Source organism: Mytilus californianus, unplaced genomic scaffold (assembly GCF_021869535.1).
Source record: "Mytilus californianus isolate M0D057914Y unplaced genomic scaffold, xbMytCali1.0.p SCAF_4, whole genome shotgun sequence".
Classification (NCBI taxonomy): Eukaryota; Metazoa; Mollusca; class Bivalvia; order Mytilida; family Mytilidae; genus Mytilus; species Mytilus californianus.
The window spans coordinates 26,781,289-26,925,467 of record NW_026262690.1 but is presented as its reverse complement, the minus strand read 5'-3'; the positions used below and the strand labels follow the sequence as shown (position 1 = coordinate 26,925,467).

Below are 144,179 nucleotides of genomic sequence, written 5' to 3'. Positions count from 1 at the left end.
ACAACAGAATTTCATGAAACTTTGTAAATGATAAGGACATACTATGTAGACGTGCATATCGACAGGAAATTATGATTACATATTTTTCTATGAGTTATGCCCCTTTGCACTTATTGGTCTCAATATACTACTGCAACAGTTTGTCATCGCAACTCCTCTGGAACCACACAACAGAATTTCATGAAACTTTGTAGATAATAAGGACATACTATGCAGATGTGCATATCGACAGGAAATTATGATTCAATTTAATTTCTAGGAGTTACATGTATGCATTTTCAATCTCCAAAAGAATGACTGATTTCCTTCCAAGCTTGCTTCCGGGCTTTATTTTACCATTTACATGGTCCATGATGGTAGTTTTTGGTACAGAATATGTTTTTACAGGCTTTACGATAGCTCATCTTTGTTAAACTGCAGTTACTGCCTTTTGCAGAGATTTTGAAGAATATCTCTAGTAGAGATTTTAGGATTTTCTTGGCATTTTGTCCCTATTCGGCAAATGAAATATTATGATGCCATATAATTCAATAATTAAACTGTTTTTTATAATGTTAGTTTCAAAATTTGCAGCTCAAAAACTTTTTTCTACGTACAAGGTTGGAAAAATCACGTGAGATTTTATTTTCCGCGATCGGAACTTTCTTTTGGTACCGAACTCGATTTATATATTATTCAAAGCTTATCTAAATCTTTAATGCGTTTATTCCGATGAAAGATATGCATATATTAGAAGATTCAATTGGGAAAACAACGCGCCGGTCGAAATTCCCCTCTTGGTTGAAATTACATCAGTTAACCCTACATAACGACAAGTAATAGCTTTTCGAAAAAAGCTAGCCGTCTCTTAGCTGATGAAAGTGGAAAGTGTTCTCGCTTTGTAGATTAATTCATTCAGAAAAGCCTTGCTTGTCAATCAACAAATTTTACCACACACGTTATGAAGCAGTATATCGTTTAATGTTATGTATCAAATAAGGTCCAACGGAATAATCCTTCAAATCATGGTTGTAAATGCTTTACATATTTGTCAAACAATTTATTCTCTCGTCAATAAATATTATAACCATGTTCAAGTTATCTTATGTTTTTCGTGTATAAAATGTGCGTAACAGTGAACGACTGGATTGAATGTGAAACAATCATGTGTGTGTTGATGATGGTCGAAGTGTTTAACGACTTTGACTGGCCTTTGTGTGTGTTTACAGGAGATTCGGCTATTTATAGATAAAAGTTACCTGTGTACCGATATGCATGATTGGTGACCAGGCAAAATCTAATTGCTAAAATAGAGAGTACAAATCCGATACTCTACGGGATTGACAGACATTTACTAGGCTTGGATTGTCCCAACCAATCAACGAACTTTAATTGTTAACGTCTCAGTAATATATTCCAATCAGGTAGTTAGAAGCATTCAGCCCGCAGACTGTCCATCGTTCAATTCTTAATAACGTCTCCGAGGAGACGTTAATAATCGTTTGTTTTAAAGTGTTCATTCGATTAAGGTTCATTTGAATTGTTTTAATATGTACAATTGTAAATATATAATAAAGGCCTTTCATTGTTTTATAATATTAATCATTTATTTCTCATGTTGTTAGCTCATGTTTATATCATATGATATGACTTACTTAGGAATTTTTGGTCCTCAGTGCTCTTCAACTTCGTACTTTATTTGGCCTTTTTATCTATTTTTGATTCGAGCGTCACTGATGAGTCTTATGTAGACGAAACGCGGGTCTGGTGCAAATACAAAATTTCAATCCTGGTATCTATGATGAGTTTATTACAATATTCTCATTTTATCATCATACATGAATATGTTTTAAAAAAAAATAATTCTTATCATTATATTGTATGTATATTTCCTTTATCATGTTTATTGTTATATAATATATGTATATATGAATTATTTGTAAATACATGATTGATGGAGAGGACAATATTGTAATATAAAATTGTGTTTTATTTTGTAAATGTTCAATTTATGAATATTTGTTATAGATTCTTGATACTGAAGTTATATAAATAGATTTGACATGAATTTTGGACAAACTAGGTTGTAAATTATTCAACTTACTATTTCAGATATAATTATATAATTATTGATATGAATGTGCTGTTGTTAACGGATAGAAATTGAGTTGGATAATTCCCACAAAGGCTGTTATGTGATTTCGTAGTCAGTACAAGTTAAAGATAAATGAATTAATGATAATTTTAAACAGAGTGAAAATTATGCATCTCTTCTGGGCCAAATTGCATTGGAGCATGGTCAGAGTAAATTATTGTATGTTTACTGGATAATCATAAATAATACACCGTTGGTTTTAATAATAATTAAATAATTATCGTAGGCAGGTGGTTGTTTTGTCCATACTTTTATCAAATGTGGGTAAATCATCCAGGATCATTTTATTATCAATATCACATTCAAGTCTATAAAAGCCTATATGTTTATAGTTTGTGTTCAATTCGAACACGTATTGTATTCTAGGTAAGGTTAAGATATTTTGAAACAGAAAATTTATTTTTAAAATAAGAGTTCAGTTAAAATAATTCATTTCATATTAAGGTAAGTTTAGATCAACAGTATTGTTAGTATTATAACTGTTTTATTAACCAGTTTAGTGCATTATGTATGAAACTGCCCCTTTATTAATAAAAGCAAAACTGGCCCATTACAGACTAACAGGGCATTAATACAGGGTCATTATGAATAAACAGGGCTATTATGAAAAAGCATGGCCTTTATGAAAAAAACAGGGCCATTATGAAAAAAACAGGGCCATTATGAATAATCAGGGCTATTATGGATTTTCAGTTGTTATCAATTCAAATACATTTCTGAGGAAAAGAAACATCAAGAATCATGACTTATCTTATTCGACCCAGTTGTCAAATTAATAATTAAATAATAAAATTGAGAATGGAAATGGGGAATGCGTCAAAGAGACAACAACCCGACCATAGAGCAGACAACAGCCGAAGGCCACTAATGGGTCTTCAATGGAGCGAGAAACTTCCTTCAGCTGGCCCCTAAACAAATATGTATACTAGTTCAGTGATAATGGACGTCATACTAAACTCCAAATTATACACAAGAAACTAAAATTAAAAATGATACAAGACTAACAAAGGCCAGAGGCTCTTGACTTGGGACAGGCGCAAAAATGCGGCAGGGTTAAACATGTTTTTTGAGATCTCAACCCTCCCCCTATACCTCTAGCCAATGTAGAAAAAACAAACGTACAACAGTACGCACAGTAAAACTCAGTTTAAGAGAAGTCCGAGTCCGATGTCAGAATAGGAAATAAAAGAAAATAAACAAAATGACAGTAATACATAAATAACAACAGACTACTAGCAGTTACTGACATGCCAGCTCCAGACCTCAATTAAACTGATTGAAAGATTATGTCTTCATCATATGAATATCAGGCACAATCCCTCCTGTTAGGGGTTTAGTATTATACCATCATAAAATATATGAGAAGAACATAACCCGTGTCATGCCAACAACTGGTTTTAGAATAAATATGTTTAATTCCGATGCAAAGACCCTATAAGTGAATCAATATTAAAGCCAAAATATGCAATCTTTAATGACCTGACAACAGTATCGTAACTATATCCCTTCTAAATAAGTCTGTTTAAAGGTTTTGTTAGCTTTTGAGGTGAATACTGACATTTTCGTGCTTTGTAAAGAATATTACCATAAAAGATTGGATGTGAAATACCCGAACGTATAAGATGTCTGCACGTTGAGTTATATTTACGAATGATGTCCTTATACCAATGATAAAATTTAGTAAATGTTTTGACTAGTTTATGATATCGAAAACCCTGGTGTAATAATTTTTCAGTAATACATAAATTTCTCTCGATAAAATCTCACCATCTAAAAATGGATAATCAACGATAGGAAATGAAATATCATCTCTTTTATCATAAATTTTTGTATTAAGCTTCCCATTAATGATATAGATATCAAGATCAAGGAAAGGAAAGGACAGTGGTCATTGTTAGTATTAGCTTTATTTAAAGTAAGTTCAACAGGATAAATTTCTTTAGTATACATACTGAAGTCGTCATTATTGAGAGCCAATATATCATCCAAATATCTAAAAGTATTGTTAAATTTTTGTATCAGATGTTGTTTCGATGGGTCTTTGCTGATTTTAGTCATAAATTGTAACTCATAACAATACAAAAACAGGTCCGCAATAAGTGGTGCACAGTTAGTCCCCATTGGAATTCCGATAACTTGACGATATACGGAATCTCCAAAGCGAACAAAAATGTTATCAAGTAAAAATTCAAGGGGAGATATAGTATCAAAGCATGTCCAATTGACATAGCTCTTTTGTTTGTTGCTACTAAAAATTGACCTAGAAGAGTTTGAACATATGTACTCGTACATTCAATGATGTGTATCAATTTATTTAATTTTGAATTTTAAAATCCAAAATGAAATCTTGCATTGTGTATGCCATAAATTGCTTTGAATAGGACAACAATAAAACTATATATTTACATTTACATGTTATTCCATCACATCACTTCAAAAAGTTATTTTTAATATTGCATTTGATCTATTATATATATACTATTATTTCTCCACAAAAAAACTGATTTATAGATATAAGAAGATGAGGTTTGAGTGCCAATTAGACAACTCTCCATCAAAGTCAAAATTTATAAAAGTAAACCATTATAGGTCAAAGTACAGTCTTTAACACGGAGCCTTGGCTCACACCGAACAGCAAGCTATAAAGGGCCCCAAAAATTACTAGTGTAAAACCATTCAAACGGGAAAACCAACGGTCTAATCTATATAAAAAACGAGAAAAGAGAAGCACTTTATGAACCACATCAACAAACGACAACTACTGAACATCAGATTCCTGATTTAGGACATGTGCAAACAATTGCAGCGGGTTTAAACGTTTTAATGGTACCAAAACCTTCACCCTTATCTGAAATAAAAGTGTAACATCACAACATAGAAAGACACACTATAAAATATCAATTGCAATGGCTTAACTCAATCAAAAGACATATTAGACACCAGTGAACATTCACTGAACAAATAAATTTGATCTATGATACAATGCAAATACAAAATAAATAAACTAAGGGAAGAATAATTAAAGTAACATGTTATACCGCTGTGAAATGTTAAACAATTTAAGAAAAACAATATGCTTAAACAAAAATATCAGCCATTGGCAATTACTTTAAACACAGGTAAATGAAAACAATTTTGTTGTTAGGTATACGTGTACAGTTCAAATAGAGAAAGGACATATTTTTACAAAATAAATAATTTTGAGGTTCATAGTGCGAAGAAGTGAAAATTTATAGTAATACCAAACACTTATCAAAGCTGGTGTATGGACCAGATATAACCCTGAATAACATTACATAACAAAAACGCATTACAATTAGTATCAACAGGTCACATAAACAAGAAAGTACGGTTTGAGAGTACTCGCAGTTACTGACAGCTAGTTAAAAGCCAAAAACAATTTATAATGAAAAATTATGCATCAGAGACTAAAACCAACTAAAACACATCCCAGGGATTTAGTATTTTAACGTCATGGACAGTCAAAGAAGACATGACTTGTGCAATGCCAAAAATAAATGTATCGACAGGCAGTAGGATAGTTAGGAGTTAACCTCTTTATAGATAAAAATTAACGTTGGTGTGTCTTTATACATCCCGTTTGATAAGAATACAAATTTAGTTATGTTTTAATTTGCTGATGACAAAATCGATATTAGTGCCAATGTAAACTATATTCAAAGATCTAATTACAACATTGGTAAGATAACCTTTACTAGTAAGTTTGTTTAAAGGTTCGATGAGCTAACACGGATCACATAGTGATTTCCGCGCTTTAAGTACAATATTACCGTAAAATTTAGGATGTGAAATACCGTTTTTAATCAGTTTTCTACAGGTACAGCCAAATTTACTAATCATAACTCTGTTATATGTCCTCGGTCAGTAATAATGGTTCGGAGGCTGTAATGTCCCTCAGCGTTGCTTCGTGCCATTAAAGGCATCCTCGACCATTATTACAGACCTTGGACATATAACAGAGCCATTATTAAATCACCCATTAGTTAATACTATATCATTGTATAGGAAATAATCATAAAATTTAATGTATGTTTCATTTTTATAATTTTTTTTCAATTTGCAATTGTTTAAAAAAAAACATGTATCAAAAATATTAGCTGGTATTGTTGTGACTTTAACTTTATTCTTTATTAAACAATTCGAACGCTTATTGTACTGTAGAATGTCCTATTGCTGATTCCGGCCTTTCTATACAATCGATTATGAGATGGTTTCCCCCTTTATTGTGGCAAAGGTCAATGGGATAGTTCGGGTTACATGCAACAATAAGTATTGACACAATGTTTGCATAAGAAACACGACGGGTGCCCGATGTGTAGCAGGATCTGTTTACCCTTCATGGGCACATGGGATCACCCTCAGTTTTTGATTGGGTTCAAATTGCTCAGTCTTTAGTTTTTCCAATGTGTATATTGTAGAATGTTCGTTTTTTGCCATGGCATTGTTAGTTTTAAACTTATGAGTTTGAGCCTCTATTTTTGAATACCGAATACTAATTACTTGCACATTTCGTAGGTAAAAGATGTTATCAAATATTTCATGCTTGAATCAAATCCCTTCGTCTGTAAGGACAGTAGGTTTATTCTTTTACTATTTTCTCTCTATTTCGGTTTAGATTAATTTACATAATTGCTACATATTCAGTACAAGTACATGTTAAAGGGATATGACTATGAACCATGCTTTGTACTAGACCGATACACTGAGCCGTAGTTTAACTGATACATGTAGTTCACAATGTTACAGTCCGCAGGAAGACAAATCACCCTACACGGACACATAATTCTGATTCCGAGCCTACCAGCCTTTACTCTTACTCCTTGGCGAGTACTTATCGGATATACGCTTAATGAAATAATGACATGCATGGTGTATTTACTCCTGGCATAAAATCCGTAAACGCAGTAGATAAAGCAAAGTAACGGGGCTTTATATTGCTATTCGTAATCTTAAGTTCCAGTACGGCCTTTAACACAGAGAAAACTTAATCCTGACTTCAGGTTAAAGACATGCCCCAGTACCAACAAAACTTTACGACAATAGAGATGATTTCAGCTTCCCAATTATGAACTTCCCATTTCTATGTAGCAACATTCCAGCAGCACCTGCATACGGAGTATCTATCTCCCAGTAAATACGATATTCCAGGGCTTGCATTTCCTATCATAATTTCCTTGATAGAGGGTTGCTGCTCACAAAGAAGCTATTAAACCAAGAGTTCCAAGTGGTGAAGTTGAAATCGTCCCTTCGAAAATTTTACGGACGCCATCACGAGTTGGTTAACCGTTATGGAATATTCGTTTCACAGATGACAACGGATCAATTTCAATTGTCGTAACTACAATCTCGTCACCTTTTCCCCGAACGTGACCTACCGAATTAGACTTATCACCGGGTTTGTACTAACATGAGCAACGCAACAGGTGCCACATGTGGAACAGGATCTGCTTACCCTTCCGGAGCACCTGATATCACCTCCAATTTTTGGTGGGGTTCGTGTTGCTAAGTCTTTTGTTTTCTATGTTGTGTTTTGTGTACTGTTGTTTGTTTGTCTTTGTCTTTTTCTTTTTAGCCATGGCATTGTCAGTTTATTTTCGACTTGTGAGTTTGGATGTCCCTTTGGTATCCTTTGCTTCTCTTTTTGTAAACGAATTATTGTGCAATTGGAATTAAGAGAACCTTGAAAATTAACATGCATTCGTTCAGTGTATGTTCACTTGTGTTAATATTTCTTTTGATTGAGTTAAGCCATTTCAATTGATATTTTATAGTGTGTCCTTCTATGTTGTGATATTACACTATTGTTTCAGATAAGGGTGAAGGTTTGGTACCATTAAAACGTTTAAAACCGCTGCAATTGTTTGCACCTGTCCTAAGTCAGGAATCTGATGTTCAGTAGTTGTCGTTTGTTTATGTGGTTCATGAGTGTTTCTCATTTCTCGTTTTTTTATATAGATTAGACCGTTGGTTTTCCCGTTTGAATGGTTTTACACTAGTCATTTTGGGGGCCCTTTATAGCTTGCTGTGCGGTGTGAGTCAAGGCTCCTTGTTGAAGACCGTACTTTGACCTATAACGGTTCACTTTTATAAATTGTTACTTTGATGGAGAGTTGTCTCATTGGCACTCATACCACATCTTCTTATATATATATGAGTAGACATGAATAATACTTTAGTTGATGAAGTGGCAAAGGCAATAAAAACTAACAACAAAAGACGAGCATCCAATATATAAATATATCTACCTAGCAACAAAAACATGGTACATCACAGCCTGTTTGGACTTAAAATCTTAAGGAGTAACAGTAAATGATGTCGCGTTTTGCTCCAGAACATATCAGTTTAAGAATAAGGATATGTGGTATGATTTCCAATGCGACAACTATCCACCAAAGTTTAAATGAAGTGGATGTAAGCAATTATGGGCAATCGTACGGCCTTCATCAATTAAAAAAACCCATACCGTATAGTCGGCTATAAAAGGACCCGACAGTATGTTTATTGTAATGTATGGTTAAAATCAAAGTACATTGCTATAGTTTCCGTAAAATATTTAAATTGTACAGTTAAATTTATCCCGAATTAAAGGATAAGAGAATTATCTTGAATAAAATAAGCTATAGGTATTTAGTTGAAGACATGTAAAATACCATTAACAATTACAATCAAAAAGAAATTTACAGCCATAATGGAACAGTTTTTCTAAACACAAAAACCAATATTATTATTTTCAACCTGCATGTGAACAATGTAATCAAGTTAAAGACATAATCTGTCAATAGAAAACGAGTTCAAGACAGTTTTAAGGACGGCATTGCATGGTATATCCACAGCAATGGTCTTACGCGTAAGAAGAGTAAATTTGGGCATCTAAAATGGTTATAAACACATTCCCAGTCAATGGAACAATTGTTTGAAACACAAAACCTATATGCGTACAATGTATTTTTATTCCCACCCTGTGGACAATAGTATCAAATTAAATACGTGTTCTATCAACAGACAATAAGTTCTAGACCAAAGGACGACATTGCATGGTATATGGTGTATCGACAACAATGGTCTTACGCGTGAGACGATAAAATGTAGGCCTTTTAAGGGGTATTCCAAGGTTGAAAACACGTTCCAAGTCATTGTTTTTGCATATGGACTAGATTGTCAAATTATAATGTGTTTTAAACGTTGGGTAGAACTATTTAACTTTATCCATTAAAAATACTACAGTCAACATTTTTATGAGTTATTTTTTTTTTTAAATTCGTCGATGAAAGTTTAAAAAATTTTGCTTTATCATGCCCTGTGATAAAAGGAAACCTTTCTTTATCTGGGCCTGACCGATTTTCAAATCAAATAATTTTAAAGATTTTGCAAGCACCATTAAAATGTGTGTTTCCTCGGGTCTAGGGTTAAATGTTTTGCTCCCTGAACACGAAATTGTGGGTAGTTTTTTTTTAAAGTTGTTGAGAATCAATTTGCTATTCTAAGGTCAGATATGTTTCGAATCATAACTTCAATACCGGAATAATGCATTGGTTGTGTAGAAATAAAATAAAAGATGTATGTATGTTTATTAACCTTTTTTATGACTGATTTTGATCTATACCTTTGTGTCGCATTGTTTAAAATAATACTTTACTTAATGCTTATATAAATAATGGAATCAAATGAATTAAATAATTATAACTTGCTGGGTAGTAAGTAATATGACAAGATCATTGTATACCGCCATACTCACAATAATAATAATACTATATAAAAAATCCTTGGTCCACTTTAGTCCTCATCTCTCGTACACTGGAATCTAAAAAAATAACTTATAGCAGGTACGCAAAATCATTTACCCTACTTGTCAACAATACATCATATGAAAAACAATATTCTATATTTACACCACTAAAGGAAAACCGACAGCTAAAAAAAATCAGTAAACGAAAATAATTATTTGCTGCTTAGTTTATTAAATACAAATATAGATTTTTTTTTTTCCGTTTTAAAGACAATTGTGTTTCTGTAGAAAGGTGACTTGTTTTTACCAAAGAAAAGTTTTCGGTTTCACAAAAAATATATTGAAAAATAAAAGTAGAATATTTCGGCGGTAGAATAATATTAAATGGCTGAGAATATTATAGGTTATAGAACTGAAATCATATATGTATAGTGCATGTAACATAAGATTACAATGTTTGCAGTAAGCGAATATTGATGCAAAATACATTGGATGGATTTGTTTATTTGCATCGGACATTTAAATGATTTTACATTTGTGGAGCAAGTGTTAAATTCACGATCGCAACTTACATCCAATTGTAAATATCTGAAATAAAGCAAATGCTATACACATAAACTTTTGTTGACATCACTACTTAAATACTAATAATCAAAATAAGAAATATACATGAACAAAATACTGCTTTACAATTAATCGTTGATTAACTAATTCTTATTTAGATTCATTTCAATTTCAAATTATTTATATCTTAGGATGTAGTACTGTCCGTTTGGTGTAGATTGTCACATTCTGCAACCATTATTTCCCTTGAATTAACTTTTCTGGTCTTGAATACATTAATCCAGATCATGTCGAGTAATTCACAAAGTGACAATAAACTAGCGCCAAGAAACAATCCCATAGAACCCCCAACATCACCTGAAAGATAAGATTTTTGGTTATTACTGTCGGTGTAAATAATTTCACAACAGTTTAAAAGGGCACTAGCTACGAGATATATAAAAAATCTAATATATGATTTTTTTTTTGTTCAATCATTAATGAAAGTGAAATAGTGAAATAATTATTCGCTTTTAGCCGCCAGTATGGTTCAATTTTGTCAAAATAAGCTAAGAAACATTGATGATGAATTATTCACTTGCAAGTGAATAATTCGACCTCATTGAATCCGTATTCATGTGAATTTCAATTTAACCCCTTAGCTAGAGATGGATAACACGTGAATTGTATGTGTAATGTTATTTACATGTAAAGGAAAAGAATGTCAACATTGAAAGTGAAACAAAGGTAAATCATTTGATTGACTGATCCGATCCACAAAAAATCATTCTTATTCAGGTAAAAACGATGATAAACATATATTTTTAATCTATAATATGAAATTAAACAGACATAGAAAAATCCAATAGCACGGGTTCGCTTAATCTATTTATATCTTTATTTATGTTTAAATCGCTTATATGGTCATCGGATGACTTTGGAGGTCAACTCGATAGTTAATTAGATGGCGTCTAGACTAAAATACACACGAAACGAAGCTACGTGTTATCATGCCCATGCCCTGTTAACTGTTTATTTTAGACTTTTAATAGTTTGGATAAATGTTTTACATTGTTATAAATCAAACATGAGAATGTGAGTCAAATCGGTGAACATGAATTTGACAGCTAGTGCCCCTTTAAGTGCCCTGTCAATCTAATGTTACACACCGAGAAATCAAGTACAAACGAATGGTCGACAGGGACATTCTGTTGTTAAAATTTCTCATTATAAACTTGACACTTTTCACTTCAAACTTATTATCAGTTTCAATGCGACCTTTCTTCCTTCCAAATAAACATTTCTAAATTCCAACTTGACATTTCTTAGTTCAGGTTTACACGTCTCACTTCAAAGTTGGAAAAGAAATTTCAACTCGGAACTGAGAAATTTCTACTTGGAACTGAGAAATGTCAAATTGGAACTAAAGAATATCACCTTGGAACCAGAGCAATTGTATTATATCTCTGTTGGAACTGATAATTGCCAATTTGAAACTGAGAAATGTCAACTTGGAAGTGAAAATTTAAGGTTGGAAGTGAAAAGCGTTAACATGGAAATGAGAAATTTAAAACTTAGAATGTCCTTAGTGGTCATTAGTCAAAAGTAATAAAGATTTATTTTAAAGGAATTTGCCCCTGGGTTATAAACTCGATCGACTTTACACATCAATTAAATTCCGTAGAACTATAACTTTTGATTTCAATAAAATGCCTGAAATTGGTTGACTTTAATGACAAAATAAAGGGATATATGTAGAACCATTTTGCCTGTACATTAATTCGTAATGGCTGCATCATGAGATACAATTCATAAATGTGTAAATAAACTTGCAGGTTTTAATTACGTTGAATATCAAAATTGCAAACAAAATTTGAATTATTGTCATTTAAACATGTAAAAAGCAATAATTTCACACAATTCATTTGTTATTTATCCATATATATCATACCGAAGAAGTTCATAACATAATAGCAGATAACCTTTGGGTTTAATGTGCAAAATATGCAGCAAACAATACAAAGGTCAGACCGGAAACACAATTTTGTGTTAACATTTACGGAGATATTAAGAAGCGGCAACACTTGCTGCCGTAACATGTGATGAAATAAACCTATAAGCACGTAGTAATGTTGGTGTTGGTTTTTTTACTTGCAACATACACTATAATTATTAGTTCTCTGATAAGTTCGGGTACGACAGAACACAATAAAAAGTTAAGTACTTTTCATCGAAATTTTTAGTAGAAGTTTGAAAACCCGCTTAGTTCAACGCTACAAATACGTTTTCGTACCACTATATTCTGATATAAAATTATGTTAACTCTATGATATTATAGCTAGTTAAGACTTATTAACTTTTAATACAAATTAATTATACTCACAGAAAAGTGAAAATGTATCGAAAGCCACTTGTTGAGTAATTTCTTCATAGTTCATTTGTCTGTAGAATACGTCGATTTGAGCAAAGTTCTCCCTGTCAAAACAAATAGTTATATGCTTTGGAATGACTAAATATTTCAAATACTATTGCTTGCCTTTATTTCGCTTCTTTCCATTTTCATGACATCATTGTGATTTGGTTTAAACTTATTTTTAATAAAGTTAATTGCAAACGACTGGCATTGAATAATAGCTTACAATGTACACTAATTTGTTATGAAAGCGTTACAAAGTAGTACCCGAAGATAAAGGTGAGATAATTTTACCAATTCTATATCTGTTTACCCCTTTAAAACATTTTGAAAAATTTTGTTGCATCATTTATAAAGATATACTTTTAACAAATATTGTGTCTGTATAGTTTATTCCTCAGATCCCCCTGAAAGTAATGCAGAAAATATAATATTGTGGATAAAGAACAACAAAATAGAATTAAAATCTGTTCCACGCATGTGCTTACCTGACGTACTCTGCATCTAAATTTAATGTGTTCAAATATTCTTGGAAATATGCAATGACAACCTCAGTTGATTTTACAAATTCCAGTCCTTTCTCTCCTACTATGTCGTAAAATTTAACACTTTCAGTATATGCGGTGTAGTTGTTCTCAATTTCTATTAGAACGTCAGTGAAATTTTGCAAAAACTGAATGTTGCTTGTGTAATCATAGTAAATGAACGAATCTTCATCTTCGACCACAGTTTTATAAATCTGAATAGCTAGTGATTTCATATCGACTAAAATATTTCTCAATGCAGATTCTTCTGTAAGAAGTTCGAGCATCAAAGTTTTTAAATTTGATGTCCCTTGTGAAATGTCACCTGAAGTGAAATTCTCGGCGATTTTATACTTTAAACCGTTCCCATCATGCAGATATTCGTGGATTAAGTGATGACCTACGTGAATTGGGTCAAATAAAGTTTCCTCCACTGTTTCTATCTTTGTGTCAAGGGCTTCAATTTTCTTCGTTGCTGATACAATGGAATTTTTTAATGTATAGCAAGTTCGTTCGAATTTATTTTTGCTATCTTCCAATACTTTTAGGGGTTTTTCTATAACTTCAGTATACACAAACTGTCGAGCATTTAACCAATTTTCTATAGCTGTTTGGAATTTTTGTACAGATGTTTCCAAATCAGAAGTTTTAACGGTATTATGAAAATAAGACTCATTGTTCAATCTTTTAAGACTGTTTAAAACTTCAATCGTCTCAAGAAGGTGTGTTTTATACAGTTCAACATTAGCTGAGGTATCATTGTTCAGAATCAACGACTCTTTCAATAAATGTTTGGGAACGACATATGCGTTATCCGTCTTTGGAACATCCTTGTATTTGTAATTAAAAATCGTTTTACCAGTGTCGTAGCCGTTGATCAGTCTTGTATAGTTCGAAATAGTCCTTTGAATTATTTCTATCCTATTTTCTAAGACGTTCAGTGTATCTAGATACAAACTCTCTCGAAGAGACGTCTTTGACAGATCAAGATTCTGAAGATATTTTATTTTATGCTCAATTGATAGAACGTATTCCTTGTATCCTAGGGCAACAATATGGGCATGACGTTCCTCAAATGCATCCCTATATCGGACGAAACTTTTTAGCACAACGTAATGTTGATAGTCATATACAAACGTTTTCCATGCACAGACCCATGTGAGACGACTTGACTCGCTTTCTAATGAATGTTCCAATGAGTGGATAGCATCATGCAGTTCATTTTCGAATAACGATTCTATTTGTTCAAACTTACGTTCAAAATCTTCTGCGACTTCGTGAAGCTCTTCAAATTTTATCTGGTCCATGCGGGAACTCACTTCCTTAGCGTGTATCAGCTTCTTTGCGAGACTGACCGAGTTATTTTTGTTTAAGAATTTGTCGATAGCATACTCTGATATGGTTGCATAAGATAAATCGGTTTCAAAATCATGCATTGTACATGGAATTGGACAATTGCATGTTTGTTCAGCTAGTGACATAAATGAAGCTAAAAAGACAGAAGGCATCGTAAAGTAATAAACCCTATTAAGCATAAACTGTTTTAATTAAATACAAACGCATAACATTTCAAGCACTGTAATTTTTGTATCAGCTTATTTTAAAATTGATCAAAATGTTTTCACATTTGACTACTGTCGTGTAAATGTTGATATAAAAATGCAAAAATACAGTTGTATGACTTGGTCTGGCTGTATTGATTTTCTTGATAAAGGAAATATGTGGTAGGTTTGCTTGAGGTTGTAAATGTTCCAGACCATATGCGTATTTGGAACGTACGCGTACGGTCCGGACCGTATGCGTATACTCGTACGGTCCGACCATACGCGTACGGTCGGACCGAATGATACTCATACTGTCTATAATTACGAGCTGGACCATAATGTATTTAGATTATATGGGTTAATTTAAGACAAAAATTTATCAAAATCTTTTATTGAGTTTTCAAAATTAATATTATTATAATTAGATGAATAAAGTGAATAAGTGAACATTCAATCAATTGAAATTCATAAAATATTTATTCAATTGTCTATCTGAATCCTATATTGGCACTCTCGCCCAGGATGACACTTGCTGCCACAAGGAACGTCAGATGTTACATTTACATGTTTTGTTCATGCATGTTCCTTTGCATTTGTTGCTAGCAAGAGAAAAACTTGCTTGTTTTGCGGCAGCATGCAATGAAATTCTTTCTGTTTTCCAATGTGCAGTTTCAATTTTGCGTGTCTCGCTGAATCCCTTTTCCCATTTATCAAAACATTTTTAATTCTATCAGTCTTCCCACAAGTAGACAGCTGGTTTAACAGTTTTTGTAGTAAAATTCCTAAATATTTTAAAAACTTTTCTTCCCATATTACGTTTACTTCCGATAACTTCAATTTCAGTGAGCCCAATTCAATTTCATGTTTTACTGACATGCTAAATTCAGGAGATTAACAGATTAAATTAACGTGACTTTTTTAAATATTTAAAATATTAAGTTTTTATTTCAATTACAATTGAACTTTTTATATTAATTCGAGATTTCAGTTATGTTTATCTGTAATATACATTTGTATCTAATAAACTTGACCAACTTCTTAAAATTATGCAGACCGCACGCGTACAGTCCGACCATATGCGTATTTTGAAAAAGTACGCATACGGTCTAGACCGTACGCGTACGGTCCAAATACTCATATGGTCTGGAACATAGACATTGATTCTTTTGTGTCGTGAGGTTGCTTTTCCATCGTCGCATACGCAAACTTCTGACTTCAAATCTACTCTAACATGGTTAGTATATATAAAAAAGAAGATGTGGTATGATTGCCAATGAGACAACTCTCCACAAGAGACCAAATGACACAGACATTAACAACTATAGGTCACCGTACGGCCTTCAACAATGAGCAAAGCTCATACCGCACAGTCAGCTATAAAAGGCTCCGAAATGACAATGTAAAACAATTCAAACGAGAAAACTAACGACCTAATTTATGTACAAACAAGAAATGATTGTAACAGGATGCTGTTACGAAGTCTCCCAAACAAAGCTCCCATAATTCGTAAATCACAGGGTCGCCTGACACTGGGCAAAGTCCAGTGAAAATTGGTTTGGTCCAGTAAAGTTATATGCATTAGTGTTGCCTGGGGACTAACCTTCTATGACGAACTTGAATATATATGGTTTAAGGGTGGGGATCTCGACCATTTACAAGATACTAGAACATTTTGGGTGGGGGAAACCCCTGGGGACTGACCCTATACGTCATTCAAATGTTCAAGACATGACGAACAAGATTATATATGGTTTAGGGGTGGGGATCTCGACCATTTACAAGATATTAGAACTTTCTCAAATGGCAGGGGGTCGGGGTGACCCCTAGGGACTAATCCTGTATATCATTCAAACCATCTTAGCATGACAAACCAGAATTTATATGGTTTTGGGGTGGGGATCTTGACCACTTCCAAGATATTAGAACTTTCTTAAATGGCAGGGAGTGGGGATGACCCCTGGGGACTAACCCTGTATTTCATTTGATGTGTTTTATAATGACAAACCAGAATCTATATGGTTTAGGGGTGGGGATCTCGACCATTTACAAGATATTAGAACTTTCTCAAATGGCAGGGATCGGGATGACCCCTGGGGACTAACCCTGTATATCATTCAAACCATCTCAGCATGACAAACCAGAATATATATGGTTAAGGGTAGGGATTATGACCACTTACAAGGTATTATAACTTTCTTAAATGGCAGGGGGTGGGGTGACCCCTGGGGACTAACCCTGTATTTCATTTAATGTGCTTTATCATTTAGAACATTTTCAATTAAAAAGATTATGTCTATCACAAACGGTTTTCAATTTATAATCATTTGAAAATTTGAAAAATAAAATCCCATAGGGGTCTATAGTAAAACCCTCCTTTCTTTTTGCCCCTCAAAGTACCCCTTTATAAACCCCATTGCACAAACAAAACCCTGATTGCACCACTAGACATGTTAGTTTAACATATTGTGGAATCCTAAGTTAATCTGACTAGCGGTTTTGGAGAACGGGTGCGGACAAGTTCAAATTTAAAAGTGGCGGAAGAAGAAGAGGAATAATAATAATAATAATAATAATAATAATAATAATAACTGAGCAAAAAAAATAAGTCTTTAAAATGAACGAAAAACAAATATGTAACACATAAACAAACGATAACCACTGAATTACAGGCTCCTGACTTGGGACAGGCACATACATACAGAATGTGGCGGGGTTTAACATGTTAGCGGGATCCCAACCCTCCCCCTAACCTGGGACAGTGGTGTAACAGTACAACAAAAGAACGATTTTCCGGGCACTTTATATATATATATATATAAATTGATGTTAAACAAGACAAAGAAAGGCAATGTATAATTTCATCTACTATACGATCTGATATCTAATGCTTACTGTGGTCCTTATGTGATTACATTATCATCTACTATACGATCTGATATCTAATGCATACTGTGGTCATTATGTGATTACATTATCATCTACTATACGATCTGATATCTAATGCTTACTGTGGTCCTTATGTGATTACATTATCAACTGTAGATATCCAATGTCTTTAATACATATCATGATGATGTCATTGTGATCATTTAGGGCAGATATTTCAGTTGTGAACTGAATTTGGCAATATACAAAGCATATGTTAGAAAGTCTTACGAATTTCAACAATTTGTATAACAAAAAAAGCTTACAAATAAGTTTTTCTAAGCAAGTGTAGTATTCATAGATGTCGCAGATTTCTGGTGTGCCTTTAAGTAAAAATATAATAGGATTATAAATTAAAATGTGGAACAAAGTTGCAGTATATTGACTTCAATTGCTATTATAATATTTATGTGAAAAGTACGCATCAAATAATCGATTGCAAGAAACAATTACATCAAAATATCTACGCTGGCACAAACGCAAGAATTGAAACGTTGAACAGTACACTAATTCTAAGTATTAAGATTGTTTCGATAGTCGATAAATTTAAAAACAAATATAACTTAATACAGGCATTTATTCTCAGTTCTCGAAGGTTGTTTTATGATGTCATGTAAGTTCTCAGGTGGCCATCACACTTTTCCGTCCCAATCGAGTCCGTAGTATCATTGCCTTCGTTTGAACAAGTTATTGTGAGTATTGTATACTTATTATGAGTGAACTGTTTCTATTACAGATCTCAGATAAATAATCAAACTACTACCTTTTGTGATAAAAAGAAATATATGAAGAAAAAATAATAAAGTTACTGGTGCGGACAAGGCTCTGATAACCGTTTTTCTTAATGTAAGAGGTCCTTTATATATTTGGTAGGCAAATACAATTTAAGTTTTGGATGTTGTGAGTGTATTGGTATCAATATATAATACATAAGTAAAAAGATCTTCGGGTACCAATGAGACTTGTGTACGTTATTGTTAAATGAATTGACGTCCGCAATAGTGTGACATCAATAGTAACACGGGGGACTAGTGATGACAATTCTTCAATCGATTTAATTATTTGAAATACTTTTTTATGTGAAATACCATTAATCATTTAATTCTTGACTTTGGAATGATAATAAACAATTCTTCGTTTATATATCTTCCGAAGAAAATATGTTGACGATTCACTAAATACAATGAGAATATTTTGAAACAGTCATTTGAACAACGATCATGACGATGGAAACAGCCCAGAGAACAGTTAAATCTTTAATTTTCTTTCGCTGCCTATTAACAGTCATTCGAGTTCGAATTCTGTATATTTGTTCTCAGTATACGGATTTTACTGAACTTTTCTTATATGTTATATTAGTTCAGGTATATATGTTTATACAGTATCTTTTCTATAAGTAGGTTTAACAAGGCTTGTGCTTTTAGAGTGAAGAGGATGATATCATTTAAAAGTAACTGCCTACCATGTTTATGCGGCATATAAATATGTCTACAACCGCAGGTCTCGTCAGCTAAGGTTGATAAACAGTCCATTTTACAACCAATTTTGGAATACCTTTCCAAGTATTTAAGTTCTCTTTCACTACATCTCCCGTGTGGCTTTGGTAAGTTGTTAACCTTAGTCAAAGCAATTAAATATATTAACAAACAAAAACACGGTCTCCAAAAACAAATATTACCTAACACTAATTTACATAGGATGTGTTTCCCCAAGATGCATGTAACTTAAAAATAGCAATAAGTCTTTTCCTCAGACTAGCCGGCGAAATGACAATAAACATCATAACTAATCTTTTGGAACAAAAACGAATGAAATACATTTTAGATCTTTTAGAAAAACTTATGTGAACATATACATTGTAACTAACTAACTATTAGTAACTAACTTATTTATTATAGTGACATGTGTTTTTTCACAAAATAGTATATAATACAGTGAAATATAAATACAATAATTAGAACACCCGAACCTTTGGGTCTATAAGTCACTTAAAATATTAATGTCAATGGTACGACGAACAAAGTAAATCAATTTTATCGAAAATTTTCATGTAAAAAGTGTTTTCTCTTACTGAAAGCTTGCAATAGATATTTAGCACTTTTTCTAGGATGTTGACATAGTAAATATTCAAACTTCATCTTTTGATAGAATATATAAATTTTCAATTTGTGAGAAATGTTGAACACGTAGATTGTTGTAAAAATTACAGTTTATGAGGAAATGGAATTCGTTTTCCACACAGTTATCATCACACATTTTACACAATCGGTTATCTTCTGCTTCACCTACAAAACGACCAGTTTCTAACCTGCGTGGAAGAATGTCACATCTGAGCTGCGCTAGTATGGACCTTTCGTTACTATGTAATGTCCACAGCTGTATTTACCGAGTCACTTGAGACTCGGTCAAATTAGTCATACGGGTCACGTCACAATGGGCTAAATCTGTTAAGGGATTCTCATTGGTAAATATTAGCTTATTCCGGAAGAACATGTGATGAAGTAAAGGCTTTCTTACCACCTGATTGGTTATTATTGGGCTGTATCTATTATATGTGAGCGTATCCGTAAGTGAGGCCAGAAAAGAATCATGATTGTATGTCATGAAAATGACAGTGAAGTGTTCATTCAAGTTGATAGTGAAGTGTTGAATCAATATTTTGATGACGCAAGGTCAAACGAAAAAGTGATTCAAATTTATAGAGTTTTGTTCTGTCTTTATTATTTAATTGTGTATGCAGCACTGATATATAAATTTCATTTTGACTTTCGTATTCATAACTAATTTGTTAGTGTATTTTAAATCAGTTTCTAAATTACATATCATCAACAAAGTTACAGTTAATCACTGATGCGTATCGTTATACAGGACAATTATATTACACACTTATCTATAAATAGCCGAAACAGCTATTTTGTTTTAAGGTGCATAAAATGCACATGTCGTGATTTCACCAATTAACGCTATATCAAGTTTACCACACAGTCGCTGTCGTGATTGTGTAGAGCCATTTACAAATGTTACGTTCATAAAACAGTTAAATATACAAAGGGTCGCGTATGCTTCTGTCTGTAGTAAACACATATTAAAGATAAACGGAAATATAGATATACTGTTCCCAGAGATAAGTACCTATTAACTAATATAAATCAAAAGCATAAAAAAATTCTGAAAACAGGTTTATTCAAATGACTTATTTCCTATTAATTATAATGTTCTTTTATCCCGGGTCTATAGGTAGGACAGTATAGAAGAGGGATGGATTGATGTAGACATGCGTCGAATTACTTATCACGCTAACGTCCAGCACGGTACAGTGCAATTCTGATGACAAAACAAATAATCCTCCCTTCCCGAAAAAAATACCTGCATTTATCGTATCACGTCTTCCCCCTTCTTAGAAGGTGACTTAGAATTCTACTTCTAAGGCCAACTTCCAAAGGGGAAAATAAGAAGACTTGAAACGATTGATACAGGTAAATTTTTTCGGGAAGGGATGGATATTTTACACACAAATGCATCGGTACTGGTCCGGTGGCTTGTTTTTCTCAGTCCCGTAAGGTGTTTTGAAAGCAGGTATATATATAAACATGTAAAAAATTAAAGCGTTGCCAGAGTTATTTGTGTAAATTAGAGTTGTATTATAAATGAGACAGCAATCAAATTAACGCCAAAGCTAAACTAGGTCAACACTCTAGTTTCCTCAATGGATACATGTCTTTAAAATTATTCAAGCTCTAAATTTTCAAAAAATAGATAATTCAACAAAGACTTCCAAAAATATGAAATCAACACAAAATCCCTAAAATAGCAAAATTAAAATACATAAATTTAGGATACCTTAAGGCAATGAACAGGAACGATTTCCGTTTGCTTACATCTGAGAAAACAATAATCACAGCTTCATGTACATGTTTGTATTATAATGTACAACAACTGGTATATGGTTAAACTTTGATCGATGTATGTGAATAGTCCTTGCGAATGTTCGAAACTATAGTTTTAGCAAATTTTTTTCATGGTCCAGAAAATTAGACAGTCATATATTTATTACAAAAAATAAGACGTGGTTTAATTACCAATGAGATCAAAATCCACCAGAGACAAAATGACGTAGATGTTATAAAATATATGTCAACCTACGGCATTCAACAATGTGGAAAACCCATACTGCATTGCAAGCTATACAAGGATCCGACATTACAACTGTAAAAAAATGTCAAACAACAAAACCAACGGCATGTCATTGATTTTTATACAAAACAATTAAAAAAGCAAATATAATACACTACAACAAACGACAACCAATGAAATCCAGGCTTATGATTTTGCCACAGCCACACATCCTACATGACGGGGTTAATATAAAAATAAGAAGATGTGGTATGATTGCCAATGAGACAACTCTCCACAAGAGACCAAATGACACAGAAATTAACAACTATAGGTCACCGTACGGCTTTCAACAATGAGCAAAGCCCATACCGCATAGTCAGCTATAAAAGGGCCCGAACGACAAATGTAAAACAATAAAAACGAGAAAACTACGACCTAATTTATGTACAAAATAATGAACGAAAAACAAATATGTTACACAGCAACAAACGACAACCACTGAATTACAGGCTCCTGACTTGGAAAGTCACATACAAAATGTGGCGCATACATAACCATGTTTGCGGGCGCCCAATCACATACATCAATAAAAGCGCTGTTCCTCTGCTCTTTGTGTTTTTGCTGTGCATGAACTGACTGTGTGTCATGGATGGACACCCCTTATCCTTTCTTTTCTATTTTGTAAGAATTTATTGTAAAGACCAGTTGAAAAGGGGTTGACTCATCAGATTGATACAAAGCTAAAAAAAATAAATAACTAACAAGAAGACCTATATAACCGAATTTAAACCGATTTACTCTATAAACATTTTTCGCAGGAACTATGTACCCTTACAAACTAATGATACCTGCTCAAGTAGGATATAGGCACAATTAGTTCCGGTATAATAAAGATTCAGTGGACTCTAAAACGTGTTTGGTTGATTTATCTCACGGGACAATTAATGAAAGATTTATCACACCTTTTTTCTCAAACACAATCAAACAAATAGAGAGTAAATAAATGACATCTCTTTTGAAAAATGTATTCATAAAAAAAGTTTACCGAAATTAGTACAGGCAAAAACGCAAGTGATTTAGAAATTAAGATCTTTCCAGAGGTTAACTTTGCCACGCACACACAGACAAATGTAACCCTTTTAAAAATATCATATTGACCTTTCTAATGTTCCACTTTTTTTACCCCAATACAATATACGCAGAGTAATATTTTGAATGGATGATATTACAAATAAAAAATTCAATTTTCAACATAATTAGCTATAAAACGGCAAGCTTTTTAGAAAAGCTACATGTATTACTTGTCACATTTTCTGTATGTTCGAAGTTTCGGAAAGTTCGCTAAACCTTTCTCCCAATCTGCGGAGAGGTTATCTTTTAGTACTGTACATATATGTAGGACTCGAAGGTGCGTTGGGGACGCTGAAGTGCGATTCTCTTCGCCGAAGTATGATGGTCCTTTCGCTGATGTGCGATGGTCTATAAGACGCGTGATGTCCAGTTTAAAATCTACAGCTGTGTATTTATTATGATAAGTAGATTTTATATAAGTTAGTATATAATTTTGCATCCATTCTTGTCAATATTTATTGTTTTTTGGTATCCATGTAATGTATGTGTTTGGTTGAAATAAAAGAATCGTAAAAAGAATCATCTGTCAGTTCCCTTCTTATATTAAAGTTTCATCAATACCTTTAATTTATACCTCTTTAAACGGTATTTGGAACATTTAAAATACAAGAATATATTTCATATTATGTGTGTCTTTAGTTTCATACTAAATGAGAGATCGTCCTGCATACTCTGGATGATTTACTTAACAACGTGAAATTCTGATTATAACAAACAAGTTGCATTGACTTGTGAACATGAAAAACATTAAATATATACTTAATGTAATCCATCGCACTTCAGCGTTACCATCAACGCACTTCGGCGTAGCTATCAACAAGATCGAGTCACACTGCAGCGTGATCAAAAACGCAGTTCAGCGTCAAACCATCGCACTTCAGTGTGACAATCGCGGTTCAAAGTCCTGCATATATAATAAAAAAAAAAGTCATGTTTGGTATGTGTTGTCTCGCGTATTAATATTTTTCAATCTGCTTTACATTGATGATTTCGACGTATATCACGATTGGTTTTCCAGATTATTATAATTAATTGCATTATATTTGAATAGACTTTGCAAGCAAGTTAATACAGACAAGACGAATTATTGTCATTTGGAAACTTTTATTGCGTAAAAAAGAAGAATTAGTTCTGTCTATAAAACATTTTTTTCAGGATACATGTAGTCTGTACTTCGTATTATTCGTCCCATGTACAAGAGAAAAAGGCTGATATTTAAACAGTGAATCGTCTCTTATATTTAGAAAATTTGTTTATTACGAAATTCCAGTACCTACAGGTACCTCTATATTTTCTAAGCCGATTTAGTACCTCTATCTTTTTTAATCATAAAAGCCAATTTACTTCTTTTAAAGTCAGTCTACGTTTTCTAAAGGGTGTTAATAAATAATAAGCTATTATCGTCCTTTTGTCATACGTACCTCTAGTAGTTTCACCCCAATGAAGACATGTGAACCAATTGATACAGCTTGTCCTAAATCATGAACCATAGGGATATCGGACCCATCATGCAAAAGGAATTTTAGCCCAGCGGAATTGTGGGGTCCAGGCATATACTCATTCTGTTCAGCATTTAGTTTTAACCGTAAACCATTCTCCACACCTAAAATAAAATTATTCAAACTCCTTTCTTTGATATTTCTTGACCCTTGCTTACCATTGACCAAAATCGTATTCGTTTCATTTAGGTCTATAATGTGAAGAATTAGTAAAGCTCCTAGCAATCAGGGCCATCATCAACAAAATTGTTGAGTAAATAACTGCTGAAAACCGTCGTTGAAAACAATTTGGTAGATCCTAATATACACAGAGAAAAAAGTTAAGCACCCCCCCCCCCTTTTTTTCCCGAATTGACAAATATTACGATAAGGGTCATGGGATCCCGGAACAAATGGTGGCAAAAGAGTAATGCAGCCTGTTAGGACATACCATTAGCTTTTAAAAAAACACAACAAATTGCAACAAAAATGATAATTTAATGAATAGATTGTCACAGAACCACAAGCCCAGTTTAAACATTAAAACATGTCCATTTTAAGTATGGACCTTCTGAGTTCGTTTTGCATGATACTATTGTCATTTCACTTAGAAAACGTCCATTATAAGTCTGTTAACGATATCCATAGTTCAATATTCGATATCGGGTGAAACCACCACGTGATTGGATGCAGGCCTCAACCCTGCGTCTCATCCCTCCAGTTAGTAGTCGGATTTCCTGCTGTGGTATTTGCCGCCATTCCCGGTGCAATGCTGCTTCCAACTGACGTAAATTTTGTACATGTGGTTCGGCTGCCTGTACCCGACGGCCTAACGTGTCCCAAATATGCTCTATCGGATTCAAATCCGTTCTCATGGTAGGCCATGGAAGAGTAGTTACTGCTTCGCCTTGAAGAAATGCGGTAACCGCCCTTGAACGATGCGGCCTAGCGTTGTCATCCATAAACATAGGTCTTGCAGCTAATGGGTGGTTATCAAAATGAGGTACAACTACTGGCTGAAGAACTTCTCTGATGTATTGATCACCATTAAGGTTTCCTCGTATAGTCACCAAGTCCAATTGGCAGTCATGAGAGATGCACCCCCATACCATCACAGAGCCTCCACCGTAAGGGACAGTTGGTTGGATGTTCCTTTGGGTATATGATGTTTTTTTTCTTTCTTTCTCCAAACTCTCAATCTTCTTTCTGTAACATGCAGAAGAAACCGGCTCTCGTCTGACCAATGGATCTTGCGCCAGTTCCTCAAGTTCCAACCACGACGAGCTAAGCACCATGCCAAACGCAGTTGTTGATGTCAGTCAGTTAACATGGGACGTCTTATTACCCTCCTTGACTTCAGTCCTGCTGATTTCAACCGGTTCCTCAAGGTTCTGGTTGATAGCTGTCTATAAGGTAACCATTTTCTTTTAAGAACAGGACTTGTTGCGAATGGCATTCGTCTAATAAGGCGTTGAAGTGCCCTGTCTTCACGTTGCGATGTCACCAGTTGTCTACCGGATCTTGGCAAGTCTTTCACGTTATTGGTTTGGATGTGTTTCCGCACAAGCCTGCTGACTACAGTATAATGGTAGCCCATTTGACGTCCAATAGCTTTATAAGATAATCCTGATGACCGCATGCCGATAATCTGCCATCTTTGAGCCTCCGATATTCGTCTTCGTACCATGTTCACAGAGTGTGAATAAAATTTTCAAATCGCCGGACTTAAATACTCAAATTTGAAGAGCGGGGAACTGCATTTTGTAATTTGCATGGGAGGCATGGTTCACGTGTATGATACGTCGATATCTTAATGACCGGTCACATCTGTATAGTCACATCTTTTTAAAGGAACATTGGTCTTGTTAAAATCAATATTTATATTCAAATTAACATTTTTGGTAAAAAACTATAATGCAATATATCAAGGGGTGCTTAACTTTTTTCTTTGTGTATATGTTATAGTCGTTACCACTACAATATTAAAATAACCGTAAAAAATCTTTAACTAAAAAAATAAATGATTGAAGTCGTAAGTTTGTGTCTGAAAAATATAATTTTCGTTTCGGAGAAAAAGTGTAATGTTATGAAATTGGTATTCTGACTGGGACTAGACTCCCCTGACCAGTGCTCGATAACCAGCTACAAAAATATTTTTTTTATGAAAATAAAACACTTTTGAATTAAAACATTTGTTGTTTTTTATACCTTCCAAGAGGCTTTACAAGAAATGCACATTTCGCATGCTCCTAACTTCACGTGAATATAGTAGCAGACGATAAATCGACAATGGTAAATCGAGTTTAAAAGATCGCTCTTGGAATCAAGTGTTAAACAAATCTGTAAGTAAATATTTACTAGTCATAAATAGCATGGATCAATAAAAAAAATATTCAGAATTCCAATGATGTGATTCCTACCGTAATATTCAATCCAGGGCATTCATAACATCATTTTTTGTCACAGTCGAGCCCCTTCAGATTTATCACTTGATCGTCGCCATTGTTATGTAAACAAAAAATTTTGGGTAAACTTGCTTGTCCTATTATGTGAATTCCGGTTTGTGTGTTTCACGTGTCAAAATGAAATTAAGCATACATTGAAATCAAAAGATTAGAAAAAAAATATTTATATATTTTTAATGAATTAAAATAAAATCAGAAAGGAAGTCGCCAATTTGACATACGCTTAATACATTATTAACATTGTAGGAAGATGCCAAGAGACCAAAAACTTCGAACCACTGAGGAATTTAAATTCGCCAAGTCTCTTCTTAAAGATGGCATGTCCCTTTTGAAAGTTTCAAAACAAACTGGCATCCCATATGCAACTTTACATGACCACTTACGTGGACGTTATGTTGGTAGAGATCCACCCTCTTCTTTTGGACCTACTAATGAACTTACCGTTTCCGAAGAAGAAAGCTTGATAAATTATATTGAGTATATGGCAGTTCGTGGTCTTCCCTTATCTCGCCAGAACTTGAAAAGATTTGTAATAGAAATTGTGAAAAAAGTGGAAGAAAAACGCTCTTCAATCTTGAAAATGGGCCGTCAGATAAATGGGTGACAAAATTTATGAAAAGACACAAGAATATAAGTCTAAGGAAGTCTCATCCTCTAGAAAAATGTAGGGCTGAAATATCTCAAAATCAAATCGATCAATACTACGATCTTCTTGAAAGTACATTGAAGAGATTAGATCTCATGAACGACCCGACCCGAATTTATAACTGTGACGAATCAGGATTTTCAGGTCGCCTAAATGGTACTAAGAAAGTAATTGTCCCAAAACACATTCGTCATCCAAACCAAACCCAGGTCAACATTTCTGGGCATATCACACTATTACTAGCTATTTCTGCTGCTGGACAAACACCCCCTCCACTTGTAATTTTCTCTGGAGCCTTGCCTAGGGATGACTACTCAACAGGTATACCAGCTTCATGGCTATTTGAAAAAACTGAAAGCGGATTTGTAAACAGTGACTTGTACATGAATTGGTTTAATAATGCATTTCTACCATCCATAGGAAGAAAACGTCCTGTTCTTTTGATTCTCGATAATCATGTCACCCATTTGTCTACGTACGCCATTGATGCAGCACGTGATAACGGTGTAGATTTGTTGTTTTTTCCATCACATTCGTCCCATTTACTTCAACCGCTTGATGTTGTCTATTTTCATGCATTAAAACAGAAAGTAGCTGATATGTCAGTTGAGTTAAATGGTGAATTTGAAATCATCCCTTTGTAAATTTTACGGACGCCATCACGAGTTTGTTGACCGTTATGGAATAACCGTTTCACAGATGATATCGGATATGTTCCTTATGTCGTAACTACAATACCCTTCCCTTTTCACGAATGTAACTTACCGAATTAGACTATATACCGGATTTGTAATAACATAAGCAACACGACGGGTGCCACATGTGGAGCAGGATCTGCTTACCCTTCCGGAACACCTGAGATCACCCCAATTTTTTGGTGGGGTTCGTGTTGCTTAGTCTTTAGTTTTCTATGATGTGTCATCTGTACTATTATTTGTCTGTTGGTCTTTTTATTTTTTGCCATGGCGTTGTCAGTTTGTTTTCGATCTTTGAGTTTGACTGTCCCTCTGGTATCTTTCGTCCCTCTTTTACAGAAAAGGAAAAAAAACGTTTAGATAGCTAAACTTGATCAAGCACACTGTCCTGTTAAAATTCTATGTGATTATTTAGATAAAGCTAAAATAGACAGGTCCTCAGATGATTTTGTGTTCGGAGCTTTATCTTATTGTAAAAGTACACACAACTGCAAGCTGAGAAAAAAGAATATAAAACTATCCTATACTAGGACTAGAGAGATTGTTATTGGAGCTCTATCAGAAATAGGTTTAGATCCAAAGATTTTTGGTACACCTAGTTTTAGGGCAGACGGTTGCTCAGCCGCTAGTAACTCTGGTGTCTCGGACAGATTATTAAAGATTCACGGAAGGTGGAAATCTGATATCGCGAAAGACAGTTACATAAGTGATAATTTGAAAAAACGCTTATTAGTTTCAAAATCTTTAGGTTTATAAGATTTATTAATGTAATTTCTTGCTTTGTACAATCGAGAATGGTCATCGTGCCTGACAAGTTTTAAAACTAGTGTTTTAGTTATTTTTATTATGAATGAGATAAGAAACAGATTGGGCAGACGGTATACAGAAATTATATAGTCTAGTATAAAAATAATGTATGTTCGTTTGAACGAAGGGAATTTAGAAAATAAATATATTTATGTACGTGGCGGAGAATTTTATCGTATGATAATTCTATTAATATATCAATAGAATTGTAACCGGTTTAATGAACCTGAGTGTATTTAACTTTGACATGAAAACTTCTATCCTAAATAAATGTTATAAATGAATAGTTCAAAACATTGTTTTGTAAGTCAATAATTTATAGCTCTGTTTCCTAACAGCAAGTTATTGCGTAATTGTAATTTGGATAATTTTTTCTAAAGCAATTACTTATCTGCTATTATTAAAGGGAAATAATTAACATTACTTTAAAAAAAAATTTTATTCGAGTCGTATTGATGAATCTTTTGTAGGCAAAATCATAAGCCTGGTATCTTTGATTAAATTTTTAATATACAATGACTCAATAAAATTAATTCCCTTTAATGCCAGCAGATCAGTAATTCTTATAGAAAATATTATCCAAATCACAATTACACAATAACTTCTTCTTAGAAAACAAAGCAATAATAAATAATTTACCTACAAAACAATGTTTTGAACTATTGATTTATAAAATTTATTTAGGATAGAAGTTTTCATGTTAAAGTTAGACCTTTTTAAACCAGTGACTCATATTATAGTAAGTCAGTATTTTGTTTGAAATTCATGACATAGATATCAACAAACTGGAGCTGGGTGGTAAGTATTTCCTTTTATTTCATACTAACATCCTTTCAAGCAATTTGTTTAAATAGATTACCAGTTTGTTGGAGAAGAATTCAAACTGCAATTTGGTAAACTGTTTTAGCCATTGCTATTGAGATACCCCAAATTCCACTGAATAAGCTCAGTAAAAGGCCACTTACAGGGTCCTTTAGAAGGTTTTCAAATTGTTTGTCATTTTCTCAACAAGGTCATTCAACATACATGTACTTATGCATCCCAAACGGCACGTGTCGTGTTGTTGGACGAGATAAGTCAATGATCTAAAAAAAAAATGCATCCAGTCAACTGTTCGGATATTTGAAAGACTTATTCTCCTTTTTTTTACAATCTACCAATGCTATGTACTAAAAGAAACTTGGTCTTTATATTTAATCAGATGTTTATACACATTTATCATTGTAATTTATAACAAAAATCACGACCCTTCTTTTGATTTCCTTTCCTTGAAGATGGTGTTCCGTTGGCGCCATCGTCTGCAGTGTACAGTTTTATATAATATGAAAATAAGGAGATGTGGTATGATTGAAATTTGGACAAATATCATTAGTTTTGAAAGATTACGGGTCACCGTATGGACTTCAACAATGAGCAAAACTCATACCATATTGAAAACAAATAAAGGCACCGGGTTAAAAAGAAAACCTGGAACAATTCAAAGGAAAATAAAAATACGCCCCATGCATGTACCGATACAAGGGTACATGCGGACACTGAAAGCTAGTTCAAAGTCCAATTTCATCTCGTAAATAAACAAACCCTGTTCTTCCAGAATTAATATTTGCTTGACATCTCAGATTTCAATGAACGCATTATATTTAATTTCTTAGCAATTTGTTTACAACAACAAATAATTAAGGTTCAAATTTATCATTTAATTTGTTGGAGTATAGAAGTATAATTCGGAACTCCAATTTTCCTTTTTGCATCAAAAGATTTATTAATAACAGTTACATTTAAACTTCATCAAGATTGAAATTATGTCACACAAGGCTTTGGGTATGTTATGTAATACTAAGCTTTGTGTATCTTAAACCTTGATTTTGAAATTTTAGGTTAAGATTTAATTTCTATTCACTATTTACTATTGGCTTCGCAATATTTAGTTCAAATCACGGTTACTATGTTTATAACAAAGTATTTACCTGGTGATGAAACTGACACATCTTTTTTATTCCATGTGTAACAGACTCCATGGTCTGTCAAACTCGTCTCAAAGTCTTCTGGTCCGCACTTATTACCTTTCCAAGTGCATCTACAATACATTAATGATTACAATCAACTATGGGAAAGCAACACGAAACCTTATACAGCGAATTAGTCTTGACATTTGTTTTTACTTTGCTACCAAAATTAATATTAGGTTTATAAGAAACCAAAATTGATCATTAAGACCAAAATGCTTGTTTTGAAGTTTTCGAAAATATCTTAATCTATTGATGTCTATTTACTTGCCGTCCAGAGGCAAATAGTTCAACCGTATTCGGGAGAATATCAATAAATCCAATATGTCGACCGCGATAGAAGGCGTGTTATAATAATCTATGAAAAGCCGCAGTTTCTGAATGTTACATGTATTTGTGAAGAACTTCTATTTGTTCAACGCGTAAACAATCTTTTAATAAGATGTTTGCATTTTGAATGGCTGCAGCTACGCTAGCGGTTTGACTTGTAAATTATTATCTGTAACATGAAACGAAATAGACAAAAACTGAATTCAACGAATTTTTCGTTAAATGTTGTTGTTCTTACTTTTTTTCTTGGAAAGGAAACGTTTGTGTAGACTTGCGTTTTAAGTGTAACTTCAAAAACAATGTGAACTGTACTTCAATATATAGAACTACTTTTGTGTATGGTCTGATTTTAAAATTGAATTGTATTATTGAATTATAAAATAATCTTATATTACTCAAAAATTAAATCTTCTTTTTGATGAGCTGACGAAAGATAAAGGTTTTCTAGTGATATGTTTCCTCCTTCTTTCAGTATGAATGTAGTATTTACTGTCCCATCAGACGTGTGCATGGCTTCTAATAGATGATACCGCCCAAGATCTGCAGCAAGACTTGCTCTGTTGATTGAAAAATAAGAACTAGTTAAATGCTTTTATTATATGCACAAAAGAAGGACGAAAGATACCAGAGAGATAGTCAAACTCATAGATCGAAAACAAACTGACAACGCCATGGCAAAAAATAAAAAGACAAACAGACAAATAATAGTACAGATGACACATCATAGAAAACTAAAGATAAAGCAACACGAACCCCACGAAAAACTGGGGGTGATCTCAGGTGCTCCGGAAGGGTAAGCAGATCCTGCTCCACATGTGGCACCCGTCGTGTTGCTTATGTTATTACAAATCCGGTAAATAGTCTTATTCGGTAGTTCACATTCGTGAAAAGGGAAGGGTATTGTAGTTTCGACATAAGGAACATATCCGATATCATCTGTGAAACGGTTATTCCATAACGGTCAACCAACTCGTGATGGCGTCCGTAAAATTTACGAAGGGATGATTTCAACTTCACCATTTGGAACTCTTGGTACAATAGCTTCCTTGTGAGCAGCAATCCTCTATCAAGGAAATCATGATAGGAAATAAAAGCCCGGGAATATCGTACAATGTAGTCATAAAGACATTCACACACCATTGAAGTAACAAGTAATACAGTTCCAAGATGGTCCATAGCTTCTAAAGTCGGTTCATTTTTAGATTTATACCTCGAATTTGATATAAGCATCTCAGTACCAGAATCTATGACAAACGAGACAATTTTAATTTTGAAATTATAAATTCCCCCCACCTTGGCAGCAATATACCAATTTCACCTGCATATGGGATATTCATTTCCCAACTCATTCGGTATTCAAGAGCTTGCGGCTGTTACTCAGACTTTATAAAACGTCACCAGTGTCTGAGCAGAAAGTTGATGAACCAGGAATATGTCAAAAAAAGTCTGGTTCATTTTCTAAAAAAGTTCATCGGAAGATACCAAGACATTCAGTATCAACTTCACAAATAATTATACATGATGGTCTTGAAGTATAGATTCTAGGTACTGACGTTGTTTGTCATCTTAATTACGTGTTATAGTGTTCTTTTTATTTGTCTTTGTATATTTCTAACCTTTACTGCTTAGTCCATTTTTGGTAATATTCTTTTGTCGTGGCTAGGTATTGAATGCATCTCGCCATTGTGTTATTGTGCCATGGTCATTTTTTGTATTCTTGCCTTTCATTTTTGTTTATGTGGTTTGTCTATAGAATGTCTATATGCCATTTTGTTTTTCTTTGTTGACATAATGAAAGGATGTTGACACAGATGATCCATTATTCAGGGAAATGATGACAGGTTTTCTGTTGCGGTTAGCTGCACGAACAAACAGTTACGCGTACCTCTAGGGTACGTGAACAAAGTGTTACGTGTACCTCTAGGGTACGTGAACAAAGTGTTACGTGTACATCTAGGGTACATGAACGACCTGTTACGCGTACCCCTACGGCCCTTCATATTTACCCCACGTCTCATTTTATTCAGACCGATATATTAGTGGCTAAACTTTTACCAGTTTATATATTAATATAACTACATGTTATATATTAAGCATATTTGTGAATATTACCCATTTTATTTTAAGGAGGTTCAGTCAAATTTATTTATTATTAACATAGATCTGTGCAATTACATATTTTTTTTATCAAAGTGTTAAGTGTAAACATTTGATATTTTTCATATGTCATTACTATTTGACAACAGTACCAATCATTTCACATATGTCATTACTATTTGACAACAGTATAGATCATTTCACATATGTCATTACTATTTGACAACAGTACCCATCATTTCACATATGTCATTATATAAATAACGCATAGCTGAGAGGGTGATAGAGCAGTGTTACCCCGAGAAAACATTGTCAACCGCGGCGAAGCCAAGGTTGACAATTCTTTTTCGAGGGGTACCAATCTGCTCTATCACCCTCTCAGCTATGTGTTATTTAATTTATTATGCTGATTGTCCTATCATTATTGTCTTTTACAGATGAATTTTATTTAAAAGTATTTTCTATGGCGTCACGTACATAACAACGTTACGGGTATTAGAAAAATCAACAGAAGTGAAGCAAGATGTTTTATTTCAAATAATAGAATCTGAGCCAAAACTTAGAACTTAAGCATTGTCTTTAATATCTTGATGTAAATTCAATTCATTGTCCTTTAAATTATCGATTTTTGATTGGTCTGGACGAGAGGATGACATTCAAAACAGATTTCACCCGCTCAGCCATGTGATAGAGTAAATTAACACCCTCGTATTAACCAATCAAAATATGGCATTTTAACATGAAGTATAATAATACTATTTGACAACAGTACCAATCATTTCACATATGCCATTACTATTTGACAACAGTACCAATCATTTCACATATGTCATTACTATTTGACAACAACACCCATCATTTCACATATGTCATTACTATTTGACACAACAACAGTACCGATCATTTCACATATGTCTTTACTATTTGACAACAGTACCAATCGTTTCACATATGTCATTACTATTTGACAACAGTACCGATCATTTCACACATGTCATTACTATTTGACAACAGTACCGATCATTTCACATATGTCATTACTATTTGACAACAGTACCAATCATTTCATGGTACGTGTCTCTGGAAGATCTTTCTTCGGGTACGCTTGAGACTAAACTTTGAGAGGCACAATATAAACACATATAAAGACATAAAAATCTAAAGAGCAAAACGGGCAAAATTATTTTAGGTAAATTTTATTTTAGGGTATTTCAACAAGCAAAGAGAACACCCTTGTTTTCATTCAAAACAAAAGACGATATAACACACCTATATATGTGCCTGTCCCAAGTCAGGAGCCTGTAGTTCATGTCTGTCATATTTGTTTTTCGTAAATTGTTTTGTTATAAATTATGCCGTTAGTTTTCTCATTTGAATTGTTTCATATTTTTCATGTCCTGGCCATTTATAGCTGACTATACGGTATGAGTTTTTCTAATTGTTGAAAGCCGCACGGTTGCCTATATTACTTACATCTACTTCATTTGAGTTTTCTTGGATAGTTGTCTCATTGACAATCATACCACATCTCATTACTTTTACAGTGTGGATTTAGGGAATCCTAATGTTTGAAAAGGAGCAAATCAGTCTTTTATATATTTGTAAATATTCATGTACATGTAATAAAAATGTTAACCTCAACAGAAAAGTAAGTTACTCACTTGAATGCATTCTGGTTACACAGAGTAATTGCAGGAAATTTTAATGTTTGGTTAAAATTCATTTTCATGTTAACAGTCATTGGCCAGCTATAGTAGTACAACAGACGGTCGACAATCTGGAACACTAGTAATCCAAAGAATAACAACATCAGGCATAACCATAATATTCTACAATAAATTGCAATACAATATGTACAAAAAGAAATGTGGTGTGTATGTCAATGAGACAAATCGCACGACAAAATCACAAAGGGTACATGTATTTCTTTGTTACTTAGAGTAAAACAAGAAAAGCGCTTGTTTTATTTTGTATGTTTGAAAAAAAAGATTAAAATGTTAAGTAACTATGGTTTCAACTCCCTCAGCCAAAGTTTACATTGGACGGTCCTTATTGGTCATCTAGCTCTTCAACTGTTTCGTTTTTATGCATCCTTGGCTTTCAAATGAGCTTTCCTGGTGAAGGTAAATAAAAAGAAGCGACTCGGACGCCTTGCCTTTATAAAATAAAGTGTTGTTTTTCGATTTCGGCTGCAATTTAGGAATAATATTGGCATTCAAATTTGCGACAAAGTTTATATACTGATCTATAATTACAATATGTTAAAAAGCTATATATTATCCTCCCTTCTATAAAGAGGAAACCTAGATATTCAATGACCGTGTGTGCATGTGCGTGTTTACACTAATGGAGGTCTCGGTTTTAAGGCGATAACAGGAGAAAAATAGGAAATAAATGGGTAAGTCTGCCTGTGGGAAAAATGTAGACCAACACGCATCAGAAGGAGAGAAAAAAAACATGAACCGGTACAATTGTTTTATACACCTGAAAAGGGAAAAGGAGTAAGAGATATGTATGAGGGAGATATGTTCCTTAATTTCAAATGATACCACAAGTTTTATAACGGCAAATAACAATACAATTTCCAAATTTACGTGTCAGCGTCGAAGTAGAGACCCTGGTGATACCTTCGGCGACTTACAAAAATGAAAAGAAAAATGTAACAGAGCGTGCCTGTGTGTAATAAAAAAAAATCAACAAGTAACAGTGTATGTCTATGTGTATAAAAAGATCATCATCAACCAAATAGTGCAGAAAATGAAATAAATATGGAAGCTAAAGTAAATTCCTTAGTGTCAAGAGATAATAACAAGTAGGTAAATAATATTAAATATTCAAGATGCATGTAAACCTTTTTCATTTAATAAGATGTGTAAAATCATTGGTATTGAAAACACAGACATTTTTTTACGCCAGCAAATAGAAAAACATCCCGGACACAAAGAAGACTTGACAAGAATAAGAATTTGTTAACAAAGGACAACAAACGATTTTTATGAATCAAATTTGTTTTAAAAAGATGTATGAGTACAAGTATATTTTTTGTAATTGGGATTGAATTGTTTTACTGTAACCAATGTGCTTAATAACTGCCAAGTGTAAGATGTTTGCATTGCATTTAAATGACACTATGCACTAGTAATATGAATATTTATGTCTCTTTAATGCAGGGATGTCTATCTAATTGCAAATGTATAAAAGCAAAATAGTTACCTTTTCAGTGATGATGAATCGGTTTCACCAATGAAACGACATCCGTGAATAGTTGTGCTGTTACTAAATTCAATTAAAACTTTCTTCAGACGCTTCCAAGCTGGCGAATCGTGACTTCTATTCTTTTCTGTAATGTCATGTTTACTAACACCATTTACATTTTTTACTTTAAAAAGGCTATCGCTAAATTCCGGAGTAAAGTCCGTCACTGTTTTCATCGTGAGTTTAGCAACCATGTCACATTGATGTAACATAATCTTATATAGTGGCAATACAAATCATTAAAATGATTAATTATGCATTTCAATTCAATGCCGCAAACCATTTAACTGAAGGTTTATCGAGTTTATCACACATAGATAACATGTATCGTCGAATACGCATAGTTTTAAAACTACAGCCAATGGTTATTTATCTTGTTACCATAGAAAAAGCAGTCATACTTTTAGTTACAACAATGAACAAAATTATGCATTTTGAGTCATTGCCGTTGAGCTTTGATGATTCAAATAAAGTTATATAAATTTTATAATATAATCATTGTTTAAATATACAGCCAATAGATATTTGGTTTGCAATAGTATACTAGAAATGTGTCATTTGCAATATTTCAAATAACCAAAACAAAAACACACTTGTTTTTTAATAACTGTTTTCTCTTTACATTGTAGAAATTTTGATATTTTAATTGCCAATGAATAAAAAACATACTCTTTAAACATCACAAGGACAGCATGCGAAATAAAACTATTGTCAATAAACTTTAAAATGGAGATACAATAGTTTCACCAAAGTTTTGTCCAAAAAATCATACAAAATCAAAGTTGAATTATTGAATGCACGTAATTCAACAAAAGTATACAATCTTATCTAAACTCATAAGAGATAACATACAGTCTAATCCTTTTCCCCCCTTTTATATGACACAGTTTTGTCAATTTCTATTTAAGAAAAGAAACGTTATCTCAAAATATATCACGCCAGTTAAATAAATCTCAAGGGTTGACTTTGGTATAGCTGTATATAAGATAAGAAGATCTGGTAAATCAATTACAAACCACGAACTGGCATATTTCGATTCTTATGTGAAAAAATATACAACAAAATAACCTTGATTAAGGTAAGGTTTCGGTCACAGGGAGATAACTCGAATTCAAATTGTGGAATGCTGCCGATTCATTTGAGCGTTTGAAATCAGCGAAATTTACCGGTGTTGATGCAAACATAATTTGCAAAAATTCTACTAATCGTAGGAAAAGGGAGGCCGCCATATTGTGGCTAATTTCATGGACGAATAAATAAAATAAAAATAAAAGATGGCAATGAAAGAGTAATTGCAGTACTGATATCAGCTTCGTAAGATATTCGTATTATAAATAAGTACAAACTCCAATGGAATCATATGGACAAAAAGCAATACAACAGCCTCATTCAACAGGACGCTATAACAATTATGAAAGAAAACAACGTCAACACAGAGATGGATAAGTTATCAAATAGCCTTATAAGAGCAAGGAATAGTACAATTCCCCAAAAACTATTGCAACTGAAGGTCCAAAATAGAAAGCATCAACAGAGGTTCAAATACAGCTAAAATCATCAGAAATATCTATAAACAATGGCAGGATGTTAGTAAACAGAAAGATCATCTTGTGGCAACAACATTTAGATTGGATAAAAAGGAGACTGCGTAGTTAATTGAGAATGGAACAAGCTATTAGTCGGCAAAATCTTTATCAACAGATAATGGACAACCCCAATTCTCAAACTTTTTTATAGACTAATAAATAGGATTCGCAGCAAACCAACAAACCTCAATAAATTGTCTGAAAATTGATAGTGAATATCATTTTGTACCAAAAGATCAAAGAAGAAGTTTTGCCTCATATTATGAAGATTAAAGTGTCCTAAAGGAGGATATATATGACAATAGCTATCTTAACCTATGTAAAATCAGACAACAACTATATGAACAAGCCATGGAAAAGGAACCAAAGACCGGGAACAATTTACAGAGACAGAAGTCATGAAAGCAATTGGCGAACTCAATACAAAAAAAAGTGCAGACAAATCTGAAATAACAGCTGAAAATTAAAAAAAACCTCAAAATCAACCGTCGCTCCTGTGCTAACATCAATATTTAACAACATACTACTGAAACTAACACTACCAACATCATTTTATTTGGCTTACTTACTCGAGTACTCAGAGAGCAAAAAGATCCAATTGTTATGGGGAATTACCGGGTATAACAACAGTTACACCTACTATTGGAAAAACATTTGAATATGCCTTTTTGGAAAAAACTTAATCTAAAATTAAAAACATTACTACAATTTGGGTTTACAGAAGGACTGTCACCAATTTTGTCAAGCCTGCTCATATCAGAAGACCGATATGAAAACAAAAAGGCAACTGAAAGTTTTTTCATATCTGTTCTTGATGTACATTCAGCATTTGATTTTGTACAGCATGTCATTCTAATGGACAAGGCACTTGATCAAACTATACATCCAATTTATTGGAAAATTCTAACCGAGCTATATGATAGGCTTAGCTCCAAAGTAAAATGGATGGATGGGTTAAGTGAACCATTCAAAATTAAGCAAGGGGTACGACAAGGTAGATTACTCTCCACACATTTATACAAAATATTTGTACAAGACCTATTGATAGAACTAGAGCAGATCTTATTAGGATATTATCTGGGAGACATATATGTAGGAGCACCAACTTTTGCAAATGATATAGCCTTTATTTCAAACAATGAATATGAGTTTCAAATAGTGTTGAATGTAATAGACAGATATGCTAAAGACCACCATTGTAAAATTCATCCTACCAAAACAGAAAACTGACTACAACTGGACTATGGGTGGTAAAATAGTAAAAACCACGGATTGAAGTGAGCATCTAGGCATACAGAGAACAGATGGACAAGAAAATAAATCCAACATTAAAGAAAGAATCCAAACAGCTAGAAGAACAAAGTATGCACTTATGGGTTCTGGTGTACATTGTACAAACGGGCTCAACCCTGCAACCTCGTACCAAATATATAAGACATATGTAATACTAAAACTAACATATGGTTTAGAAGTTCTACCATTGACAAAATCAAATATTGAGAAACTAGAGATATTCCACAGGAAATATTTGAGGCTCCTGCAGTCCCTTTTAGAGAGAACACCAAATGCTGCTGTCTTATTTTTTTTAGGAGCCTTGCTATCACTTTTATACTCCATAATATCATGTGACAACAACAAAATTAAAGATGTTATGAATAGACAAATTGCCACTAATTATGACAACAAGAAAAGTTTTTTCAGCAAAATACTTAACATACTAGAACTAGATGATCTATCTTTCACCAATTATCTACAGAAAAACATACCATAAAAGAGATGACTGGAAAGAAGAAACTAAGAAAAAAGTAAACCAATTTTGGAACACTAAATTGAAATATGAAGCCAACAATAAAACCAATCTAAATATATGAACTTAGAAAGCCTTGAAATTGGACAAACTGCCCAAAACTGGAATCTGAAAAATCTACCAAGACTTGAGCTAAAAAAAGCTAATGTCAAAGCTATAATGATAACTGAAGCATATATTTTACAATCAGACACACACAGGTTTACACACTTTTTAGCAGAACCGTCATGTCAATTGTGCCATACAGATAATGAAGATAAGTGAATGTGGTAACATCATTTCCAGTGCTAAGTACTATAAGAGAGAAATACTTTATAGAGGTAAAAAAGGAAATATTGGATACTATTGGTCCAACAAACTGGAATGCGTTCAGTCGTATCAAGGTATCAAGCTGAAAATAACCCGTTTGTTACTAGATTGTAACAATTCCAAAGGATCTTTAGATATAAGCAATGAACTCGCGGAGAGGCTTACATTTCATATGACAAATTTTCTCTGAAAAATTTCACAAATGTTATGCACACAGTGATGTGTATATAAATATACATATTCAGAGTGTCTATATGCCATTTTGTTTTTCTTTGTTGAAATATTTGTTTGTTTTTATAGTGATTAAGATTATAACACAATGTTGACTGCTGTACCCTAATTTTTGACATTTTTACCTATTATGTCTGTTTATTTTGCTCACATATTGTTGTCAATATAATGGAATTTAATGCATATAATGATTCTCATTGCATTCTCATACAAGTGAGGGGTTTAGCAAGCATTAAAACCAGGTTTAATCCACCATTTTCTACATAAGGAAATGTCTGTAAGAAGTCAGGAATATTGCAGTTGTTTTTCATTCGTTTGATGTGTTTGAGTTTTGGATTTTGCCATTTGATAAGGGACTTTCCGTTTTGAATTGTCCTTGGAGTTCGGTATTTTTATTATTTTACTTTTTTTCATATATATGTAACTATACTATTCTAACACAAAAGAACTCATAATTATTTTTATCAAATTGGAGTAAAGATTGGCACTGACAAAGGCAATTTGTCAATACGATTTTAATTTATCTTGTTGGCATTTATTTAATCTTTTATCAGAACTGTGGCACTAATCCTTCGACTTTCATATATATACAGTATATATATGTGTATGTGCATTATGTACGTTATCACTAAAATGCTAACACTTTCATTAATCAGTATACAAGTATCGCACACTTATATTGGATTCAAATAATTTCCCGTATATTTTTCGTAATTCATATATTGCCTGAAGCTTTTGCAGGGTACTTTTTAAAGTTTGTTGAGACAAATATTTTCAAACCTGATCAGAATGACGAACATCACACATTTTCAGCATCTAAAAGTTAGAGTGATATAGGCCAAAAGAAGTAGGGATAATAAAGACCACAATTGGTCCCAATTTTAGAGCAAGTTTCCAAGTTATTGAATATCATCTTATTTGCCTTATGAAAAAGAAAATAACAAGTAAATAGCTGAACTGAATTATGTTGCTCCATTGCATAACTGCGCATTTATTGAGAGAAAACTATTCAAGGATTCAAAATACTAGAATGCTTGGAGGGACAAATAAATATGTTATATTACATGTAATGCTTTTTTTGCACGTGTATAAATGTTTTACAAATAATAATTCATAGTGGGATACCATCTCAAAAACCAAATTGAAACAAATAATATATATTAAGTAACATCAGAATTTACTGAAGTCTCTACGGTTAAAGTTACAAACATTGTGAACAGAGGGAAAAGTGAAAATTGCAAAACTCTTCCAGGGTAAAATTGTTTTGACTTTACTTTATTGTAAACAAAACACTTAGGCAGTTTGTCGACTTGTAACTGTCTTGGTGTATTCAGTATTTTACCGCGGCTCTATTTATAATAAGTACCCAGAAACTTATACTTGAGTTCTATTTTTATTTCATTTGTGTACGTTATGTTGCATAGTTTTTGGATTTTGGTTTAGGTTTAATCTTTCTACTACTTAGGGTATTATATTAAAGTCATTTAACTTTATGTCATTTTGTAGTTTTATAGATATGGATAATAAAACACTCTTTTTGTATTAAAAAGTTAAAATTTGTTGATTATTAATTTACTTCCATTAATATATATTTAAACCTGAAAGTTCATATAATCATAATTAATATGAAGAAATAATTTAAATTCGTTCAACATATTAAAAAAAAACAAAGTATCTGCAAGCATGAAAAAGGTGTCTTACAGGTCCAAATAGTGCGCACAAGGTAAAATTCATCCCCATTAAGTTGCTGGAAAAAACTCACCAAAGATACGCGCTTACTGTCTACAAAAGACTCGTCAATGACGCTCGAATAAAAAAAAATTAAAGAGCCAAAAAAAGTACGAAGTTGGAGAGCATTGAGAACCCAAAATTCCGAAATGTTTTGCAAAAATACATCATATTTTTTTGGGATAGAAAGTTCTTAGAATTCCGAACAATTCAAATGTTTGTAAACAGTTAATTTATAAATATAACCATACTAATACTATAGTTCATGTCAATATATAAGTGCTGATTACTGGGTAAAGTCTAGGCTATTAAAAAGAGTGACGGAAACATGTTTTGGACATACGGACGGGTAGACAATGAAAGCATGAATGATATGACTGCCAGATTCTTTACAGCACAATTGGTCACTTAGGTTTGGTAAATTTAAATTCAAATTCGATTTTAAAGTCATATGAAACGAGTTTCTTGTAATTATAATGTTAAGAAAAAAATTGAACCAATTCATGCATATATACTAAACTATGTCCTCTCTACTCGTCTTTTTACATTACGTATTTTCAACGATTAAACCATTGTCGTGACGTCATGCTATTCACATACCGTGGTTTCTTTTTCTAGAATCAACGCTTCGTAAATCTCTCGCTGAAATGGACTCACAAAATTATATTCAATTGTTTCCTTTGTGTGCTTAATTTCGTTAAGTTTGAAATGGTTGATTTACTGATTTCTGTTCACTAAAGGACTTAGTATATGTACGATACTGATAATCCATTTCTTCATCATGATCATATCATGAAGAAAGGGATTATTATTCTCTTACAAACTTAGAATATTGTAAAGTGCTCAAGGCTCAAATGATTTCTTAATTGGTTGTATTCAAGAATTTGTTTCATTGTCAGTGCAATGTTTATAATTAATGCATGGCTTCCACTTTAGGCATTTCATTTCTGGATTAGTTTCAGTGATGTAAGTTTTCAATTCAAAATGTTTAATTGTTCAAATATCAAGCATACATTTAAACAAAGGGATTGGACAAAAGACAAGGCCTATACAAATCATTTATTATACAAGATGGAATGAATAATCTGTTAGTATATAATATATTTCTGATAATTCATATATCATTCATTATTGCAGCGAGTCAGGGGAGGCAATCTCCATCCCACTTCTTGAAATATTTTATTGGGTATGCATATATAATAAATAATTATCAGTGAACCCTTGCATAAAAAGTTAAATAGATCAAATAAAGTACGAAATTGTAGAGCATTGAGGACCCAAAATTCCGAAAGGTTTTGCCAAATACAACTACAGTAAACTTTTCCTTCGGTAGAAAATCCTTAGTATTTTAAAAAATTTAAAGTTTATAAAAACAGGTCATTTATAATTATGACCATATTAGTGATAATTCACGTCAACACAAAAACCCGCCCTATACTCATATAAAAGAGAGGTCGTGCAGAAGTTTTATCGAAATATACCTAGAACACGATAAATATAAAGAAACAGTGTTACCAAAGGCAACAGTAGTATACCGCTGTTCAATAGTCATTAATCGATCAAGAGAAAACAAATCCGGGTTACTAACTAAAACCGAGGGAATCACATCAACTATAAAAGGAAAACAACGGAACAAAAGAAACACTGAACTGCAACAAAAACATACGCCAACATACATAGAAACCGACTATTTGATAACAACTGTCATATTCCTGACTTGATACAGGACATTTTAAGAACAAATGGTGGGTTGAACCTGGTTTTATGGCTAACCAAACCTCCTGCTTATATGACAATGTTACAAATACCGCTAAAATGACAACACTACGTGACAGGAATACAGTACAAACAAACGCAAGAACACTCAGGTCAGAGAAATACATAAATAAATAATATAAAAGTAAATTACAACATGTAAACCGTAGAATAACAACGGACACCTCCCATGAATTTACGACAAAACAGGACACCACAAACGAAGTATAAACGACGCGTCACATGAATGAATCAACGCAACAAAAAGTGACGTATTTTTGTAACGTTTATATTATCACAGGTAAGTAAATTTCTAAAAACAAAATAGATTAGTTTTATTTATAACGTACACTTACAAGAATATTGAATTGGGATTGATTTTGTAATGGTGTTATTTTATGTATTTTCTAACCATGACAAGAATATTAAAATGGAATTTTGTTTGTAATGGTGTTATTATAAAAACATAAGAAACTGCTAGAACAGGCATACAAAATGTATGCATACATTGAACCAACTATTTTTTTTCTTATAATTTCTCAATTTGTTTTTCAAAATTTTTTTCTGAGAAATTAAAAATAGTTCTAAAATAACCATGACCTCTTCTTTGCCTCGTCAACTTAAGTATAAATCCTAACCAATTTAAACACGATTCTTTTAAAAGTGTAGAATTCTACTTATTTGTTATTAAACATCCCCTATAAATCAATTTCCAAAAATCGTCAGAAAAAAACGTGTTTCAGGCAAATGAAATGTATTCAAATCGAGTACTAAAGTGAAATTATAGTTATTATCACTTTTTCGTATTTGTGAACATGTGCTCCAAGACAGTCTAGGTTTAGGACTCCTGACGTGAGTTTACATTCATTCATAATTAATGATTTCTGGTCTAACGATTAACACACGACAACAACAAAAATAGGGTTTTTGCTCTTAAATACATTCATTAGGGTTCTGAAAATGAAAGAAAACACATTTTCTATTTATATCTATAAAATGACAGCATTCAAATGGATTTTCACTTTTATGGATTTCGTACAAAGTTCGTCTTGAACTTGCATACCAATGAACAAATTATCAGTTCGCATCTTTTGTACATGTATATCGAGGAGTTTTATGGTTGGCAATTCATGATTATGGAATTCACTTTGTTTATTTTATATGTATGGCATAATATAGCTTTAGAATGGTAGCATACGTGTATTGTCAAAATGTAAACATAAACATTGACTTCTTAGATATTATGAGGTAGATTTTATCAAATGAACAAGGGCTAATAAAAGAAACACGATAAATACACAGCTAGGTAATTAGTTGTTATGTTGTTGGCGAGAAAAAAAGGTTTATTCATTGTTTAGGCCTATTCCTTGGTAATATAAAATTCGTGATAAATAAATCCAATATTTCACACCAGGACAGTAAACTGGCTCCTAGAAAAAGTCCCATAGATCCTCCAATATCACCTGAAAAAAAGGGATATCATGTAATATAACATATAATGGACAATACTGAATGTGAACTTACACATAACTAATAATCCAGAGCCATAAAAATGCAACAAAAATGTGCAATATAGCTGATAAAATTGAAGGACACCTTTTAAGTCAACGATATGTAAATAATTCATTATAAAAAAAAGATGTGGTATAACTGCCAGTGAGACAACTATCCCAAAAGTCCAAATGAAGAAGATCGAAGCATCTATATGTCATCGTAATGCCTTCAACAATGAGCAAAAAAATTCATGTACAACATAGTCAGCTATAAAATATCCGACATTACAAAATGTAACACAATTCAAACATAAAAACAAGCGGTCAGAATTGTAATAAAGCAATAAACGAAAATCAAATGTAGCAGACATGAACTAACGACAACCACTGAATTACAGGCCCCTGACACAGGAGAGACACATGCAGACAGAGTGTAAAAAAATCCGTTGAAAAGGCATTGACGCATCAGATATGTACACAAAAACAACTTATAATGACAAAAAGACACGAAGTACTTGTTTAAGAGGAATCATAATTACTGAAAACAATTTTATAGCTCAGTTTGAACTAATAAACAATAAAATCTCAAGAGATTTAGTGTAAATACACCATACTCAGTATGACAAAGTATGACCTTGAGTTGTGCCAAAATATATGTATTATTAGAATGTAGGACCATAAATTTTAATAACTGACAGAAAAGTTTCTTTTTTGTGCTAATTAATTTTGTAAAATTGGAATGTTTTCAAGGCTAACAATAGCAATCAATATACTGGACAATTGATCTGCCAAATAAATTACCACGACGATCATTTTAAAATTCATCAAAATATATTAATAATTTTAAAACACATTTATATCAAATCTATTAAAATCGAAAAAAGGTCCGGTTAACAGGTTAGCGTTTTTCATATTTTGGTATTCGATATTCGATCCTTCCTACGGTTAAACGTTGACAAAACTATTAAACAAATAAAACTTGACCAAAGAGAAAACCGACGAAAAGATACACAACGATAAAACTAAATATTACACACGAATCCCACAAAAAACAGAGGGTATATTCATCTGCACTGGAAGGGTTTATGCCCTACTTATGGCACCCGTCGTGTTACTGATTGCAAGTAAAAATACAATGATAATCGACCGATCGAGAAAACAGGACGGGACTGTGGTTACGACCTGCTGAACAACACGTCATTAAATATTCAAATATATTAATTATTGCGGTACATATGGGATGTATCTCAAGTCAGTACATGGTGTATCTGTTTGCAGAATACGTAGAGGAATTTTGATTATTCAATATCTTTATATATATATATATTTTATATTTTTGTTTATATTATAAGGTATACGTAGCAGTAAAAGTTATCAACTTAATCTTTTCAATGGAATTTAGACGGATCTTTTTGCCTTTGGTCAAAACCTGTGACTTTAAATAAAACAGGAAAAAATTCTGAATTTTGATTACTTAATATTTTTTACATATATATTGTATATTTTTTTTTAATTACGATGGTATACGTAGCAGTAAAAGGTGTTAACTTAATCTAATCAATGGAATTTAGACGTCTCTTTTTGCCTTTAGTCAAAACCTGTGACTTTAAACAAAACAGGAAAAATTCTGAATTTTGATTACTTAATATTTTTATATATATATATTGTATATTTTTTTTTATATTACGAAGGTTTACCTAGCAGTAAAAGGTGTTAACTTAATCTAATCAAGGGAATTTAGACGGATCGTTTTGCCTTTGGTCAAAACCTGCGACTTTAAACAAAACAGGAATAAGTCTGATATTAAAGGTGCACAGTTGGTGCCCATTCTCGTGACCGTATAGGATAGAATGCGTTGTGTTTATATTAAGACGAAAAATACGTTTATATAATGAACGATTTACTGATGAAATACAATGACGTTTACACATAGATACAATGACGTTTACACATAGATACAATGACGTCTACACGTAGATACAATGACGTTATATAGACGGCGCTAACGCGTATAAATACATGTATATATCCCGAGGTACTGTGAAATAAAATTGAGAATGGAAATGGGGAATGTGTCAAAGAGACAACAGCCCGACCAATGAAAATCTCTATTTATCCTCAACACCCATAGAAATACCTGCAACCTGCCTATAAATTTGATAACCAAAAATGTACATAGATGTTGTAAAGGCGTAATTAACAGCTTTTAAAGAAGCTAGCATTATCCTTTATAAACTTCACTTTCCTATTATAAAAGATGTCCTCTAACTACATAATTCAAAGTTTGGTGACTATGCTGAACACATCGATCTCATCCGACTTGAATTAAAGGATACAATAGATACAACTAAGTCTGCCTCATATTTTTACTTACATCTAGAAATTGACAATGAGGTTCGGTTGAAAAAAAAACTTTCCGATTTCAACTACAAAACTGTGAACCTTCAATTTATATGCAGCAACATTCCAGCAGCTCCTGCATATAGAGTATATATCTGCCAGTTGATATGTTATTTCAGAGATTGTATTTTGTATCATGATTTCCTTGACAGAGGGTTGCTATCAACGAAACATTTTAATCAAGGGTTCCAAGTGTTGAAGTCATCTCTTCAAAAATTACGGACTGTTTCCAGATGACGACAGATATGTTCAAATTGTCGTGAATATAATTCCGTCATCTTTTCCTCTTTTTTCGTATGTGGCATCATCGGATTAGACTTACATTAACAGGACGGGTTCTACATGTGGAGTAGGATGTTTTTCCCCTTCCGGAGCAGCTGAGATGACCCCTGTTTTTGTGTTGTATTCGTGTTGCTAAGTCTTAGGTTTCTATGTTGTATTTTGTATACTGTTGTTTGTGTGTTTGTTGTCTTTCGTTTTTTGTTTTTGTTTTTGTTTTTTTTTTTTTGCCATGGCATTGTCAGTTTGTCATCGACTTATGAGATTAAATATCCCTTTTGTATCTTACGCCTCTCTTTTTAAATCATTTCATCGGATTTCAAGTACGTATATCTTGCATATTGTGAGTTCATACGGATTCCGCAGGCTTATATTTTTGTATTATATATTCAAAATGAACTTATGAGTTTTCAACATCGGTTAACTACTCCTGCCTCTTTTTTCCTAGAAGTGATTTCGTTTACACCCAAATATGTTATACTTTTTTTACAGCAAACTACGATGCGATATCAGTTGTGATTGCAATGCAATTTAAATAATTCTTTTTTGAACATTTTATCGAAAGGCTTTGGTCAGAGACTTTAACAAAATATTTATCATTTAAACTGCAAGAAAGTTATTATTTTTAACGTGTGTGTAAACTGTAGCTGATGGAACTTACAGATAAGAGCAAACGAATCGTACGCTTTCTGTTGTGTAATTTCCTCATAGCTCATTTGTTTATAATATAGATCAAGTTGCATAAAATTTTCCCTGAAACATAATTTTAAAAAGATTAGAGAACTACTTCTTACAACATACATGTCTGTAAACGATACATCAGTTAATCATTAGATTGTGTTTCCTTTTACCATCATGTAGCGTAAATAATGATACTTGTCGCAGAATATATTAAGATGAATGTCGTGATTTAATTAATTAATCCAAAATTTAACATTTGTATACAAAGCTACAACTTTCTAAGTGGAACTACTTTGCTAGCGTGGATAACTGTTACAAAATTCTTATAGGAACAACTGACGATTGACCTCAATAATTTTGACCTGGTACATGCATGTAGCCCTTCGCAGGATAGCAATCATCTGACTAAAGTATATTTATAATCAGGTTTTACATGGTTCAAACATTCTATCCTTGAACTCTATTTCTCCGCTTTTTGACAGTCATTTCTGTCCATTTACATCTCTTTTTAAACCCTAGAAGTAACTTCATGAAAATACGATCGGTTAAGAGGCTATTTTTCAATTGAGGAGGATGACAGTTATTATGTAAAAATGTCTCGTCGCCATTATATTAAATGTCGCTCCGATACTGAAATAAAATTGTCTAGTCTCAATTTTCTATCTTTCATTTGTGTATATATATACTACAAAATAGAACAGGTAAACAGAAATGAACTTACAATATAAGACCATATTATGTCCTCTAAACGTATTTATTGGGGGGAGGGGGTCTTTTTTGGATCTCATTACCGCATACTTCATATCATCTTATTGATAACAAAACGTTATAAAGGACAAATAAAGTACGAAGGTGGAGAACATTGAAGACCCAAAATTCCGAAAGGTTTTGTCGAATACAGCTATTGTAATATATTCCTGGGGACGAAAATCCGTATTATTTCGAAAAATTAAAAGTTTATGTTAACACAATAATTCTCATAAATTTTAATGTTACTTACTTGATAAATTCATTATTAATGTCCATCATTCCATCGTATGCCGAAAAGTATTCTTTTAAGTTCGTAAAGGATTGCAGGAACGCTGTTCCGTCGTCACCAACTGTCTCATACAATGTTAACATAGCATTAAATTCTGTATAATTACTATCTATTACTTCTTTTACATCTTCAAATGTTCTTAAGTAATCGTAATGTTTTGAAAAATTGTAATAAATAAAGGAATCTTGATCATTCACTATTGTTTTATATATTTTTAAATGAGATGAAAATACTTTATTCAATTCAGACGATAAGTCGGAATCATCCTTTAAGATCAATTGTAATAAGTTTCTTAGATCACTTCTACAGTTTGTCATCTGTCCTGATAAAAACTGTGTTCCAATAACAAATTTTTCACCGTCTAAATTAGAAAAATAACGATCAATTACAGAACTAATTAGATGAAGTGGTCCAAAAAATGTGTTATTAAACGAAATAATGGTTTCTGTTAAGGAATCTAATGCTTCTTCGACCGATTGCATTGCCGTTTCTGCTGAGAAACACATCTTTTCAAACTCTGAATGGCTGTTTTGTAATATACGATATGGTCTTTCTATGACTTCATAATATGTAACTGCTTCTGAGAAACTTAATTTTCTCATTATAAATCTAAAATCGTCGCTCCCACGAATGATTTCTTCTTTGGTCAGATTTCTACTGACATATGCTTTGTCAACTAGTTCTTTCAAATAGGTTAAACTATCATATGTTCTATTAAAAGAGCTTGAAAACATGTTAGTGTATTTTACGGCATAATCATTATGTGATAAGGATTCATTCAACAAATATACTGGAACTGCGTAATCGTTATGTGATTTTGGTGCGTAGTCATATGTATAGTTGAATATTCCTACGCCCTTACGATACGCCGTTTTTAATTTAGCAAAATCTATCAGAGATCGTCGAACTATTTCTTGTCTATTCAACAATATATCAACAGTTTGTTGATAAAGAAAATCGCGAACAGCCGCGTCAAGGAAGACAGTGGAATTCAACGATCTAAGGTTATTTTCTATCATTAAAACATATTCGTTGTATGCAAGCGAAATGATATGAAAATTACGTTCGTCAAACGCATCACGCGCTCGAATGAAATTCTTCAGAACAATATACTCTTGATATCCATACAACCATTTCTTCCATGCACACACTGATCGCAAATGGTTGAAATTAGCTGAAAATCGTACTTTTAACACACTTAATAACTTCATTAAATCATCTAACAATTTGATTTCAAAAACAGATAATTTTGTATGAAAGTTTGTGTAAAGATCTTTGAATTCCTGAAATATATCGCCATCCATTCGGGAAGTAACTTCATTTGCACTCTTTAACTTGTTTATCAGTCCCTCTGTAGTTTTCTTTGAAAGAAACTTCTTTGCAGCAAACTTTGAAGTTGATGCATATGATATGTCACTGTGATATACATGATATTTACATGGAACAGGGCAATTACAATCTTCTTCGTACAGACTTGGAAAGTCATCTGTAATATAACAATTCAATTTGTTACTTTTTGTTCTATATAAAGCATATTTCAAGGGGTTTCTTGTCGTATAACACACCAAGATGAATCAGAATTGATCAAATGAAAGATAAAAAAATATGCATTATCTGACTTATATTACAATTTACAACTCCCGTTAGCGCCGTATGTCGCATAGGGCGCGATCGGAAATCTGACTTATATACCGTCAAAAAATATAATCTTTTGCAAAGATTTGCAGAAACTTGTATCTCATTTTACCGATCACATGAAAGTTGGATATTCTTTTCTAATGCGTGTAGGTATAACCACGCAAAACGATTCAATAATAAAGTGAAATAAAACTCATTAATCTTGTCGTAAGTAGTAAACTTTGGTAATCAGTGTCCAGTTTTTGGCCATGGCGTTGTCAGTTTGTTTTCGATCTATGAGTTTGACTGTCCCTCTGGTATCTTTCGTCCCTCTTTTATAAGACACTACGATTAAAATTATGTATGCCGGACGCGCGTTTCGTATACAAAAAACTCATTAGTAACGCTCGAATGTATGCAATTCAGGTACTCCTTATTACAGCATTTTTGGTGGTTTGGAAGTCTGATCTAATCCATTTTCCAATGATTCAATATGAATTCAAAATTAAATTGGTGGACGTTTATATATGAGCAATTTGGGTACCCCACATTAAATGGCGGATTAAATGCTTATTATGAAACATTATTGATTATTCCAATATACAAGTAATGATTTTAAGAATATTTATCACAAAACATTATTTTGTCTTTTCTACATGAGTACCCCGTGCCAATTTAGAAAAATGATACATTGTTGTATATTTAAAATTGAATCATTAGACATACAAAATTTCTAGCATTATTCAACTCAAAGCCCTTATATTCAAACAATCATGGTTGTCCATGTTCAAATTCAACTGGTACCATATTCAATAATTCTCTTAGTAACTGTATTTTTCACAACATATCCCATTCTTTTTCTTTTTCATTTACACGATTTTTATTTTCTGTTCCTGTTACATTGTGACAGTGGCATTAGTGTTTTCATGACGTGCAAACATAACTGGAATTGTTTAACTGTGTACATTTATAATGGTATTGTGTTATAGGAGTGGTCCTATGGTTTTTATAGTTGTTTTCCTTAAATTTTTATATTACAATTGTTACGTTAGTAGAAAATTTGACATAAATTTGGAACTAACAGTCTAAGAATCATGACGAATAAGCTTGTTATTACATTAAGATAATGAATTAATAAAACCATGCCCTTTGTTTCTATTACCACCTCATTTCTATATATAACATACCCAATATCTGTTTTAAACAGCTGTAGTATTGCCCAATCGTGCAAACTGGTGGGTAACCTAAAACGACAAAAAAAAATTTATATTGTCTTTTATTTTTTTCATTCGTTGACTAACTTTCCTTTTTTAATTGTTTCATGTCTTCAGGTGGTGAGATGTTTTCCGTTATATACTAGTAAATTACGGTTTGAAAGTTTTAAAATTTGGAGTTTATAACTTGAGTTAGTCAGAAAGACTGATTATTACGATTAAAGTCCATATGTATATATATATATATATATATATATATAGAAGTCTATAAAAAGGACCAACCAGCAAATTTACTATGTACCAAACTCGATACTCTAATATACGTGACTCACGTATATTAGAGTATCGAGTTTTGTTTATATTATGATGTTCAAGATTATGCATTAAAATCAATAGACCAAAACTTACCTGTATTACTGATCTATTTTTAACCTACAATCAGTATTGTTAAAATTATTGACACCGACGAAGGCTATTTGTTAAGCCGAAATATTTGTCAAAACGATTTAATAACAACACCTTCGTATAATACCATCTTATATTAGTATCGTTGTGCAAATTTTTAGACTTATATATATATATATATATATATTCAGAAAAAAGGACATATCGAAATATCACCATTAACAAAACTTATAATATCGGTTTTCTGATGACGGAGGGTAATAATTAATAGTCGTTTGAAAACAACTGTGTTAGATGTTGTTTTTCAAGAGTTTCTCATAGAACCAAACACGTTTGTTATTAAAAGTCTTTTATTTGCAGAGATTATGATACTATATATATATATATATATATATATAGAACCGTCATTATCTTATATTTATTTTCTTATATATATATATATATAAACTTTACTTTAATGCAAACTATCAGATCGGATGTGAATGTGTATTTTCAGGTCAAAACAGTCAGACGATCGTCTCGTCAACATCAATTAAATGGTTCATATAGACATATCAGTATGTGTTGGAATAGAAACTAAACCCAACGTGTCATGTTCAAGTGATACATACTGACAAGTCTGATTTGTATTCCTAAATAGTGAAAGTTTCAAGAGTAAGCGATTTAAATATATATAAATGACCCTTCTTTAAGAGAGATTTTTTCATCACTTTCTATTATGGCTTACATTTGACCCAAAAATATCAAAGATATACAAGTTATAACTAAAGTTAAAAAAAATCAAAGTGACCACGAAAATCGGGTCTTACAAAAATGCGGAAGAAGAATGTTCTCACGTGTGGAACTTGCATACTGCAATATAATATGGCGAAACAGAAACCAAATTTAACATCAGACTAAATAATCACAGGTCATTTTATACCAAAGGAAGAAACTACACAATCACGAGATACCTCTTAAGAACAGGACATTATTTTCAAAATATCACCATTCAAACTAGAGGCTCTACAGAGCCTGTGTCGCTCACTTAGGTTTAAGTGCTGAGAAAAGCTCACTTGACCCCATGGGCCAGATGAGCTAATAAAAGAGCCTAACTAAAATTGGGACAACCAAGGTAGAAAATAGAGAGAGAGAGGTTTTGGATACACCAGCTACGTAGTCTTGAATCCAATGTATTAAATGATATAGTTTAAACTACGTTTTATCATAAATCAGAGGCATAAATCTTGAATTTCATACAATTTAAATAGCTCAATTAATCTGCTTTGATCTGTTAAACGAATGTGCAATAAGCTGCAAAAATATGTTTAAAAATAATATATGATAAGCTGCAAAATATCTCATCAGCATCCAATTTTACCTGGATGGCTGCACACTGCATGATGAAGCTAAACAAATAAGAAGATATGGTATAATTACCAATGAGACAACTCTCCACCAGAGACCAAATGACATAGAAGTCATAGAAATTAACAACTATAGGTCAACGTACTGCCTTTAACAATGAGCAATTTGTTTTAAACCCATACTACAGTCAGCTATGAAAGGCCCCGAAATGACAAATGTCAAAAGATAGAAAGCAGAAAAACAAGTAACAAAAAACACAGATGTTTTAAAAAGATTTTAACAAATAAAGCAGTTAATTGAACTATCTTTTTCACGTTTCAGCTAGGAGTTCAAAATTTTACCAAATCTGAAACATACTAGTAGCCAATATACTGTAAATTTACCTTAATAATAAACAGAAAGAACACCTTACTCCAAATTCCTAAATGAAAAGGTTCCCTAAAGGCATCAGAAATCCATGTTATCAAGTACATGGTCAAATGAAGTGAATGTATTTTTTTTTCTCTGTTAAAATGGTAAAGGAATGTTATAAATGTTTAAATAACACTTTCTAAACTTTATTCGTTCGAACCGAGACTAATATAACAGTGTTTGAGTAGTTTCAGGTTCGAAGCGCTGTTCTATATTAACGTCCATCAGGAACTCCCAAAGTCAATATTAATATTTGAAAACGAAGGATGAATAATTACCGAAACACGTGAAGATCTATAAGATCAAAAGAAAACGCATTCCTAGTAACAATTTTGAAGGAAAAACATATTTTAAAAGTTAAAGTAATCAGACATAAAAAAACTGTTATTATTTACTTCAAAACACTTTATATTTAAATAGGCATGTTTGTCCACATTTGAATGGTATCATAATCCATCCGGGATAATAACTGTATTTTTTTCACAGAATATTCTATCCTATTTTCGTTTCATTTACACGATCTTCAATTTTTTGTCAAATTTTCTGTTTCTAATAACGATGTCATTCGGGGTGTTATGAAGTCCAAACATAATTACAGTGGTTTACCAGTGCACATTTACAATGTTATTTTAGTGTGCTAGCGGTGACCCCTTTATGGAGAATTGTTATAATTATTTCTTTTAATGTTTATTACAATCGTTACGTTGGTAGATTTAATAATTTCTTAATTCATAAACGGACTATTTGAGCTAGTTATGTTATAAATCATGTCAGTATCAAAGCACTGAATACGGAACTGATGATACTTTCGAGGAGTAATAGTCCACCAGCAGCAGTATCTTCCCATAAGGGATAAGGGACTTTCCGTTTTGAATTTTCATTGGAGTTTCGTATTTTTATTTTACTTTTTCTCAATAATATGAAAACTTAAATGTTAATACAAACCGTTTTTTGACGGCATGTAAATATGTCTACATCCACACATTTTTGCAGCTGTATGTGTCAGACAATCCAGTTTACAATCTCCTTGAGAGTATCTGTCTACATACTTCAGTTCTCTGCTACTGCATACACCATGTGGAGAAGGAAGATTTACAACCTACACAAATTCAGATATTGCAGCATTTCAGTAATTGAGAATAATAAATTAGCTAGCAGAAGGAGGATTATTATTAACGTATAATGCTTGAACAAAGCAGCAATAATAATAATATTCTTTTTTTAAGATAACATACATGCCGAATAAGAAATGATACGATGATATAATCTGAATATGATGTGAATTTAAATCGTTTCGAAATCTGCTAGATAAAAGAAGTATCCTCGAAAATAAGTTTGTTTACAGTTATATAATTTGTTAAAAATTTAAATCTTAAAATGTTTTCTTATCCATACCAGATTACTTTAAATTACGCTTATGTGTGCAGATTAAACAAAAAACTGTTTTTCACCTCCTGAAACCCCACGTTGTCCAAACTATTATTTAAATTGTAAAATAAAAATGTTTTTCTTATGCATTTTATTTCAAAAATTATTTACTCTATTCAAAATAATATGCATAGCATTGTCTGTTTTGGGTATAAATCTCTCTGCTTCTTTAAGCAAACTCAATATTCAGATTGAATAATTATTATTGTGTGTTCCAATTCATGACATGAACTTTAAATATAATGTAAAATCCTTCAGCGCGTCAAAACTTCAATTTCTGAAATATGACATGACTAGATTTTCTCGAAATATTTTCTCATGTTACTAGTTCAAAACAAGATTTTGTAGATCTTACTTTGCTGAACAATTTTGTCATTTACACTTTTTCTCTTTCTATAATAATATTAAAGATAATACATAATCCAAAACTGTTAACTATTTCTGTACTATCAGTAACCCGGTATGAAGATTACTTTACAGTTAAATATAAACCTGTTTAACACTTTCACCTATGTCAGTTTTGTTCTTACTGCTTTAGTTTTTGAGATGAAAGCCAAAAACTTCATTTCACCCCTATGTTCAGTTTTTAAAAACGATCAAGTCCCCGAATACAATCTATAAACTAGATACCCTAAGGAACATTCAATTAAAGTTTATAAGTATTTGACCAAGTAGTTACATAGAAGAAGATTTTTTTAAAAGTAATTAGACTTTCACAAAAATGTTGAAAAAAAAACGTTTTAAGGACAATAACTCCTTAAGGGGTCAATTCACTATTTTGATCCTGTTAGCTTATTTGTAGATCTTACTTAGCTGAACATTTATTGCCATTTATACTTTCTCTCTATCTATTATAATATTAAAGAAAATAACCAAAAACAGTAAAATTTAATAAATATAAACTATTTCCAACAGTAACCCAACAATGGGTTGTCAAACTTGTCTGAAAATTTCATAACAGATAGATCATGACCCATTTATCACTTTAACTCCATGTCCCTTTTGTTCTAACTGCTATAGGTTGCACTTTGTAAATACAGCTGTTTCTCAAACCACGCCTCTTTTGGGGAGATATATAATATTCATAGATATGTTAATTTGTTAACGTACTGATTCCCATTTATGATCTCTGTGTTTCATCTCATAGAGAAATCACTTGGGAATGTAACCAGTATAGAAAAACATGGTAGCGCCTAAATTTTAATTCTTAGGAGGTCCAAAAATGGAGGTAAGGGTAGTATAGAATTTAAGTATAAGTTTAAACTCTTAGAAGTTCAGGGCATATAAATGTTGAAAATATGCCGCACAGCCCTATATTTTGACCTTTGAATAAAATAGTAGTGCATATAAAAAATTGAAAACAACACGTTTAATAATTTCATGCGTCCGAAGCGCTTTTCTGGATTTACCTTCATCAGGAACTCTCAAAGCCAAACATTTGAAATCCGAGGGATGTATAAGTACCGAAACAGTTGAAGAGCTATATGACAAAAATACCTAAAACAAATAGCCAAATCCATCTAGGGTCAATTTTGCCTGAGGGAGTTGAAACCTTGGTTTCTTTATAATTTCAAAATTTATAAACGGGCACTTTTAGAAAAGTTTGTTATAAATCATGTCAGTACCGAAGTACTGACTACTGAGCTGATGATACCCTCGGGGACTGATAGTCCACCAGCAGAGGTATCGACCCAGTGATGTAAAAAATTGAAAACAACACGTTTAATAATTTCATGCGTCCGAAGCGCTTTTCTGGATTTACCTTCATTAGGAACGCTCAAAGTCAAACATTTGAAATATAAACTTTCCGTTCTAGGATATTATTTTTCACGAAACTTCATAGTAAAAGTGTCACAGTTTTAGCCGCAAAGGGAGTTCCTATGGGAAATTGCATTGTCTATATTTACAGAATTGCAACCTATAGTTTTTGAGATAAAAGCCAAAAACTGCATTTGTTCTATTTTTAGCCTAGCGGCCATGTTTGTTAATGGATCAAAACTTCGGATACAATTTATAACCCAGTTACCCTAAGGAACATGATGAACAAATTGTGTAAAATTGTCTTTAAAGGGCAATAACTCCTTAAGGAGTCAATTGACAATTTTTTATCATATTAATTTTTTTGTAGATCTTACTTTGCTAAACATTTTTGCTGTGTACGGTTTATCTTTATCTTCAATAATATTAAAGATAACCAAACACTGCAAAATTTCCTTAAAAAAAATTTTTGTGGCAGCAACCCAACAATGGGTTGTTCGGTTCGTCTGAATATTTCAGGGCTGATAGATTTTGACCTATTGAACATTTTTACTCCTTGTCAGATTTGCCAAGTGATGGCATAACTCACATGGGGCCCTTCGGTCCCGGTGAGCTAAAAAAAGACTTTAGCCATTCAATTTCATAATTCCTATGCCGTTTTTTTTATAAGAAGCGGCGAAATTAGAAAATATATAATCCGTCTAAAAAAAGTTAAAACATGACAAACCCTTAATAAAGGTATGTGTAAATTAATTCAGGCCATGTACATATTAAATAGGAAAGTTGTATACCGATGTCATGTTGATATATTTTTAAGTACATTTAGATATTATACAAATTAATCCCATGATCTTCTAATAGACAGTATATATAAATTCAATCCCTCTATATCTTTTATGTACCAAGTCCAATGCCAGTAACAATATGTTCCTAATGTCGTAACTACAATCCCGTCCCCTCTTTTCCCGAATATGACCTACCGAATTTGACTTATAACCGGGTTTGTACTGACATGAACAACACAACGGATGCCACATGTTGAGCAGGATCTGCCTACCCTTCCGGAGCACCTGAGATCACCCCCAGTTTTGGTGGGGTTCGTGTTGCTCAGTCTTTAGTTTTTTTGTTGTTGTTGTGTTTTGTGTACTACTGTTTTTCCGTCGGTCTTTTTCTTTTTTAGCCATGGCGTTGTCAGTTTATTTTCGACTTATGAGTTTGAATGTCCCTCTTGTATCATTTGCCTCTCTTTAACAAAAGATTAACATTTTGCTATATCGGGCCTTTAATATCTTACTATACTGAATTTGTTTGCTCATTGTTGAAGGCCATACGGTACCTGTAATATTTTTTATCTTTGGTATTTGGTCTTTATGGATTATTGTATCATTGGAAACCATAAAGTATAATTATAAGGTGATCAGGTATGATTACCAATGAGACAACAATCAATAGCCTTAAGAACAAAGACTTGGGACAGGCACATACAGCATATAGCGGGATTCAACATATGTGTGGGTGCTCAACCCATCACCTAACCTCTGACAGTGGTACAACTATACATCATAAGAACGAACAATAAACATCAGTTCGAAAGGGCTTGACTCATCAAATTGGTACTTAGCACAAAAACAAATAACAAGTGACAAAGGAAACAAAGAACCGATCTAAGAGTACTCGCAGATATCAAAAACTAGTTTAAAGCCCCGAACTAATATAAAAACAATGCTCTACCACACTAAAATGTCAATCAGTAAATGTACACCGACAAATTTGTTTTTAAGAATTCTGAGAAAAAGCTTGATCAAAATATAAAATTGATAGGATATAGGAACTCAAATGTTTAAAACTATAGATAGCAATTCATGTTTCGTTACGTATCAAACTTTCAAATGAAATTAATGTGAATGCCGATCAAAACAATATTCAAAGATTTTACTACAATGCTAAGTTCATAACATTTAAGAATGAGTTTTGAAAATAAGAATAACTTTTATATGAATCATATCTTAAATCCCAAGCTTTGTAAACGACATAATGGTGAAGTAATGATGTGATATCTTCTTTGCTATACGATTTCTACAGGAACAGTCAATCTTTCAATCAAAATATGTGTATCTTCGCGATGTATTTATAAAATATCTTATTTCTTAAAGTATTTATGATTACTTACAAGCTGTCGTATTAAAATAGTAACTGAATGTGAAAATACCTTCATCAACTGAACACTTGCAAAAACATTTGCCCCTGTTGACACGGCCTGACCCAGGGCATACACTCTAGGCATCTCGAATCTATCATGAATCAGAAGTTTAATACCGGCAGCATCATGAGGTCCTGGCATGTATTCATACTGTTCCACGTTGAGTTTCAATTTTAATCCATTTTCTACTCCTAAAACAGACGTTTAAGACTTCGAAATTTATATAGTATTTGTATCTTAAAACTTTGTCTATCAATATATTTAGCATTTTATCTGAAACACGTGTAATGAAATATGGCATTCGCCAACGTAATGAACTTATTGTTAATTAAATGAACAATATTGTTTACATTGGCACTAACATCTATTTTGTCATCAACAAATTAAAACATAACTAATTTTGCATTCTTTTCGAATGGTTTTGGGGATGTATAAATACACATCCACGTTTATTTTCTATTTAAAGATTGATTTACCTATATATAACACGATACATATTTATCATAAGATCCTTTTGCCTGTCGATACTTTTATTATGGCATTGCACAAGTCATTTCTTCTTTGACTGTCCATGGCGTTAAAACACTTAATCCCTGGGATGTGTTTTAATTGATTTTAGTCTCTGATGCATGATTTTTTATTATTAATTGTTTTTGGCTTTTAACTAGCTTTCAGTAACTGCAAATACCCTCAAATCGTACTTTCTTGTTAATTTGACCTGTTGACACAATTTGTAATGCATTTCTGTTTTTCAATTTTTACTTATTTTGTGTTATATCTCGTCTCACTATTTTTAATATGTACCAATATCTAGTATGACGATAAATTTTCGCCATTTTGTCCAAGGTTAGAATTGTCTTTTTGGCATTGTTCCTACATCTTTTTTTTATTAATATTGTATCTATATTGTGTCATAGATCAAACTTATTCGTTCAGTGTATGTTTACTTGTTTTTGTTTATATGTCTTTTTGATCGAGTTAATCCATTTCAATTGATATTTTATAGTGTGTCTTTTTATGTTGTAATGTTACACTACTGTTTCAGGTTAGGGTGAAGGTTGGCGCCTGTTAAAACGTTTAAACCCGCTGCATTTGTATGCACCTGTCCTAAGTCAGGAGTCTGTTGTTCAGTGGTTGTCGTTTCTCGTTTTTATATAGAATAAACCGTTGGTTTTCCTGTTTGAATTGTTTTACGACAGTCATTTTGGGGCCCTTTATAGCTTGCTGTTCGGTGTGAGCCAAGGCTCCGTGTTGAAGGCCGTACTTTGATCTATAATTGTTTACTTTTTACACATTGTGACTTGGATGGAGAGTTGTCTCATTGGCACTCATACTACATCTTCTTATTTATAAATATAAATTTCTTTCCACGTATGTGTATGTTCTTACAGAAAAAGAAACAATAACTTCAGGTCTTAAAGATCAGGTGCACCTAAAAACTTACACGTCATATTTAAGAAACAAACATTTAAAAATAAGATGAAAGCTGGTTGCCACGGATTATAAATATGTAATATAAATGTACTCATGTGTTTTTATAGGTGCCTGATAATTTTCCTAGTTGCATCTTAAAGGGGCAGTAGCTGTAAAAATTCATGTTCACCGATTTGATTCAGATTTTCATATTTGATTTATAACATACTAAGACGTATATCCAAATTACAAAGTGTCTGAAATTAACAACTAACAATGCATGGACTTGATAATATGTATCAACATTTCGTGTGTATTTTTGTCTAGACGTCACCTAATTAACCACCGAGATGACCTCCGAAGACTGCCGACGGTCATATAACCCGATATAAACATATATATAAATTTAAACAGATAGCGACCATGTGCAATTGGAATACTTTTAGTCTGTTTGATTTCATATTAAAGGTTGAAAAGTATATTTATCATCGTTGTTACCTGTATAAGAATGTTTTTTTTGTGGATCGAATCAGTCAACCAAATTATGCATCCTTGTTACACATTCAATGTTGACATTCTTTTCCTTTCAATAGCTGAATGCATTCGTAACCCATGTCCAGCTAAGGGGTTAAATTGAAGGTCACATGAATACGGATTCAATGAGGTCGAATTATTCACTTGCAAGTGAATAATTCATCAGCGATGTTTCATAGCTTATTTTGACAAAATTGAACCAAATTGGCTGGTAAAAGCGAATTATTATTTCACTATTTCACTTTCATTAATGATTGAACAAAAAAAAATAATGTTTAGATTTTGTTCATATCTCGTAGCTAATGCCCCTTTAAAGTATATCTTGGTGGTGATAGTGTTTTTGCGTTTAATATATGTCGTTTGATAGTATCAAAATTGATATGATAATAGATTTGAAAAAAAATTGATTTCAAAATAGGATTGATGGAGTGCTGCTTAACGTCTAATTGCAATTTCAAAATAAGAAATAAATACGTAAGGTATAAATCTTGCATCATATTCCAAGTTTATTTTTGTTGATTAAAAAGGGGGTGTACAAACAAAAATTGCTATGCTAAAAAAAACTGGCAATTGATCGACTATCATTTTTAGCCAGAAAAATAAACACAACCAACTTAGAAACATGATTGTTTTATTAGTTGTTATTGAATTTGGGCTTTGAACAAGCTTTCATTAACTGGGAGTAACCGCAGCTCTGTACTTTGTGTTTTTGTTATGTTTTTTTGTGCTTTGTATCGATCTGATGAGAAAAAAATATAAATGCCACACCAAACATGTAAAGATCTAACTCAAAGAATATCTAAAGTAAGACAGTATGAAATAGAACGAAAGTGATAAGCAAAACTTCCCATCATTCTAAAGATTTAAAGTTTTCTTTAAGGCCATTGTCTGTCAGATAAATTCCTTTACGAAATGTGCAAATGTCAAAAAATTAAAACATCACGTTATAAATTTTCTGGATTTACCTTCATCAGGAACGCTCAATGCCAAATATTTGAAAGCCAAGGATGTATAAGAACCGAAACAGTTGAGGAGCTATACGACCAGAAAGGACCTAAAAATAGCCAAATCCATCTAAGGTCGACTTTGCATGAGGGAGTTGAAACCTTAGTTTCTAAATAATCAATTGTGTAGAACAAAATGTCCTATTAGCTGAAAAACGCAATTTACAATCTTAAAACGTGCTGTGCCGAAGTTTTTTACCTGGAGATGACACATAACCATTATCTTTACTATTCCATGCAAAACATACTCCGTGATCTGTCAATATTTTATCGAAGTCATCTTGATTGCAGGGTATTCCTTTCCAAGAACAGCTGAAAAACATTGATATACAGTGTAATACAACTTGTTATGTTACATGTATTCACAGACATCTCTCGCATTCTTTTTGGATAAAAAGGAACACAAATGTGTTGTTTGTGAAAAAGGACTCTAATATTTAAATAAGGAGATGTTGTATGATTGCCAATGAGACAACTTTCCACCAAAATTCAAATGAAGTGGATGTAAGCAATTATAGGCAACCGTATCTATAATACCAAAGGAGCCCATTCTCGGATATTTCAAGGAAATGTGTTTCTCAAACTGAATTAAAGATTGTTTAATTTGTACAGTTTGTACTCGAATTTTGGAACCTTCTTTTCCATTTTAAAACTTTTGTGGCGTTTATTTGCAAGTGTATTTGTTTTGCACTTTTGAATGAAGAATTCTCCCAACAGTAGAAATCTGGAATTATGTGAGTAGCAAATATTCTATTTGAGTAAAAAAGTATAACAAAAATACCGAACTCCAAGGTAAATTCAAAGAGGGAAAGTCCAAAAAAACTGACTAAATCAAACGTTATCAATCAACGGAACGAGTGAAAAACATATTTCTCACTTGGTACAGGCATTTTCCGAAGAAAATGGTGGGTTTAGCCTGGTTTTATAGCTAGCTAAACCTCCCACTTTTATAGCAGTTGTTTATATTTCCGTTATATTGATAAAATTGGGTATGATTAGGTTACTTTCTTGTATCTTGTACTAAACGAGAAAAAGAATACAGGCGATAAAAATAACGTTCTAACTGAAGGATTAAATTATTGTTTACCTTGTTTTGCCAGCCTATCCAATACTAAGAAATTTCTATACATAATACCCATATTAAAAAGGGTTTTTTGGATGATTTAAGTAGAAATGCACTCTTAATGTTAATTTTTTCTCTCAAAAATATGAACTTTTTGAACAACTAACAGTCTTAAATTCCATTTATTGTCAATTATGTATATTGTTATTTACGTATCCAATTTATAACATACCTGAAAATAAAATCCTCCCTTTCATGTGCAGTGTTAATGTATAATGTTTCCAAACTGATATTTTCATGCATACCATTGCGTAGAAATTTCTCAATCCCACGATGTGAAGAAAACATTTGATCTATCAGTTCATACCAACCATTTTCTGCAGCTAAAGATGCTCTAATAAAAAAAGTAATATTATTTTTTTTATTATTTTTTTATTTATAAAGTATTGTTTATAAAGTATTATTTATGAACTTATAAAGCGTTATTTTCATTTAACATACATTGAGGTCGGTCCAAATTAATTTTCAGTTAAATGTCACTTTACTACATTTTAAAACCCTTAAATAACACAATTTTCGTCATTTGTAAGGTGAAATAGCTCAAGATTTTCGAGCAAATACCATAGAAGGCACATCTTACTTAGCATCTTGTAAAACATATCTTTAAATTAGATTTTAAATATGACGAAACATTTAGGTCAGATATGGTGTCCTGTAACTTTTGAGTCTAAAATGCAAGATGTGTCATAAATGTTTGCATTGATGAAAAAGAGTAACTTCACAACGCAGTTGATGCAAACTGTTTTAATAATACGTTCTTGCTACTTCGGTATACATTTATCACGAAAGAGTAAATCTAAGGCATTTATAATTAGTCTTTACCATTTTCAACACTTACTTGAATGCGTTTTGATTACATATCGTGACAGCAGGAAATTGAAGAGTGTTGTTATAATTTACAACAACATTGACTGTTACAGGCCATCCATAGTAATATGCAACTCTGTCTACGATTTGAAAAAGAAGACCTCCAAAACACGCCAAGATTAGTAAAAACCACAGCAGTCTGAAAAAATACAAGCATTTAAAGGAAGTCAGCATATGGCCTATCAAATTCGATATGCATAACTTCATAGAAAAAAGGGGAAATCAGATACAATGGGGACAATCACCAACAATACGTAAAATAAAAAGAACAAACAACATTCTATACATACCTGCACAGAAAAGTAAGATTTAGCAATATGAATCCCATGATAATTCGGGATGTAGCCCAGACGCTATGGAAGGATACGCAGTTCCTTCTTGACTAATGAGAGCCGTCGTGATGATGTTGGAAGGGTTTTTAATGTGCAGAGAGATTGATTGCATCTCTACAAAATAATAAACTAAAACACAATGCCAGTGACCATACTTATGATACAGTTCGTCTTTGACATTTATCGTGCAATGGTTATGCCCTTAGATTCCTTTACACTAAATGCGTTGGATGTGTAATGATTGATACTTTAGTCTAGGAGAACATGATTTATGTATTAGTTGTAATTGCCTTTGAACTAGCTTTCAGTAACTACGAATACTGTTATGTTGTTGCTTTGTGTCTATTGGTTTTGTACCGATCTTTTGAGTTAAGCCAATAGCAACTAAATGTTACAGTTTGTTCTTATGTTGTGCTGTTAAGTCAGAACCGTGTAGTTCAGTGGTTGGCGTTGGTTCAGGTCTGTCATATTTGTTTTTCGTAAATTGTATTGTTATCAATTAGGCTGTTAGTTTTCTTAATTGAATTGTTTCACATTTTTCTTTTCGGAGCCTTTTAAAGCCGACTATAAGGTATGGAGTTTTCTCGTTGTTGAAGGCCGTACTGTTGCCTATTATTACCTTATCCACTTTATTTGAACTTTGGTGGATAGTTGTCTCATTTGCAATCATACCACATCTCTATTTTTTCATTAAATTGGTTTCTCTCCGAATTAAAGTTAAAGTACCACTTGACCAAATATATTAGAACACAATGTCATAGACCCTAAAGTTAAAGTTCAATTTTTAACATTTATCGTTAAAGATAATTTCCAATAGTTACTTAAAATTTTGATTTATTTAGCTCCATTATATTAAAAGTATCATATCATGAAATTTTATTTAGATTTAAGTACTATGTTATGAAACATAATATACTGGTAACATTTAATTGGAATTTTGTGTTTTGACATTTACTGATTTTCTGCAAGCGAATGTACGGTGTGTTGCAATACGTTTACCTGTAAGTACCTTTGTCTTTCATATTTTCAAAAGTAACTATATATGGGGTGCAACAATCATTTGATATTTCTTATAAAAAACATGTTTTTTCTCCGTCTTATCATGTTGAGTGGGGAAACTCGTGCGATACTAACCCACATAAATCGAGTATATTCGTTCCATAAGTTCCTGGTATTTAATGATGGATCGATTATGTAACAACATAAATCCCAAATACGTAAATTAAAAATTCTTTAATTTAATGATTCCATGCTTTCCTTAATATGTTTTATTAATAATTGTCCAATTAATTTGGTGATTGTAAAGAAAAAATATGTTTATGCGAAAAATACAATTTCAGTTATTCCGTTTCATGACAAATTGAACAATCTCAAGGCCATGATGTAAAAGTAATTCATAGCTGGACTGTGCAGTTTTTAGTGTGTGTTTTACTGTTACGATATATTGTCTAGATAGGCAAACGGGGGAGGTTTGCACGCATATTAATCTGTTTTAACGCAACCAGTCTGTGCCTATACCAAGACAGGCTGTCCGGACCATGTTTGTTGTTATTTGTCTGTGTTTGTATAGATATATATATTCAAAGACGAGTCTGGCGATGGTGGTTGGTGTGTTCACTTTAACTGTGCAATATTTTTGATAATTTCTAGTATGCTTTTTATGTACTATGAAATATATATAAGATGTTTTGGAACTGTTGTTAGCCTTGAAATTTATAAAACAAATGATTATGATAACTTGTTTCATTGTGAAAACTTTAAAACATTAAAGGCATGACGTCTTCGAAATTGTACTTTGTTTCTACAGTAAGGTTACATGAACAGTCCTAAATATGTCTCCTTATCTTTCCACTCACTTTACCTTACAAAAAAATGTTGAAAACACTGGATTGAACAGAAACGTAATTACCACCAAGGATAGTACACCATTAAATTGAAAGCAGAGCTTGTGACGTGTGCTCCTAGCACAAATACGGCTCAAGCTGTGTTATGAGTATGAACGACGGAAATCGGTCATGAATTTTGTTTTTAATTTTTGTATGTCATGTTTTTCACTTGTCAGTTGTGCTGAATATGCACAAAATATTGCTACTTAACGTGAAGTAAAAAAACAAATAATCGATGTTTTATGATGTAACATTAACGGTATCAATTTTTTCTCCACTAGATGCATATTTTGACAATATATGTCTCTTTAGTGATGCCCGAGGCCAAAATATTTGAAAATCCAAAACTTAAAAAAGAGCTACTAAACAAAAAAGGACAAAACGTATAGCCAAAGCCGGGAAAGGAATCAGTGCTATGCATGATGGAGATATGTTACTTAATTTAGAATATTTTCCAAAATTGTAAATCTCTCTTCTGACATCAGAAGAACGAGCGTTTACCTTAAGCCTCTGCTATTGCCAGGATGAGTCTTTATCGTCAGTAGAACGAATTAATTGATTGATTGCTATTTGCCTAATATAAAATGGCAAATATTTTACACATATTAACAACAGAAACAAGTAAACTAACAGGTTCAATGGATGACGGCGGGGAAATTGGACTGCCACTGAAAATGAGGATATTTTTGGATAAGGACATTAAATGTTCATTTCCACATACGAACCCTTCAGTGTTGAATAAGGGTTTTCGAAAATACAGAGAGCTAGGTCCTTAAGGTCCTTATTCAGATTGGACGTGACTGCGTATTTACCCATTCCGTAATGGTAACGGAAAAACTTGTTTACCATGTGGAATTCTCTGTTGGTTAAAAAACTGTTGTAATAATTATATTAAGCGGTACCAATTTTACTGCACCAGATGCGCATTTTGACATCGGAACTGACGTGATAATTATAACTAACCTTTCTTAAATTCTCCGTTGATAAGTTAAAATTCTCCGTTGATAAGTTAAGAAATAATTTTGAAACTAAGGTTCCAACTCTCCTGGCAATGTTGACCATCAGTTCGAATTGGCTTATCTTTTTAGTTCCGTTCTGTATAAAGCTACTCATGTTTTGAAGTATTTATACATCCTTGCCCATCACATATAGATTGAACGTTCCTGATGTAGGTAAATTCAGCAAAGCGCAATAAGTTTTACGTACGTTGGTAAATAACATATGTTCAGTGATGTTCGAATAAATTTGAAGAAACTCAGTTATATTTGAGAATCTTCAAACGTTGAAGAGGCAACATTAAAAACAAAATGCAAATTATACGTACCTTCGTATTGTCAATTGAGAGTGTTCTGCTACATAGCGAAATCCATGGAAACTAGTTTGATTTCCAAACTCTTTCAGATCTTTAATCTTCTTCGTTCTTTTTTCACTACTCTTAATACCTTCGTTTTCTTTCATTTTCACTGACAATATAATTGGCTATGCAATATCACTACTTCATTTGAGTTAAAGTTCTTATAGCTGTGTTTATATTAGCCAATTAAAACTAGCATTGTATATTCTTTATTTATTATAGATATTTAGTAGTGTCCAATAAAAACGACGGATTGCGGTACTTTCAACAAACGTAGTAAATCAATGAGGAGTAAAATAAATATAATCACTACATCATTAAAAATGGAACTCTTAAAGTTACATCTCACTTATGAAATGATGATAAGAAATTAAATATTACTGGCATTTTTTGACAAGGTTCTTTTATTTCTAGTATCGACTGATTGATTGAAAACGGTAGTACATTTGTACTTAACGCCTTGCTTACGAGTTTTATATTCAGTTAGAGATTGTCTTAATGTTGAATAAAGACAACCCAAAGGCTTGAAAGGGGTAAATAGATATGATCGCATGGATCTTTTCTGCCTGGAGTAAGACATAGCGAAGTGTGTTCGTATGATTGGTCAAAATTCGGGTGGTTCATCCTCTATATAGAAACTATTAAATGTGTTGGGTTTAGTTGTTAAAATTAAACTAATGTATTTTTCCTTGAATGCCAACAAAATAAGTTGACTAGATGTGGTTTTAGTAAAAATTTAATTGTTAGGAAAATAGTATAAAACCCTCAAATTTTATAGGTTAAGATTATGAACTTACCCAAAAATTACCCCTTTTTTCTGAAATGAAAAATGAAAATTAGAACAAATTAATAAAAAATTGTTATAAAATTATGAGAAAAATATAAACCTACAAAATAAATATGTAATATTATTTCTAAATTAAAAATCAAAAGTTGTCTTGAATAAAACTTAAAATGGAAACAAATAAATGAAAAAACAAACTTTCTGATTTTTACATCGGATGTGACCTTGAGAGGTCATACCGGTGTTATGTTGCCGCAGAAATTTCCTTGCGCTTTTGATTGATAACCGAACGTATTTCGTATAAATACGCGGATATTATCGAGTGCAAAATAACATTCCTTATCGCTTGTTATAAATTCATTTCTTCAATGATTACTCATGAAAATATTTTTAAGAACATAGATAAGTGATATGAAAATGTTTTGTCGTGAGAAATATATATATCAGTAACAAATCATGAATACCGAAAATTTGTGTTAATGCATGCGGAAGAATATCTCGAGAGATGATCTGCTCTATATATAACTGTTATACAAATATTAATATAATATAGCATATGTCAACAACTTCAGAATACTGCAAGTGGAAAGCGTATTTTACGAAAACGTAAGAAAAACTGACCAACTTAAAGATCAGACTTCAGAAGATAGATATTTCTTTAATGTAAGACGCGGATTCTGCCATGGTAATAATTCCTTGAATTTAAACTTGCAGACTAAGCTTACCTGCACTTAATATTACTTTTTGTTTTTACTATACTTAATTTTATTAAGACACTATTCTAGAATGCCAAATACATATTTTTAATGGTTAACTTTTACAAATTGTGACTTGGATGGAGAGTTGTCTCATTGGCACTGATACCACATCTTCATATATCTATTTACCTGTAATTTGTAGGCATTCTATGAATACATCGTTGGGCTCTGTAGTTTCATCCTATTTTATTTTGTACAAAACTATTAGTAATCAAAATATTTTTATCAGAACAAAGTTTTTACACCATTTCTAGCTTAGGCTTTAGTTCATAGTTAAGTACGTCTTTAAAAAAAGAGTTAAGATACTTGATCATAAATAATTTAACTGTAGTAAAATAGGACACAATCTTCAGCCGAAATATATAGTTGTGAGCGAAGAGATAGCCCGAAGTACACTTTATGTGTACATGTATTTTTTTCTAATGTGCTATGTCTATATGCCATTTTGTTTTTCTTTGTTGACATATTTGTTTGTTTTTATAGTGATTATAAGATTATAACACCTTATTAACTGCTGTACCCCTAATTTTGACATTTTTACCTATCATGTCTGTTTGTTTTGTTCAAACATTGTTCATATGCATGAAATATTTGCCACTGGACGTTAAGCAACCAACAATCAATCAATCATACAAGTGTGAGGTTTAGCTAGCTATAAAACCAGGTTTAATCCACCATTTCCTACATAAGGAAATGCCTATACCAAGTCAGGAATATGACAGTTGTTTTCCATTCATTTGATGTGTTTGCGCTTATGATTTTGCCATTTGATAAGGGACTTTCCATTTTGAATTTTCATTGGAGTTCGGTATTTTTGTTATTTTACTTTTTGTTTAAGAGTTCTTTGCTTGAGTAATTTGTCAACAATTACAATTCAACCAGAAACAGACAAAAGTGTTTGTATAACTTTCCTATTTTACCGTATTTACTTTTTGTGACTGTTTAACCCATAAAAATCAAATATTTTAATTCAAGGCAGCTATGTTTTATTAAAATACATATATTCAACCTATTGTTCTAAGAATTGGAAATATTTTCAAATGCAGTTGATTCCAAATTGTACCTATTCCTTTGTTGTATTTAAAAAGCAACATATTAGAAGTTGTAATTACTTTGTTAATTACATTTTCTTTCATGTTGTTATTCAAATAATTTTACTACGAATTGTAAGAATGAAATATTCATGTAAAACCAGGAGGTAATGTTCCATGCAGCATGTATAAACATCTGATATCGCCAAAATTACATAATGATTATATAATGATCACGTACACTTAGATACTTTATACAGATTGTTTTTAAAGATAATATCCTCAGGTAAAGTTGACCTTAGATAGATTTTACTACTTTTTAAAGTCCTTTTTATTCCAGGTGAATTTTCCTCGGAGTTCAGTATTTTTGTAATTTTACTTTTTATGGTCATATAACTCTTCAACTGTTTCGATTCTTATACATCCTTGGCTTTTAAATATTCGGCTTCGAGCGTTCCTGATGAAGGTAAATATAGAAAAGCGCTTCGGACGCATGACATTTATAACGTGTTGTCTTCTTTTTTACAGCACTAGGTCGATACCTCTGCTGGTTGACTCTCAGTCCCCGAGAGAATCATCAGCTCAGTAGTGAATACCTCGGTACTGACATGATTTATAACAAACCTTTCTAAAATTGTCCGTTTATAAATTCTTTAATAAGCCATTTCACGAATCCTATCTTTCACCGGAAAATATCGTCAATTTCGCACGCCTTTATGACGTCATTTACCAGATAGAAGGCGCGCCTGTATCCCTGCTCTATTAAAGTTTCAAGCACTTTCAGAATTTTCATTCTGCAGGGTAGTATATAAATAATTCATGTTCCGTAAGAACGTAATCTTAATTCCCGTACCACTGAAGGGAGGGTGGCCAACTTATTAGATTTTAATTTTCCAAATATTTTGTGCAGTATAAGATCAAACTTTTTCTTCCGTTCGCTCAACATGTGTTGGAAGTGACGATGCCTACATTTTAGTCACGTGGTGATGGAAGTCACATGGCAGATTCAACTAACTACCGTATCCCGGAACTGGCCTATTATAAAGAAACTAAGGTTTCAACTCCCTCAGGCAAAGTTGACCTTAGATGGAGTTAGCTATTTTTCTAGGTCTCATTTGGTCATATAGCTCTTTAACTGTTTCGGTTCTTATACATCCTTGGATTTCAAATATTCAGCTTCGAGCGTTCCTGATGAAAGTAAATCTAGAAAAACGCTTCGGACGCATGAAATTTATAACGTATTGTTTTCTTTTTTTACAGCACTGGGTCGATACCTCTGCTGGTTGACTCTCAGCCACCGAGCGAATCATCAGCTCAGTAGTGAATACTTTGGTACTGACATGATTTATAACAAACCTTTATAAAATTGTCCGTTTATAAATTCTTAAATAGGCCATTTCTCGAATCATGTCTTTCACCGGAAAGTATCATCAATTTCGCACGCCTTTATGACGTCATTTACCAGGTTGAAGGCGCGCCTTTATCGCTGCTCTATTAAAGTTTCAAGCACTTTCAGGATTTTCATTCTGCAGGGTAGTATATGATTAATTTATGTTCCGTAAGAACGTAATCTTAATTCCCGTACCACTTAAGGGAGGGTGGCCAACTTATTAGATTTTAATTTTCCAAGTATTTTGTGCAGTATAAGATCAAACTTTTTCTTCCGTTCGCTCAACATGTGTTGGAAGTGACGATGCCTACATTTTAGTCACGTGGTGATGGAAGTCACATGACAGATTCAACTAACTACCGTATCCCGAAACTGGCCTATTATAAAGAAACTAAGGTTTCAACTCCCTCAGGCAAAGTTGACCTTAGATGGATTTGGCTATTTTTCTAGGTCTCATTTGTTCATATAGCTCTTCAACTGTTTCGGTGCTTATACATCCTTGGATTTCAAATATTCAGCTTCGAGCGTTCCTGATGAAAGTAAATCTAGAAAAACGCTTCGGACGCATGAAATTTATAACGTGTTGTTTTCTTTTTTTACAGCACTGGGTCGATACCTCTGCTGGTTGACTCTCAGCCACCGAGAGAATCATCAGCTCAGTAGTGAATACTTCGGTATTGACATGATTTGTAACAAACCTTTCTTAATTTGTCCGTTTATAAATTTTTAAGTTATAAAGAAACTAAGGTTTCAACTCCCTCATGCAAAGTTGACCTTAGATGAATTTGGCAATTTTTCTAGGTAATATTTGTTCATATAGCTCTTCAACTGTTTCGGTTCTTGTACAACCTTGGCTTTCAAATATTCGGCTTTGGGGTTTCCTGATGAAAGTAAATCTAGAAAATCGCCTCGGAGGACGCATGATATTTATAATGTGTTGTTTTCATTTTTTAAGATCTAGCCTTAGACATGTTTGAAAGACTACACTGAAGGATCAAAACAAAAACTAAAAGTGTGTATTGCATAAGTTGCTTTACTTTAAATAATAAAAAAAAACCTTTAACTGTTTAATAAATAGATTTATTCTTAAATCATTGCAAAATTGACAGCAATATTTGATATTAAGACATTCTAAGATTCCAAACATTATTCCCAAATCCTACCTAAGAGTTGAAACATCCATAGCCAGTAGTATAGTTTCGTTTGAACATCGATATAATTCAAAAGGTTATCATATAAAAATTACATGCAAGGGACATGTAATTTTCAGAAAAGACAACACATCCACAGAATTAAATGCTCGGTAAACACTCAATTATAGCTCATACTAATATATTTTGTTTTAGTATCTTGATTTTTAGCTATCGAGAGGGCAAAATATCGTTACTTGCAAGAGGGGAATATGTCCTTGAAAGCGGTTCTTGAATGCAACAATGATATATTGTTCTGTACTTAAAGGTAAGTCATTAAAGTTCATTACCGGAAACCGATACGTTTGTTTTTACATAACGAAGGACAGTTGCTACATACGTATTGTAATTTTAAATTATATTTCATAAAATTTAAAAACCAATCACTTAAGTCGTGTAAATATCATTACAGAATCTTTTTCAAAAGCTAATGGAACCATTCACGTCAGCAAACAGAGGCCGTAGCCTGACACTTTTTTATGTAAAAACGCACGTGTTGGTTACATATGTCACATTGTTCTTAGAATCACACTTAAATGTTTACATAATAATTTACAAATCAATTTTTACATAAAAAAAATATAATTGCTTAACCCAATTCTGCGGGTGTATTTTAGGAAAAACGCAATTTCAAGTGAAAAAATGTTAATTTCTCGCCGCTTTTTACAGAGTTACATTCACTACTATACATTTATAAACCCACAATTTAAAATTGACTTTATCTCTGAAGTATTAAAGCTACATATATCATTTTTCCATATTCAGATGCAGTTCAACGATATCTAAAAACATACAGATTTTCTTTTTAATCTGAAGTATCGCTCAGTTACGTGTATTTTGCTTAAGCTTATATTAAGGGATAGCCAGTTCATGCCAAAACAATACCTCATTCTAGGTTGTGCTGAAAAATTCAACCAACATACTTTTAGTTTGATTTAAGAGAGCACTGTACAGATTTTCGGAAATACATAAATAGAGTTTTCTGAATTTAAAAACAGGCGAAATATGTTACCCTACATCAATTTTATACATTTTCATCATACAAATACACATTCAACATGGGTTCTTCAGTTATCCCTAGTATTAAAGCTTTCGTTGGATACCACAATCATCCGAATATTTAACATATTAAATTATTCTGAATGTTACAGCTATCCTTAGAAACTGTTGTAAGCATTCCTATAAGAACTAACTTCCTTTCCTTGCCGATCTTTGTCTTGTTTTCATATAAGTCGGAGTTCCATCAGACACAAGTCATGTAATAACACAAGAAGATCAAAGAAGTTAGATCATTTAATTTTACATTAACAATCCAAGCTTTTCTGATAAGGTCCCTTTAATATATTCTCCAGATCTAGAGATTAAAGAAACCACAGATACAGCTTCCTCTGCTTCATTCTTAGATGTATTGCTCGAATTTTACTACAGCGGTCATCTCAGTACCATAATCTATGACAAACTAGACGATTTCAATTTTGAAATTATAAATTTTCATCACCTTAGCAGCAATAATCCAACTCCAACAGACCGCGTGTGATGTTTACATTTCTAAACTCATACGATATTAAAGAGCTTTATAAAACGTCATCGGTGTCTTGTCATACAATTAATGAGCCAGGTTTGTCGAAAAACATCTCATCCTTTTTCTTTAAAATTTCATCGGCCAGTACCAATATCTAATAGATAAATCTTAAGTGGCTACTTCATAAATAATACAGGAAGGTCTTGAGTTTAAGATTCTACGTGACGAGATTGTGTATCATTATATTATAAATTAAGTATTTACTTTGCCTTTTTCCAATTATTTGTCTCTGTACTATTGTTTTCCAGTTGGTCGCATGACTCTTGACGTGACTAAGTATTTGTGCATTCAGCTACCGGGTTTTTGGCTATGGGCGATTCTTATTGCGGATGAGTCAAGAGATACGGTTCGGACGCATTAGGTATGCATAGTGTTGTATTCATTTTGTATATCCCTTTACTTATTTTTTTAATTAAACTGTACTTCGGGAAAGTGTATATAAAAATTATGTTTTACTTTATTGTATAATTGTATATCTATACTATCAACTACAAAAAACTTTTTATTGTTGGCATCTTTTCAGATTTATTTCTCTGTTTGGTTGAATTTCTAAGTCAGTTGTGTTTGTATGTCTGTGGTATATGTTTACACAGTTTTGGCTACTGGAGCCCAATTATTGTTACGTTTACCAATTATGTCTATTTAGGTTGCTTACCCAATTTTGTCAATATAACGCAATTAAAAAAAATTGCAAACAAGTGAGAGGTTCAGCAAGCTCCCACTATTTTCTTCATAAAATGATTGTTCCAAGGCAGAATTATGACAGTTGTTTTACATTTTTCCGTTGGTTAATATAGTCAGGTTTTGTTGACTTTCTCCCTTTTTTACCTTGGAGTTCGGTATTTAGGTTAATACTTTTTTGTTTTAAATATTACTAATTTTTATCTAGTTTCAAACTTGACCTTAATGTAAAATGAAATATATCGGTCCGAGACACCAGTATTAGGCAAAGGCTCATAAGGGTCGATGGATGATACCGGGGTCGATATTGAATAGGACATGTTATTTTCTGTTACTTAAGGTAGCACAATACAAAGATTTTTTTACTTCCAATCTCCAACCTTTAAAATGCTGTTACTTTCTTAAGACTGCATATAAATTAATGAAAGAGGTATATATAGATAGATAAAAGATTAATCTTTTAAATGAAGGCAATATTTTTGTTATGCAATCATTATGTAATCAATTATTATGCAATTAATGGCAAAATCTTGGTCAGTTCACTTGAATGAATTTAGCTCTTTCATCTCTATAACTATAAAGGAAATTACATAAAAGTAGATAATATTTGATTAGGTCCATACATTCTATCCAAAATCTGAGACACCCTTTTGTAGATAATGGCTCTAGGAACAACATATAATAAAATCAACCCTCTCGGGATAACTATGAAGAAGCTAATTTCAATTGAAAGTGGAAATTTCTTGTAAAATTTTGTAGACACAGTTAACATTATAATTAATTACATAATTGTTGTATAATACTTACATTGCATTGATTTGAAAGAGTAATCTGTTAGCTATCCATTTATAGCTATACCAATTTTATAAATTTTCAAGCATTATAAAGAAAGTTACAGCATTTTAAAACTGGAGAATAGGAGGTATAAAATCTTTGTATTGTCCTACCTTAATCATATATCTAAAAAGTGCTTAAAAATGGACACATTTGAAAGAGTCTCTTGCAAGATTCATATGTTCATTTCATTCCCTAACATATTTTCATTATAACGAGGCTTCTTGACAATTCAAAACTACAGTTCTTATACATTATATTTTCTTTTAGTGTTAGTGTTCGTTATTTGTTTAAAAACAAATTCCGGTGTTTTATTTTGCTGACCTTTCGCCATTTTTGTCAGGAACGCTTATGACGACTATAAGATAAGGATCAACAAAATAAATGGTATTTTACACACAGAAGAAATATGACTAGGACAATTCTGTGGTAATTAAATATGAAAAACCTAATGTTCATAACAAATATGTGATGATATCATTTCTATTAGTTTAATTCGTACCAAAGTAACGATGGTCTTATCTATTCGTTAACTTTTTGTCAGACAGTTTCATTGAATAATAAATAAATTTGTCCAAACATAAGATATGATTGAGAAGTAAATAAACTCATCATAGATACCAGGATTGAATTTTTGTATTTACGCCAGACGCGTTCGTCTACAAAAGACTCATCAGTGACGCTCGAATCAAAAAATGTAAAAAAAGCCAAATAAAGTACGAAGTTAAAGAGCATTGAGGACCAAAAATTCCTAAAAGTTTTGCCAAATCCAGCTAAGGTAATCTATTCCTGAGGTAATTCACCCTTTTTCTATTTAAAAATAAGCATTTATATATCTATTATTATGTATATCACATGACACCTATTTGTATATCTCACAACAGAACAACTTGCTAAACTGGATGAAAATTGCATTTAAATCTAGATTTTGGAATTCTGATACAAATATATATACCAATTGTCTTAGTAAGACAATGTTTCAATAAGAAAACAAGTTAAGGTTGATGACTTACAAAATGCTTTGACCAAAGGCTTTCGTTTAACTATTGATAAGGAATAGCATTTCATTCAAATCAATGCTAAAATTGAAACTCAATCCAGTAAAATCTTTGCTGTGTGCACATTGTATGATCAAAATTGGAGACATGCCACAAAATGTGGTTCATAACAATGCGGGAACAACTCTGCTATTAATGGGGCACATTTGGTTCCAATAGGAATAGCTACAACCTGTATACAAATATAAACTTTATTGCCGAAACGTAAATAAATTTGTCAGGTTGAAAATTTATAGGTTAAACATCTCATCATTCTGCCAGTAAGTATATCTAGCATATTTACCAGTTTCATTACAGAAGAAGGCTTTGTACATTGTGTCTTTTGTGTTTTTGTTAGGGTTTATGTGCTTTGTATCGATCTGATGAGTTTAGCTCTTATCAATTAATTTTTATAGATTGTTCTTATGTTGTACTGTTAATTCAATGTCCAAGGTTAGATGGTTGGCGTCAGCAAACATGTTTAACTCCGCCATATTTTGTATGTACCATTCCGAAGTCGGGAGAATGAAATTCAGTGGTTGTCGTTTGCTGCGGTATATCATATTTGTTTTTCTATGTTCGAACATTGTTTTGTACTTAAATCATGCCACTGAATTGTTTTACATTTGCCATTTTGGGGGCTTTTATAGTTTACTAAGTGATATGGGTTTTGCTCATTGTTGAAGGTCGTATGGTGACATATATTAATTTTCACACAATTTGGTCTCTAGTGGAGAATGGTCTCACTGGCAATCATACCACATCTTTACATTTTTTTATTTACATAAATTAAAGCAGATAGATTTGCAATTCGATTTTTCAAACGACCATTGCATGCTCATCAATTATTTATCAGTATTTTCTTTCCATCCTTTTTTCCTAATTGTAAACATATTTTTCATTGAGACAAAAATCAAAACATTTCATCCTTATTTATATTAAAGAGCTAACTGATATTTACGATAATAGAAAACAACCTTGTGATGTTGTTGTACACCATTATTGCTGCTCTTAATCTTAAACATAAAAATCATAAATCACCAATGTGTTGTTGTTGTACACCATTATTGCTGCTCTTAATCTTAAACATAAAAATCATAAATCACCAATGTGAAGAAAGTGTGTTGGTCTTACAATTTAGGAAATTACCACATTTATATATATATGTATATATATAATTCGTCTCAAATTAAGACACCGCCTGCACCGTGTCCAGCGCCCTATAGCACTCGACCACCTAGGCTACATATATATATATGATGCGTAAAATGCTTTTTGCATTGATATTGATAATTAAAGAAATTGAATTTTACTCACTGAAAATGGATTTTGCTCTAGGAATAAACTTATCTGTATACGTAATAGATCTGAATCTTAATTCATAATGTCAAATCGGATATTTTAAATTAGGGATGAAATTACTAGATTTTGTAGTTTCAATAATATCTGTCATACTTAGATTTATAAAATGATGTCGACGTGAGGCCTCAGTCTAATATGGCACAGAAGAATGTTTCTAGGAATATTTTGGATTTGAGTGTCATTTAGTTGCTGTCTTATTGACATACACCCATTAACTCCTTTTAATCGTTTAACTTTGAAATATTTGTAACTGCTTTTATTACCTTTAGCACTAGATTTTCCCAGTTAAGATTTTAAGATTTAACTCAATAATTTAATACCAGGCTTAAAATTGTATACAGCAGACGTTCGTCGAATTATTGCGTCCTAAATACATGACATAAAATGGTTGGAGATTTCATACTCAATTATGTAAATCTGGTCACTCATTATAAAATTAAGATGCGGTATGATTGCCATTGAGACAAATATCCACCATAGACAAAATGACGTAGATGTAATACATGATGAACTTCTCAGTTCCAACTTTTATTTAAGAAAAACATGTATTGATATGTTAAAATATTTTCATCTGCGAACCCACCAAAAACATTCATATTTGCAGGTTTTAAAATCAAGTAATAATACTCGGATAATTGCACAAACAAGACAAATGTAAATGTAACACTTTGCTCTTTTACATTTGTTTGTCGCTCGTTTAAGATCCGACGACAACCAAGTCATGTTCGGATGATCTTTTTTATGCAAACTTTTAATCAACCAATCATTTCGAGTAACACACTGACACTTTGATTACAATTTTTTTCCCGCAAACATTGATTTAGGCGTTGTGTCAAAAGAAGTGGAGCCAATTACCCATGAAAATATTTTATACCAGGGTCATTTTCAAAAGGTCCTTCAATCTTTACATAATTCGTATCATCAGAGCTAGTAGTTTGTACGTTAAAGTTCTACCAATATCTGGCTTAAAACTAAAAACAGGCAATCAGATTATAAACCCCTGATGAATGGCCAAAACCGCAATTTCGAAAGAGTTTGTCAAAACCAAAATTATAATGAAAGTAAAACTATGTATTGTCTCCCGGGAAAATTAAAAAATTTCGGTTAGTGATGATTTTCGATGCAAAATTTGACAGAAATATGAAAAATTGGCAATTTTGAATCCAAATACCTACAACAGTAACATGGAGCGTGAAATAACTTTTTGATTTTATGGAAATATGTAAAATTGTGAAACTGTTTCTTAAGTATATATATAAGACTCTCTTCTATTCAATTTCTATAAGGAATTGACAACTTTTAGGTTTAGTCCTTGTGAGAACAAAATACCAGGGAAATTGGTCATACTCTTTTTGCCATTATGATTAACTAAATGTTTTATCAAATTACGATTTCTAATTTTACATATGAATAAAACAATGACGCTTTCCTGTCGTGCTAAAGTGTGGGAAAACGGTAGCATTTTGTCCTCCATAGGCGACAATACTATCACTTTTCTAGATTTACAACTTTTTTAATAAAAACCTAGACCAAACAGTTATGTGCGGTCTTAGTACTTTATTATTCTGTTTTAGAAATTGAAGTCAAATGGTGGCATGGCCATTTGTATTATTCATGGCGACCGTCATTTTACATAAAATTTATGAAAATTTGATGCCGTTTCGAAGAATTCTCAAGAAAAGAGATGGTCATGTGTTTCAACATTTATATTGCAGTTATTTATGAATTTATAAAAAAAATTATATCATACCCTTACATCCATTCGAAGCTTTCAAAAGTTTACTTCATTCACCTTCCTTGGGTACACAAAGGCCAACCTAAAACCGGAAAAATGCAATACTACTTTTTCCCAACAATCAGGTCGATTGACATAAAACCAAAATCACGTCAGGAAATTACCCAGTAAAACATTGAATTCCGCACTAAATCGGAAATACTTCGCTGTTTACCCGATAACATTTCTGATAGTCCATAGTAAAAAATTTTAAACTTTTTGTAGTCTTAGATTTGACATGATGCAAAAAGACCCTTATTGGATGTCCTCATAGAGCGATTAACTAATTTACGGAGCAAAGTGAAAGATCTTATTTTAATAAGACTGTCATGCAAACAACAATCAATCAATAATTCTTGTATTCCATACTGATAATTATTTGTGTAATTATACAAAAAAGAAATATAAGGTGGAAAATATTTGGTCTGAACTATATCGATGATATAGAGCTTATTAAAAGGAAGAATTTCAGATTTTTGTCATTTGATTTGGAGAAAGTACATGTATAATAATATAACAACATTTTCACACCAAAATTGGTTTATAAGCCCAGCTGGGATTTCGTAATTATATAAAGCTGAAAGTTTAGAGGGAATTAATTAAATTACCGTACAAGTCAAACACCTATTTTTAACTTTACAAATTTAAGATTTTTTTTTAATGTGACATTTGTGAATTCCCTTAATCGAATGGTAGTTGTATTGAGACGAAAGAAAAAAAAAATAACGAGAGTATGAATCTTCGCTTATCGCCAAACATGGCTCTTTTGTTATACGGATACAACGAAAATATAAATCGCATTGAGATGATTGAACGCAAAATAACGATTCTTCACCAAAGTAAGTTGGTTTATCATATACTTATAATATTTTACAGTATAATAATGGTATTAAATTTACGAAAACTCCATTTTTTTCAAAATGGGGGTTAGCTGGCTGATATGAAAAATGTATCAACTACTTCCGGTTATTATTGATTGTTTGTCCGTGTCGTTATCGCATGCCAATTTGTCGTTGCTCGGTCAATTCTAGAAAAAGTGTACGAATGTTGCGTTTTCAATGGAAAAAGAAACCCACGATGATAAAACACAATTATTAGATTGATTTGATTTGATTTTTGGTGTTTTAACGCCACTTTTAAGCACCGCTTTTGGGCTATTTCGTGGCGGCCAGTTTTTATTGGTGGAGGAAGCCGGAGTGCCCGGAAAAAACCACCGACCTTCGATAGGAAAACTGACAATCCTAGTCAATTAAGATTAGAATCGAGTACACCCGCACGAGCGGGGTTCGAACTCACAACCTCAGTGTTGACTGGCTAGTGATTACAGTAGTAACTATTTAGACCACTCGGCCACCGAGGCCCCCACAATTATTAGAAGACAGGAAAAAAGTGTTGAGTGCTGTATAAATTAAATGGTGTTGTAAAGATTGACATTTTTAAGTACAACGTTTTCATACACTTATATTTTAAAAGTTTTAGTATATAATGGACAGTTTATAATTTGACATTTTTTCATATCAGATGTATCATCAACTCTCGGCCGATATCAGCACTCGAGCCTTCGGCTCTTTGACTGATATCATGGCCTAGGGCTGATAATACATCTGATATAAATACTGTCATGTAATAATCTGGCGTTTAAGTATTTTTGAAACGATGACCATTTTCTAATCAAAATCAAAATAAAGCTGAAATATATATTTTATGCCAAAGCAATGTTTTACATCTTAAATCGAATGAAGCTTCCCGTCTTATTTTTTGACTTTTTTTTCTGTTTATTATTATTTCAGACAGCTCACTAGGTTGAACTGTTTTGCTGGACCAAAACTTATGTCTACCTCTTCATTTATAGAAGTTACTCAAGGTTCAACACATTTATTCAACTACTGAAAAGGAATTGTCATAGAAATTAAGAATATGCATATTATATATTAATATATGTATACGTCTAAATATGTGACAACTTTAAGACAGGCGTTCTACATCGGATAACTGTGGTTACACAGGGCTAACACCATAACCTATCTATATTTCGTATTTCTTTTTGTCTGTCGTACAAGATGATAATTTTATTCACCATAACCACAGGTCATCCGATGGAGAACGTCTGTCGTCATGTTGTCACATATTTAGACTTATATAAGAAAATTAACATTTGATGTGACGGCATGGTAAGTAAAATTATTATCCTTTACGTCAAACAAAAAACAGATGATCTGAAAGGTATACCATCTACTTGCCACTATACATCGTGTACTGTGTTACGTCGACGACGAAAGGCATAACTCGACAAAAAAAAGCTATATTTTTATGCAGGCGGTGTTGCCACGACGTCTCAGATGCAGGAACTCGAATCCTGCTGAGGGAAGAACAATAGCTTATATATACTTACGGTCTCAAATTTAGCCCAAAAATGTTAGATCTGCAAATTTGCGTTAGCTCTCAGCGGCGTTCGAACACCTGCATCTGAGACATCGTGGCACTCCACCGGCACTGTGTCCTGCACCCTTCACCAATCGATTAACTAGGGTATAAAGATGTAAGTTTATCTAGAGTTGTAACCCAGTACATGATGTATGGTGGCAAGAAGATGATATATCTTGCAGACCAGCTATTTTTGTCTGTCGTAAAGGAAGATCATTTTACTTATCATGCCGTCACATCGAATTTCAATCTTATTACATACGTCTAAATATGTGACAACCTTATGACAGGCGTTCTCCATCGGATGACCTGTGGTTATACAGGGTTTACACCATAATTTATTTATACTTCGTCTCAAATTCAGCCCAACAAAGTTAGATCTAAAAATTTGTGTCAGCAATTTTTATCGTTCCTCAACGGGATTCGAACCCCTATATCTGAGACATCTGTACTGTGTTTAGCGCCCTAGACCTCTCGACCAACTTTAGTCGGTAATGCTTTTCCTCGTATTTAACTATATATATAAACAAGTCTAAATTGAAAACAACGTTCAAAACTATGATTGCGTTGGATAAAAACCGCAATTTTTATACGTGTGCATGCAAAACAAATTTCTTGTTAGTGGGGTCTAAATACAGCACAAACAACATTTCCAAAAGACCAAAAAAGTGAGAAAGTATATTTTAACAAAACGCATTTGACTAGCAAGTCGAACAACGGATGTTCTTAAACCCTGCTGACTGCCATGGCGATTGCCAAATAAACGGATCACCAGATGTAACAAAATGGATCTTAATTATTAATTTAATACCAAACCGAAAACAATAAACTTGCGGAAAAGATGGTAAACCGCAAACATTAGGTGCAAAAATTTGTACACCATATCCGGATTTTGACAATTAATGTCTCTTCAGTGATGTTAGGGATCGAAACGGTATTTGAAAGGCCATATAATTTACCTCAATTTAGGATTGACTCGAGAATATGGGGTGAATACGTTCTAAAATGGAAAAGGATAAGTAATAGTTATCCCATGAGGACGCGGTGTGTCAGTTTAAGATCATCCCAATGACCGGAGGCCAGAGGGTGATCTAACACTGACACACCAAGTCCGAATGGGATAACTATTTTACATCCCAGATGTTCTAGATTAGATAATAAAAAACATTTACGCTTTATTAAATTTAGTTTGGAACGCCACACAATCATTATTATATACTTTATATATTACTATATGGTATATACCCTTTATGAGCCCGGACACAATGTTTAAATATGTTAAATTAACAGTGATTTGTTTTCAGTCGTGCTGGTGTAGGGGTATGACTCGTCTATATGCTAAAGATCTTGAGTTCGATTCCCAGCATAGACACTGAATTTTTCAACATAAATTTTGATAGTTAGTCTTTTTCGTATAAATATTTCTAAGTTTTAGTATGAATTTGACATTCTCGCCAAAATGTTACAGAACAAAGGAAAGCATGCAGAACAAAGAAACTCATTTATCAAACCTTATTTATAACATGAACACATACTTATTTTAGAGATGAATATGAAGCTCAGAGGGAAATATTATTCATTTATTTCCCATGCCTGAAGGAGATATGAAGATTTGTTCACCCAAGAAAATTCATATTTCCCGAGAGCATTGCCCGAGGAAAATATGACTGTTCGAGGGTGAAGAAATCTTCATATCTCCATAAGCCAAGGGAAATGAATGTTTTATTCAACTGTCTATATTTTTTTTACTATTAAGTACCTGAACATAAAACATTAATTTTCATACATTTTTCGTAACCGCTTGTTTTCATAACTAAACACGAAATAATTCAAAACATTGATAAACAAGACCGATCAAAACATAATTATCTATTAGTTTTTTTGTTTTTTTGTTTTTTTATTTTATGTCTGAAACAATTTTGAACACGATAGTGACTTTACTGTCGCAATTTAAAAACGTTCAAAACGTTACTTACATTAAATGCGCGTAACGTCGCACGAGGACTTGAAGTCCCGATGTTCAGAGGGGAATATGATACTCAGAGTGAAATATGAAGTTTTGTCCAATGTTACGTGGAATGGTTTCAACCAATCAAATATTGATTAAGCTATCAAATTTAACATACAGTGGAATAATAAACATTTATTCCCCTTGTCTTAGGGATATATGTTCACCCCCAGAAAATTCATATTTCCCGAGGGCGCCGAAACGTAAATTATTTATTCTATGACACATTTTTGTTTTCTGTTTTGTTTTTACGTCTGAAATAATTTTGAACACGCTAATGATTGCTCTAAATATCGCTATTTCAAAACGTACATGTTTGTATATAAACGGCGCGCAACATCGCACGGGGAAGTCCCGATGTCCAGAGGCGAATATGATACTCAGAGGGAAATATGAAGTTTTGTTCAATGTCACATGGGCTAGTCTCAATCAATCAAATACTAATTTCGCTATCCATATTTAAATCAGTGGAATAAGATATTTTATTCAATGCCACATTGGATAGTTCCAACCAAATAAATCTTCATTTAGCTATCAATAATGACATACAGAGGAATAATTTGTTTTACAATATGACAATGATTCATTTGACTGAAATGACTTTAAACGAAAATGATATTTTCACTTTGCAAAACTTTGTACAGTATGTGGATGCAAATATAACACATTACGTTTTTGTCTTCAATTATTTCATTTTAGAGGCCTGTTTCTTGGTAATATAAAATTCGTGATAAATAAATCCAATATTTCACACCAGGACAGTAAACTGGCTCCTAGAAAAAGTCCCATAGATCCTCCAATATCACCTGAAAGAAAAGTTAGTAACTATTACTGAAAAAACAAATACCAATCGACAAAATACAACGCAGATATCCAAAGATTGGGCTAAACAAACAGTGTGACTCAGATTCCCTGGAATCATCTATTGATATAAGTGCCAAGCATGTACAAAGAATAGAAAAATAATTAATATCAACGGAGTTCAACTGATTTTCAAAGGAAAACTAATTAACAATGTACTTTTGTTCAGAAAAATATAATTGATTAAGTTTTGGTACACAGATTGTAATTATTTATAGTAACAAAATAGTCAGACAAAGTAGAATATTTACTCGCTACAGGTTTTACAAATCGATGCAGTCCTAACCTGTACATAACCTAATTTTTAGCAGACAATTTGACTGCTTTCCAAGTTAATTTTTTAGCAGACAAACAATTTAACTTGATCTGTGATGAACCAAACCTGTTTTTAGAATTGCTCCAGTTCTATTGACATGCCTGATCAAGACAAGACCTGTGGACAGGTCTAGCACTGATCGGTCTTGATGTAGGTCAGTTCCTGACCAGACCTATTTAAAGTTCTGCTATTGACAGATCATCGTGATTAGCACCTTTCATATCAGATAAGCTATTTTTCAAGTACAGCAAACTGTTATACACTGTTTATACACATATCAAAATTTCTATGTTTACAAGTAAACTTAGTGTTGAGCAAATCAGACCAAAACTTAAACTCTAGAACATGTCTGAATCAATCGGAGCTGTCAGTGTCGACGTTAATTTTTTGCAGGACTGGTTTTGAAATTAACTTCAATAAATAACCTGTCTAAAATGAACGTTTCAACAGTCATTTAAACAGTCTTAGGACTAAGTCTGGTTTTAATGTGAACATGATTCTGTCCTAGGACCGGTTATATGTGATGTTCATTTGCCGCTTAATGTTCTTTAGTATCTTAACGCTGTACATGTACTTTTATAGAATGCTATTCATGAATGAGTTACTCAGTGTTATTAAACTTGGTCGTAATTCAAATTTGTTATTTTTGGTAAATTAAGATCACTCATCGCAACTTTACCTTTGAGCTTAAGATTTCCAGCAAAAGTCTCCACGTGTTATTTGCGAATTTTTAGTTAATGCGAAAAACTTTGCAATGCAACGAATGATTCATTAAGTAAGAGAACGATTTCTTTTTGCTCAAAATATTACATAAAGCGCTTTTATGTATGATTGATTTGGTTTTTTTTTCTTGTAAATTATTAGTTTCTGATACATTTTAACATCCAGCTTATTTCCTAGTCTTCCTTTTGCAATTCCATTGAATTTAAGTGTGTTACATTCTTTTGTTACACACCAAGGTCAGTTTGTTAAACCTAACAATTGGCTTGGTTAATTTATATATGGTACTCACATATAAGAGCAAATGGATCATAAGCTTCCTGTTGAGTAATTTCTTCATAGCTCATTTGTTTATAAAATATATCAAGTTGCAGAAAATTTTCCCTAAAACATATTAAGAAAATAAAATATAAAGTGTTGGTTTCGTTATCGAATGTATATTTCCATGACATGAAAACCTGAAAATCTTGTGTGTAGTCACATTGTTAATTTTTTCACGATTTTTTAAACTTTATCATAATCGGTTGTGCAATAGTTCCTGAAAAGCTTACAATGTCTTTTTGTACAGTCTTTTTCAAATGTGTCTTGAAATATGAAAAGCGTACATTTTGTACTGTGATCTTTTTTGTACTCTAACCGTCAGAAAAGTCCATTGCTTCATTCAAAGGAAACCTGAAAAGAAAACATTTTGTTCAAACTTTCGAACTCTAAGCTTATTAAGACTTAATGTCCAATATGCTTCCAAAACTGAAAGTCTGAACCCCTTATATTTAGTACGCCTCTTAATAAGAAAAAATCTGAAAACTTAAAATTTTTCACGACATGTGTAAACTCCTTCTTGTTAGAGAAAGCTTCTAGGAAAAAAAACAATTCCACTTATTTAGGTAACTTGCTACTGTCATTAAGTAAGAAAGAGAGACGATACCAAGGGGCATTCAAAAATCACAATTCCCATAAAACCAGACTATACCATGGCCAATTATAAAAAAATACAGACTGAGCAACACGAACCTCGCCAAAACCCGGAGGTTAACTCATGTGCCCCAGGAGGGTAACCAGTTCCTGCTCCACACGTGGCACCCGTCGTGTTGCTCAATCAGGTAAAAATCCAGTAATAAGTCGCTCTCGGTAATTAAATTAGAAATATCCGTGACATAGAAAAGTTACACCATTTTACAAAAACTAAAGTATCCTAATTATTGCAATGTGACATTATACATGGGTTTATCATAAGACGAGGAAATTGAGAGAAACATATTTGATTTCAGTACATTCTGGAATACTATTTTCCTCCTCTGCGACAGTCATCCCGTTAGACAGATTGCAAACAATATATCAACATACCAACATGTATGACATTTTCAGTTCTAATTTTGAAATACTTTGAACTAAAGAATTCCAAACATATGGTTTCGAGAGTACCTCCAGAAATATGAACTGTGTGAACAGAAATCTTATAAGTCATAGCTAACTTTTTATAAAAACATTTTAATAATGAAACGGCATATATATAACGATTTACATATAAAGCATGTTGAACTTTTATTTGAATAATTAAATGCTACTTACTTAATAAATTCATTATTAATGTTCATCATTCCCATGTATGCTGAAAAGTATTCTTCCAAGATTGTTACGGATGTTAGGAACGCTGTTCCGTCTTCACCAACTGTTTCATACAAATGTAACATAGCTTTCAGTTCTGTATAATTACTAGTTATTATTTGTTTTACATCTTCAAATGTTTGTAAATATTCGGAATGGTTGGAAAAATTGTAGTAAATAAATGAGTCTTGGTCATTTACTATTGTTTCATATATTTCTAAATGAGACGAAAATACTTGGTCTAATTCCGACGATATGTCAGAATCATCCGTTAAGATCAATTGCAATAAGTTTCCAAGATCAAGTTTACCATTTTTCACTTGACTTGATAAAAAGTGAGTTCCAATATCAAACTTTGTACCGACAAAATTAGAAAAATAACGATCAGTAATAGAACTAATCAGATGAAGTGGTGCAAAAAGTGTATTATTAACCGATCTGATGGTTTTTGTTAAGGAATGTATTGTTTCTTCTATCGATTGCATTATATTTTCTGCAGAGAAACACTTCTTTTCAAACTCTGAATGTCTATCTTGTAATATTCGATATGGTCGTTCTACTACTTCGTAATAAGTAACTGCTTTTGCGTATCTCCAATTTCTCATTAACCATCTAAATTCTTCTGTCCCATAAAACATTTCATCATCTGTTACACTTCGGTTTGCATACGCATTATCAGCTAATTCCTTCAAAAATGTTAAAATATCATAAGTTCTATTCAAATAACTTTCAAACTTTCCAGTGTATTTTACAGCATACCTATTATGCGTTAAAGAATCATTCAACAAATGCACCGGAACCGCGTAATCGTTATGTGACTTTGGTGCGTAGTCATATGTATAGTTAAATATTCCTACGCCTTCACGATAAGCTGTTATTAATTCAGTAAAATTTATTAGTGATCTTCGAACTATTTCTTGTCTATTCAATAAAATATTAATAGTTTGATGATAAAGAAAATCGCGGACAGCTTCGTCAGCAAAAACGGTTGAATTTAATGACCTTATTTTATTTTCAATCATTAATATGAACTCAGTATACGCAAGTGAAATGATATGAAAATGACGCTCTTCGTATGCATCACGTGCACGGATGAAATTCTTTTGCACAATATATTCTTGATACCCATACAACCATTTTTTCCAGGAACAAACTGATCGTAAATAGTCGAAATTCACTGAAAATCGTGTCTTTACCTCTCCCAGTAATTTTATTAAATTACCGAACAATTCATCTTCAACAACAGATAATTTTGTATAAAAGTTGGTGTAAAGATCTTTGAATTCCTCAAGTTTATCCCCGTCCATTCGGGAAGTTACCTCATTTGCATCCATCAACTTTTCTCCCAGTTTTTGTGTAATATTCCCCGCTAGGAATTTATTTGCAGCAAACCTTGAAGTTGAGGCATATGATATGTCGTTTTGATATGCATTAAATGTGCAAGGGACAGGGCAATTACAATTCTCTTCGTACAGACTTGGAAAATCATCTACAATAAAAAAAAATATTTTTGTATTTTATCAACGTTAGATATTTTCAAAGACTACTTTTGACTTTTTGCTCATTTGCTTTTTAGTATTATACCTCGATTTGAACTTTGGCTTTACTAAGGAATTCCTGGTGAATGGTTATGCATTAACGGCGATTCTTCTGCCAGGAATTCCTGGTGAATGGTTATGCATTAACGGCGATTCTTCTGCCAGGAATTCCTGGTGAATGGTTATGCATTAACGGCGATTCTTCTGCCGAGAATTCAGTATGTTTGAATGTTACATTTGAATTGTACATGCATTACATCTAGATTTAAGCAAACAAATCAATCTTTGGCATATATTGTATTCATTATTTCACGGTATAAAACTCTGCGTTAGTTGTGTAAGACATTACCGTTTCCTTGAGAAAAATACAGATCAGACGACTAAACCTAACTTAAGTTCTAAAATCGTGAAACAAAACATCTCGTTGATGAGTTTCGATAAACCAATTGGTGAAGGTAACCGCTAAATATTTGTAGTGTCGATTCTGTGTCCTTCTTCCTAACTTATTCTTCATGAAGCAGTTTTTGTGTGCGGACCACACTCCAGTTAATGTAGATTGTAAACACCACAAGTGTAACGATGTGATACAGCAAAACAGTATTTAGACCATAGTAGACATCAATATCTGAGATAAAGCAATCGTATTATTGTCATCAACAGACAAAGAAGTAATTATACCGTTAGCACACGTGTATCACAATTACCGTAGAAACTAAAATTTTAAGGTAAAAAAAGGACAAAGGCAACTTTTTAAGTCAGTAGTAAGAGTCTTTTGAATGAAATTCTATCCATTTAATATGGGGTTTTGAAAATCTAGTTTATGCAGAAAGACAAAAAAAGCCTCTAAATATCGTGTATTTTACAAAAGATTTATCAAATGAGGTCTCGTTTTGTTTGTGGAGTTACGCCGTCAACAGCGATACAGAACACTAATCTTTTGCTGGAGGGACATATGTGGAATATCAGTCACTTAACAATTTACTTCTTTCTAAAATAAAGGCACTCTCTTTTGCATTGAGGAATTTATTTATCCTGAGACGTTTTATAGCTGGCTTTACGGTATTGTTTTTGCTCATTGTTGTGGGCCTTGGTCGACCTGTAGTTGTTTGCAGCCTTGTCATCCCTGAGTTCTTAGATCATTTTTGTCTCATTTGCAATCAATACCGTTATTATTAGACCAAATAAACGCAACTCTTGACTTTAGGATTAAAATGCAGTACATTTAAGTACATATCAACTCGGGTATTCCAAGTATTTATAAATAATCTGATAAAAATATATAACTGTGTCATCAAAGCATCATCATGCAAGCACTTAGTATTCATTATATAATGAACAATTAAACAAGAAGAAAGTCAATAGTCTTAATTGTTTGTTTAGATAACCTATTAATTTATTAGTTGCTGAAAGAAAATAGCATATATTAACACATTTCAATTGAATTTTCTATTTGCCTATTTGTTTTGATGAAAGGACTATCTAACTCAGAATACAAAACTATGTATTAACTGAATCAAAAACCATATTGGTACTAATAGACATTTAGCAAAAATCTATAACAGTCAATACGTCAAGGCAAACATGTGTATCATGCTTGAAAGTCAAATGAATAATCAATTTGCTCTTGGGGAGAAAATAACGGGTAATTGCCAGTGATTTCTCAGTAATGTATAAATTGATAAATATACCTTGATGTTTGGATACAGACTTTCGTTGGTTTCTAGTTTGAATCATTTTACATTTGTCATGTCAGGGCCCTTTATAGCTTGCTATGGGGTCTGGGTTTTGTTCATTGTTGAAAGCCGTATGGTAACCTATCCTTGTTAACATCTACCTTATTTACGTGGTCTCTGGTGGATAGTCGTCTCATTGGCAATCATACCACATCTCCTTATTTTCTTAATTTTAATTGTGCAATACCAAAAAGTAAAATCACAAAAATACTGAACTCCGAGGAACATTCAAAACGGAAAGTCTCTAATCAAATGGCAAAATCAAATGATAAAACACATCAAACGAATGGACAATAACTGTCATATTCCTTACTTGGTACAGGCATTTTCAAATGTAGAAAATGGTGGATTGAACCTGGTTTTATAGCGCTAAACCTCTCACTTGTATGACAGTCGTATCAAATTCCATTATATTTACAACGATGCGTGAACAAAACAGACATAATAGGTAACATTGTCAAAATATGGGTACAGCAGTCATCTCAAAGCAAACAAACATTTAACAAAGAAGCACAAAATGTATCTGAGTTACATTTTTATGTTCTGTTATTTCAATTGCTGTGAATTAAAAAAAGTGAATGGCCTGCTCTTTTGTAGCTTAGATACAGGATTTTGTAACTTGCAAAGATCGTGACATATTCTTTTTTATCTACTTTCTCGAGTTAGTCCCTTTCTGGCTGACTGTCGTATAAGTTCAATTTTTGACACGATGTTTAACCTGGTTAATTTTACCACTTTCCCCAAAAAGTGCAAGATCCTAGTCAATTATAAATCTTAATCGCAATTTTTCCAAAATGGATCATGTGGGGACAAATCTTAAAAACTAATTAGTATATATGGACATTGTTTTCTTAGAATATACATCAAAGTAAGTACACGTCTGTCTTTCCCATTTCCTATTGGCAAATTGAAAAAATCTAAGTAATAATTACCGTAAAAGTTTAATTAAAATTATCTTCATAATAAAGTTATATTGCTTACTGCTTTTGATGCTTCAGGCTTTGGACATGCCTGTGTAATTTATTAATTATGTACACCCAAAGTGTTTTTGCTTGATGGAAGGAGATCTAGGGATGACCGAATTCCTATACCTTGGTTAACACTTCTGGTTTATGGATACGATACAAGTTTGTGTCATCAAATAGGATTGTTCGCCACAAATGCACAAACGCGATTAAAAATGTTTATCAAAAAAAAAATGCTCATAAATCGTTTTCAGATATCCCCCTCCCCCCAGTTTTTTGTGGGGTTCGTGTTGCTCAATCTTTTGTTTTCTATGTTGTGCTTTGTGTACAGTTGTTTGTCTGTTTGTCATTTTCTCTTTTAGCAATTGTGTTGTCAGTTTATTTTCGACTTATGAGTTTGATTGTCCCTATGGTATCCTTCGCCGCTCCCTTAAGGACGAGAAAATAAAATAAAATATCAATCTTATCACAAATGCAATTGGGTCGACTGGGATGAATGGTGGGTAATAAGGAATTCAACATGAAAATTAGTAAATGGTTGATAAGAATAGACATTTACCATCCAAAAAGTCACTACAGACCCCTTAAAGATTTGTTAAAAGGGTCGTTTAATGTACAGAAAGAGTGACACATTCATTTTGACGTATACATACACCTCACATCGAAAAACGTATTTAAATTTTTGAACCCCTGGTACCCTCGGAGTTTTTTGTTGGGTTTTTTTTTGTGGGGGGGGGATGTCAAACAGTATGCTCTATTTTCATCAGTGGACTGTGCTGATTTTAAGGAAACTTGTTTTTATAGTTTTGAAAAAAAAGTCTCCCGATAAATAAGAATAAAGTTTGCAACAATTTGACTTATTGTTTTTGGGGATGTCCGCCAAGTGAATGAAAATGCTCCTGTGCGATGTGAAAAAAATAATTACAACAATGCCTGACATTCTTAATTTTTAGCCACGCAACTTCATTGTATCACATACCCAATATCTGTTTTAAGCAGCCGTAGTATTGCTTGATCGTGCAAACTGGTGGGTAACCTAAAACAAATATAATTTTCTTCAACATTTTATAATTTTGTGTTTGAGTTTTGTTCTACTGCTGGAGTATGTAACAGTCTAGATAATATTGAAATGTCTTAATAATATTGAAATGTCTAAATAATATTAAAATGACTAAATGATATTAAAATGACTAAATAGTATTGAAGAGTAAACAATATACATGATCACTCGATCATTCAGTCAAAATCTGTACCATACATGTAATATGATTTTTTAAGAGTTTTGTTATTGATTCATTTGAATAGTTTTCTTTTTTACACATGTTGTAACAGTAGTGGCATTTATTAATGTATTGTTATTGTTTTCCACGTTTAGCCACTCTATGACCTTTACAGAAGTTTTTAGAGTCTTTACAGAATTAGTAGTCCATAACGCCTGTGTTACGATAGCCATGTTAAGTGATAAGTAACATGATCTGATGAATTAAACATTCTCACTAAATGCATTAAAGGTGAGAGTCTTAAACCATGATTCTTAATTGCGTATTGGTTATAAAACATATAAAACTGAAGGTTTGTTTTTAAGGTTGCAATATGATAGAAAATTAAATCTTCAATTTTTAGGAAATTAAAATTGGATCAGGAAACTATTTTTTCAATAATCCCTTGGGGTTCTCATTGTAGGTCAACTAAAACAATTTGAAACCGGAAGCAGATCTGGGGTATACTTCAATTAAACAGGAACCAAAATAAGAGGCTCACATATTTGAAATAAATCAACTAAATCCATGTGACAAGGTTTGCGTTCTTACATATTCATGTATTAGAAACATATTTTCCCTTCTCTTTGTTATAATAATGAGCGAATGTTTTTAAATGCTAAAAACAAACCGTCTTTTGATGGCATGTAAATATGTCTACATCCACACATTTGTGCAGCAGTATGTGATAGACAGTCCAGTTTACAAGCTCCTTGTGAGTATCTGTCAATATAATCCAGCTCTCTGCTACTGCATAAACCGTGTGGAGAGGGCAGATTTACAACCTATACCAAAAAAACAAATAACAATGTATTTTTGAAATGCTATTCACATTACGTCAATTTCCGTTTGGACATATTATTCTCAATAAAAGCGAAACAACTAATACTTTAATTATATTTCGAACTTAGCAGTTTAATGCATTTCCGGTTGGTGATAAAACATGTGTTAAATTTGAATTATTTATGATGAAATTTTGTTGTTGGAGTAAACAGAAGATTACTCGCATGTTTAATCCAGGGTTGGCAAAGTATTACCCGGGTTTTCCCGGGCTGGGCAATACTCCCTAAAATGGGTAATACTGCATATCACTGCCACTACCCAGCTTAAAGCCTCTTCCGAACATTTGAAAGTCCCTACTATGTACTGGTTACCTAAATTGCACAAGAAACCATTTAAATTCCGTTTCATCTCCGCATCTAGTAAGTGTTCTACTACCAATCTACCAGTGCTTCTAACTACCTCCCTTACTACTATCAAAGAAGTTGTTATTAACTTTTGTTTGGAATAAAGCTTATGAAAATAATGATATTAATTATTTTTGGAGTGTTAGAAATTCTTTAGAGGTTTTAGATAAAATAGATGCTTTTGATGGTCCTTTTAATTCTGTTGACAGTTATGATTTTTCTACTCTCTATGCTACACTTCCACACAATCTTATCAAGACAAAGTTTTCATATTTAATTAAATGGTCTTTTGAAAAAACTCATTACAAATTTATTTGCTGTAACTCGTTTAAAGCCTTTTCTGTAACGAAAAAGGAAAGTATGCTAGATACACTTACTGGAAATGTAAAGATATGATTGAAGCTTTAAATTTTCTCCTGGACAACATATATGTACGTTTCGGCGATAAAGTGTATCGACAGGTAGTAGGTATTCCTATGGGCACTAACTGCGCCCCTTTAATAGCAGATTTATTCCTGTATTGCTATGAATCTCAGTTTATGACCAAACTCAGTAAAGACACGTCATTGTTACATTTGGTTGATACATTCTACAATACCTTCCGTTATCTAGATAATATTTTTTCGTTAAATAATCCAGAGTTCTCTAAATATACTACCGAAATTTACCCAATAGAACTTACTTTAACTAAATCTAACATAAACAGCAGTAGTTGTCCTTTTCTAGATTTGGACATTTCAATCTCTAAAGGAAAACTCCATACGAAAATTTACGACAAAAGAGACGACTTTGCATTCCCTATTGTTAATTTTCCTTTTTTAGACGGCGATGTTCCTTTGGCTCCATCATACGGTGTTTATATATCCCAACTCGTTCGTTATGCCCGTGTGTAGTGATGTTATATAGTTTAACGAACGTAATCAATGCATCAATGGTAAATTATTAAGTCAGGGATTTCTTTACCATAAATTACGTAATACTTTTACTAAATTGTTTCATAGATACAAAGATTTGATTAGTAAATTTGGCTGTACCTGTAGAAAACTGATTAAAAACAGTATTTCACATCCTAAATTTTACGGTAATATTGTACTTTAAGCGCGGAAATCACTATGTGATCCGTGTAAACTCATCGAACCTTTAAACAAACTATTACTTTATACTTGTTTGGCTTTTTAACTTTTTTGATCGGAGCGTCACTGATGAGTCTTATGTAGACGAAACGCGCGTCTGGCGTATCAAAATTATCAGCCTGGTACCTTTGATAACTATTATTAGTAAAGGTTATCTTACCAATGTTGTAATTAGATCTTTGAATATAGTTTACATTGGCACTAATATCGATTTTGTCATCAGCAAATTAAAACATAACTAAATTTGTATTCTTTTCAAACGGGATGTATAAAAACACACCCACGTTCATTTTGATCTATAAAGAGGTTAAACCTCTAACTATCCTACTGCCTGTCGATACATTTATTTTTGGCATTGCACAAGTCATGTCTTCTTTGACTGTCCATGACGTTAAAATACTAAATCCCTGGGATGTGTTTTAGTTGATTTTAGTCTCTGATGCATGATTTTTTTATTATTAATTGTTTTTGGCTTTAAACTATCTGTCAGTAACTGCGAGTACTCTCAAATCGTACTATCTTGTTTATTTGACCTGTTGATACTAATTGTAATGCTTTTTTGTTATTTAATGTTATTCAGGGTTATATCTGGTCTATATACCAGCTTTGATAAGTGTTTGGTATTACTATAAATTTTCACTTCGTACTATCAACATCAAAATTATTTATTTTGTATAAATATTTCCTTTCTCTATTTGAACTGTACACGTATACCTAACAACAATTTTATTTTCATTTACCTGTGTTTAAAGTAATTGCAAATGGCTGATATTTTTGTTCGAGCATATTGGTTTTCTTCAATTGTTTAACATTTCATAGCGTTATAACATGTTACTTTTATTCTTCTTCCCTTACTTTGTTTATTTTGTATTTACATTGTATCGTAGGTCAAATTTATTTGTTCAGTGTATGTTCACTGGTGTTAAAATGTCCTTTGATTGAGTTAAGCCATTTCTGTTGATATTTTATAGTGTGTCTTTCTATGTTGTGATGTTACACTATTGTTTCAGAAAAAGGGTAAAGGTTTGGTACCATTAAAACGTTTAAACCCGCTGCAATTGTTTGCACCTGTCCTAAGTCAGGAATCTGATGTTCAGTAGTTGTCGTTTGTTGATGTGGTTCATAAGTGTTTCTCGTTTCTCGTTTTTTATATAGATTAGACCGTTGGTTTTTCCGTTTGAATGGTTTTACACTAGTAATTTTTGGGGCCCTTTATAGCTTGCTGTTCGGTGTGAGCCAGGGCTCGGTGTTGAAGACCGTTCTTTGACCTATAATGGTTTACTTTTATAAATTTTGACTTGGATGGAGAGTTGTCTCCTTGGCACTCATACCACATCTTCTTATATCTAAATACTGGGCAATAAGATTATTTAAGCTTATTTTTACACAGAAAAGTAAAGAAATACTGTAGTTTTATAGTATCTTTGCTAAATATATGCATCTAATACAGATAAACTTAGAGAGTCAATTTCAGAGGATAAAAAATTCAATTCTTCCTTGTCTCCGATAATTCTATATAGGAAAAATAAAGGCAACAGTAGTATACCGCTATTCGAAGTTCATAAATCGATTGAGAAAAAAACAAATCCGGGTTACAAACTAAAACTGAAGGAAACACATCAAATATAAGAGGAGAACAACGACACAACAGAAACACAACACTAAAATGCAACACACACAGAAACGTACTATAATATAACAATGGTCATTTTCCTGACTTGGTACAGGACATTTTAAGAAAAAATGGTGGGTTAAACCTGGTTTTGTGGCTAGCCAAACCTCCCGCTTTTATGGCAATGTTAAATATAACATTAAAATGACAAGATTACATTACAGGACTACAATACAAATAAATGGGAGGACATACAGGACAGAGACACACACAAATAATAGCTATCAAAAGGTACTAGGCTTATAATTCAATACGCCAGACGTGCGTTTCGTCTACACAAGACCCATCAGTGACGTTCAGATCAAAAAAGTTCGAAAGCCAAAACAAGAACAAAGTTGAAGAGCATTTAGGACCAAAAGTTCCAAACAGTTGTGCAAAATATGGCTAAGGTTATATGCCTGGGATAAGAAAACCCTTAGTATTTAGAATAATTCATACTTTTGCAAACAGTAAATTTATAAAAATGGCTATATAATAGATATACATGTTAACACCGAAGTGGTGACTAACTACAGAATAAAAACAAATACGCAAAACAACCTAAATCAGCACATAAAAAAGGCACAGCCGAACAACGTATTATATGTTAGCCGAAGAGATCGACGCACAATGTGACGTCACATATAAATTTCTATAAATTTCAAAAAAAAAAGGATAGAGTTCAAGACAAAATTACAATTATGTTGTGCAAATTTTTAGTTGCCAAATTTTGAAGAAATTAATTCTAGTGTAAATCTTAATTGCTACACATTATATTGCTAAATAAACACCCTAAGGGAACATGTCACCCACATTTGTAAAGATAATTAATGCAGTAAAAACAAATCTGAATAATCACTTATTAATTAGTGATTTATATGTAAGTATGTTAAAATTGTGTAAACACTTTCAGCAATTGAATAACAAAATTGTTGAAAAGTCCAATTTCCTTACTAATAGTTAATTGTTTACAAAATTGACTATGGCTTAATGGCTTTAAGTTTTACCAATTTAGACAGAATAAATAGCAATTTAATAAATGTTTTGGAGGACTATCTATAAATCATAATAAGAAAACTGTTCGAATTTATATTTCTTAGAGTTGCTGGACCAATACTTTCTAAAATTTGTAAAAAAATGAACTTAAAAATTAAAGTATAATTTTTTACATATATCATGTGTATTTTATATATATTGCATTTAAAATTAAGCACTGACTATATAAAGCTTCTCTTAAAACATTCAGACTTGTATTTCATATTACCCAATATTGTCCAGTATTACCCGGTTAAACCCTGTAAAACCCGTGTTATCCCAGTATTTCCCACTGGGCTGGGCAATACTCATAAAACCCGGGTTTTTGCCAACCCTGGTTTAATCAAATGCATATACGTATACTTAAACCAATCCATTTAGTATTAAACTTTAGCAATTTTCAAGAAGTCTCATAAATGATTGCGCGAGATTAGATTTTACGATATTATAAATATATGGTAAACTAGAGGAGGTTCTTCTGTAAATGAATCTACCAAGTCTTTCGCTGAAATAAAGTTTAGGTATTTTAACACTTTCATGAAAGAAATTCAGAAAATTCCATGCTTAAAACTTATTCAAGATACCGACATACCTATCCTAATTCGATATGAAAGATTTTATCAAAACAAACACGAGTGGAACTTTTCATTATTGATATCAGAATGACTTTGATAAACATGCCTAATTATTTTCAAACGTTAAAAAAGAGAAAAGGTACAAAAATGAAGGTCAAATAAACACAGACAATACCATTGCAAAGAACAAGACAAAATAACAATAACAAAACACCACACAGAAAACTAAAGAGTGAGCAACAAGAGCCTCACGAAAAACCAAAAATTAAATCGGCTGAGTTAATAGTTCCTGTTTTGCATAGTGCACCCGTCGTGATATTTTGATTGTTTGTAAACAATATGATGACAAGTTGTATTCGGTAAAGTCACGATCGAAGTAAAAAGTGACAGGATTGCTGTTGGGACAACAGGGACATTTTCGAGGTCAGTCATCTGTGACACAAATATACCATAACGGTCACTCAGATCATAATGACGTCATAAAACTTTCGAAGGAGGAATGACTTCAACTTAACCATTTTTAAAAACTTGATGCTATAGATGTATAGACAATATGATGGAATGTTGCTACCAAGAAATTGAACGTTAACAGTCTAACAACTATTGTGTCGTATCTTTTAGGTCTCAACCGTCAATGTCAATTTATACATGTAAGTTAAAATGTGGTCCAGTCAACATGAACTAAAACTAAAACTATGAATTATAGATTTAAAGTACACCATCTATATGGCAGAACGTAAGAATAAAGGTGGAAGCATTTTTTTTTTTTCATTTTTCTTTAGAAACTCAAAAATTAAGTCTGTCTTATATCAGTAGCTCGATACATTGATTGATTGATTGTTGGTTGCTTAACGTCCAGTGGCAAATATTTCATGCATATTCAGGACGAGAACAAATTAACAATAAATACAATAGGTAGGTTCTGTGATAGGGGCGTCTGGGATTAAGGTCGGAGAAATTTAGACTGCCACGGGAAATGAGGGTATATTGGATAGGGACAGAAATTTAGCCTTGCAACAGGTCACCTACGGACCCCTCAAAGAGTTGTTGCAAGGGTTCTTAACGTTCAAAGAGCGTGGCACTCTCTTTACACGAGGCATCGGATTTAACGTCCCCATTCTGACTGGACGTGGCTGCAAATTTGTACATCCCGCACAGCCAAACGGATGCCGGTCCGAGGAAGACCAATGGTGACCATACTTCTATTCCCCAGTCACCCTTGGGGGCGTAGCTCGATACAGATGGTTCCCATAGGAATGCAGATTTTCTGTTGAAAAACTAGACTAAGTCCTCCAAGCGTAACTTGTTAATTAAAAAATCCGGATTCTTGTTGATGTCAATTTCAGTGATCGTTTAGTATGAATAACTTATTTTCTATTTATTCAATACACAAATGAATGTACTGTTCCTTTTTCTTTCTTTTTAAATGAAATACCTGTCACTAGATTCAAGTTAAATAGATTGTTGAAATATATCTGACTTTTTTTATTTTTACAGAGAATATTTTTATACTTTACTTTCACTTGTTTCGTAAAATCTATAGTTATAATTGCAATCATTTGTATCCCGTCCATTTTATGATAGTTTGCCTATCTGATCACACCTTGAATATGCTCAGACTCACTCTGAGATATGGGCAGGTTGTCAGCTTACAGTCACAGTAACAATCTAACAATTTTTGTTGTTATTCAAATCATAGTTAAGTATCTTAATAAATGTATCTTGTTTATTATACAAATTGAATAACTCATCGCAATTGTAGCGTACAATAATGTCTAAGATTGCAGACCGAGATAAACTTATTTGTCCATAAAACGTAAATAATTCAAAAATTACTTTATAGAAAATTGGAACGTTTTACGAAATAATATGCACTTCAAAACATATTAATATCAATCTTAACTTTAATTACAATGAACAATAAAGCTTCATTTATAAACAAAAAACAAAAATCATTAAAAGTAGTTGTTGTCCGCAATTAAATAAATGCTTAGAATAGTAAAGGAAGTGCTTTAAATTTTCTATATTTAAAAAAATACTGTTGTAAACTGTGGTAGATATGGATCAAAAAGCAAATAGCACTTAAAAATTTGCAATTGCAATCATTAGAAATATTATCTTTCATATGTCATCTCTGTTGTAAAACACAATTGCATCAACGTTGTCTCAAATTACATATAGTTTCATAATTACAATCTAATGCTCATCGTATTGTTCAACATTTGTATGTAACACACAATTAGGGGAGTTGTAATGGACCCAACTTACAAAGCGCTGTATCGTATACCATTCGAAAGCTTATCGTCCGTACTACATGTATTTCTGTTGACCATTTATTCAAACGGAGCATTTTTTGTCAGAATAAGGTCATAAATGGATAATTGGTTATCTTCAAAGATGTCAGCAAAAATTGATGGTCTGTCATCTGAATATTGAAAAGTAAAATCACAAAAATACAGAACTCCAAGGAAAATTCAAAACGGAAAGTCCCTAATCAAATGGCAAAATCAAAAGCTCAAACACACCAAATGAATGGATAACAACTAATGATGTATGAAAAACGAGACCAAAAACGTTTAGAATAAATATTGATAACCACTAATCAAAAGCTCTATAAAACGTTGTGTGTATTTTAAAATACAAAATTTCACAAATCAGATAAAAATGGTAACAAATTACATTTAGACCAAATCAAACCAAACTTTAAAGAAAGCTTTTTTGTAATTCGTTCAAGTACAATCACTCTTATTGTTAAAAAATTAAGACGGCAGTAGTTTAACGATGATCAACTCTCGTAAATCTATTATGAAGAGACAGATCAAGGTAAAAAAAAAAACAAATCGCATGAACTCCACTAAGCAAGACCGGGTGCACCGACAGTGTAAGCATACATCACCCAACATGCGAATTCACACTCAGTAAAAATGTCCCAATCGGTAAAATTATAAATCAGACGACTATACTGATTTCTAAAGATCTAATACGGCGAAATTATGTTGCCAGTCAGTTGAAACACCGACACCTGATATTGGACAACCAATTCGTGATGGATGACTGTAAAACCTATATTATGTCGATTTTAGTGAGTCCTCATAACTCTGTTTTTGTTTAAGAAACGACCCAGTTAATGAAGTCAGCTAAGTGATCAACATTCACGAGCATAAAAAAAACCAATCATGACAGCTCATACAGTTGCCCAAAACACTGCTATCTACAAAAGGAGAGTTTTAGATGTTATATGTAAAAACAAATGTAAACTTTGAGAAACGCCTGTTTTTACATGGACAAAAAGTTTTAAGGAAATTATACATGCACGATTTCTGCTTTAAGTAGTGATTGTAGGGCTCAACTTTGGTGTTTCGGTATGTTTTGTAACTGTACACATGGAAAAAACTTATCATTTGATTTCCAATATCATAGTAAACAATAAGATAAATAAAGGACCTACTGTGGATTCATTTATTTTCGTGGGTACCAATTTTCGTGGATTAAGGAAAACATACATGTTCGTGGATATTTAATTTCGTGGTTTTGCCGAAGTATGCATACAAGTCTATAGAAAGTTTGGTATTCGTTGATCATTTAATTTCATGGTTCACCTGTTCCCACGAAATCCACGAAAATTGGTATCCAACGAATAATAATGAATCCACAGTATAACATATAGTCACCAGAAAAGAAGAAAAAAAGAAAACATATTAGATTAATCAAATAAAAGTGAAGTTACATTGGAGTATATTATTTGATTTGAAAACTTGTCTTTTAGGTTTTTCACATTGCACAAATGCATAAAAAATTAAATTACTGATTATTGAAAAATAGTTACAACTACTACACCATACATTTTCTTCTTTTTTTAGATACATCATATTAGTGTTATTTGTAAAACATCAGGGTATTTTTTATCTGAATTGTAATGATTAGCATATTAAAAATGGAGTATTGTTTTACTTAATGGAACAAAACATTCTCATGATCATTACAGCAAAATGATCTAATATTATTTGACATAAAGAATAAGACGTATGACATGTTAAATATGAAGACAAGCGTTCCAACATAGAGAAAGCTGAAGAGCGAAGTTTCAGAGTTTTTATGCTTCAACTTTCCTTAAGTGTATGGTTTCCAATTGATTCGCACTTTCTGATTTGCCATTGGATTTCTAGTTAAGTTACTTATGATTTCAATCATGATTACAAAGTGAAAATAAAATCCTTTTTGTATAAATCGCATATTGAAATTCACGATTTTATTAAATTTAAATGATTGATATTTGTAGATGTGGTATTATGGGCAGTTGTAAAACCTTCATAGACGTTCGTTACCATAACAATGTATATTGATTATAGTTTTACAGTTTTAAACGATAACACAAATTTTACTAGAGTTTGATAAACAAATCTTAGTTATAACATGGTTCCCTAAGAAATTGTTACATTTTACAGCATTATCATCCTTTTGTTACATCATAAAAGAATTGCATTTTTTGCTTAACAAAAAAGTATGTAAATTACCTCTAAACCTTTGTTTGATAAGAAGTTTTTACATTTTGTTCCCTAAGTTTCATATGTTTTAGGAATTATCTTTTGCCTAGAAGAGCTCGAAAAAGGTCATTTACGGCAAAAATATGATGATAATAGATTTTTCTGCTTTTCAACACTTTTCTAATAACCTGTGAGGATAATATGATGTTCATCTAAGCATAGAATATTGCATGGGAATCGACATTCAGCATGTGTGTTTAAAATATTATTGATATAATCACTTTATTTTTTCCAGAGAATATTTGCCTAAGTAAGACGCTGAACATGGGTGAGTATTTAGATTATTTCGAAATCAAAACTGATGATATCTTTTTTTGAATATGTGATAATTCTAATAAATAAAGACAATAGTAGTATACCTCTGTTCAAAAGTCATAAATCGATTAAGAGAAAACAAATCCGGGATACACACTAAAACCGAGGGAAACACATCAACTATAAGAGGAAAACAACGGAACAACAGAAGTACTGAACTGCAACAAAAACAAACGCCAACATACATAGAAACGGACTATTTGATAACAACTGCCATATTCCTGACTTGGTACAGAACATTCTAATAAAAAATGGTGGGTTGAACCTGATTTTATGGCTAGCCAAACCTCCCGCTTGTATCACAAAGTTAAAGAATATCGCTAAAATGACAACACTATGTGACAGGAATACAGTACATACACACGCAAGAACATTCAGCACAGGGAAATGCATAAATAAATAATATAATAGTACATTTCAACATGTAAACCGCAGAATAACAACGGACATCTCCCATTTACGACTGCACAGAGCAGTACAAACAGTGACGCATTTCTGTGACGTATATATAATCTTCAAATTTACACAATTATATGGAACGAAATCCAAACATTCACAACTATTTTCACAATACTAGTCCAAATAATTATCATGATTATGACGGTGTTGAAAAGCTATTTCAAATTAATGCTGTTACGACGTCATAATTATTTGGACTAACACAATACTTTATCCATGGAAAATGTAAATTAGCTCGAATAAACTGACAAATAAGACATATGTGAAATGTACCGAAAATACAGAATTCAAACCAAAAACGATAAGACATAACACAATATCTAACCGAACTAACAAAAGAAACATCATAACTAAATACATGAATGTTGGAAATATAAATACCGAGACACGTCGTACAGCAATGCGAAGTAACACTCGACAAAACAGTCATATTCGGGAATAGGTCACGTTCGGTACTTATCAGACAGACGACGTAGATGGTAAACCACAATGCTAGACGTGGTAAAAATGTCGTTAGTTAGTTTGGACACAGACACATCGTATAGATCAACCAATTCGTGATGGTGTCCATAAAATTTACGGAGTTTCATTTTTAATCTTTCCTCCTCATATCTCTGTTGAATCAGTTTCTGCGTAAGGAGCACACTCCTGTATATGAAGTCCGTATAGTGTGGACATGAGTGAATTATCAGTTTTTTTTCAATATTTGAATTTTTAGATTTTTTATTCTTTTAATTACATTGTCTTTGAGATATCAACTAGAGTAGAAAATCTTTGTCCAAGATCCAGTGACCAGATAATAGAATTTAAAAACAGCATTTCGACTTAGATGAATAGGTATATAGCAAATGCAATTTAAGTTTATGTGAATCATTCAGGTAAATACAAATTGTCAGGTAAATACTACCAAGTATGTACCAAGGGGTCTCAGTGCGTCCAAAATTAATTTTATCAATTCTTGTAAGAAAAAAATATATATGCTCCAAGTCGTCACCTGCCTCCATATGAAGGACCAATGGCAGGTCTTTGAAGTTGTAACCATACAGACGATATTATAACAACGGATCAGTCTTTGTAACAAAACACAATAGAGGTTAGCAGCAAGTTAGTCCTTGACTTTGTTTGTTTCCTCTGAAGGAAACTTGTTCTACTCTAGAAAGGGAAACTTTAGGGATTTCTACAGTATTGGAAAGTGTTGCACTTGGACCTTTACAACGCCTTGGTCACCTTGAAACAGGTTTACTTTTACGAACTTTCTTCTAAACAGTAGTGATAGTTAAATGTTGCTAACACTCCTCTCTATGCATATGTTATTGGAAGAGAATCGCATGAGTTATTTCAGTATCATGCCAACTGATTTGATACTTTCAGTAGTCCATTTCAAATAACAATAATGAATATTTATCTTACAAATTTCTTTGCACTATAGAATTTCGGTCTCTTGGTGCTTTTGAGGTCCATTCTATAGCTTGCTTTGCGATGTGGGTTTTGTTCATTGTTGAAGGCCGTACCATAATATATAGTTCCTAACTTCTACGTTATTTGATCTCTGGTGGAGGTTGTCTCATTGACAATTATACCATATATGAATACATTCAAACCTCGAAACTCCGATATGGATAATAAAAGGACAGGAAAATGTTTAGCTCCAAAATCATTTTTGACTTTTAAGAGTGACATTGAAGTGAAAACGACGAGTTTAAAAACTTATTCAGTTAATCTCTTAATGATATGAGTGCTGATATAAAATTACGTTTGGTCTTTTTTTGTCAAAGAAATGTTATTTAGATTGTGAAATAAGGCGACCATGATAATATTTTTTAACATAAGTCTGTAGAGTTTATCAATAGAAATCAAGATACGTTTTTCAACGTGAAAACTTAAAATATTTTCCATTAGACGACTGCAAGTTACTGCTTCAATGGATTTTCAATATTTTTTTTACCAAAGTCATGGCATATAGAATATCTTCATTCTTGGTTTTGACCAAAAAGTAAAATAACAAAAATACCGAACTCCTAGGAAAATTTAAAACGGAAAGTCCCTTATCAAATGGCAAAATCAAAAGTTCAAAAACATCAAACGAATGAAATACAAATGTCATATTCCTGACTTGGTACAGACATTTCCTTGTGTAGAAAATGGTGGATTAAGGTCAATGAACAGTAAATGGGCTGCGTTTTACGGCCTGCTACAAGATGACGTTACGATTATTTCGACGTTGTGGAAGGCCGAACGGTGACCTATAGTTGTTAATTTCTGTGTCATTTGGTCTCTTGTGGAGAGGTGTCTCATTAGCAATCATACAACATCTTCTTACTATTATATGTCAAAGATCTTGCTAAAATTTTGCATATAACCTTGGCTCGTTGAACTATAACTGAAAATCGAAAAAAATAATGCATTTATCTCTTTTATTATCTGAAATTTTACAGATTGAATTGTTTAAAATAGATGAACATTTGTATAGAAAGCACATAGTATCGACGAAAAAAAATCTTAAATTTGTCTTAAAATCATCAAATCTCTAATTTCTAATACATAGATTTTTCTTAAAAAAAACTATATGTTGTTGATAAATGAATTTCCGTTTTAATGATATAAAATATTTCTATACAAATATTCACCTATTTTGAAAGAATTTAATCTGTAAGATGTTAGATATTAAAAGAGATAAATGCATCATTTTTTTCGATTTTCAGTTATAGTTTAAGGAACCAAAGTTGTGTGCAAAATTTTTACCAAAATCTGAGACATAGCCCATTTACTGTAACTTGACCGTAAACTTGGTTTTGTGGCTAGCTTAACCTGTCACTTGTATGACAGTCGCATAGAATTCAAATATATTGACAACAATGTGTGAGAAAACGAACAAACGTAATAGGTAAAAATGTCAAAAATTGGTTTAGCAGTCAATATTGTGTTATAATCTTAATATCTATAAATATACTGTGAATTCGAATTTTTACGAATTAAAAGTTCGATTCCAATCGATTTCATACAAATTTTAGAAACTGGTAGAAATATTTATGAAAAAACTAACATAGAATTGAAACTTTCTGATGAAATGCTCATATTAGATACAGTACTTGCAACCTTAGGCATAACTATTTTAGCGATCAATCAGCGGTCATCGATCAGTCACCTATCAGTCAAGTTCCTGTCAAACTCACGTCACCAATTCGTCTGACTTATAGTAAAAATCTTTGACTGATCGGACTGATTGGACGGATCGGACGGATTGACCTTTCTGACGGATTAAACTCTACTACGTCACTAGTTGAACTCATACAAATTACGGAATCTGAGTTTAGTTTCATTTAATTAAAAAGGCGCCACGGAAAAATACGAATCGTTCAAGTACAGAAGCTAGACATTTTATTATTAATCATTCAGCAAAGTTTTAAGAATTAAAATTGTGCGTTTGTTAAAAGAGAAGTGAAATAGGCAGATAAAACTAAATCCAAATATTATTATAGAATTGTGATTGTCGTTTATATTTAGGTTATTTTTTTTTTCGAACCCGATGAGTGCTAAAACGGTGTTTATCGCGATTGTTAAATAAATTTGACAAAAATGCTCTGAAAAATGAAATGAAATGATCATTTATTGCAAATTTCGGTGAATTATTTTCAATAAAATAGAGAAATTCATCGTGTTTTTGGGAAACAACCCAACAAAAATAATTATATCCAAAGATGGTTTTTGTTTAATTAAATTTTAATGAAATGAAAAAAACTTGCACTCTTATTCAACACAAAGAAGAGTTTAAATATCTTAATCCCTAAATTATTCAAATTTTATAAAAAGTAACTTATCCAAAGGCAATTAAAATAACTGATTGCTAACTAGAGGCAACGGTCGTATATCGCTGTTCGAAATTCATAAATCGATTGAGAAAAAACAAATCCGGGTTACAAACTAAAACTGAGGGAAACACATCAACTATAAGAGGTGAAAAACAACACAACAGAAACACTAAAATGCAACACACACAGAAACGAACTATAAGATAACAACAGCCATTTTTCTGACTTGGTACAGGACATTTGAAGAAAAAATGGTAGGTTGAACCTGATTTTTTGGCTAGCCAAACCTCCCGCTTTAATGGCAATGTTAAATATAACACTAAACTGGCAACATTACATGACAGGACTACAATACAAATAAATGGATAATAAATAAATGCTGACAACAGTGCATTATTTTTGATAGTAAGAAGAAATATTTATATTTTTAAACAATGAAACAAAAAAGAAATAATTGCATTCTTATTCAACACAAACTAAATTTTAAGTATCTTTATATTATTCATATCTCATGTTAAAAAAATACTTATCTAAGGCATTTATAATGACTAGTTGAAAATAACGTAGCATTATTTCTGATATAAAAGAAGAAATATTTGTATTTTTAAGCAACCCGAACAAAATTTTAGTATCTTTTCCCTAGAATTCAGCATATTTTATGAAAACCAACCAATCCTGATGTACAGAAAGTACTAAATCCAATGGCGGTTCATAATTTCTATTTTAATAAAGAAATTATTTTATTCTTATTGAACACAAACAAAAATTTTAGTATTTTTATCCTTATATTATTAAAATTTTATAAAAAAAACCTTATATTAAGGCCTTTGAAATAGCTTATTACAAATCATATTGCATTATTTTTAATAAAAAGAAGATATATTGGCAATTTTAAACAATTCGAACAATATTTTAGTACCTTTTCTCTGATATTCATTGAGTTTTATGAAAAACAACCCGTCCTGATGTACGAAAAGTACTAAAATCCAATGACGGTTCAAGATTTCTATTTAAATAAAAAAAAAATGTTTGAATTCTTATTCAACACAAACAAAAGTTTTAGTATCTAATCCTTATTTATTCTTCAAATTTATATAAAAATAACTTAGCCTGAGGCATTTGAAATATCTGATTGCCTACAACAGTGCATTAGTTTTGATAAAAAGATGAAATATTGGCATTTTGAAACAATGCAAACAAAATTTTAGCATCTTTTCTCTGATATTCATCATATTTTATGAAAAAAAACCCATCCTGATGAACAAAAAGAACTAGAATCCAATGACAGTTCAATATTTCCATTAAAATAAAAAAGTATTTTTTACCTTATCTTATTACAATTTTATAAATCATTACTTATCAAGAAGCATTTAAAACAACTGATGGAAACAACAGTGCATTATTTTAAAGTAAAACAAAATATGGGCATTATCAAACAATGCAAAGAAAATTTTCATATCTTTTCTCTTATATATTTCACCATATATTATCCAAACATCCTGATGTACAAAAAGTATTGAACTCCAATGGTGGTTCATGATTTCGATTAAAACAAAGAATATATTGCACTCTTAGTCAACTCAAACAAAACTGTACGTATCTTTACTGTTATATTATTTTCATTTTCATCATCTAGTGACATTAAAATGCATGACTGCTAAATATGGTACTTATTTCAAATGATAACATTTTATCTCTTTTAGTGATACAGGAACATTCTGAGCATAACATTATTCTGCACTTATGTAATTTATTTAGCAGAAAAATAAAAGAACCAATGATGAAAAAAAAATACATATAATGCATGAAAAATATTTTTTTTATTTATGTTATTGCGACCAAATTGATTACAAATAAACCAGTAAAGGCGTCTTCGTAGAGGTCCATGTTTATCGCATGTAAACTTATATATGCATTTACTGATCGATCGCTGACCGTTGTCACGGTAACTCTCACATAGATTATTTGACGTAACTTACAGATTCTATGGGTCATCGATCATTGATCATTCATCGATCAGTCAAACATCCGTCACCGATCATTCATCGATCAGTCAAGTTCCCGTCAAACAGTAACGCCTAAGGTTGCAAGTACTGTAGAAACGACAAAAAAATCAAACCTAAAGACTTGAAACTCAAATATATTCGAGACATAATTAATAAAGATATAGGCCAAAATGTCAAAATAAATGGCAAGACATTTTTGGGCACGATTTTAATTAGAAAATATTATGGGACAATCTGAAAAAAACTAACATTGGCAATAAAATAAATAATTCCAATGGAAACGCATTCACAATATTGTATATACGGAAAGTAGGCTTAAAAAATTGTCAAACGGTAAATAATACTGAAAATTTGCAGTACAACCAAAATATTCATTAGTAAAATCAAAGATATTTTCATATGATAGAATTTTCAATTAAATTATGAAAATGTAGAACACTTTATGCTTTTGGAAGATAACAGTGGTCAATCGAAACAAAACTTACTTGTAAATCTCTTTTTTATTTTGACAAAATGGTCCTTGTGGAAAATATGAAACAAAATTAAATATGATGGGATAAAAATGTCATCTACATATATTTTGAATCTTTGGAAATCATACATGATAACCAATCTGAAATCTGTATCTAGCTATCTACTATAGTATCTAATGATACAATAGACAACGAAAAATCAAACACATTAATTAATTATAATAATAACAAACTGCATAGGAGAGAACAGTCGCGATGTTATGTGATCTGTCTATTATGTCTCTTTAATTTGTGTTAGGAAATCAATTATTCAGAGGTGCACTAGATTATGTTATAATGTCATATTATTTAGTATTACATTCTAGAAAGATGTTCTTTTTCATTTATTGTCATATAAAAGAATATCTATTATTATTATTATTATTATATTATTTTTTCTGGTAATAAATTCTGAAATTGTTGTATTTAAAGAACAAATTGGACTTTTTTTTTTAGCCTCCTGCTTCACGGGCAGTTGGTTTAATTGTTAACGGGGATCCTAAGTCCTGGGCAACTGAGGAAATTTTAAACAGGAAATTTTTGGAATAAACAAGTATTTATTAAAAAAAAATCACTTTAAATACAAAAAAAAATAATGTAACAAAGAAAAACAAAAATATATAGACAAAGCACATAAGTAAAAATGTAAGAAAAGAATACAAGAATGGCGAGATGAATAAATTCCGCGCCACGCCAAAAGGATTTAATAAAAATGGACTTAACAGTAAAGGTTAGAAATATACAAAGAAAATAAACAGAACAAAATAACACGTTAAGATGATAAACAACGTCAGTACCCATAATCTATACTACAAGACCATCATGTATTATTTGTGAAGTTGATACGGAAAATTTATCAAAAAGGTCTCGGTGTCTTCTTTTTTACTTTTTTAGAAAAAGAACGAGACGTTCGTTGACATAACCCTGGTTCATCAACTTTCCCCTCAGACACATGTGACGTTTTATAAAGTCTGAGTAGCAGCTGCAAGCTCTTGAATACCGAATGAGTTGGGGAAATGTATATCCCATATGCAGCTGAAGTTGGTATATCGTTGCTAAGGTGGGGTAAATTTATAATTTCAAAATCAAAATCGTCTTGTTTGTCATAGATTCTGTTGTTGAGATGACCGCTCATGTCAAATCCGAGGTATTAGTCTCAAAATGAGGCAAAGGAAGTCGTGTTTGTTGCTTCTATAATTTCTAGTTCTGGCGGATATATCAATGGAACCCAATCAGAAAAAGTCAGATTGGTAATGGGAAGAACATCATCAATATATCTGAATGTGATCTGCTTCAGCTCGCAAAATTTTTGGAAATTTGTGGCTAATGCAACAGTTTCTTTCACGAAATCCTGGTATTTGATAATAATATCATTCCTTTTTTTAAGTTTTTCTGTTCTTATACATCCTTGGCTCTCACATTTTGGGGATTTTGAGAGTTCTCGATAAATGTTAATCAGGATAAGCGATTTGGACGCATTATATTATATAAAGTATTATTTTCATTTGCGGTTCATCACGTTTATGTGGATGTCACTTGATATATTTTTGAAGAGTGGGAACCAAAATATTTTGAAGTAAAAATTTACGGGTTATTGTTGAATTTGTTTCTTCGGTTCAAAACTTTTAAGAAATCAATGTTATTTTTTTTAAATGGAACAACGTCGATTGTCTATTTTGGTACAATTTGTGAAGTATGTTTAATGTTTATTGCAGCTTTTTTTTATAAATTGTTTACTTTTTACTATTCATATGCATATAACCTGAGATGTTTTCGTACATATAATAAGTAAGTCATGATGAGTTTGTTTCCATATAAGCTTTCCGTTAGAATATTTAACTAATGAAATATAAAAAGCATCCATCTATTTTATTGGTCGAAGGAATTTGTTTTTATTCATTGTCTTCTTTAAACATCGAAAATACATATCAAGCTGTATGACAAATTTTATTTATGACCTTTTATCTTACTTTTTCTTCAATTATACAAATGAACCTAACTTAATTTAACAAGTTATAAAACGGAACCACTTGTGTTACATAATTATTTACATTCAATTTTTATTTTAAATTATTCAAAATGTACGTTCGATGTCTACTTAATGAAGAGTACAGCGATCACCATTATACATGTATATATGTGCTTATAATATTGCAACCCGATTATGTACGTTGTTATACAGTTTACAACACTAATATCAGTCACCCTACATACTTATAAAACGCTTTGTTCCAAAATATATTTAAACACCAATTATGCAAAGAACTTTTAGAAGTGTTAACGTCTAATATTCCACAATCATTATGGATTGACATTTGTTACTCAACGCATGACGGTTTTTGACCAAAACACGGTAGTTCTTTCAAGAGGTCCGTAATGGTATTCTCTTCAAATTTATGTTTACTAAGCCGACGGTAAAGGAACAATCTGACACTAACATCGAACAACCGGTAAAACTATTTCACCTGTTAAATCTAAAACCGGTTTGAATTTACCTGAAAACAATCGGATTACTCAGTTTTGCCATTAAAAAATAAGGTGATGTCAATTGAAGTGAAGTCCATTGAAGTTTATGAACCACATGCATACATGTAATGCAGATTCGTATGAACAAAGTCGTTATATATATCTTTGAATACTCTTGAATTAGTTTTAAATTTTCAATAATTATATCAAACGTGCTTAAAACTATGAGAAACGGTTTCCAACCTACAATTCATTAAAAATTAATTTGTAGTAAGTTTTTAATCAAAGATTAAAGTTATAAATATGTTGCAAATACATTCCATACACACAATTTGTCGAAAGTAGTTTTACTTAATCATATTCAAGAAACAAATGTATGCTTTTACCGTGAGGGTTGAATTTAATATGCAGTTGGATCACTTTACTTTGATCATATGATTTTGTAGCCATTTGATCTTTAAGTGTTAAAATGGTACGTTTCTGAAGATTTTGTATATTTAATACGTTTCTATAATTTAATTAGAAAATACTAGTTTGACTCATCTTAATGTGTAGATTAATTGCCACATTCAAAGGAACCGTACATTGGATTTCCTTGTGGTTAATTATAGAATTGAATGCAGTTTTTGAAAAGTATTTGAGATGAAAGCAAGTAACCTTCACATTTCGCATGAAGCGGGGATAATGTTGGTAGAGTCAATAATTCAAAACTATTCTCGTTATACATAGATTAAGAATATACAACGGAATGAGACTATTAGTCATGCAGCCAATACAAATTCGGTTTCTGTATTGATAAATCACTTACTGTAAATATTTGTTAAATATGCACCACATATATTACCAATTTGAAAACGTACGAAGCAACAGATGCGTGTATGCTTCGTGCATTTCTACATTTCTACGAGCAGTGCCACAAGTGGAACAGGATCTGCATACACTTCCAGAACACCTGAGATTAACCCCACTGTTTTGTTGGGGTTCGTGTTCTCACATTTTAGTGTTATATGTAATATTGTGTCAACCTGTCTTTTTGTCGTCCTTCGTTTTTTGCCATGACGCTATCAGTTTATCTCGCATTATGAGTTTGAATGTCTCCTTAGTATCTTCTGTCTCTGTTTTGTACCTTCATGAGGAAGGTTCGGATCATAAGGTGGGGTAAAAAAAAATACTTGAATGTATGATAATCTATTCAATTTAAAGTACATGAAAATCAAAAGCTGCCTTGTTTTGTCGTACAATTCACACCTTTCACACGTTTATTTTCTAGAAAAGGTATTTAAAGGTAGCAAGACCTAATTATTGATAAAAAGAGAAAAGCAATTTGATTTACAAAACATTAAGAGCGTCCATCGATTTTTTAGTTCAGAATTAACAAAGTTATTTCGACTCTTTAGCAAAAGAATTGATTATTGATTATACGTCCAGATAGACGAATTAAGTGGGAATATGTAAAACAGGTTCTGCTAAAAAACATATGCAGCTAATTTATTTCATTAAATATGCATAATTTTTCCTGAGTTTTACGCCGAAATATATTCCATTATTATAACTCTTTTTATAGAAAAAAAGAAAAAAAGTATAGTATATCTTATTTGTGATCATTGCCCAGTAGTGAACTGTTTTATAAAGCATATGAATAAATCATGAAGAGGAAATATGTTGGATATGCCAATGCAAAAACAGCAACGCGATAGATAAAATTCAAAGACATCTAGAGGTCAACATTATATAAATAACACATTTCTGAGAGGGTGATAGAATAGATTGTTACCCCGAGAAAACATTGTCAACTGAGGCAAAGCCAAGGTTGACAATGTCTTTTCGAGGGGTAACAATCTGCTCTATTACCCTCTCAGATATGTGTTATTTAATTTATTATACTAAATGTTCTGTTATTACTGTCTATTACATTTCAAATTCAAAGAAACAAACTGTGACGTTTTGTACATAGAATCATCCGAATTTATTAAAGCGCACACTTGATCAAGCGTCTCCGTGGAGGGTAATGAAGTGTTTGCCATGGGATAGAGTAAGTTGACTTCCTCCTATCAACCAATCAAAATCTGAAACTTTGATATGAAGTATAGTAAAAAAGGTGTCAATGACTCATGTGTCAAAAATGTCGTTGCTTGGTAAAACTTTGTGGTATTTATTTATACTTTTTGTTTACTTTAAACAGCTTTAACAACATTTTTACTCAGTAAACGTCAGATCTGCGTGATTAAATATTATTCAATTTCGATTGTTCATCTATATTTCATAGATGTTGATGAAATTTTTGCGTGAATGAGACAAAATGTCTTATAGTAATTAATTCTGATACTGCTCTGTTCATCAAACACAGGAATACTTTATTATATAAATAACACATAACTAAGAGGGTGATAGAGCAGATTGTTACCCCGAGAAAACATTGTCAACTGAGGCGAAGCCAAGGTTGACAATGTCTTTTCGAGGGGTAACAATCTGCTCTCACCCTCTCAGATATGTGTTATTTAATTTATTATACTAAATGTTCTGTTATTACTGTCTATTAAATTTCAAATTCAAAGTAATAAACTATGTCGTCTTGTACATAACAATAATCCGTATTTATTAAAGCGCACACTTGAGCAAGCGTCTCCTTGAAGGGTAGTAGAGTATTTGCCATTGGATAGAGTAAATTGTCTCCCTCGTATTAACCAATCAAAATCTGACATTTTGACATAAAGTATAATAAAATCATATGACTTACTATGTATTTGATTAAAGTCATTTCGAATTACTTTCTCCAAACAAACAAATAAATGAAAAAATGACCTCATAAATGTGTTGCCTTCGAAACGGTTTTCTGTACTATTTACTTTCATCGGGAACACTCATACTTAGTATACTTATTTAATAATCTTTATGAGTTTTTAATCCATTTATTTTTTCCACAAATCTAAAACACATTTTTTATTGCTAGATATTAAATTGGTTTATTTTATCATTTATAGCATTTTGGATTCTTTTGTCTGCAACTTTGAGCATAACTAAGCAAGCCTATAAAATCACATTATTATTGTGAATATTTCTGTATTAATTGATTTTATTTCTGTTTTGTATGAGGGAAAGCCTGAAGAGAAGACAAAATAACAATTAATGAATTTGTTTATGTTTGAAACAACGGACCATGAAACCAATGTTAATTTTTATTTGATAACAACACCATGGTTTTATATTCGACATTATCAATATGCTGTATAGATATTTAGGTCATGGTAGTTATGGGGACACTTTAACTTTGATTACAAAGTTAGATATGTATAAAAGATATACATTAACACAGTTTTGTAAGCTTTGTATTGTATCTAAAGTTAATTGCTTACATAGACGTCATTTCAACTCTGGTTGATAGTTGTCTCATTGGCACAACTTTTGAGAGTACTTTGAAACAGTTTCCTTTGCGATACAGCGAGACTATGATTTCCGCTTTGATCCAAGTAGGTAATTAACACATCTTGAATTTATTAAAAATGACAAATGCCTTTAAGTATCTGGATTAAATAACTAATTTTTAGCTCACCTAGCACGAAGGTCCAAGTGAGCTTTTCTCGTCACTTGGCGTCCGGCGTCCTTCGTCGTCGTTATCTTTTTACATTTTGAACTTCTTCTAGAGAACCACTGAATGGAATGAAATAAAACATGGCATGAATGTTTCTTATGAGCTGCTGACAAAGTGTTGTCACTTTGAAATCGATCCATCATCCAAGATGGCTGCCAGAGGGGGACTTAGTTTAAGACAGGATCCTATGGGAAATACATACAAATGTCTTCTTTTAGAGAACCACTGAATGGAATGAAATAAAACATGACATGAATGTTCCTTATGAGGTGTTGACTAAGTGTTGTTACTTTGTAGGCGATCAATCATCCAAGATGGCCGTCAGCGGGGGACTTCGTTTAACAAAGGACCCTATGAACAATACATACAAATGTCTTCTTTTAGAGAACCACTGAATGGAATGAAGTAAAACATGGCATGAATGTTCCTTATGAGGTACTGACCAAGTGTTGTTACTTTGTAGGCGATCCATCATCCAAGATGGCCGCCAGCGGGGGACTTCGTTTATCAAAGGACCCTATGGACAATACATACAAATGTCTTCTTGTAGAGAACCACTGAATGGAATGAAATAAAACATAGTATTAATGTTCCTTATGAGAAGCTGACCAAGTGTTGTTACTGTGAAGCCGATCTATCATCCATGATGGTCGCCAGAGAGGGACTTAGTTTAACATTGGGCCCTATGGGAAATACATACAAATGTCTTCTTTTAGAGAATCACTATATGGAATGAAATAAAACATGGCAAGAATGTTTCTTATGAGGTGCTTTCCAAGTGTTGTAACTTTGTAGGCGATCCATCATCCAAGATGGCCGTCAGCGGGGACTTAGTTTAACATAGGACCCTATGGGAAATACATACAAATGTTTTCCTTTAGAGAACCACTGAATGGAATGAAATCAAACATGGCATGAATGTTCCTAATGAGGGGTTGGCTAAGTGTTGTTACTTTGTAGCCAATCAATCATTCAAGATGGCTGCCAGCGGGGATTTAAGTTTAACAAAGGACCTTATGGACAATACATACAAATGTCTTCTTTAAGGGAACCACTGAATGGAATGAAACCAAACATGGCATGAATGTTAATTATGAGGTTCTGACCAAGTGTTGTTACTTTGTAGCCAATCAATCATCCAGGATGGCTGTCAGAGATGATTTTAGTTTAACAAAGGACCCTATGTGAAATACATACAAAAGTCTTCTTTTGAAGAACCACTGAATGGAATGAAATCAAACATGGCATGAATGTTTCTTATGAGGTGCTGACAAAGTTTTGTTACTGTGTAGCAAATCCATCAACCAACTTTGCCAACGGGGTACTTAGTTTAACAAAGGACTCTATGGGAAATATATACAAATGCCTTCTTCTAGAAAACCGCTTAATGGATTGAAACCAAACATGGTATGAATGTTTCTTTTGATGTGTTGTTACTTTGTAGCTAATTTGTCATCCAAGATGGCTGCCAGCAGGGGGAGTAAGTTTAAAATAGGACCCTATGGGTATGCATACAAATGTTATCTACTAGAGAACCACTGAATAGAATGAAACCAAACATGGCAAAAATGTTTCTAATGAGGAGATGACCAAGTGTTGTTTCTTTGTAGCCGAACGATACTCCAAAATGGCCGCCAGCAGTGGACTTAGTTTAATATAAGACCCTATGAAAAATACATACAAATGCTTTTTCTAGAGGAGCACTAAATGGAATGAAACCAAACATGGCATAAATGTTCCTTATGGGATGCTGATGAAAACCTTATAACATGAATCTTTGTAGATTGAGACATACTTTAAACTGCAAAAATATCAAGAAAAGAAGATCAACACATAAGTTAACATGAGCAAAATTGTCGATTGACATCTTGTTGGAGTTATTGTCCTTATAAAGTAATTTTCTACAATTTCAATGAATTTATTGGTAATTTCTGTAAACTTTACAAAAGTCTCCTGCTTTTGATTAAATTAAGGGGCCAATATTAAACCTAATTTGGCCTCAATCATTATTAGGGTATCTGTTATGATTTTAATCTATTTTTACATGATTTTCAAAACCAAAGTAGAATCAGGTGAGCGACACAGGCTCTTGAGAGCCTCTAGTGTATATATAGAGAGCATAGATTAAATATTTATCAAATTTCAAGTTATTTTCGTTGAAATATCATTTTAAGTTTAGGTCAGGTTGAATTTTTCATTTGTTACAAAAATATTTCATGCCAACGATTTTAGGAATTAAAATTTTTAAATTACTTTTCAGAGGTCCTCTTTTCTTTTTCTTTTTTTGTGTTACAAAACTATAATTGTTCATTCTTTTCATAATCATCTTCTGCCTCTTTTCTTTTTTTGTCTCACGAAACTATAATTGTTCATTCTTTTCATAATCATTTTCTGATAGAAGTAGATTATAAAACAATCGTCTACATGTACATGTGTAACAATCAATCGAATAGAAAGTTAAAATACTATTTAGAATCATTTTTCAAATTGTGGACATTTTTGTTTGTATATGGCCCTATTAATGAAATGTTTGAAGGAAAAGATGAAAATATTTACATCTTTTCATTAAGGTGAAATTGAGAGGTAGTAGGAAAGCGACATGTTTATTCTTCAATCAGTTTAAAATGCACGAGGCCAAGGATTTCTGAACAACCCCTACACAGTACATTGGTACTTGATCATGCTTTGGCATATTTATTTCATTTGTATCACTGGGCAAATTTGAGAAAGCACATTTCATTTAAAGTATATGTACAAAGCTTTCCATGCAAATTCTTTCAACACAAACCAAGCTGACAACACATACAAATCAACATTGACATTAATAACTGAATTTGAAAGTCTAAATAGCTGTAAATAAAATGAAGCAGAAGTTCTCTATATACATACATGATAACACACCCGATGCTGAATAGAATTATAAGGTATATATCAGAAAAGGAGTATAAAGAATAGTATAAGATGTTGGAATAGGAAAAAAAACATCAATACTCAAGCTTGATTTGTCATGCGTGTTTCATATGCGATTTTCTCATAATAGAAAAATTGTTAACTTAGCTAAGATACCTGATACACTAATTTCTGTATCTTTTGCTAATATGTTAAATGATATGCATGATGAAGCTGATAAAACATATTGATGTTGTATTATTACTTTTCACATAACATCAAATCAACTACAAAGAGGAACTAATCCCGCAATATGGATAATCAAACAGCACAGGCATAAAATCAAACACCTGTCAACATACAATACATTCAAGTGTAAACAAAAATTAAGTTCGTTTTATGCTTCGTGCGTTTTTTTACGAAGATAAAACTTGCTTATTTCGATCTATTTGCACAAATTGAACAAAAATACTTCTTTATTTGCCCTCAATAGAAGAATTCATGACGCAACATAGTCAATAGAAAATAAGTTACAAGACATCATTACATAAAAAAAAAACAAAGAAAAACTGAAAATTGAGCAACACAAACTCCGCTTCACACCAAGGATCCGGAAGGTTAAGCAGTTCCTGATGCACTAGTAGAAGCCTCCGCCGTGATCTCGTCGAAAACGATGGAAGGAGAAAGGGATTGTGGCAAGGACGAAGTTGATATAAAAACTTCTGAATGTTTTGCCTTTAATACTATTTTTCCTACACTTTCATCATTCACATACAAAAAATAATTGCCACTGGACGTTTAGCAAGCACATTCAAATAATCAATCATTTCACACAAAGTTACTTGATAAACAGTCCGTTCTATAGATTGTGTACTCCTGTCGTTTCTTAGGCAGATAGTTACGTAATGATACAATAACACTGACAGACAAATTTGATGACAATGTTTTTTTAACATTAAAAAAAGATACACAAGTAATAAAAAGGTAGATGAAAGCATATTTTAGGAATGAAGAGCAAGGTAGTCGTAGCATTTTTATCAACTTTAAAATATATATTTACCTTGAGCAATTGCACACCTGCAAAAACATTGGAACCTGTGGACACGGCTTGACCAAGGGCATACACTCTAGGTATCTCCAATCTATCATGAATAAGAATTTTAACACCGGCAGCATCATGAGGTCCTGGCATATATTCATACTGTTCTACGTTTAGTCTCAATTTTAATCCATTTTCTACACCTAAAATAAAATTCAATGGCTTAAAGCTGTAAGGTACGGTACTTTAAAAATATCATAACATTATGTTTAACAAATAACGGTACCGACTTTACTGAACCAGATGAGCATTTCAACAATTTATGATTATTCGATGAGGCCAAAATATTTCGAAAATCAAAAACCTATACAATTATGAAGAGGCTGAGCTGACATAACCGAAAGAACCTAAAGAAGTATAGCCATACCAAGACAACCAACGAATAAAAGCTTTGCATCAGGGAGACACATTCCTAAATTAAAAACGATTTTAAAAGATTTATAACAGTAGTTTAGAATATAAATATCCATATTTTCATGCCAGTACATATCTACTGAGCTACTGGGCTGGTGATTACTCCGGAGGAAATAGTCCACAGCACTGGTATCAACCAAGTAGTAGTAACAACAAATATGGTATTAATTGAAATGCACCAGATGCGTATTTCGACAATTAATGCTTTTTAAGTGATACTCGAGGTCAATATTTTGAAATTCCAAAATCTAATACAAACTTTGAAAAGCTGACATAACCAAAAAGGATAAAAAAAAAAGTATAGCCATACCGAGGCAAGGAATCACAGTTACGAATGCGGGAGAAACATGCCTTAATTTAAATTGTTTTAAACGATTTAGAATAACAACAAATTTCAATGTTAAACTGTATGTATTTTAATTTTCTTATTTGGATTGGACGTTAAACAAAGCTGTCTTAGAATTCGCACCTTGGTAGGAGTCATTACAATAAAGCAGTATACTAATTGGTATTTGACAAGGATTTTGTCATTTGCACAAATCAAAAACCTACCCTGCTTCCAAAAAATAATAACATTAGTTATGTGTATTCAAGCAGGGACCCCCAATAAAGTTCACATCACAGTAAAACATATTTTTTCTGTGTTCCATGTGCATTTCCGAATATACTTTTAACATCTAATGAAATAATAAACTTATATATTAAATATTAGTTATTTAAGTTTTAAGCTACCTATAGCTGTTTGTCATTATATTAGTGCAATAACTTCATATATTTTCTAATGTAATGTCTTTGTTTTATTTTGTTTGTTATTGACTTTCGTTTTAATTTACTTATTCTGAACATGTCTTTACGATGGATTTGTATTTCATAGCTTTTTCTTTATACAATTTTTATATTGTCAAGTCGTGTGACTTTAAAATGTTAAACACTTTTATTGCGTCAATGATTGAGACTGTTTGATATTAACCACGGTACAAACTAAGTGATAATTTGTATATCCTTCGTTGTCTGTATTCAAATTTGTTTCATATCTTATAATTTCTTTGGATCATTTTACAACATGTCTTTTAATTCACGTAATGAGGTCTATTAATTCACGAGATCCTCTTGCTGTAACTGTACGATTGCCAAGTATTGTTTGATGCTTTGATGCCGTTGACGTTTTTCTCTAATCTCATTATTCATATAAAAAATATATTAATTTGTTCTTTGTTTTTGATATTACACCTAATCTTAAAATAAGAAAAAAAAAATCTCGTAAAACTTTTGATTTGATAAACCTAGCGCATCGGAGATCAAACAAGAAAGCATTCCTCTTGTTCATGAATTTAAATTTCATTTGACAACTAATTTCCCTGTTTTCGCCATTTCATTTTTAAAAGTCACTTAATTAGCCTACGCTAATTCCCAGGTACTAGTTATTTTTTTATGAACAAATCTACTCATTAACCCTCTTTATAATAAATGACGTGATCAGGATTTAGACGTGTTTGTAGATCGTCAGGTGTTTTTAAGATGTAACAATTTGAAATCCCTGCTGGCATGACATTATAGCAAATGTTTATTAAAGCTGAGTCCTAAAGGACCTCATATGTGTATTGTTCATATGACAATCAAAGACGATACATTCACCAGAAGTTTCCAATATGATGGTACAAGAATTTACGGGATTTAATTAAATGTGTTGGACAAATATATTGAACAATCAAAAAGTCGTTTATTTAACAAAAGAGGCTTGGAAAATAAATTAAAAAAGGAACGACAACAATGACAAAAATGATATTAAATGGGAATGTATGATACAAATTCAATATATTATAAAGTTGTTATAATCTTGTATCCTGTTTGTAAACATCTGCTAAAACTTATCAATAGTTTTCTAAATTTTGAATTTTTAATAAAATCGAACACTAATATCAAAAGAGATAACAAATGATATCCCTTTGGTATCTTTCGCCTCTCTTTTGTTGCACACATGAATTCTTCTTTGACAGTCGTTACTGTTACACTCTTAACAAATATTTGGAATATCAATCCAAAGAATAAAGAATAAAGCACAAATACAAAATAAAAAAAAACGCGTTGTAACGTCTCTCACTAAAGCGCATGTTTTCTGTGTCCAATAACTTTCTTTTTCTTCTTAAAAATACGACACGAAATGTAAGGATGGGAATACTTCCAAAGTAGTTTACCATTTTCCCTTATAAATCCAAGGGCATAACTGCCGAATATACTAGTAGTTGTTCGGCGCTTTATTAGTTTTCTTCCGAAAAAATCCTACGATAAACCTTCGAAATAATCCCACAAACAGTACCAAATTTTATTTACCAAGATATGCATTTCGTAAATTAATGTCTTCAGTGGCTCTCTGACATAAACAGTAAGCATGAGAGCACATATAATGTAGTTTTCTATTTGAATTTACTTTTCCGAGAAGTATAATTCCTTTAAACATTTTTTTAACCATAACTAAACTAAACACACTGCTGCTATAAAAATTTGTGATACAAATTTTATCAAACTTTGACAAGCAATGTAGGCATGAGAGCGCTCACAATGCAATTTTCACGTGACATAACCCTTGTAAATTAGTTTATTGATGCTAATTTCCAAATTTTCTGAAATAATTGCTGACATACATTTAAATTTCATAAAAAACTCAAGAAAACATATATGTTTAAAGCGCTTCCGGTATATTTGTCATGTAATTTCCATTGATTTTCAAACGGTCATGACTCGCCTTTAAAAATTGGCCGGTGATGATTTTTCATACTGCCTGAGACATTGCTGTATAAGTCTTTGACAAAATTTCATAAAAAAATCTAACAAGAATCAACCTGGATGCAAGGACGGACGCCCGAATTTTCTATGCGGTCGCTTCGCGTTGGTCGGGGATAATATCCAAAATCAAACTTCTCCAGGGAAAATGGATTTTTTTTATAAAAAAAAATAAAAAGTTAGGTTAGTAAATATCAAATACAACGCTTGTAAATTAATTGTACTAGATGCACATTTTCTCTCAAATAGAAACTCTATATTGATGCAAGACGCCAAAACATTAAAAAAAAGGACACACTTGTTACGACTGTTAGCTATACAAATACATAGGACTATGAGTCCATATTTTTATGTTTTATATTACATGGATTTGTTCCAGTTTTAAATGACTAAAAGAGATATGATCCATATCAGAAATGCCTAAGAACATTTAATGTTGATACGGATTCGCCTTATTTCTAAATGACTGCAAGATATATGATCCTTTTGTTTATTTACACGAACATACGCTTTTGTTCCTATCGTCGAAGACACCAACAATAATAATGATAATGAAAATTGTTTCAAATTGCGCACATCTCCAGTTTGTTAACAGGAAAATGATTTATCAATTAAAAAGATTAGTTTTAACAAAAATACCGAATTACAAGGTAAATTCAAAAACGGGAAGAACAAAATCACAAATTTACTTGATCAACCAACGAAGCGAATGGAAACGAACTGTCATATTTCAGACTTAGACCATGTTAGCAGTAATCAAAATAAACAAATCGATGAATAGAAAGTTCATTCAAATGTTCAGAAAGACGCTTTGGAATCATGAAATCTATAAATTGTTGGGTTTTTTTTCAGACAAACGTTATTTTATATGCGATGCATGGTAAAGAAAATATATAAAGGCCATGTGTAAAAGTAAATCATACCTTTTGAATGTGTTTATAGTGATTTGTTATATGATAGTCAATTATAACCTCTGTGTTGTAGTTATGAAGAACTATCTTATTAATTAGAAATGTTAATGTAGACTTGCAACGATGAAAGGAAACAAATAATTAATCTGAATCCCATCTTAAATAATTAATACGCTAAGTTTCCGGTAACAATGTTTTTCAGATCCGATTATCATAACGATATATCATAATGTTCATAGTCATGGAAATTATTTCACACCTATTGCGTCTATTCCAATACGTTAAAACTGAAGAAATTGTTTCATTTTCTGTATATTTGAAATGATATCATGACTTATTAACTATACAAATACTCTGGTTTGGCTTGGTGGAGTAATGCACATGAATACATTTACACTCTGTAATGGGAAATATTTTACGCTTGTCCAGTTCTTCAAACGAGACAGAACATTTGATTACAAGACGTTAAAAGTGACCAGTCGTGAGAATAATCTAATGAGTTCATATTTCACAGAAAATGAACAACCGGTCACATTACAATCAGAACTATTGACGTCACGATAATTTTGACTTATTGTCTAAAGTATCGACATAGAGTAATAATATAATTAGTCATTGGTTTTTTTGTTGGTTTTTTTCCGAGTTTTATGAGATACGGCTACGAACTAAAGCCTTGAACAAAATTGAGAATGGAAATGGGGAATGTGTCATAGAAACTACAAATTGACCGAAGAGCAGAAAACTGCTCATGACCACCAATGGGTTTTCAACACAGCGAGAATATCTCGCACCCGGAGGCGGGCTTTAGATGGCCCCTAAACAAAAATGTATACTAGTTCAGAGAAAATGGACATCACACTAAACTCCGAAACATATAAATGAACCAAAAAGAACATAAGTATGCCTTAATAAAGCTACACCAGTTTATCCAATCGTTTGATTCGTACAACACTGAAATAAAACAATTTTTTTAAAAAGAACACGCGACATCCAGATTGCATTACACTGCTTTCAAGGGTGATTGAAACTGTTGGAAAATACATATATCAGTCAAATGATAGTTTACCTGGTGAAGATACATAATGGTCATCTTTATTATTCCATGTAAAACAAACTCCATGGTCTGTCAAGATTTTGTTGAAGTCGTCAGGTTTACATGGTATGCCTTTCCAAGAACAACTAAAAATAAAAACACTGAAATACATGTACTATAACTTATGTAGGTGTATTAACTTAAGCAGCTTCATGTTATTTTTATCTGTGAAGTTACATGTCAAGTGCATTAATTTTACTATAAATTGTATGTTAATTGTAATGATACACACTGAATAACTATTTGTATCAGGGGAAACAACAATGGTGTTATAGAAATTTCAACTCACTGCACTTTTTCCCACAGTAATTATAGGATTGCAGTTTTCATTTGAAACACATTGTGAACAATATAATTTTCTACAAATAAGTTGATGGTTGAATGCTTATTTATTTCATAGTTTCTTGCTTCAACCTTAGAAATATCCCAATGTTTGAAATATATATAAAAATCAAGGTTTATAATTTTACATTGAACTACCTTTATGAAGGGCATTGCCGGTAACTCTTTTCTGTTATGTGAAAAAATTTCATTTACCATATGACTACAGGCTGGACATACTTCAAATTAAACATACATACATGTACACTTTAAATCAGAATTACACCATCCTACAAGGCAGTATATTTCATCAAAGGCATGAGCTCAGAATGCTCAAAGATGATAGAAGGCGCGATCATCTAGACTTTGATTATTAGAATTCTAATCGAAACACATTTGATCCACGAGTATTCAGCGGAAATTTTAGTTAGATTGTTACAAATTTATACTCAATCGTCTTTGGATCTCTGTTTTGTGTCTGAATATCAAGGCAGTATATACGATATCATTCTATTCATTGGCTCAACTAAAGCAGATTATTCCAACTCCAGTATTTTAGTTACTATAGCTTTCACAATGCACTGCAGGTTTAATGTTTTTAAAAACACTAACCTAAATAAAATGACAAAACTACATATAAAACACAAAGTCCTGTTAATGTAGGCTATGTTTATGGACCAATTTTGTTGATATAACTCATATACACTATTATAACAGCTTGACGGCGTTTATTGCATACCTGAAAATAAAGTCGTCCCTTTCATGTGCAGTATTAAGGTACAACGTTTCCAACGTGATATTTTCATACATATTATTCTGTAGCAAATCATCAAGGGAGGATTGTGTTGAAAACATTCTTTCTATGATTTCATACCAACCATGTTCTGAAGCTAAAGATGCTCTATCAAAAATAAAATATTTAATGTTATCAAATGTAAATACTTAAGTCAGAAAGCCGTCCCTAAATTAATACAGCTTAAAAAGTCGCTTTTAACATAAAATGTAAAGAGGATGGAAAACTAAAATAAAAACTAACAAAATGTACAAGCAATATAGAGTAGCTGTCTGCATCTATGCACTACAGTGATGCAAAACGCCATGAGTGTTGATATTTATTTCCACAAAGTTAAACATCAGTAAAGGCAGGGTGATTTAAGAGATAATTTTGTAAAACATTTTAAGGTAAAAAGGTTTTTTAATTTACGATTTCAAACAATAGTTTTACTAAAACTAAACTGCGAACAGACAGATAAATGCCATTATAATACATAGAAAAGTCCCTTTTTGTCTATAAATCTCTTCTTTTTAGTACAAAGCTTTGATTTAGTTGATTTTAAAGCGGTTCAACAAATCTTCAACATAAGCTAGAAACAACAATATAATCAATCAATCAATCGTGTCTCAAAGTTACAAATAAGTATCACAAATAAACAATTTTCATTACTGAGTGGAAAAGCAAAATCAAGTGTATACAATCTTTTGAACATGACTCTAAATAACCCTTTATAATATTTGAAAGGACGAATTGCAAAATGCCAATGTGAAATCTTTTAAACACATAATTCTAATGATTTTATAATGTTTCATACTTGATATCCAAATGAGATTTTTTTTTACATTTTACTGGTTTATCCTGGTAGTATTGATTATAAATATTGCCTCAATGTGATTTAAAGTATGTTGCGCATTATTTGGTGGTAGTATTGATTGTAAATATTGCCTCAATGTGATTTAAAGTATGTTGTGCATTATTTGGTGGTAGTATTGATTGTAAATATTGCCTCAATGTGATTTAAAGTATGTTGCGCATTATTTGGTGGTAGTATTGATTGTAATTATTGCCTCAATGTGATTTAAAGTATGTTGCGCATTATTTGGTGGGGTTCATGTTGCTGAATCCTTAGTTTTCTATATTGTGTTTTGAAGACTGCTGTTGATCTTCTCGTCCTTTTTCGTCCTTATTGCCATAGAATTGTTAATGTGTCTTCTTAGTATGAGTGTGCATATTCCTTTGGTATCTTTTCAAAACGTTCCGACTTTTTTTACATGTTAAAAATTAACTACTTATTCTAAACTGAAAACACGTCTACATATACGTTCTTTCAAGAGAGGCAAATTATACCAAAGGGACATTCCAACTCATAAGTCGATAACAAACTTCCAATGCCATGGAAAATACCGAATCACGATAAAAAGACAAACAAAAGTATACAAAACACAACATTGAAAACTAAAGACTGGGCAACACGAACCCAACCAAAACCGAGGTTGATCTCAGTGCTCTAGAAGGGTGAATAGTTCCTACTCCACGTGTTGAAACCCGTTGTGTTTGCTCATGTTAGTGCATATCCGGTCTAACTTGGTAGGTCAAATTCGAGGACTGAGAACGGGATTGTGGTTACGACAATTGTAACATATTCATCGTCATCTGTGAAACAGATCTTCCATAATAATCAACTAACTTGTGATGACTCCTGTAAAATGTTCGAAGGGATTATTTCAACTTCACCACTTGGAACTCCTAGTTTAATAGCTTCTTTGTTAGCAGCAACCCTCTATCAAGGTAATCATAATAATAAATACAAGCTCTGGAGTACCGTATCAACTAAAAGATATATACTCCATATGCAGGTGCTGCTGGAATGTTGCTACATAGAAATGGAAAGTTCAACAGTGATACAGACTTACTAAAAGTATCACTTCGCACATTTTGTGATCGTTATCATTACTCGTTGATCTTTACTACATATCAATTTAATGGGATGCCTAGTGTTTCTAAACAGAAGTTTATCATGGCAACGCACTAGTTTTGACTCAATTTGGAGATTATTTTAATCTGATGTTAGTATTTACGTTGACTCTTTGTATTTGGATATCGATATGCATGTACTACAGTTATATTTTACATCAATTTTATATTTTATATAATCGAACAATATTTATTCTGCCGATTTTTATTATCGTATTTAACTCTCTTTTTCTATCAACTGATTGGTGAATAGGCTGAAGTAATTTGATGTCGTTTTTTGTTGAAGAGTTTGGTAATTATAACCTACTGCAAAAACATAGACATGAATGATTCGTATTATTAAAATTGTTTTATTGACTTGTTGGTAAAATTGTCCATGAATTCTCGATTGTACAATCCGCCCGAAGCTAACGTTTCGGTAGCAATATGATTTTTATTGCAAGTTGGAATTATTGAAATGCAATTTCTAAAATTCCAATTTACTTAGGCAAGTTGTTGACCGTTTTGTTAAGACTGAGGGAATGGTCTGTGATGCGTCACGTTCAAGGACAGAGAACGAGGTTTCGGACCCTAAATAGGAAAAGTTAGGCCTAAAATTTATCACAGACATTCACAGCATTCGAAAATCGAGACATTCTGATATTTCATCTTAACTAAAAACGAAAATTTGCATTTGACGACTTGCATGAATTTGTAACTTTTTGTTTCAACAATTTTTACTTCAGGTAGTACAAAAATTTGTTTAGTTAAATCTTCTATTATCAGGAAATGTTTTGCCCTTGTAATATTACCTTAGATGTCATTGTTATCCCTTCGTATGGTCTATCGGTATGCTAGTGATTCAAGGTTCGTCTCAGATTTCAATGAAAGAAACATTTCCTTTACTAAAAAACTTTACCCACCCTTAGATAGATATCATAACATTTACTTAATGTTCTCAAATATATGGATTTTTGTGGAAGTACAATATCGCTTTTAAAAAATTGTAGTACTTCACATCAAAGCCACTTCAGCTGTATTCGATGATCCATTGCCTTGTGTTCTCGTGAATATTTTATTGCAATTATGGTAAAACATGGGTCAGGTTAATTTCATAAAACTAAGGGTTCAGCAAGTTTGAGCATTTTTTTAATTGTACAGTAATTATATCTTTATTCTCGATTCTGTTAATTTGGTGACCCAAAAGATACCATTTTCTACTTAATAAATATCTTCACGTGGAGCTAGATTATTTAAAAATTGTAAAACATATTTACATTAAACACATCAGGAGTGTATGCACAATTTTGTTTGATTTTTTTGTTTTTTTATAATATTTAACTGATAATACAGAGAAATAAATCTATGGCATTCACATTTCGAATTCCCTTTTCTCACAACTTACTTGAAAGCATTTTGATTGCAGATCGTGACGGCAGGAAATTGGAGTGTTTTGTTATAATTTACACCAACATTAACTGTTACAGGCCATCCATAGTAATATGTTACTCTGTCTACAATTTGGAACACTAAACCTCCAAAACATGCTAAGATCAGTAAGAACCAAAGCAATCTGAAAGAAAGAAAAAAAACGTTTTCATAAGCACTGAAACGATGTCAGTATATACGCGTTTTTCTGGTTTTTCTTTCACCCAGTACGGTCAAACCTTAACATTTGAAAGACATGCATGTAAAAACGCATTGCCACGTTAGGAGCTTTATGACAAAAATGACCTACAAAGAATAGCCAAATTTCTATAAGTAAACCTTGTCTGAGGGAATTGGAATCTTAGATTCTGTATAACACGCATGTGATTGAAAATAAAAAGGTCATGAAAAAAGATCAAATAAATAAAGGCAACAGTAGTATACCGGTGTTCAAAAGTCATAAATCGATTAAGATAAAACGAATCCGGGTTACAAACCAAAACCGAGGAAAACACATCAAATATAAGAGGAAAACAAACGAACAGGAACACAAGATTTTGTCTTTAATAATCCATTTATGATAGTATATTGAAGGATTTAAACTATCTCAAAATAGTATCAATGTATCTCTAAGTGCTTTTAATTTTCTTTTGTTAATATAGGAATCATCATCGTAAGCGTGCAATTTAATAAATCAAATTGTCCAATATTATATGTATATACAGAACAGTTGATTTTATGTTTGAGGCAAACAGTACTCTTCAGTCATTGCTGAAATGACCAGATTCTTTTGCATATATATGAACAAAATTATGTGTTGTTTTAAGATATATTGAGATCTAACTAAAAGATAGAGACAGTGTCGGACATATTTCAACTCATTTCTAAATTTTGAATAACTAGGAAAAAAACAAAGGATATGGGGTATCCATCCACGACACAAAATCAGTACATGCACTACATTTTTGTACTAGCAAAAGAGGATCATGGCTTATGTATCTACAACATTTATTCCCTACATGTACTTGAACCCAAAGCAAAGGAACAGTCTGTCTTATGAATTCTGCAAAAAACCGTATATCACAAAATAATGGATTAATGTTTCAGAATTATGATACGAGAAAACCTGTAAAACACAACTTTGATTGAAAAAGAGAATAAACGAAAGTATAACTTTACCTTTAAACTTCATTGCATTACCTACAAAATCATTTCAAAAATCCTCGATGAGCCCCTTATAAACTTTAACGATACCAAACACATTAGACAGGGCAAATTTTATTTTTATCAAATGTTGATGGAAAAACAAATCAGTATTCGTGGTTTCATTTTACAATTGCTTGCGTGTCAAAGATTCTAATGAATTCAACGTTTAACGAAAGTTCGTTGATAGAGCTCAAATGTATGAGGGCCCGACAAACCGTCACCATTATTCAATCAGCTACTAGTATTCTATTATTCAAAGTTTGGCGTGCAGTAATGTTTGTACGGTGGTAAAATCATTGTCATAGTTTTATGAAAATGTATATCAAAGGCTATTTACTATAGGGTTGTTTGTGGCTGTGCCATCCTCATATAAAATTGCATTGATTAAACAGAGTGCCTTGCAACTGCTGTCAAGATGTGGAATGGACATTACCTGCCAAATGTATGCCCACTCGAATGGCAGGACTAGAAAAGTTCTAAAAAAAAATACACAATGTCTAGAATCGCTTTAAAGTATCAACATTTTGTATACATTCCTTACTGGGCGCCATCTACCAAAATATCGACGTATAACCAACGAATACTGTCGATGGTCACGTGACCCTTTTCTTATTATAGATATAAACAGACTTATAACCATAAAATATAAAGACAATTGTCATAGTTCTGTTTGATCTCATTTCATAGATAAATACATATAAATCAAATGTAAATGATTTACTCATGACCTGTTTAAGAATGATTTTATTGCGAATTCATATCTTCTGATATCGGTCTTCATGGTGCTAACTTCCCGCCTGGTTTCACTTTTCTGTCTGACATTCATTTTTACCATTGGACTTTCTTAGCACATCAGATGTTAAATCAAAGGTCGCATAATTGCGGATTCAAATAAAGTTGAATCATTGACCTGCAAGCCAATAATACATCAGCGATGTTTTCTTATAAACAATAAGGAGTACTATCTACACGAGTTCAAATGAAGTGGATGTATGCAATTAAATGCAACCGTACAGCCTAGAATAATGAGAAAACCACATACAAAAAGTCGGCTATAAAAAGCCCCGACATGAATTTGGCACAACTGAATTAAACTGATGCTAATAGTGAAATATTATTTCAGTATTCCGCTTTTATACATAGTTGAAGAAAAAATTCATATTATTTTTTTGTCAGTTAGTTAACAGTTACTATGTAGCTAAAAATTATAGCTGTGTGTTATTGGCTTGCAAGTAAATATTTCAACATCCTCTGAATCCGTATTCATGCGACTTTTAATTTGACCCTTATACTGAAGCTGAATATTGGTAAGGCATGTGCTAAGCATGTTCGTTATTTAAAAAAAAGATTGTTAAGACTGAAAAGAGAAACAAGGAATCCACTACGAAGAACCATTTCGTTGACTGATTCGATCAAGAAACTTTTTTTTTGAACTTTTTGTAATGTTGATTTACGTTTTGATAAGTATGTTTTAAATCAAATATGAGAATTTTAGTCAAATCGGTGAACATGAATTTGAAAATTGATATCCCTATAAACTTCAAATAGAAATTAAATGATAACCCTGCAAATAGGCTTGATATGACAATGTAGTGATCGATATCATAGCTTTGCGTTTGTTCGCTGAAAGCTATATATCAAACAGCAATGGTATCGTTTTACTACATTTTTTCATAAAATTTTAAGCAAATAAAAATCAACAAATATTTCAAATCCGGATATTGACTTAAATTGAAATGTCGAAGTTGACTGGTTTCTTATTCTTTTTACAAAATAAAACAGCGCAAATGTCCGGGCTTTTTACTTCTAATATTGACTTAAATAAGGATTGCCTGATTATTTTTGGAATTGTTTTAGCAAGAACATATTGTTTCTTATACCTATCAACACAAGTTTTTACCCCCTAATTTAGCAGGTTGGTTGAATTGACGTTTTTTTTAGATTTATTTGTATGTTTGTTTGAATGTTTTAGTCAGTTGCAATTGTGTGTTTACACAATTAGACTGCTGGATCCCAATTATTGTCACATTTACTTATTATGTCTGTTTGGGTTGTTTGGGTTTCTTGCAATATTTTGTCAATAAAACGGACATATAAACAACTGTTTAACCCACCATTTTTTGCGGAAAATGTCTGTTTAATGTCGGAAATATGACAGTTGTTTTCTTCCACTCGTTCCGTTGATTGATAACGTTTAATTTTGTCAGTATTTATGGACTTACCCTTTTCAGAATTTACCTTGGAGTTCGGCAGTTTTGTTATACCTTTTTACTAAAGAAAATACAAAATTTAACGAAAGGATAGTACATACAGCATACTTGAGTGAAAAACAAATCTAAGTGTAACATATTTCAAAATCGTTAATCTAATACTGAAGCCTGTCTGCTCTTACTTAAAGAAGGCAAGTTTCTTCTTAACGTTGAAGAGAAACCCCTTCTCTTATTTATTAACTCCAATAATGCGAAGAACCCATTCCAAAAAGTTACATACAATCCACTGAGTTATATTGGTTATTAACTTGCAGTGAGGTGAGAGTTTGGTGTTCAGTGTTGAAGGCCTCACTGTGACTTTGAGATGAAGAACAGCAATAAAACCGATGTTCCTTTGCTTTTTTGTGTTTTTGCTACAGCACATGCATATACCGATTTTGTGTCATGGATGGATACCCCATATGCTTTCTTTTCTATTATGTCATTATTTAATCAAAGTTATATTACATGTATATGCACTTCACTAAATTGGTCTAATTGAAATGTAATCAATATCTGTATCTTTAAAACTATGATATCTTATATTTTGGTAAATTAGAGTATAGATTCAATATCAATATGAATATGTCATTAACGTTAAAGCAAATTGATGTTATATAATTTCCCTGTAATGTTATGTAATTTAAATGTGAGTAATCGTTTATCGTATTTATTCTTTGAATTTACAGGGAACTAAATCTATTTACCGAACACCTTTACAAATATGAAACTGGTAATGAAATTCAAATTCAAATAGCCATTTTTTTTAAAGAAGATCCTAAATGTCTGAGCCGTTAACGTTAGCATTCCATTTTATATTCCAGATCTTTTCCTTGCTCTTACTTCAGTGGTATTCGGAAATCCTCTTGGAGACATTCAGAATGTGTCCAGTTGCCCGTATTAATTATAACGCACAGATAATACAATATGCTGACCAGATTGAATTTAAATGATTGCGTATGAAGTATCTTAAAAGTAGTATACTGAATTTACCACAATGAAAATGCCTGAAACTTGACTAAATTGACCAATGCCGGTATTAATTATTGATATCAATAAAAGAAAAATCATTACAATGGCCGTTTCATAAGTTGAAGTCATATCTATATATATTGGTTGTATGGTAATAGTTTACAAAATAAAACAGCGCAAATGTCCGGGCTTTTTACTTCTAATATTGACTTAAATAAGGATTGCCTGATTATTTTTGGAATTGTTTTAGCAAGAACATATTGTTTCTTATACCTATCAACACAAGTTTTTACCCCCTAATTTAGCAGGTTGGTTGAATTGACGTTTTTTTTAGATTTATTTGTATGTTTGTTTGAATGTTTTAGTCAGTTGCAATTGTGTGTTTACACAATTAGACTGCTGGATCCCAATTATTGTCACATTTACTTATTATGTCTGTTTGGGTTGTTTGGGTTTCTTGCAATATTTTGTCAATAAAACGGACATATAAACAACTGTTTAACCCACCATTTTTTGCGGAAAATGTCTGTTTAATGTCGGAAATATGACAGTTGTTTTCTTCCACTCGTTCCGTTGATTGATAACGTTTAATTTTGTCAGTATTTATGGACTTACCCTTTTCAGAATTTACCTTGGAGTTCGGCAGTTTTGTTATACCTTTTTACTAAAGAAAATACAAAATTTAACGAAAGGATAGTACATACAGCATACTTGAGTGAAAAACAAATCTAAGTGTAACATATTTCAAAATCGTTAATCTAATACTGAAGCCTGCCTGCTCTTACTTAAAGAAGGCAAGTTTCTTCTTAACGTTGAAGAGAAACCCCTTCTCTTATTTATTAACTCCAATAATGCGAAGAACCCATTCCAAAAAGTTACATACAATCCACTGAGTTATATTGGTTATTATAGTTTGCAGTTGAAATGTTGAAAACATAAAATTTTAGAATCGCTAATATATATCTTATACAACCGTACGAAAACTCAGGTCTAGTCATAGAACTTTAATTCAATAAAATTTTAATTTTGACATCTACTTCCCAGTTCGAATTGACACGCAAAATACATTAAAAACCAAAAAAGAAGTGTTTAATATATGAAAGCTACGAAATATAAGCGTATTGTAATTATTATACTAGGAAATATTAAATAAGAATGCATGTTTCAAAAGTATAAATAATAATAAACTATTATAGTATTAATTAACTTTTCCTACTTTTTTCGTCTGGGCAGGATTGTTAAATACACCGAACATTTGATTAAATTATGATAAGTACAATACTAGAGTGGGAGTACATGTATATTAGACTGTCTGAAGATAATTATATAACAGTCCTACTAAAATTGTTGTGTGGCTTAAATAAACGTGTCGAAGCACACAATGCTCTACGCGCGAACGAAAATTCTTCTTGAATACATTTGTTTGCCTTTGCGCGATATATTTTAATGAGTATAGTAACGTTTATCAAGATTGAGGACTGTAACTCCCAGATATATCAATTTGGACTTTTGCCTTATATAAAAATGGAAGGTTTGGGGCTTCGGACGACGCGTTTGAAACTGTTGCATGCATCTGCAAAGTCCCTTTACCAAGCCAGAAAATGTCAGTCAATCACTAATTATTCCAATTGTTTTTGAAGAAAGAGATATTTTAGGAAATGGGCATGTGTATAATAGAGGGTGCGGAGGGGGTTTCAGAATAGACAATAATAGGCAAAAATTATATATCATAGAGAAAAATGAACCGAAAAAATAAAGAATAGAGAATAATGAGGTGCTAAAATATACAGAATACAGAAAACAGAAATGAAGGACCCCCCCCCCCCCCCCCCCCATCCCCCCCCTCCAGATCCTCATAATAAGCACATTACAAATTGATATTCTTAAACGTTGAGAAATATTATAGAATATCTGTGTCACATATGAACACGGATATATTCACTCTTTCTTGAACCCCCCCCCCCCCCCCAACCAGATCCTCATAATAAGCACATTACAAATTGATATTCTTAAACGTTGAGAAATATTATAGAATATCTGTGTCGAATATGAACACGGATATATTCACTCTTTCCTAATCAAAATCACGTCCTCTTTCCATCGTTTTTTATATTACTTAAAGCGACTATTTACAGGAGTTTTGCGTACTTGAGCAACACGACAGTCGTAACAGGTGGAGCACGAACTATCAGCCCTTCCTGAGCACCTGAGTTCAGCCCCGGCTTTTGGATGAGTTCCTTAGTTTTCTGTATAATGTTTTATGAATCTTTTTTGTCCTTTCACCGATTATTATTTTTGAACCTGGTGTTCTCTGTTTTTATTGGCCTTAAATTGTCCTATTGTGTCTTTTTATTTACTTGACAGTTTTTCCTTTATTTGTCTTTGTGCTATTGTGTTCCATTTGGTCGTTCGTTTTTTGGCTTTGGACGTTCCTGATGCAGGTAGGTCCAGAGGTGAGAGTCGGGTGCAAGAGGTTTTTACAGTGTTGTTCTCATTTAAAAGAGAGTCGAAGGATACCAAAGGGTCATTCAAACTCATAAGTTGAAAATAAACTGACAAACGCCATGGCTAAAAAAGAAACAGACAAACAGACAAATAACAGTACACAAAGCAAAATAAAGACTTAGCAACACAAACCCACCCAAAAGCTGGGAGTGATTTCAAGTGCTCCAGAAGGGTTAACAGATCCTGCTCCACATGTTGCACCTGTCGTGTTGCTCATGTAAGTACAAATCCGGTAATAAGTCTTATTCAGTATGTAACATTCGAAGAAAAGAGGACGGGAATTGGAACATATCCGTCGTCATGTGTGAAACAGATATTACATAACGGTCAACCAACTCATGATGGCGTCCGTAACATTTACGAAGGGATGATTTCAACTTCACCACTTGGAACTCTTGGTTTAATAGCTTCTTTGTAAGCAGCAACCCTCTATCAAGGAAATCATGATAGGAAATGCTACCTCTGTAATATCTTATCAATCGGGAGACACATATTCCATATGCAGGTGTTGCTGAAATGTTGCTACACAGAAATGGACAATTCACAATCGGGAAGCTGAAACCATCTCTTTTGTCGTAATGGTTATCAATGAAAAATGTGCATTTTATTGATATTACTCCATGGCTTTGTTCTTCAATTCACAGGTGTGGCGTGACGTTTTTAACTTGCAGTGAGGTGAGAGTTTGGTGTTCAGTGTTGAAGGCCTCACTGTGACTTTGAGATGAAGAACAGCAATAAAACCGATGTTCCTTTGCTTTTTTGTGTTTTTGCTACAGCACATGCATATACCGATTTTGTGTCATGGATGGATACCCCATATGCTTTCTTTTCTATTATGTCATTATTTAATCAAAGTTATATTACATGTATATGCACTTCACTAAATTGGTCTAATTGAAATGTAATCAATATCTGTATCTTTAAAACTATGATATCTTATATTTTGGTAAATTAGAGTATAGATTCAATATCAATATGAATATGTCATTAACGTTAAAGCAAATTGATGTTATATAATTTCCCTGTAATGTTATGTAATTTAAATGTGAGTAATCGTTTATCGTATTTATTCTTTGAATTTACAGGGAACTAAATCTATTTACCGAACACCTTTACAAATATGAAACTGGTAATGAAATTCAAATTCAAATAGCCATTTTTTTTAAAGAAGATCCTAAATGTCTGAGCCGTTAACGTTAGCATTCCATTTTATATTCCAGATCTTTTCCTTGCTCTTACTTCAGTGGTATTCGGAAATCCTCTTGGAGACATTCAGAATGTGTCCAGTTGCCCGTATTAATTATAACGCACAGATAATACAATATGCTGACCAGATTGAATTTAAATGATTGCGTATGAAGTATCTTAAAAGTAGTATACTGAATTTACCACAATGAAAATGCCTGAAACTTGACTAAATTGACCAATGCCGGTATTAATTATTGATATCAATAAAAGAAAAATCATTACAATGGCCGTTTCATAAGTTGAAGTCATATCTATATATATTGGTTGTATGGTAATAGTTTAGGCTACATGTCTAGTAGTAACACAAATATGTTGTTTGTGCTACAGGGTCCACTTAGGGGTATTGTTTTAACAAAATGTTAAGTGTTTATATACCTTGGACAATCACGGGATATATCTTTATTCAATTTGGAGGTTTTTTAATACTCATCAACTATCCTTTTCGTTGTGTTTTCATCAATTACGATGCATTTAGCCCATTACCCTAGGAGTTTTCCCGTCCCTATCATATGGAAATTATAACCTATTAAATTAGCAGAGTACATCTTTATGCATGTCAACATAGAAATCGTTTGAGTCTCTTATTTGAATAAAAGAATTGTGGGGATAGGCAAGTGAGGCAGCAACTAAACAAGATACCTCTAAAGATTTACAAACATAGAATATGTCAAGTTCAAAATCGCACGTAATTTACAAACGCTGGGAAAACAATTAACAGACTATAAAAGATCAAAGGCTATAAACAAGGATAATATCTGGAGAAACAGTGGGAATTAATATTTGTTATACATTTCGAAGTAAATCACATGGCAGTGTAATGTACAAAATTGTAATACCGATTCTAGACTTATTTGTTCTAGATAGAAAAACAATAAATTGCATTTCAGCTAAAGTCTCATCTTATTACCCTGGAAGATCTAACGTCACGTTTATTTTTTCTTCAGATAACAAACAGTAGTATCCAGTTTAAAGAACTAACTCACAAAGTGTAAAAATAGAACTATTTTTTAATGTGATATGCGTCAACCTTCATGTGATAAGGAAAATTATTTGTAAAAAAACTAAAAAAGGAAAATGTTAATTAAGGTAACAACTTACTACTGAACACAAAACATGTTACCACTATCTCGGGATCGCGAATTTTTTCTCAATTGTTTTATAAATATTATTTTTCTTTAACTTTTTTATGACGCTTTAAATGCTTCCAGATTTTTAGTGTAAATTGTAAAAAGTTTTTTTCGTGAAATGCTGTATAAAGTTTTACGAAAAGGTAACTAACTACATGTATATTAGCTAGAACGTTTTTAATTAAATGTTAGAAGGAATGTTAAGAAAATTTACAATTAAACACAAGTGTTTTGTACAGAGACAATGTGTATGCGGGTGATCAAAATGTTATTGCATAGCAAACCTTAAATAAGTTTTATATCAATAATGACTATTGTGGTTATACCTAGTCATTTTTAGTGCCCTTTATAGCTTGCTGTTCGGTGTGAGCCAAGGATCTGTGTTGAAGGCCGTACTTTGACCTATAATGGTTTACTTTTACAAATTGTGACTTGGATGGAAAGTTGTCTCATTGGCACTCATAACACATCTTCTTATATCTATAAACATAATATATTCAAGGCAAAATTCCGAGTCATTAGTATGCATGTTATTTTTGTGGTAAGAAAGACATTGTTCAGTAATTTTATTTTACCGGTCTTTCTTTATACATGACTGTCGAATTAATAATAGAGATTTTTATCTTATCTCAGAACTGGGGTTGTTTTCTTATGTCTAGTATCAAATATTTCATGCATATTCAGAACGGTAACAAATAAATAAACAAGTAATTTAGTTTGCCCTGAGCACATGGGGACAAAGTGAAAACAGAACATGGAAAATAAACCTACCTTCTAATAGAGAATGACGAATGTTCTGCTACATAACGAAATCCATGGAAACTGGTTTGATCCCCAAAATCTTTCAGTGCCTTGAATTTCTTTACTCTTTTTTCACTTCTTTTGATACTTCCGTTTTCCTTCATTTTCATTGAAAACTAATAGCGTTTGACAAAGCGATAAGGAAATTTCAACTATTTATTTAAATCTCCGTATCTTAGACTATCCCAATAAAAGCTGTATGATATTAGCAATACTTGTAGCTATTTAGCATTGTTTAGCGAAGTCCAATCAAGAAGATTCAAATGATCAGACGACAATTGGTCTATTTCAACAAACGTAATTAATCAATTCCGTAATTAATCAATTCCAAATAAAATGGAGAAGATTAACATAATCACTACAATATCGGATGATGAACTTTTTAAAAATTCATGATATATATAACGAGATAATGACAACTTCAATGATACTGTCCAGTATTTATATTTCTCTTTGTTTTCTTAATAATAGTGAATAAAGGACTCAATCATTCGATCATCTTTATTATTTTGAGATTAAAATTCATTCAATCATTGTACAAGTGCGGTTTTTGTTCTACACAACATTTCTCAACTACAGCATACTGTATACTGGTTTATATCCACGAAACAGTTGTTAAAGTCGGTCTTAAATATGACTGTTATTGCTGTTTATAGCTAATCAATGTCAACACATTGTGATTACAGAAAATGTTTTAAATTAAACGAAAAAAATAGCTGTATTAGAAATGATATAAATATTGTGAATCTTAATTTTGTTATCCTACATATTGAATGTGTTTTTATCATTAAACTCTTCAAGTCAGTTAATATGGTCAATAGAGAAAAACACCAGCGCAAATAAGTATGGCATACACACATACTATTTGTCCATTCGACTTCACGGGTTAAAGATGCTTAATTGTTTTCAAAACGCCTGAAATACTGGCACAACGCAAGGTTAATTCTAATCTTTTTACTTTACAATCTGATCAGTGGAACTACTCGACAGAATTTCGAAATATCATTTAATAACTTTGGCAAAAACATTCATCACCACAAGAAATCTTGATTAGACAGATAACTTCCCTAACATAACTGTATCTTTGTACTAACAGAAAGATATCACTGATATAACAGTGCAAAATTATTGTCTATTAGCACTCCTTTCAAAGAATGTGATTGAGATGTCTGAATGATTGAACTCCGCATTTACCATGTTAAAATATTTGACTTAAAATCAATATACTTCATTTTACAAACAAACCCGAAATAATTGGTTACAATCGGTGAAATCATTAAAGCATATTTCACGGAATATTAATTATTTTTAATCATCATGAATAACGTCATGCTCATTAATAAATGTTTCACAGAAATAAACACGTAGATCAAAACAGATACTTAAGTGTATACGAATTTTCAGATTTAAATTAGGAACATTAAGCCCGCTTTTATATATTGGAAATTCATAACGTATGCTAGGGTTTAAATAGTACAAAACTGCAAAAACATTCTAGCCCTAAAGCATTATACTGACGATATGATCTGTTTTATCCACCCTGGGGATTGAATCTTTCCTATCGGTTTTATCCACCCTGGTGATTGAATCTTTCCTATCAGTATTATACTACATGTTATTTCCCTTTAACGTGTGTATGTATAGTTCACACGACAATTAAATACATCAGAATTCAAAGCCTGGTAAGAAACCCTGCTCTCGTGCAATGGCTTTTGTACAATTACAATAACTTTTAATCTATTACAATTTGTGTTACACTTAGGAATTACACCAACCTTAACTGAATCGTAAATATGTACATAGATTAATATAAAGTACGGAGATGTATTATTGTCAATTTGACAGCTACATGTTTATTTCATCAGAGTCCGAAAGAAACTGATAATTGCTGATTGAATCTTGCTTTTCAGGGAAGCTATATGAGTAACTTTGTATAAGATGTACAAGTACACAGTCACGTTAGGCTAGACGGGGCGTGTAGAGGAGTGTCACGCTCTATTCACGTTAAGAAGCTTTGCAACAACTCATTTAGGGGTCCGTATGTGGCCTCAGTTTTGAGAAAACCATGCCCTAAATGAGTTGTTGCAAAGCTTCTTAACGTGAAAAGAGCGTAAAACTCCTCTACACGCCCCCTTCTAGCCTAACGTGGCTGTGTACTTGTATATCCCGCACATCAGTGGCATGTTTTCTCAAAATTGGGGTTTACTCATTAAATGA

At 32.2% G+C, this 144,179-nt stretch overlaps 2 protein-coding genes across 3 annotated transcripts; one reads left to right on the top strand and one right to left on the bottom strand.

The window, feature by feature from the left end:
- The first annotated feature begins 27,632 nt into the window (after nucleotides 1–27,632).
- Nucleotides 27,633–31,050, top strand: LOC127736895 (uncharacterized). Its single transcript, XM_052247460.1, has 2 exons — nucleotides 27,633–28,284; nucleotides 31,046–31,050. Exons 1-2 carry the CDS (start codon nucleotides 27,633–27,635, stop codon nucleotides 31,048–31,050), a joined length of 657 nt encoding a protein of 218 aa, XP_052103420.1.
- Nucleotides 31,051–45,604: 14,554 nt separating this feature from the next.
- Nucleotides 45,605–142,270, bottom strand: LOC127737821 (uncharacterized). Of its 2 annotated transcripts, none has more exons than XM_052248755.1 (10): nucleotides 141,933–142,270; nucleotides 131,832–131,999; nucleotides 128,438–128,599; nucleotides 127,351–127,463; nucleotides 122,140–122,321; nucleotides 95,541–95,694; nucleotides 94,630–94,686; nucleotides 89,379–90,903; nucleotides 88,102–88,193; nucleotides 45,605–45,735 (listed from the first exon to the last, which is right to left on the bottom strand). In XM_052248755.1, exons 1-10 carry the CDS (start codon nucleotides 142,070–142,072, stop codon nucleotides 45,620–45,622), a joined length of 2,709 nt encoding a protein of 902 aa, XP_052104715.1. In that variant the 5' UTR covers nucleotides 142,073–142,270; the 3' UTR covers nucleotides 45,605–45,619. The 2 variants fall into 2 exon arrangements, with proteins under 2 accessions (XP_052104715.1, XP_052104714.1); XM_052248754.1 differs by lacking the exon at nucleotides 45,605–45,735 and adding an exon at nucleotides 86,381–86,718.
- Nucleotides 142,271–144,179: the final 1,909 nt, after the last annotated feature.

What these genes read in the sequence shown, in the direction of transcription:
- LOC127737821 (XM_052248755.1), bottom strand. Translation starts at nt 142,072, where the DNA reads ATGAAAATGAAGGAAAACGGAAGTATCAAAAGAAGTGAAAAAAGAGTA. An exon ending in TTACATGCCATCAAAAGACG is followed by an intron (nt 94,687 to 95,540) that starts GTTTGTTTTTAG and finishes TATTTGTTTTAG; the next exon opens with GTTACCCACCAGTTTGCACG. An exon ending in CTGCTTAAAACAGATATTGG is followed by an intron (nt 90,904 to 94,629) that starts GTATGTGATACA and finishes TTTTTATTGTAG; the next exon opens with ATGATTTTCCAAGTCTGTAC.
- LOC127736895 (XM_052247460.1), top strand. Translation starts at nt 27,633, where the DNA reads ATGAAAAGACACAAGAATATAAGTCTAAGGAAGTCTCATCCTCTAGAA.